A 143389-nucleotide genomic window follows, 5' to 3' on the forward strand; every position below is an offset into this window, starting at 1 on the left:
GGATGGCTGCATCAGCCTGTCAGCCCCTGTGAGCGGAGTGTAGTACATGCATATTTGATCAAGGCGGAACTCCTGGATTAGATTAGATGTTTCGGTGTGAACTAGTTTTTAGAGGAAATGTCAAGGAGAGAATACAGAATCAGAATTGTACTAGCATAAAAAACAATAATAAAATACACGAAGCACCTCGGAGATGAGATGAGCCTGCACTCTGGGTTCAAGGAAAACACCACACATTTTAGGAAGGATAATGAGACTTTCAAAGCAACAGGGAATGAGGGGACCTCTGAGGAGAAGAATAGAATCATGGAATTTTAGAGTTGGAAGAGACCCCAAGAGTCAACTGGTCTAACCCTCTGCAATGCTGGAATCACAGTCAACCCTTATATCGCTGTATTAAAAAGTGGGTACTTTGACTCAATGGGGCACCATGAAACCGACATCCCCCCTGTGCCCAGCATAGGTCAAGAAGAATGCTAGGGCTCTTACTGAGGGTGAATCCCACAACATGTTCTTGACACAGTACAGTAATAGTGTATTGGTGGTGGGTTTATTCTGTTTTAGCTGCTTCTGTGATGCTTACCTAACTATGCCGAAATGTGATTGCTGTGCGGAGGGGCTGTAGTGCTACAGAAGTGGAACAATCCCCCCCCCAAAAAAGAGAAAATTGTGGTATGGACAGTTACAGGATTTCAGCAGAAAGTTATGGAATATACAGTGGTACCTCAGGTTACAGACGCTTCAGGTTAGAGACTCCGCTAACCCAGAAATAGTACCTTGGGTTAAGAACTTTGCTTCAGGATGAGAACAGAAATCGTGGTGGCAGCGGGAGGCCCCATTAGCTAAAGTGGTGCTTCAGGTTAAGAACAGTTTCAGGTTAAGAACGGACCTCCAGAACGAATTAAGTTATTAACCCGAGGTACCACGGTACCCTGATTAGAGGTGAAGCGGTGTGATTCCTCCAAAACATTTGTAGGTGCAAAGTAGGGATTGCGTGCGACCATCTCAGTAGCATCATGAGCACAACTCCTCATGAAAGTGAAATATATAGGATGCCTGGAGGAGCCCTTAAAACCCACATCCTATCTAGAGCAGATAGAAATGCAGCTGGGGAGCAGGTTCAGGTGCTGGAGATGAAGCCAGGAAAGAAACCAAGGAAGAAGGAGAAACCCAGAGCCCACTGCTTTTTATAAAGGCCAATTCACCCATGAGGTGTGGTGGAGAAACTGCCTCAGGAGGGAGTATCCACAGGGGCTGCAAATCTTTCTTCCACCCTTGTTCCTAATGAAGAACTTCAATCATCCCTTCTTCCCCGGCAGGGGGGTGCCATTGTGTGGTTCGCCTCAGGTGCCAAAATGTCTTGGGTTTTTATTCCTGTGCGTCACACTCCAGATGCTATTGGGGATTGAACCTGGGACCTTCTGCCTTCAAAGCACGTGCTCAAAGCCGTAGCCATTTCCCACTTATGGGGAGGGGAGCAAACACAGGTGAAAAATAAGTGTGAGTCTACCTGTCTCTTATGCCATGGGGTAGGTTCAGTAGCTAAGGCACAATACAGGGCTCCACATGGAGATTCTCCACAACTAAGGATCTGAGACTCACAAAATATTTTTCTTATGTGTTATATTATTGAATGTACACAAACTAACAAACTGGCTTATGCCCACCTCATGCACACAAATCCTCACCCTTCCAGGTTTCCACATGCAATAGAGACTATCTTGAGGGACCATCTTGGCTGTGCATCCTTCAAGACCTGCTCTCTGCCTTTCCAGCTTCTTTCCCCCAGGTTGAAGAGAGTGGGGCCCTGACTGACTGACTGACTGACTGACTGACTGAGGATGCCTACCAATGGCCCTTTCATTGAATCATAGAATTGTAGAGTTGGACGGGACCCCAAGGGACATCTAGTCCAATGTCCTGCAATGCAGGAACCTCAGCTAAAGCATCCATAACAGATGGCCATCCAACCTCTGCTTAAAAACCTCAAAGGAAGGAGAGTCCTCTTTTAAAGCCATCCAAGTGGATGGCCATCCCTACCTCCTGTGGGAGTGAGTTCCATAGTACAACTGTGCACTGCATTCAGAAGGGCTTTCTTCTGCCTATTCCAAATCTTCAAATGTTCAGTTCTGGCCTTATGTAGTTGAGAGTGGAAAGAAAGAGTGGAAATGGAATGAAAGCAAGAAGGACCTGCAGGCAACCCTTTTTGCATTCAGTTTGGCATCTCCCCACCCAAAACAAACACACACCTCCCCAGCAGGCTGCAGCCCCTCCCCCACCCCACCAGCCCCAAGCGGGCAGCAGAGCCTGTTTGGTGGGAAAGGAAAGTCCTTGAGCGGATGGATCTGAGCAGCCTTTTAAGGAGTAATTTAATGAGCAAAGGCAAAACAACGTTTTGAAATGACTGCCATACGGTGCCACTGGTTCTATCGTATCCTCTTGGTGCCAAGTTGCATTTGCATGGATTTGCATAATTTTTATGTCAGACCATATGGAATGGGGCCTTTGCCAGTGGCAGGGGCTTTTCTCAAGCTGGCTTCGTTAGTATTCCAGAGTATCACGTTGTTTGCATTTTTTAAATAATAAGAATGTGTGTGTGTGTATTCCTGTTGCCTAATTTGGAAGGCTTAAGTAACTTGGTGTAGCTGTCACATGATGGAGCTGCTGTAATAATAATATAGCCTTCCTTCTGCAGAAGACCAGCAATACTACAATTGAGGCCACTACCGTGTGAGGTCAGCTTGCCCTGACAGAGCTCACCTTGCTGGCCATCAGCTCCTTTCACTGGTATCCGGAAACATTACTGGCTCCAACTATGTAGCCAGAGTGCAACCATCATGGCTAGTAGCCTTGGATAGTCCTCTGCTCCATGAATTTGACTGGTCCTGTTTTAGAGTCATCCAAGTTGGCGGCCATCCATGACTGTCTCCTGTCATGGCCACCAACTTTCATAGTTTAACCATGTGCTGCATAAATTAAGTGCTTTCTTTTATCTGTTCTGAATCTTCCAACATTCGGCTACATTGGATGCCCATGAGTTCTAGCATTAGGAGTGAGGGAGGAAAACTTTCCCCTAGTCATTTTCTCCATGCCATGCATGATTTTATCATGTAACCTCTTCCTTGCCTTTTCTCTTAACTAAGAGGCCCAAAACTTTCCTCGTAGGAGAGTCACTCCATGTCCTTAATCATTCTGGTTGCTCTTTTTTCCCCCCTGAACCTTTTCCAACTCTACAATATCTTTTTTCGAGGTGAGGCAAGCAGACATGGTAAGCCAACTCCTCCCACAGGGAGGCTTTCCAATCAGATCAGGAAGTGCAGGGAGCCCAGGCAGGCTGCAAGAGGGCAGGGAAATCTGATAAGTGGAAATTAAAAGCATCCCTCCGCCCTCAGCCACCTCAAAAGGGCAAGGTGAGCTGAAAGACCCCCACACGCAATAAAATCCTAAAGTGCCCTTAGAATGAAGCAGAAATATTGGAGCCTCTTTTGCAGGAGAAGAAAACGTCTGAGATGCTGAAGGTCAGATTTTGGCACAGCACTGCCATCTCCCCCAGATGTTCCAGAGGTTCGCTAGTTCTTTAATGCTTATTTTCTTAACGTTCAGGGGGGCTTTTCGCTTCTTGGTTCATGGATTTTAATAAAAACCATTCTTTAATTTGTCTTTGAGTTTTGGAGTGTGCTTGTGGCGAGCCCAGGGGACCCGGCTCCTCTGATGTGCTCAGGCTAATTGGCTTCCTGATCTCTTCTTGTGCAAAAGGGGAAGCTGGAGAGAAGGAAGCAGGACTCGGCACAGGTGCCCTCTCCCCTCTGCAGTTTCCAGTAACCAATCTTATTCAGAAGCACTACTACCTCCAAGAGTGGAGGCAGAGCATAGCCATCACGGCTGCTGGTGGGCAGCCTCCCCACCTGCCCATCCCAACAGAAAAGCCCAACTGAGGAGGTCATGAATCATAGAATCATAGAGTTGGAAGAGACCACAAGGGCCATCGAGTCCAACCCCCTGCCAAGCAGGAAACACCATCAGAGCACTCCTGACATATGGTTGTCAAGCCTCTGCTTAAAGACCTCCAAAGAAGGAGACTCCACCACACTCCTTGGCAGCAAATTCCACTGTCGAACAGCTCTTACTGTCAGGAAGTTCTTCCTAATGTTTAGGTGGAATCTTCTTTCTTGTAGTTTGGATCCATTGCTCCGTGTCCGCTTCTCTGGAGCAGCAGAAAACAACCTTTCTCCCTCCTCTATGTGACATCCTTTTATATATTTGAACATGAGGTTTTTTTCAGGAAATGACCACAGCCAGGAAGGCTGCAGAGGGCAGCCCACTGGAGAGATGCTCTGCAGGACAAAGGAGAGGAACCTCACAAAACAGCCACCTTGAAAGTATGGCAAGCACGACAAAAACCCTGCACCCCAATCCATGAGTATTTCACACACAAAGAAAACCCTGCCTCCTTTCATAATTTCCAAGTGTAATTTTTCTCTCTCTCATAAATTGGTAGAGAACGGTCAAAATGAATTTAAAAAGCAGGAGAAATTTTTGGCACAGCACTAGCTAAAAATAATTGGTCCTAAGAGGAAGGGGGGGAAACTTTTGTTGTTCAATGCATTCCTTGCCTGCCAGGAGGAGTAGCTGATCTCTGATCATTCTCTCTAGGCTTTAACACTTTTCCCATCCTTGCCAACAGTTCACATTGGGGAACGCTGATGTATCGCCATGTGGCACCATATCAAACGTTACTGAGATGTCACTTGAGCCAATGTCATGAGCCTTCTTTGTTTTATAGAAGCAACAGCAACTAGAGAACAAAGAGCCTTAAAGAGATGCCAGCATATTTCAACAATGGGTCCAAAACAGAGCTACACCCAGATCCTGTTAGCCTCGCTGAGGAAGGGAGGCCCCCCTGCAAAACTTTGGCACCAAAATCTGGCACACCCCCACCTCTCACCTTCTATTAGAATAATAGAATTCTAGAACTGTAGCCTTGGAAGGGACTCTGAGGATCATCTAGTCCAACACCCTGAAATGCAGGAATATGCAGCTTTCTCATACAGGGACCGAACCTACGACCTTGGTGTCATTGGCCCCATGCTCTACCCAACTGAGCAATCTGACTTCCTAGTTGTGGTGCCCCAGAAACTCCATGCACAAACCTATCAAGCTCCCCTTTGATTTATAATTACAATTTATTACTCAACCATCACCCCGAGGTCCCAGGGTAACCTACAACAATTAAAACACAACATTTATGTTAAAACACATTGTCACACAACACTAAAAACACCCTTAAAATTAAAGAAATAGGTTGACTGCAAATCTTCTCTAACCCCTTTTAGCTTCATCCACATCCTTCAGAAAGGGTATTTTATGCATCCAACCACAAGTCCTGGAGGAACAGCTCTAGGGACTCTTGCATTTAGGAATAGCTGCAGGCATGCAGCTCATTCACAGAGTCTGTGAATTATTTTCTCAGTCTTAAATTTAAAATAAACATGGTAACTGATCATGCCTTGGTCCAGGACTGCTCAAGGCCTCCTAGGGCTGCTTGGCAAAAAAAAAAAAAGTCAGAAAAGTTGTAAATCAAAGTCCTCTTCTTACATCTCTTGCTCTTCTGATGTTGTTTCTGGTCTCTGCTGGAGAAAGACCCTTTGCTAGATTTCTTTTCTTTGGAAAAGAGACGAGGGAGCAGAATCTGATGCTGTACTATAATCATTTGCCAAAGAACCCCGCTCCCCTCCCTCCTTGTGGGGTTCCTCAGAGTCCAGAGCTGTGATTCATTTATGAGATCTCTCATGTTTCCCTCCCAATTAGCCAAGAAAAAACCCTGTTAGTAGTGCAACCGTTTCTTTTCTATCTCTCATTAATTCGTCCTGAAACAAATTTTCCCAGTTGGGACACTTTGCAGAGCGTAGCTAACTATGGAACTCAATCCAACAGGAGGCAGTGATGGCCGCCAACCTAGACGGCTTTAGAACAGGATTGGACACATTCATGAAGGGTGTGGGGCATTGAAGGCTTTGAACCACGATGGCTCTGCTCTGCCTCCACAGCTGGAGACAGCAATGATTCTGAATACCAGCTGTTGAAAATGGCAGAAGGGGAGAGTGCTCTTCTGTTTGTGTTGCCAGATTCCCACAGGCATCTGGTTGTCTCAGGGCTGGCCCACTCATGAGGCAAGGTGAGGTGACCACCTCAGGCAACAGAATCCATGGGGGCAGCAGATCCCAATGGAGATCTTTATTCCCCTCTTGTTACTCATGTAGATCTTCACTTACCCCTTCTTCGTTGGTGGGGAGGAACAAATCATATTATAGTTCACTTCAGGCACAAAAATATATTGGCCTGACCTGGGCCAGCCACTGTGAGAACAGGATGCTGGACTAGGTAGGTCCCTGGCCTCATCCAACAGGCTCTTCATCTATTCCAGGGGTGCCCAAACATTTTTCAAAGAGGACCAGATTTGATGAAGCGAACATGCATGAGGGCCGACCAAAGTTGAAAGTTGTTGAGCTTCTTTTAAGGATTTTACCCCAGGACATATACTGCCACAGGGGCCAGATTTAATTGACCGGTGGGCCAGATTAGGCCCCCGAGACAGACTTTGGGCATGCCTGATATATTCTGATGCTCCTCTGTTCTAGAGCTGCCCTTTTTACAAAGCTTTAAACATTGTTCTCCATAATTGTGGGTATCTATCATGTGAATCATAATATGTTCAGTAAACATTTGTTCAATATAGGGCACTTTTTAAAGTAAATCCTCCCTCTTGGTGAAACTTCCCAGTCACATCCTGCTAGGATCATTCATTCATTCGTTCATTCATCATTCATTCATTCATTCATTCATTCATTCAGAATGCCTGTATCCAGCTCTATTGTCCTGAGAGGCTCTTAAAGTGACTGGCAAAAAATCATCGTAATGAAGGTCACATCCGCATCTCATAGCCTGAACAGAAATAACATTGTGTTTCTGTGATGCTGGTATTATTCAGGGGGTATTGAGAACATATTGTTACCAGCCACCCCAATCTCTGCTGAGCAGCGTGAGATTCCAGAGGTCTTGGCAGTCAACCAGGGTTTGTGTTTGCCTTGGGGAAAATGAGGCACAGTGGAGACTGTAGTGTCTTTATGAAATATGGTTTATTTACACATATTTACCCCTGAGTCTGGATGGAGAGAAGGTTCCAAGCATCACATCTCAAGAGAGTCATGCTCTCCACAGCATTGGATTCAAAAGCAGCCAAAATGCCATCTCTGGGTCTCCTCCACATGGTGTGTCCATCCCTCAGCCTGCATGACTTATTGCCCCACTCTTCTTCCAAAAACCCTTGCTAAAATTGCAACTAACGCACAACTGGGGGAGGGACTCCACCCAGATTGCCAGGCTGCAGGATGACTGTGCAGAAATGAACAGCCAGCTTGTGATACAGTGCATTGTTAAACTGTGGAGCTCACTCCCACTGGAGGCCATGATGTCAACCAACCTAGATGGCTTTCAATGAAGATTAGACAAATTCATGGCAGGTAAGGTTATCAGTAGCTATTAGGGTTTGACCAGCTGCTGGAAACTGTGGAATGTGATACATAAGTAGCAGTCAAGTACAGTTATACCTCGGGTTGAAGTAGTTTCGGGTTGAGCGTTTTCAGGTTACGCTCCACGGCGACCCGGAAGTAACGGAACGTGTTACTTCTGGGTTTCACAGCTCGCGCATGCGCATACACTCAAAATGATGTCACGCTCATGTACGGAAGCAGCAAATCATGTCCCGCACATGCACAGACAAGCAGATGCAGGTTGTGTTCACTTCAGGATGTGAATGGGGCTCCAGAACGGATCCCGTTTGCATCCAGAGGTACCACTGTACAACATTCCTTGTTTTCCTAGAGTGAACATGAAAAGGGAATGTTTCTTCCAGCCAGTCGAAAGCATCCTGTTTCCTCCTGTCCTGGAGCATCCTTCCTCTTGCATGTGTCTAGGGGTGGGTGTGACCTTACCTGTGCAGGTAACAAAAGCACAAGGCATGCAGCCATCTTTCTCTCTTTTTGACTTCCTCTCTTCGTTGCAGCAACTTTTTAGCCAGAGATGCTCTGTTGGCTTTCAGCTTTCAGCCAACAGAGGACAAAGAGAATATATCCATATGGGATGGGATCACATGTATCTGTAACTAAATGTGCCTTCAGGGATCCATCTGTGAACTGATGACGCTGTGAGTAAACTACTTTTATATCTCTTAAATAAGATTGTGGCGTGTTTATTCTTTTAAGAGGGAAATAAGGGATCTTACCAGGAATCTATATTGAGAAGCTTAAACAAGCTTGCAACCAACTACCCACTATGCATTTAAAGGGGAATGTTAAAACTCTGCTAAGTTATAGAATTTGCTAGCACAAGTTAGGAAGGATATTAATAAACAGTATATCCTCTCCTGCCTCCTTGAACATTCCCACAGAAACTGCAGGAGGGGAGAGTGCTCTAGGGCTCAAATCTTGCTTGCTGGTTCCCCATAGGCATCTGACTAGCCACTGTGAGAACAAGATGCTGGACTAGATGGGTCATTGGTCTTATCTAGCAGGCTCTTCTTATGTTCATTTTCCTCTGTAGCCCCAACCCAACATGTATTGTTAATACTGGTTTTTATTTTATTTTTTAAAAGCATGCTTAATTTTTTACTTTGTAGGAAAAGCAAAATCTGGCCCTGCACTCCAGAGCTGGATAGGGTCCTTTATTGCTGCTTTCCCTTCAAATCAAAACTGGTAGTGCTGAGCATGATCACACACACACCCTCCCCATCTTAAAATGTGATTAACGTCATGTGTTGGCTGCTTCTGCCAGCTCACAGCCCCCCGCCCAGCCGCCCCTCGCATTCCGGATTGCTGCCTTGTTTTCTGCGCGAGGCAAAGTGGTTCCCTCTCCTTCCACATCAAGGCAGTAACTCCAGCATCACTCAGGAAAGGCAGAGACCTCCAGAGATGTTTAAATTACCAGCCGTGTCATAAATCAAAGGCAGAAACAAGACTTAGTGAGGCTCCCTCCCGTTGCTGGAGCTGGGAAAGGCTTCTGTATATTTATCGGGATGGTGAAAAGAGCAGCCAGCCATCGCTGCATTAAGGAAAAATTAATCAGATCGCAACGCTTGGCATGCCTGCCGTCCAAAGATGCCTCCCCTCCTTTAGGCAGCGCCATGGCATGGCTCATCTCCCACCCTATTGCCCCCTCCTCATTTGTCTGTTTCTTTCACGAAATTTATACACCACTTGATTACAGTGGTACCTCGGGTTACATACACTTCAGGTTACAGACTCTGCTAACCCAGAAATATTACCTTGGGTTAAGAACTTTGCTTCAGGATGAGAACAGAAATCGTGCAGCAGCAGGAGGAGGAGGCCCCATTAGCTAAAATGGTCCTTCAGGTTAAGAACGGTTTCAGGTTAAGAACAGACCTCCAGAACGAATTAAGTACTTAACCCGAGGTACCACTGTTTAAGAAAAACCCTCAGACCAGTTTACGAAAAGAGAAAATTATAAAATCAAGAAAAAATTACAGCCATACTTCATGTCTCTGGGGCGTGTGTCAAGTGCCTTAACATTAGAACTTGTGGACATCCAACAAAACTGAATGTTGGAAGATTGAGGGCAGACAAAAGAAAAGTCCTTCTTCACGCAGTACGTAGGAGCCAATTCCTAGGGGCTGAGGAGTCTTTGCCCCCCCAATAAAATATTTGATGCGCCCCCAAGTTGATTGGCATTGCCATTCAAATGGTGTGCGTTCACTGTGTCGTGTGATCAATTATACGGGTGGGTTTACCTTGCCCCCCCAATATTTTATTCAATTTGGCACTGAAACTGTGGAGCATGCACTCAAAGGAGGCAGTGATGGCTACCAACCTAAATGGCTATAAAAGCAGGTTGGACAAATTCATGGAGGAGAATTTGATAGCTATTGATAGCTATAATAGCTATAATAGCTATCAATTTGATAGCTATAATAGCTATCAATTTGATAGCTATAATAGCTATCAATAGCTATTAGATCCTCTCCCTGTAACCTCACTTCCTTCAGTGAGGGAACTGCCAGAAGGCCCTTGGTGCTAGACCTCAGTGCCTGGGCAGATGGCTATGCTCTGCCTCCACAGCCAGATGTGGCACTGAATATCAGAAACCACAGGAAGGCTCCTCCATGCGGGTGCTGATTGTGAGCTTACCACAAGGAGGAGATGGATTGAGGATTAAAACCATAAATTAAAATATAAACCTCCTGTCCCATGTGTGTGTGAGAAATATGAGGGTAAGTAGGCTGTGAAGCCCTTTTTAGTAGAATAAAAATACTTATGCACTTTTGCATAAGTTTTTACTGTAAACTAGGAATGAGGTAATTACATCTCCTATCCCCGTTTTTTGTGGCCTGCTGGTCTTTCCCCTCTCTGCCCCCATTGCTAAGAATGAATCACATATTTTAGTAAAAACAAAGAAGTTTACTTACATTTCAATGCAGGCAACAAATACTTCAATGCAATTTGTTTTCATTGAAATATTTTCTTGGGTAACAAAGGTACAGTATATACAACATCTCTGTTTTCAATTCATATAATCTTTTCTACAGATCAGTTACATTTGGTGTGAGACACTGATGTCATGAGCTTTGTGAGGTTGCAGGGAGAGAATCGAGGAGATGGGGGGAGAAAGAAGGGGGAATCTGTTGGGGAATTAATGCAGTGAGCCCCTCCATCTTGTGCTTGGGTATTATATATATGTAAACAAATTCACATATCCTGAAGACATCACAGTCTCTGCTGACCTTAATTCAAAGGAAACTGAACCTGGAACCCCTGGAATCTCTTACCACCAGAGACTGGGGTGGTGTGCAACAGTAGTCTTTAGTTTTTGCAGTTGCCATGTTTTCTTCCTGTTCTATACTTCTCACGTTTTGCTTTGCTGTGTGACATTTCAAAGGAAGTCTTTTCTTTTGGGGAAGGAACATGGGATGATTTGGGGGACGGGGACAAAGCAAAACATCAGCCTGTGGGGGCTGCCCTGAAGCCCCCCAGATAGCAATTCTCCACTCAGCTCCTGCCTGCTTCTCAGCCCTCCCTGACCCCGGACAGCTGCCACGCGCTGGCAAGTTCAGGCCAGGAGCTGCGATGCGTTGGGCTGGTGAGTAATAGCTTCTTATTGGAGTGTGAAGATCTTCCTATTTTCCTGATTTATGCCGCATTTAAACTTTCAAAATCCACTTAGCTGAAGGAGGCCTGGGAGCCAAGCCCTCTCTGCAAATGACCTGCCTCCTCTCGCCCTGATATCTCTGAGGCAGGAGATGGAATAACTTACACTATCTATTTCCATCGTATTATGCCAGGCAGGGGCTCTCCATCACAGCCCGCCTTCCCTCGCTCTCTCTTTCTCTCTCTGATAGCGGTCTCTTTTCTACCTTTCCAAGTGAGGAGGGCCTGGATTGAGCCAGAATGGGCCTAGTTGAGCTTATTAGGAAGGGTCTTGGCTTCCAGCTCCCTGTGAGATGGATCTGGGAATCACAAAACACCAGGCACCAAGCCCAGCCTGATTCCTCTTCATTTCCAGGTAGCGGGTGCTTCTCGCTTTCTTCCGTAATAGAGATGTTCTTTCAGGTTTACGATCTGTCGCTCAACATATCATGGAGGAGGAAATGCCAAGCAGGGCCACTCTTATCATTTCACCATGAAAGGGAGCTGGGAAATGGCAGCCTTGAGGCATGGAAATGGAAGGTGTTTTGCCCATTTGCATGTGAAGCTGTGAAAGGCCATGAGCAGGGGTGGGGAAGACAGCCACGGCTGGCAGAGCTTTGCTATGGCTCCTCCAAACCATAGTTACTCACCACACCTTGCCATGGCTTGACCCCATTGCCTTTCTTCTGGACTGGGAGCCACACCCCTCCCTCCCATCCCACAGCATTGCCAGCTGTGGAGGATCTGAGCAAGGCTGGGGCTCCGGCAGTTCTTGAATCCCAAATAGGCCTCAGCAGTCTTTGAATGCCCAAGGCCATCCTTGTTGTTCAGGCCCGGAAAAGTGGTTGACAAATGAGTTTGAGGCCAAATGAGCAACACCCTCTGTGGGGAAACACCTGACATTTCTAGGAGGGCTTATTCTTTACAGACAAACAGAAGGCACCCCCAGAGTTTGGTTCACACATGAATGTTCCCCCTTCCTTGGTGCCTACAGTGTGTGAATCACTGATGGGTGCGCCGCCACTGATGCCCCACTCACCAGCTGTGCAGCAACCTGAGAATAATGAGACTGACCTGCAGCGGAGGGGTAGTACCTCTCGTGGGGGGCACATTGTGCTCCTTCTGGTGTAGTTTGTCCATGTTTGGTTCCCTCCCTGCACTCAGGTCTCACTATGAGCATATCCGGGAGGCAGGGGGCAGCTGCCCCCCTAGGTCAAGTAAAACAATAGAAATAACTAACTGACCATTCACATCAGTTCTGCCCATCTAACAAAAGTCCTGTCCCACCAACAAAAAAATCCTAGCCATGCCCATGGCTCTCACCTGTGGCTCTTAGAAGCTGTCAGCATGTGACAGTGGCCACACGCTAGGAATGGCTTCAACTGAAACCAGCTGAGGGTAGCCGATGGGTCTCAAACCCTTGGTGAGTTAGGGACTTCCCCTGCATGCAAAGACAGGCTCTGATGGGTTGAGCAGACAAAACCAATAGTGGATCCAATGGTCAAGAAGGCATTTTCTGCACATTCTGTAGAGGGAGGTGAGGGGCAGATGGGGCTCATCAACCTGGGAAGGTAGCCCATCTAGGAGAAGGACAACTCTGATCCTAAAGTCCTGCTGCCTTGTGGGATATCTTTGGGAGAAGAAAGGGCTAAGGACAAATCCAGAGTGGATTCCTCAAGACAGTTGGATGGCACCTTGTACGCCTCCTTCCAGCGACTCCTGCAGCCAAGCTGGGGCCAAATGTATTGCTCTGCTTTCTTTTGGACCACATCAGTGAGACTGAGTGGGGAGTTGTGTCATCTGGACAGCCTAGGACCCCCAAACACATTGCCAAGGCATATGCCCCAGAAAGGTCACTTTGGAACTGCTAACACAGTCTTTTGACTTCACACCTGGAGGCACACACCACTGTCTATTGTGACATATGCCAACAACTCTGCAGCCTTCCATGGTGTGGTGAAAATGGTGGGGTGTGAAACACAAAGCAGTCAAATACAATATTCCTAGAGTGGACATAAAAAGGGGATGTCTGGACCAGCCAGTCGGAACTTGCTGTTTCCTCCTGGGCTGGGACAAACTTCCTCTACATGTGACCAGATATGGGCATGACCTCACCTATGCAGGTAACAAAATAGCACAGGGGAGCCATCTCTCTCTCTGACTCCATTCCTCAAGGAAGCAACATCTCCTTAGCCTGAGACGCTTTCTAAGAGAGGACAAAGGAGCTATCTCCTTATGGGATAGATTCCATGTGTATATATTTTGTAATCTAAGTCTGCCTTCTGGGATCCATCTGTGAACAGGATGTGTGAGTAAACTTTTTTATACTTTTATACAAGACTGTGTTGTGTCTATTCTTTTTAAGAGGGAATAAAGGTGAATTACCAGGAAATGTATTTTAGAGGCTTATACAAGCCTGGCAAACCTATCCACTGTGAAAGTTTAAAAGGGGAATGTTACTCTGCTAAATTGTAGAACTTGTTAACACAAGTTGGGAAGGATATAATTAAACAATATATCCTCTCCTGCCGCCCTGAATATTCCAACAAAAATGTATAGCGAAAAGCTATTCTCCTCCTCTCAGACACCAGACCTCGTAGGCATCCAATGAAGCTGAATGTTGGGAGATTCAGGGAAGATAAAAGAAAGTCCTTGTTCATGCAACGTGTTGTTAAACTATGGAAACCACTTTCCCAGGAGGCAGTGATGGCCACCAACTTGGATGGCTTCAAAAGAGGATGAGAAGAATTCCTGGAGGAGAAGGCTATTGATGGCTCCAAGCCACAATGACTTTTTCCCCTATCAGAGGCAATATGCCTCTGAGTGGGAATCCTAAGTGGGGAGAGACCTCCTGCTGCTGCTGTTGCACTCAAATCCTCCTTGGGGACTTCCCAGTGGAAGGTGGCACTTGGCTGGCTACAGTGAAAAGAGGATGCTGGGCTAAATGAGCGTTTGGCTTCTAATGTGCAGGCTGGCACAATAGAACAGGAAAAGGGTATCAAGGGAGTAATTAATCTGTGCTAAGGGAGCTGGAGCAGTGCTGTCCCTTTGCAAGGCAGTCCTGCAGAGAGAAAGAGGGGCAAGAGAAAGATACAAACACACGCGCGCGCACGCCCATACACCACACATTTCCCAGGAATAACCTCTGCAAAAACACCAGTTTGAGCCAGGCTTGCTTTGCTCCTTCCAGGACTTGTCAAAGCCGGAGAAGAGCCTCCTTGCTCGGCCTGTCAGTCCCAGTCTCGCGTTTGCCTAACGCCCGTAAGGGAGCCGAGGGGGGAATCCACCAGTTACAGAAAATGATTTACAGGAACGCCCAGGCTCTCCATTTCAGCGGTCTCATGTGGACCATAAAAATATATTAGAAAGGAATAATCTTTATCTGGACTGGAGCTGCGAGCAGAACCGCTTGTCCAGCGGAGAGCAGCAGCGAGCTGAAATCTTGCTGCTCTTGGGCAGGCAGGCCGGACAGGAATCCTGGGAAGGGTTTATGGACGCCTCGGATCAGGACGCGCCACCTTTCCCTTCTCCAAACAACGCGCCTGTCAGATGCTCAGAGTCAGCCCGCGAGCGCCGTCGCGGCCGCCTGGCTAGGCGAGCAGGACCTAACAAGCCCTGCCGAAGGAAAGCCTCCTCCGTGCAAGGAGCCTCTTCCCAAGTGACGCGTGAACTCGGGTCTCTGGCTTCTCTTCTCAATTTACGGGCTCTGCAACCTGCCTCGGCCCGGAGGAGAGTAGCGGTCAAGAGCGAAAGCGCTGAGCAGGGGTGGGGCATGTCCAAATGCCACTTCCGACGCAGCATGGCCAGAGCATTGATCACGGAATGTCCGGCCCAAGGATCAGATAGGCGCATCACACGGAGGTGACATCGCTAATTCCGTCACACAAACACACACAGAGCACCCAGGCCAGGTAGGCCACTGATGTTCCCAAGGGGGAAACTGGGGCAGAGAGGAAGCCACGTGTCCCGACCCAACCAGCGAATCGAAAGGCAGAAGCTGGGCGCTTTGGGACCGGGTGTACCCCATTCTAGAGGCAAACAGCTCTGAACCCCCTCACTGCGTCCGGCTTCGGAGGCGGAGGCGGCTGGCTGTACTTGAGCCTCCATCTCCGTAGGCACCTCATGGGACCGGGCTGGCCGAGAAAGCTCCGGTAGACCCTATCAGGTCAGGGGCTCTCTGGGTGGGCTGCCGGAGCTAGTAGCTGCCGGGCCCGCTGCTTCGTCCCCGCCCCAGCAGACAGCCCTCGCCGCGTCCATCCTCCGTCCATCCCTCCCTCCCTCGTCCCGCCCCGCCCCGCCGCCGCCCCGCCTCCTGCTCAGCACCCAGCACAAACTTTCGCCGGGGACTCCCTCGCTCGGAAGCAGCAGCAGCAGGAGCGGGAGCAGCAGGAGCAGCAGCAGCCTCGGCTGGGCAGACGCGGGGCCCGCCCGGGCGGCTGTGCCATGCGGGGCTCCCCCCGAGCAGAGGCGGCGGCTGGGGGGCCGGGGGCCGGCAGGAGCAGCAGCAGGAGCAGCGGCGGCGGCGGGCCGTGCGGCCGGGGGGGCGGCGGCCGGCGGGCGGCTGACAGGATGCGGCCGGGGCTGGGCACGGGCAGGCGGCATGGCCCCCCCGCCTAAGGGCCCCCCCGCCCGCAAGCTGCTCTGCATGTGCAGCCTCTCGCTCTGCCTCACCTACGCCTGCTACAGCCTCATGGGCGGCCCCGGCGCCCTCCCCTCGTCCCCGCTCGCCCCACAGGGCTCCCCGCTCAGCCCCTCTGCCGCCGACACCCCTCCGCCGCGCAACGGGAGCCCCGCGTGGCTACGTACCCCTTCGCCGCCCTCTGTCTCCGAGCCCAGCCGCGCCTGGACCGAGACAGACCCACCCTCAGCCAGCAGCCCCAGCAGCGCCCCGGACCGGGACCTCGGTGTTGGCGGCGACAGCAGCAGTAGCAGCAGCGCCAGCGTTGCTGCCGCCGCGGGCTCCGAAGCTGCCGCCACCGCTGCCACCGCCACGCCGGACTACGGGGAGAAGCGGCTGCCGCAGGCGCTCATTATCGGCGTGAAGAAGGGGGGCACCCGCGCCCTGCTGGAGGCGCTCCGAGCGCACCCCGACGTCCGCGCCGTGGGCACTGAACCCCACTTCTTCGACCGCAACTACGATAAGGGCCTCGACTGGTACAGGTGAGCAGCGCGCGGGCGCGGGAAGGGGGCACTCGCCGGGTAAAGGCGCCCAGAGGTTGCGCTGACACCGAGGAAGAGCGAGCATTGGGGTCCACCTCACTCAGTATTGTCCACACGGGCTGGCGGCGGCTCTCCAGTGATCCAGACAGGGTCCTTTTTGCAGCCTGACCCGGAGATGCTGCCGCGGATTGAAACGGGGCCTTTCTGCTCTGGCACGGAGTAATGGCTAGGACTTTCCGGCGGCCGGCCTTGAGCCTCCTGTTGGTGGCCAGAAAGCGGGGCCCATGTCGCCGAAAGGTCCTTGGGCCAGGGCGATTGGAGCTTGCCCCCTTCGGAACCAAGCTTAGCCCTGGGTGGGTGGCGGGCTCCGTCCCTCCGGGACAGGAAAGTCACCTCCGAGGGTTCGATTTCTCCTTGGGGCAGTTCACCTTCGGGAGTGGCGGGGCTTTTGCCGCCACGTGTTGCCCTACACCCTTGGCTTGGGAATCCCAAGGGAGAAAGTTCGTTCTCTCCCGGCGCTTTAGGGCAGCCTCTCGCCTCCACTTGCTTCGACGTGTCACCCTGCAAGCCAGGAACTAGGCTGGGAAAAGACCACCTTCCCGAGAGGCTAGGTGATGTGGTCTGAGAGCTGCTCTCGCCGCGGAAGGGTGTCAAAGCAAGCGAGGCGCGGAGCTTGTTTGCGCAGCGCTGTCCATGGTCCTGAAATCCGCCCTGTTGTGGAGAAGGGACCAGCAATGCTTGGGAGGGCCGAGTGCAAAGCTTGTGAGGGGCCAAAAGATCGGAGCGACTCTCCCTGCCCATGAGCCGCAGGTGGCTCCTTGCTTGTCAAAACGCAGTTAGGGAGTCAGGAGTCCTTGTAGTGCCGCAGGGGAGCTCAGCTCAGCTCAGCTCTCCTCCTGAGAGCCGCTTGCGCGTGTCCCTTTCATTTTAAGAAGATTGTCCAGCTATTCAAAGCTGTTCACAATATTTCGGAGATGTCCCCAAACGAAGTCATTCTACGTTCCACCCTCCCACTCACCCCTGAGCAGCAAAGTCCTAGACCTGGTCGAATTTGGGGTTGGAAAGCGGCCCCCTGCCCCTGTGCAATTGAGGGGAACCCCTGAAAACTCAATCCTGATCCCCTGGGATAAGAACTTTGTGTTGAAACGCTCTGAGTATTACCACCACCACCCGGTTTTGCAGTAAAATGCTGTCCAAGGCGCGCTCTCCAAAACCGGCTCTTCTGAATCCCTTCCTGGGGCAGAAAGCAGAAATTCCTCAAGGCAGGCTGAGGGCAGAGTTATGAGCTCCGTGCGAGGTGTCGCCCTGTCCAGCAGGGACTCTACGCCTCTAGGCAAGTTTTCTGAGGGAGATTTGAAGGCTTCAGCCGCCCCTCAGGTTTATGTGCCTGAGCGCTAAGCCTGCCTTGTTCAGGTGCCGAGGAGTCCGAGGAGAACCGGGTTGCTGATGGGAAAGGAGATCCCCGCAGCCACTTGCCTGCGCTGTAAAGGTGAGAGGAGCGGGCAGGAGGAGGGATGGGGACCCTCTCGGATGGGGCGTCCTCAAATAGCCAAGGCTTCATTTTATTGAGGGCCCCCCTCATGTGTTTTTGCTGAGGTGTAAATTATTATTATCACCTTTAGTTCGTTAGTCTCTCGTTACGCACAAAGGTCTTCATGTGACTCGCAACAAATTTGAAAGCTTAAATAAAAAGGCACTATAAAACTTACGCAAAGTGCATGCAGTTCATTAAGAAATATAATGAATAGATGAGCTGGAAGGGCCAGTGCGAGGCAACCAGTTTGTTGCGGGCGGGGGCCACAGAGGCGGCTTTGCTCTGGGGCCTTCCTGCTTTGCGAGTGCCAGAAATGGGGGGCGCCTGGGGGGCTCGATCGGCGATAGCTTCCTTCTCCTGAAAAAAGGTTTTAGACCGATTATGGTGCCGGAACAGCAGCAGCAGTAGCAGCTGGGGGTGCGTGCGTGGGAATGCCCCAGAGGGGTCCAGGGCACCCAGACCCACCGCGGGTGCAACTGTGCCTGAGCTCCCGCTTCTCGTGGGCAGCTTGAAGTCTTCCTCTGGGGCATCCGAGAACAGGAGCAATTGGTGGGTGCTCCGGAAGAAGCGTTACAGTGACACGATGCTCCCGTTGGTGTTTCCAGGAGGGTTTTCTCCCTGCGCATCGCCTTAGATGTAAAGGGGAGGCTCGTGTCTTTCTGTCGGGCGTGCGCGAATCTCTTCGGAATGGTAGTTTGCAACTCCGGCCCCCAGACCCCTTCCAGAGGACAGTTCCACCGATCTGCTGCACAGAAGGACCCTTTGCTTTCCTTGCGCAACAGAGTGGATGGAGGAGCCACAAGCTGCCTGATCGGCTCGGCAGCCGGCCCCTCCTCCTCCTCCTCCTCCCCCCTCCCCCATCCCCGCCTGGGCAACGAGAACACCAAGCTTCCTCCAGGCTGTTGATCCCACATTCTCTGTCATTTGCTCTGTGTGTGGCTAATCCGGTTCAGTTCAGAGCCAATTATAATTGGGTGTCTCCGAGTCTAAGATATCTGATTGTGTCTGTATGGCTTTGCTTGCACGTTGCAGAGAAATCAATGGAGTCCCTTTCTCGGCAGGCAATGCTTTCCCAAGGGTTGTGGGAGCCTTGGGCTTGCTGTGCCAAAGTGTCATGCCTGGGCCAGGGATTTAAGCTGGGGGGCCACCCATGCATATTAACAGGCTGCTTCTTAGTGTATGTGATAAAGGAGAACTGGCTGTATCCTCCAATAGTTCTCTCCTCACCACCCACCACCCTCCTTGTCACCAGACAACCTGCTTAGAAGGTTTTTACACCAAGTAAGGCTGTTGCAAGAAAGTGCTGCCCCATAGTAGACTTCACAGGGCCCCTCACCCCACCCCATTTCACCCCAATGAAAGGACAGGCAAAGGCACACACTGGCAGACACCATCCAAATGATGGCACAGATACATTTACCTGGTTTATTTGAAAAAGGAGGTAAATGTTAGCTCTTTCTTTCACATTTGCGCAGCCTATAGTATCACAAAACAGCTTTTCAAGATGCACAACCTTTTAATTCAAAGCTAGTTAAATGTGTAAGTCCTCTTCTTCTGATGCAAACTTGCAACAGATTCCTTTCAAGCTACTGCTTTTTCAGTTTTTTAAATTACTAATCCTAAAGTTACCTGTCAGGTTATGTCAGTCTAAGGACTTGTGAGCAATGGATCCTTACATGCAGGTGGGCGGGCTACACCACTGACACACAGCTACATTGAGACAGACACATTTCAATGGGTCTACTCTGAGTAGGACTTAGTTGGCTGCAACGCTTCCCGTCTAGAGTGTTTTGTTACTCAAAATCATCTCAAGGTGTTTGTGTGCTACCAGCTTGCATATTGAGCACCCCAAGAATAGTGGGGTTGGCTGCGGCAATCAGTTTTGGTGTCTGTTCCAGTGGCCTGTTTTCATGCATTTGTTTTACCCACAGCTCAGATTTTGGTGACGAGGGGAAAGTGTGCATGGTAGGAGTCACTTGAGGTTGCTTCCAGGTGGAGAACGTGAATTAGCAGAGGAAGGTTACAATAGGCAGAGGGGGGATGACTCAAGAGCAGAATAAAAGACAGTTCAGCTGCCTACACAACTCTCTGTTTTGGAAGCCCAAGTGCTTGCTGACTGATAACAGTCCTGAATTATCTGCACAGAAGGTTGTGCTGTGTGATGGTTCCTTTTGCCTCGTGGTTGACACCACCCAGTAGAGCAGAGCAGCTTCGTGAATGAAAGCTCTGCACACGTAGCAGCAGAGTCCATCCTGATACTTTGGGTATGTTGGGCTCCACACTGTCTCTACAGGAAGGAATTGGCTACTTCTGATAGACACTGGTGACATAATGCTCTCCGATGTGGGCATGTCCTGTGGCATCTTCTTCTTTCTATTAAGAAATTAAGGATTTGTTTTGCAGAAATCCCTAGTATTTGGGGGTGTTCACCTGCACTTAAATTACATCCTTGTGGTATGAGGACAACAAAAATAAAAATATATTTTGCTTGCCTTTATGGTGACCGAGAAACTGGCTGTGAGGCCAGAAAGACACACTCTTCACCATCTCCTACTCAGGGGTCAGAAAATCTCACTGCCCCTTCTACAGCTTATAATCATCACTCTCATTCTGGACATATGGACTTCTTGTATTAATCTATTTGTTTAAATTAGAACAGATGAAAAGTTCTTCTTGTTAATGTAAGCCGGCTTAAAAAGCCCCACACCTTATATCCTTTCTGTTTGCTATATCAAAAACAACTACAGAAGTTCATCATACAAAATGGGCAAGTGCCACCCCTGCCTGGCACAAGGACATCTCTTTCCTCCAAGCCTTCAGTCTTAAAGAATAACCCTGTGCGATCTTAAAGCTTGCTTCAACCAGTCCTTAGTGCCTGAAATGCTGCTTCGTGGACTCTGTGTGCTAGGCTCACTGAATGACTCTCTCCTCTCATTCATTGACTTTGAATATAGTAATAAACATAGAAATGCAGTGGGTGTGGTTGCGAAATGGAGTCCATTTTCTGCAGGCTCCCTTTGATGGGTTGGGCTGCAGGACAGACTTGGAAGCCTTTGGGCTCTCAGCAGCCAGGAGAGCTGGCATCCGCAACGCCTGCTCCTTCCTGTTAACATTGGAGAGATTTTGAAAGCATCTGAACTGGGGCAGTGTGTTTTTCTTCCTGCCTGGTGATATAAACCATTCCAACCCCTTGGCAGTTCCTGTGTTTTGGCGGATGCTTCTTGTGTGTCTGGAGGGGGAAGGTGTGTTCTATATCCGCTCGCTTCTTATATCTTTGGGAAGGGCTATTGATTTTCTTGGCTCCTGCTGAGTGCTGTTCTGTATTTCTGAGGGGGGGGGCTTTCAGGTGCATCATGGATCCATTGTGCTTAGGATGTCTTGGGCTGTGGAGGAAAACAAACTGCCCCAAAGATCCATGGAAACACATGTGCATCCCTGCTCTTTCTTATTACCTTTTGATCCCACCTTTTTTCTTCAAGGTGATGCTAGGGTGGGGCTCCTTTCAGTGAGGTCTCCTCATCCAAGGACCAACCCATCTTTGGGTCCAAGAGAGAAGCAGGAGGAGGAGGTTGTAAGCATGATGCAACTTAAGATACACTGTATCAGTCTAAACAGCAAGTCTGTAGAGACAGGTGACAGGTTAAAGGTACAGTGGTACCTCGGGTTAAGTACTTAATTCGTTCCAGAGGTCCGTTCTTAACCCGAAACTGTTCTTAACCTGAAGCACCACTTTAGCTAATGGGGCCTCCCACTGCCGCTGCACCACCGCCACACCTTCCTGTTCTCATCCTGAAGCAAAGTTCTTAACCTGAGGTGCTATTTCTGGGTTAGTGGAGTCTGTAACCTGAAGCATATGTAACCTGAAGCGTATGTAACCTGAGGTACCACTGTAGAAGGATATTCTGGGAATGTGGAGGTCGCTCGCTTTATCTGTCTTAACCCCATGCCATGCCCTCTTCTGCAAGCTGAGTTGCAACCAAACTTCCAACCTATTGGCCATGACCTTGCCAGGGCCCATGCTTTGAAGAACACCAGCTGCAGGGGAAGGTTGTTCCCCTTGTGCCTTGCTTATGAATGGGCAACCCAGACACAATGCCAACAGATGATGATGATTAAAGTTTCTCTACTACCTTTCATCGGAAGATCACGGGGTAGTTTGCAATATAAAAAGACAAAAAATACATAACATAATAGCAAACAAAAACAATAATCCCCCCCCCATACACAGTTTAAAAGGTCATAGATTGTTTAATTAGCCAAAGGTCTGGAAGAAGAGGAATGCTTTTGCCTGGCACCTACACATATGTAACAAAGGTGGCTGTTGAGTCTTACAAGGAAGAGCATTCCACAAGTGGGGAGCCACTGCAATAAAGGCCCATTCTCGTGTTGCCACCCTCCAGACCTCTCATGGAGGGGGCACACAAAGAAGGGCCTCAGATTATCTCAGCAGGATCCTAGTCAGTTCATTTGGAGAGGGGTGGTCCTTGAGGTATTGCAGCCCTGAGCTATTTAAGACTTTACAGATCAGAACCATCACTTTGAATTGGGCCCTGAAACTAATTGGCAGTCAGTGCAGTCGGGCCAGAATTGCACCTGTCCCCTACCTGGAGCCAGAGGTTTTTGACTACAACACTCATCAGCCCCAGCCAGCTGGCCCTGGCTGCCTTAATTTCTGAGTTAAGTAATCTGAGGGCTTATTCGTTTTCCCAGTACGGCATATGTCATGCCAAAGACACTTATGGGACTGCAGTAGAGATAGTTCAATGAGCTCCTAACTGGCCAAAAGGAGCTTCACCCAATGGGAAATCTGAAGTTTCACATGTGGGCTGAGCTGCATGTCCAATTTGGATTTCCTGCTCCCTTTTTTGTGACTGTGAGAGGCACCTTGAGTGTGAAGCAGGCACCCATTTTCACGCCCCCTGAACCTCCTACTCCATCATCCATAGGCTCCCACAGGAGGAAGGGCGTAATACAGTAGTCATGCACTAAATAAAAAGACTATTCTCTGGTTTAGGCAACAGGAAAGTCAGTAGTGGGCGCAGTTAGGTGAATTAACGGGTCTATAGAAATGCAAAAAGCAGGGTCCCTCCCATGTCCCATGTCTGCTTGAGAAAGAGCAGCATTCACTGCTCCCTGGGAACAGTCAAATGACTTGCTTCCTAGGAGAACTGGAGGCGAAGGCCTTGAAGGATCCAAGTGAGAGCTGTGGCGGCGGCACACGGCAACACAAATTGGTGACACCTTGTATGGAGGGAGGACTAAATCTCCTGCGTTGCTCTGTGGCTTTCTTCCTTCCTCTTGTTGTCATGGGGACCTTCCCCCTTTTTCCCTGAGTTATTATACTGTGCACTTCAGCAGAAATTTTATTGCTTTTGGGGCTGGTGGGGCTCATGTGGGACATTTTTCACTGCTCATGGTGCAGTGGTAATTTCTTTCAAATGATTTTTGCTTGAAGTGGTTTCAATGAATTGAGAAGGGTATGAGTATGAATGAACGGCTAAGCTTTTAGCACCGAATCCAGCGGAGGGACACACACCATCAAACTTCCTCGAGCATTCACTGTGGATATTATAATTTTGCTGGCACTACATAAATAGGCAGCGGGCCACCGTAATTTAAAATCTTCTTTGAAATCTGCTTTTCTATCCTCTTTGTAATGTATTGCATGGAGTCCCCAATGACCCCCAAAGTTTCATTGGCAATTTATTTCCGCTATCCAAAGTTTTAACCTTCATCCTGTTATCCAAGCCCTTTCCGCCTGCTGCTGTAAAGATTAGGCTGTAAGAAGCTGGGAACTTGCCTCTTGCCTTAGATCTTCAAAGGGTGGGCAAGGTGGCCATAGTGCAGCCCTCCAGGCCCTCTCTGTAGCCCTGTGGACTTTTCCCAGACCATGTCCAATCCCTGGTCCTGCCCCACATGCTCCGCCAGTGTCCCTGCCTGGCAGGAATGTGTCCTTGGATTGTCACAATCCTGCTTGCCTGGGTAGAGAGATGTACACTTAAGGGAGCTCTGTGCCCTGCATGGATGAACTGCAGCTACAGTATAGTTACACCTGTTACCCTGCCAACACTGGCATGTGGCCCCTGGATCATGCCCATGAGGAAATTTGGCCCTCAGGTTGAAAGAGATTTCCCAACCCACTGAAAGGAGGTGCCTGAGGATGGTGCCACCTGGGGACCTCCTCTACTTATGGGTCCCATAGTCCATTGCCTCTGCCTCATTCCAGCCATGCAGGAGACAGGTTGGCCCTTTTGCATGCTGGAAATCTTTAGCATTGTGTGCCAATGGGGTACCTGCAGCCCTTTCCACATAAAGGCTTGAGATACCTGCTTCCATCCCACTCCACACCCCATGAGAGCTACTGAGGTCTGGTGGATGCAGAGGTAGGCTTTGATCTGGGAGACTTGAACCCCATTCTTGGCCATTGCCCCTGGCTAGATTAGTCTATCTATCATTCTCCCAGCTTCTGTTCCTCATCTGCAAAGTGGGAATAATCTAGAGCTACGCATGATCTTGCATATTTCCCATGCAGGTCTAAACCCACTGCTGTGGAATGAGGAAATCAGTGGAGAGAAGTTTCTGCCCCCTTAGCCACTTCTGGTCACCCTACTGGAAACATCTTCCCTTCATCTAAGTGAGCCAGTGTGTGGTAGTGAGAGCTGTCACCCAAAACATGTGGAAGAAGTAAATGCCTCTGAATACCCATTGCTGGGAATTGCAGATAGGGAGAGTGCTTGGATTCCACTTGTGGGATCTGGTTGAAAGAGACATCTGGTTGACCACTGTAAGGACAGAATGCTGGACATATGAGGAACAGCTGAGGGAGCTGGGAATGTTTAGCCTGGAGATGAGAGGATTAAAAGGCAATACGATACCCGTCTTCAAATATCTGAAGGGCCTTCACATGGAAGATGGGGCAAGCTTGTTTTCTGCTGGTGGGACCCAAACTAATGGCAAGAAAGGTCAGTCTGACTGAACCTTAGAAAGAACTTTCTGATGGTAGGAGCTGTTCACTAATGGAGTGGACTCCCTTGGAAGATGTGGACTCTCCTTCCTTGGAGATTTGTCAAGAGAGGTTGGGTGGCCATCAGTCAGATATACGGTAGTTTAGCTGTGATTCCTGAATTGCAGGGGATCGAACAAGATGACTCTTGGGGTCTCTTCCAACTCTTCCATAGAATCATACAGTTCTATGATTCTGTGATATTGCTGGGATCCTCCTGTGCACCTTTCCTCTTCGCTTCTGTCAGGCGCCAGAAGGCTGTCATGCTGCAGCAGGCTTTGCAAAACCTTCTGCACCTTCAGAGGAATCTGAGTTCCTGGGGGCAAACCTACCCATTGCAGACCCTTCTCCTTCCCACAGTCTTCATCCTGGGAACTCTTCATTTCAATCCTGTTCCATGCTTAATGCTGCTGTTTCCTTTCAATGTAATTTATCTCAAAAGTGGTAGAAAGGACCCCCTTCCTTTTTTTTAAAAAAGGAAAACTCTTTTGAAAGATGGAGACAGAATTTGTAGTTATATAAAAAGAATTGGCTATTTCTGTAAATCTTCCATTTTCCCCTTTCCTTAGAACCAGTTTGGTAAATGTTGTCTCTCTCTCCTCCCTCCGTCATGTCAGATTTTACATCCTGCAAGCATCAAAGTATGGATCATAAACCCCTCAGCTCTTTATGACTTCAGCATTACAATCGCCAGGCACATTTTATGCAAATGAAGGTATTTACCTCCACAAGCTCTCCCATGAAGTGTGCCAGCTTCTCTGAAGAATTTATTTTGCTACATAAACAGGAGAAGAGTGTACCTAAAATTCATTGTAGGCGTTAAAGCCATGTGTGCCTTCAAGGCTGTGGTGCATGTGCCGTTTTGAGGGTGGGTCTAGAGGGGGCTGAGAGGTGAGCAGCAAAGGCACCCACAAAGTCAAGCCAGACAAAGAGAGCTGGAATCCCACTAGATAAGGGGTGGGGAACCCTTTTTGGCCCAAGGGCCACATTCTCTTCTGAGCAGCATTCTGAGGGCCACATGCCAGTGATGGGTGGGGCACAAGGCAAAAGTGGGTGAAGCAACAGAGGTAAATTTTACCTTTGTACAGGAGGCTAGTTTCTTCACACATACCCTCTCTGTGAAGCAGGGGCAGTGAGGATTGTGGCCTGGCAAAAGAGGGTGTGGCTAGGAGAGGGGGTGTGGTCTTGGCAGAGTCCCAAGGACCAGATAGAGGCCAACATTTGGCCCTCAGGCCCTCGGCTCCCACCTCTGCACCTGACCATCCTTCCCCAACGAGGCTATGCTGGCTGGGTCTGATGGGAGTTGTAGTCCTAAATATATGGAGGGTGCCATGTGCAGAAAGGGATAAAAATGGCATCATCTTCTCTGTTGGTCAAGATACTCAACTGAGTAAGATAGCATAAAGTCTACATGCTTGGGTAATATATTACCCTCTTCCATGTTTGGAGTTCTACCTCCACCACCAACAAAAAGTGTGGGCTCACTTGTGCTTTTGTGTGCGTTCTTCATGGGAAGGGGTGACTGAAGGGTGTGTGGTCATATGGAAGTGGTGTGCAGAGTGTGTTTTGTGATGAGGATGGAAGAGCTAACAGCTGGTGCATTTAAGTAAGCAGTGAATCCGCTAATGGGTTAGGGCTGGTGGTCTCCAGCACCTAGGCACAGTGTTGACCCCTCATCATGCCCCTGGCAGGCAAAGTAATAGAACAGAGGAGAGAGATCTGTTTGCTGAGATCAGGGAGGCCCCTTCCAGGAATGAAATAGTCCCTGCCTCAATCCCAGCTTCCTAAAGAGACCCCCCCCCAGTTCCACCTGTCTGCCTGGTGCAACCTCCTCCCTGGGGAGTCCACCAGTCCTTCCATAGAAGAGTTTGGTGTGTCCCTCCAGCTCCATTTAAGTTGTGTAAGCTCCCCCCCCCCCAAAAAAGGCTGGTAGCTTCCAGATGGTTCTCTGGCTTTCCTGGAGGAGGTCTCTGATTGACGATGGGCTGTTCCCTCAGAGGATACAGCCAGGCATCGATCCTGCCCTATTTTGCATGCAAAGTCAGCTCTCTCCCCTTTTGGCTAATTTCCCGACTATTTATTTGAACTAAATGAATCCCAGCCTCATTCTGGACCTCTCAGCACGTACGTTTAACACGCCTCAGCCACTTATTTTCATTAGGTGTTTTACCGGGTGCCTTAGGGTGTGCTGTTGGCTGAAGAGGCCTACAGGAAAGGACCCAGACAGGGGAAGAAGGAGACAAGGTATAGGACTGGGTCACCAAACAGGGCCATGGCGTCCCCATCCATTTTGAGAAAGGATCGATATCAGGCTAAAGGCTTCAGCCCACACTGTGGATTTGGGAGGCTCACTTGGGCTGAGAGTGTCTTCATCTCATAATCCCAGGCAATCCCCATTCCAGCACCGACCCAGAGAACAGTTGCTGTAACTGCTGTGCAGATCCTTGCTGCCACCCACAGGGGAAGTGCCCTGCCTGAATTGCACCCTGCTTCCAGGCTCAATAGTTTTAGGTGAGTGAGTTAGAAATGCTACAAGGAAATCTCTGTCCCTATCCATCCTTAGTCTAGGGAAGCCTCTGCTACTCTGCTGGATGTCTTGGTGTGTTTGCCAACTCTTTTTCCTTCCTATTCCTTTCTTATGGAGCATCCCTCTAATTTGATGCTTGCTATTTCAAGAGGGTGTCTTTCCCGTGCAGAGTGAGAAAAATTCCACTGCACTCAATCCAACCCCATTGAATTGAACAGATTCCTGCTTGGTCTTCCAGGAACCACCTGGTTCTTCTAGAATTACTATTACTACTACTACATTTATACCCCACCTTTCCTCCAACAAAGTGGTGTACATACTTATCTCCCCTCTATTTTATCCTCACAACAACCCTGTGAAGCAGGTTAGGTTGAGAGGCTGTGACTGGGCCATGATCCCCCAGTGAGCACCACGCTGGCTCTCTCTCATACTTAAGAGCGACTGGATTTGTAGGTGTTTTTGGTGATATCATCAACTGCCTTGAATGCTCTTGTCCTTGCTGGCTGCTGGTCCGTTTCTGGGTATGTGAGAAGACTAGAGGAAGGTAGCGATGGAGTTGCCACCACTCCTCCTCTTATGTCTGTGTTATTAGAGAGTCATGCACCCCCACTATTTTTTAAAAGTAAAATGAAATTGGCTTTTGCTAAAATTGGGCTCTCTGTCTGTCCTGCTGCTCCCTGCATAGGTATGATGATGTCACACAAGAAGTGCCCCTACCAGAAGAAATAGAGTTGTCAGCTTGTGAAATCCACTTTGCTGGAGCAGTTTGGAAGTGGAGTCAAGAAACCCAGGAGGCCTTGGCAGGTCTGAGAGCTGGTCCAAGGTTGAAGTCTAGTGTCTATGGTACCTTTTGCATTGGGTTCCATCTCCAAAGCTGTGTCTGGCCTAGTACAGCCTTCTCCAACCTGCTGTCCTCCATATGTTTTGAACTACAACTCCCATCAGCCCCCAACCACCATGGGCGTGTTCCCAACCACCAAACCATCTTATGGCCAGGCTAGCTGGGACTGATGGGAATTGTAGTCCAAAATATCTGGAAGGCGCTAGGCTGAGGAAGGATGACCTAATACAACTTTTAAAACAATAAGATCAAGCAAATCTCTATAAACAAACAAAGGGCCCAGAGCACTCTGTCCTAAAGTGGTTAACGATTTGTTTTCCTATTTGCATAAGACCACAGGAGCCAATTTGTCTTGTCACTATTATCTTGGAGACTGATGTGTTAATTACTAGGACTGCACCAAATATTCTCTTGTGTTTGACTGGAAATAGTGCAGGGCAGGGGGAAGAAGTTTTCCTGAAAAGGCCTTGAATCCAGATAATCAAACCTTCATTGATGCTTTTTGCTGCTGGTGTTGCTTTCATGTTCCCTGGAATAGTCACTTGGCTGATCCCAGCCAATTGGGGATCACACCATGAAAGGGCCGATGTCATGAGGGTATGTAGCCAATCAGCTTTATGCTACATTATGACTTCACTGAGAGAGGAGCATAAGTGAAGAGGCAGGCGTGCTCACTGCCACTGCAGGTAAATGGCTGGAAGAGAAGGACTGTTATTATTTCTGTTTACATGACTGTATTTTGAGAACATTCTCAGCAATTTCAGCCCAGTGCCATTACTAATGCATTGCTGCCTTGCTCTGAAAATTTGGCATTTCTGAAAACTTGTCACAGTGTCAGTTTGCTTGGTTGTCAAAGGAAGCTTTTGTACCGGTGGTCTTCTCTTTCTTTGTCAGATGTACAGTGGGAAAATGTATGCTGGTTTGTGTGTGTATGCATGAACACACAGTCATGATAATTCCCAGCAGTTGCCTTTGGATGGAAGCGGGGAGAGGGGGGGTCTGTGGAGCTGTACAGTGCCTGAACTTCATCAGCCAGCCCCTTTGCGGATGAAAAGGGGCATGTCTGATGCTATGGGCACCCTCTGCGCACACCTAGATGAAGAGGAGCCAAGGTTCCTTACTCAGCTCAAAATCCTCTGGAAGTCTGAACAAATCAAAGCGCCAGAGAGGAGTGCCTGGAGCCACGACTTCGTTGGCAAAGCAGCACCTCCGGCCACAGAGCTGGAAGATCCAGCGAGTCACGCAGCTCATTCCTATGCAAAAAGGGTTTTTATCTCTCTAAATGCTATTCGGCATCATTACTCATTGCAGGGAGGTGATGGCTGGCCTTGTTTAATGGGCTGAACTTTGCAACCTGAGCTGAAAGCTTATTTGTGCAGACTTGGGCCTGATGCTTTATTGCTCCTAAATTGTACAGATGATGTTAGAGCAAATGTTGTTAGGCTCTCCATTAAGGTTTGTTAAAGTTTCATACCAACGGCTGCTTTGCACTCTTTTTGGTCCACAGAAGTAGGTCTCACATCATTGCTGGGTGACGTGAACTCAACTGTCCCTGGGGTCTCGGCAGCAATTCCAGAGCTGAGGCATCACTTTTAAAAAGCAGTGATATAATGTCTGGATGAGGAGTGAGGAGCCCTGGGCCTGGGTGCCAACACTGGCCCTCTAAGCCTTCCTATCTGGCCCCCAGGCAGTGTTAGAAACTCAGAGATATAAGCTAGGCACCTATTGGCTCCGTAAACCAAGGTTACAGTAGCCAAAATGGAATGTCTAGTTGTCATTTTGGGGCAAGACGTCTCTAAATTCTTTTTTCTTAGATGATGGGCTGGTGGTATTTGATTATCAGTTCAACATCTGGCTAGTTCAGATGACTTATTTGAGCTAGCTTTAGAACTTTGAGAACTGAAGGAAGAAAAGTCACTTCATCCAGGGAGAGTCCACATATATACTGGCCTATTCTGACCTCTTTTTCTTAATGGTGACACATCTCCCATCACTGCCCAGGCACCCCAGTTATAGCATGGCATCTTTTCTTGTCTGCATCAGCCCTGGTGGGCTATTAGCCATGGTGGTTATGCTCTGCCTTCACAGTTGGAGGCAGCATTGCTTCTGAATACCAGTTGCTGGAAATCACAGGAGGGGAGAGGGATCTGGTGGTTGAATCCTCCTTGCAGGTTTCCCACTGGGGCATCTGTTTGGCCACTGTGAGAACAAGATGTTGGACTAGATGAGCCATTGGCCTGATCCAGCAGGCTTGTCTTACAATCTTATGTTCCGCTGCCAATGTAAAAACGTATTTCTTTACCCTGGCATTTGTTCATTACCGCCTGCTGTTCTGCTTCATATATTTTCTGATCTGTATTTATTTATATTGCTGCGTTGGCAATAAGTTGCTGTTTTGTTTTCTCATGTCCCAGCATGGAGCAGTGGGACAGAAATGCTTCCCAATCAGTAAAATAGAATAATACGAGCCTCTGAAGGCAGGAGCTGTGAAGACTCTGGGATGGGGAATGGGTGTGTAGCATTGGTTACAGGCGATCTCGCAAGATGCACTTGCAAGCACAGCAAGTTCAGAAGTGTGACACAATACTTTTTAAAGGGAGGCGGGAGAGGATCTGTTCTTTCCTGCACTGGTTTGGTTCCCCTTGGCTAAAACATGTGGAGGGTTTGATAGATGGGATGTGAAATACCTGTGCTGCAGAGGGTTGGCCTAGATGATCTCTGGGGTTCCTTCAGCCTCTTAGTTCTATGGTTCTGTGAAATGCTTGTGTGAGCCCAGTCATGGTGTGCTATCAGGAAGCCTTTACCCTGGGTGCTGGAAGGCAAAGAAGTGAGGAGGGGGGCTGGACTGAGCGCCACTGCTCCCTTGGTGTGCCATAATGGCTGTGCTGGCCTGGCTGCCCCTCACTCTCCTAGGTACTCACCCTGTTCCTGCAAGGCTCCTGATCCCTCCTTGCATTCAAAGATTCCTCAATGCAGGCGACGCTCTTCTGCCACTCCGACCTCCTGGAGCACCAATTCCTCTTTGTTAACATGTGTGAGCCCCCGTGCGTGTTTATTGCTTGACTCTTCGGCGTTTAATGAATAACCTCGGTGTTACATTAATGCAGGTTTTTGTGTTGTAATTAATATTTGTGTTGCCATTGGAAATGGTGGTGAGTCAGGGAAGAGCCAGGGCAAGTTTAATTGAATTGCATGCAGCGCTGAAAGGATGGAGCCATTAAACGTTCAACTGCAGAATGATGGGGTCGGCTGGATTCCTCCACCCACCAGGTCAGCCTCAGGTGGAGGTGGCAGGAAGTAATTTTGCTGGGTGCTAAAATCTTGGTGGTCTCCAGACCCCAGGTGTGAAGTCCTAGAGCACCCAGGGACAGGCCCCTTTTTATTTCCCTGCCCACCAGCAAATGAAAAGGGGAGTTTGGTCACAAAAGGCCAAAAGCAGAGGCTCAGTGCTCCCTCTGGGGCAGGGTTGGGAAAACTTTCCCAACCCAAGGGCCACATTTCCTACAGGGCCAATGAAGGGTGGTGCCTGGGGAGAGTTCCAAGGGCCAGGCAGAGAGGTCTGGAAGGTTGTATTCAGCCCCTGGGTTCACCACCTTTGCTCTAGGGCAGACATGGATTTGCTAGGCAATTTCTTTAAGGACCTGAGTAGGCCCCGTCAGTACCAATCTATATATAATATAACCCCTGTCTTGGTCACTTACAGTAAGTAAGAATCCTTGCCAGGCAACCTTCATGGGTTTGGGAATGATCTGTAGACTGACTTGCAGGGATGCGGTCAGCTCTGTGGTCTAAACCAATGAGCCTCTTGGGCTTGCTGATCAAAAGGTTGGAAGTTCGTGCGATGGGGTGAGTTCCCGTTGCTCTGTCCCAGCTTCTGCCAACCTAGCAGTTCAAAAGCATACCAGTGCAAGTAGATAAATAGGTACCACTGCAGCAGGAAGGTAAACAGCATTTCTGTGCATTTTGTCACAGTCCTCCATGCACCAGTAGCAGTTTAGTCATGCTGGCCACATGACCTGGAAAGCTGTGGACAAACATTGACTCCCTCAGCCTGCAAAGCGAGAAGAGTGCTGCATCTCATAGTCACATTTGACTGGACTTAACCATCCAGGGGTCCTTTACCTTACCTTACCTTATGGATTGACATATAAGCACTAACATTAGCTGCATGAGACCAAAGGTCTGCCTACACTGAGATGAAAGCCAAGAGTTGGAGAGGCTAAAAAAAGAAAGAAAAGAGAGTGAGGATCCATTTGGATGAAAAGGACTGTCCAGGCTGCAAAAACAGTCACTCTCCAAGCCTGTGTGTAAACAGCTCAGTTGGTAGAGCATGACATTCTTAATCTCAGGGTTGTGGGTTCAAACCCTACCTCGGGCAAAAGATTCCTGCATTGCAGGAGATTGGACAAGATGACCATCTTGGTCCCTTCCAACTCTACAATTTTGTGATGCTGTTGAGGTAAGAATTCACTTCTAAGGACTCTCTTAAGCTGTTGTTGCTGCCTGCCTGCAATGCCTCTGCCCACTGGAGGCTTGTCCAGCCCCTGGCAAGACATGCCACTGACTCTTCTGTAGAGCTGCTTTCCTCTTTGTAGCTCAGCTGTGACCCAGTCCAGGTTCTGTTTCCAAGAGTCACCAGTCAGGCACCTCTGAAAATACGCAAGCAAGGCACAGTGCAGGTGGTCTTTCTCCTTCATTTGAGCACAGCTTCTGGGGTTTCAGAGGCTGCTCTTCTTTTCTATCAGACTGCCACAAAATGCCCAAGCTCTTGTGGACAGCTAAAACATTTTGTGGCAAAATCTGTGGCATGTCGCGGGAAGTCCTGGTTCTTCCTTCCTCTCCTCCATGGTGAGTTGCGGTGGCTTGGCCAAAGGAAGTTGGGCAGTGTGGCTCTGCTCTTGGGATCTATGTTCTTGTGGCATTTCCTAATTGTCCCATTTGAGTGGGTGAATCCTGGCCTCATGCTGGCACCCCCTGGGCAGCAGTGCCGGCCCACCCATGAGGCAGGGTGAAGTGACTGCCTCAGGCAGCAGGATTCACAGGGACAGCAGATCCTGAAGTAGATATATTTTTCTTCCCTGACGGCGAGTGGGCACCATTTTGTGGTTTGCCTCAGGTGCCAAAATGCCTTGTGCCAGCCCAGCTGTGCAGGTCTCTCACCTGTTGCTGCTCACCTCACCTTCCAAGGAGATCCTAAGACCTAGGCATTCTGTGGGCACAAGGAGGGTCACCGTAGCTCAGTGGGCATAGCATCCACTTCACATGCATTGAGGTTCAAACCCCAATGGCACCTCCAGGCAGGACTGAGAGAGATCCCAGTGTCTGAAACCCTTGAATGTCATTGCTACCAGTCAGTGTAGACAATACTGAGCTACGGTCTCAGGCAGAAGTGTCTTTCAGCCCGAACTGGAGATGCCATCAGGGATTGAATTTGGGACCTTCTGTGTGCAACACTGATGTTCTACCACTGATCTATGGCCTTTCCACATCTCCAAGGCAAGGGCATGAACTCCCTGCAGCTTGGCATCGCTGTGCCGGTGGGAAAGGGCTCCCCCCACCATTGCACATTCCTCTTAACAGTGCCTTAGTTGTGACAGACTTGCTTCCTCTGCGGATTCGGCATGGTTCGCCTCTGGCAACATTCCCATTTATGAAGATGTTTTGCATCCCGAGATTTGCAGCTTCCCGGCCGATGAATATTCAGGACCCACTTTGCCCCCCCTCCCCCGGCACTGCTGCCCCCTCCATATATGTGCCATCCTCATTCCTCACCCCCACCCCTCCCTCTTCTCTCTTCTTCCTCTTCTTCTTAAACTGCGGATTCAATTAGTTCTATTTGCTGCTTTAGTAATAAAACAATTCCCTCCGTGGCATTAAAATGAGCTTCTCTCATTATTTCATTTGGCTCCACGTTACACTTTTTTAAAAGTGGGGAAAGGAGGCCCTGAGGTGGAGGCAGCTTGCAGGCTTCTCCACCAGTGCTTAATAGGAGGAGGGAGGGCCAATAAAGGTGTGTAGCAGGAGAGTTAAATACAGGAGGAGGGTCTTGGGCAAAGAAGTATTCTCTGCTCCAATGCATGCCATAAATCAACAAAAAATATTTTTTGCTAATTAAACAAAAAAGTTATGAAGTTATGAAGTATATGAATACTTAAGTCAATATCATTACTATTCTCTCCTGGATCTCCCACAGACTTGGAAGCCAAAGCTATGAGACTTCCTGAGAGCAGGTCAGGAATGCTCCACAAGCCCACTGGGCATTGCCAGCCAAATGCACTCTTGCTGTTCCTGTTCTTCTCGCCTTCCAAACCTGTCACTTGGACCCAAGCCAGTGAAGGCACATTGGTGAGACAGATCTTGAACTAGCACAAAGTCGGCCAACCGCAGGCTTCTGCAGTGGTACCTCAGGTTAAAGACGCTTCAGGTTACAGATGCTTCAGGTTACAGACTCTGCTAACCCAGAAATAGTACCTCGGGTTAAGAACTAACTCAGGATGAGAACCAAAATCGTGCACTAGCGGCACAGCTACAGCAGAAGGCCCACATTAGCTAAAGTGGTACCTCCAGTTAAGAACAGTTTAAGGTTAAGAACGGACCTCCAAAATGAATTAAGTTCTTAACCCAAGATACCACTGTATTTCAAGATACTGTATTTTCTCAAATGGTTTTTAGGTAAAGCAAGTGAGAGGAATAGGCATGATAGAATTGTCGAGTTGGAAGGGACTCCAAGGGTCATGTAGTACAACCCCTTGCAATGCAGGAATCACAACTAAAGCAGCCATGGCAGATGGCCATTTAACCTTGCTTGCAAACCTCCAAGAAGGAGAGTCCACAACCTCCCAAGGGGTCCGGTCCACTGCTGAACGGCTCTTACTGCTGAGAAGGCTCTTTGCTCCAGAGAAGCGACTCTTAAAGATGGATTGAACAGGAGTACCCTCTGGGCAGTGCCATCTTTGCCCAAGGGGGAGAAAGCAGTCAGTGTGTGCAGGGGTGGGTAGCTTGAGGGTGCCCCCCCATCCTTCCTCCTTCAAAGCTCACCTAAGCCTGAGCCTGCATGCCCTCTGGGAGTCTTGCAAGACCTTTCCATTTGGGCTAGTGCAAGCCATGGGAGGACAGGGATTTTAGTATCCAGCATAACTCAAGGATTGATTCAGGATTTGTGTGCCTGTTTTTGCTTCGCTGTTACAGGACACAAAACTTTGGCATGAGTAAGGCTATAAACGCTAATGGGTATATAAAATAACCCGAACTGTTTCCACCCCAGCCAGTCAAGAGCTGCAGTTTAAGAACAAGAGCCTGAGCTCACTTTTCCCCTCCACCCTCCAGATCCCCTTTTTCTCAGGTGTCATGCCTTTCAGACTCCAAGCCTGAAGACAGGGACTGTCTTATTCCAGATCTTAGTAAGCCGCTTTGAGCTCCTTTATAAGAGTGTGGTGGTAGTGTACTATATGCGGTAATGTGGGGGGTGCAGTTGTGTCCCTTCAGGTGATGCCGGACTGTTGCACCAGTCAGCCCTGCCCACTGGCTCTGTTGACTTTGGGGGGCTGATGGGAGTTTTAATTCAAGAGCCCCTGAAGAGCCACAGTGTGGGGGCCACTCCTGCTCTAAGCAAACAATACGGTGTGTGGGCCCTGGAGGCTGCTGCCCCACCCCCCAAAAAGAGTCCACCTCAGCACAGCTGTGGAGGGTGCCCTAAAATCAACATGAACATTATTTTTCTAACTTGCCTGTGTTGGGTTTTAGGAACTTAGGCTGTGTACACTCCTTATATTGAAAGAACACTCACACACTCCTCAAAAATGAATCCTGGGAACTGTAGCTTACTCCTCATAGAGCTTCAGTTTGTAGGGATATGAATAGATGCCAGGAGAGGACATATTTATCAGATATTATCCTTCCTTGCTCACGTTTGTGAGTTCAGCAGAGTGCCATCACTTTGCGGCTTGAAAGGGAAGCTTAGGTAGGCTAGTTTTAGCCTTTTAGTTTAAGTAATCCAGGAGGCTTTAAGGCAGACTGGTTTCTCCCAGTATTTCCCCCTTTTCTCCTCCTTTAAACAATAATCACACAAACAGTCTTGTAAGAGGTAAAAATAACATTTGCTCACTCAGAATGTTTGTAGCAGATACAGCCAGTGGCGTAGTGTGGGTTGTCAGCACCCGGGGCAAGGCAAGTAATTTGCACCCCCTAACCCGTGGATTTGCGCCCCCTAACCCTAACCCCCAGATGTTGCGGCCTTTGCAGCTGGCCCCCCTGCACCCCCCACGCTATGCCACTGGATACAGCAGCTTTGTTTAGGCAGGCTTAACATGGCAATTCAGTTCCAAAGACATCCTTTAGTCTCGTTTAAAATGGTGTCTGAGCATCGGAGCTGAGACACAGCAGATGTTCTTCACATTTCTGGCTTGGTGATGAGTTGAAGATGAAGAGAAGAAAGAGAGTGTTTGCCCAGGCAGGTATGGGAATATATATATAGCCACACTATCCCACTGTCAGGGCACAGGAAACCTCTGAGAGATCCAGCTCCTATCATGTGCCTATCTAGCATGAATCATTGGTTCTGGCTGCATTTTAAAATACGCTCCTAGCACCCCTAACAAACTATGACTCTCTAAAGCCTTGGGGGGAGCACTTTAAATGTATGGTGTGCATGCAGCCTTACACATGAGGTCGCAGCACCCTTTCCTTCATGCCACTGATGGGCTCCACCCTGCAAGGCACAAGCAAAACTTCCCCAGGCAAATTGAAGACCGATGGCAAGAAGTCATTGCGGTGTGTGCGCGATTTGGGGCAGAGAAACAGCTGGCTGGAAAAGGGCACCTTCTAAATGTTCTAAATGTCTTTCTCTAGAGACTGCTTTTAGCCACCGGACCTCTGAGATGTGGATTTGCATGTAGGCGTTTTCCCCTGAGACTGCAAGTGCTTTTCTTTGAGCGCTCAGAGCGGGGAACTGAGCTGAACCTACAACTCAACTTCAGCCAATTATATTTTAAGCAACTACAGTGGGGTGAAGGAGAGTTGTTTATCTTAGCTATTGGAGGTGAATGTCTTGCAGAACCTCCAGAAAAACAGGTCCAGCCTTTGACTCTCCAGGGCCCTGGGGACTCTCTGCTGTGAGGTAGCCCCCCGGCAGAGTATCTCTCGGGACTTTGTTCTGTTGTTTTCATATTTAGCTTGATCAAAAAGTATCGTCTGAAGTGGCTAAGAACTTGATTCGGAACATTTGGGTATGTTTCAATCCAGGTCTGGTTACAGATGGGAAACTGCCTTGGTCACCTGGGCTGTAGGCTTATACTGTAGAATGGATGCTACCCTGATGGTTCCCTTGGACCTGTCACATGGTAGAAGGAGCAAGCTCATTTTCTGCTGGTCCAAAGGGTATGGCCCAAATCAATGGATTCACATTTATAAGAAAGGAGATTCTGACTAAGCTTTAGGAAGAACTTCCTGACAGTAAGAGCTGTTTGACGGTGAAACAGACTCCCTCAGAAGGTGGCAGGCTCTCCTTCATTGGAGCTTTTTGAGCAGTGATTGGAGGCCACCTGTCAAGGATTCTTTAGCTGTGGTCCCTACATTGCAGGGGGTCAGATGACCCTCAATGTACTTTCCAGCTCTACTGTTCTATGGCCTCTCGGTGGCATTCTCGGTGGCCATGTTGCTGTTCTGGACCACGTGGACACGTTTTTATTAGGAAGTCGATGATGCTGGGGTGGCCCTTCCTGGAGGGGCCATCTCAGAAGCTGGCATTGATATGGGTTTTTATCGGATAATTCTGAACTGGAAAATCGCAAATTAGCTTAATTTATGTGTTCGTGATCTTTACGAAACTAATCACTGTCGGGGTGCTGTGTTGTAATAATGCAAATTAGCCTAATTCATGCATGTGATCTTTAGGAAGCCAATCAATGTTTGGTTGTGTATGTGTGTGTGTAGTAATAATGAATTAATTAAGTTTAATTTATTTTAGTTTATTATGGGAATTAAAAAGAATCCAGAGGGGTGTCAGCAAATTAAGGTGTGTATGGACGGGAGGTGTTCTATTTATGAATTCCTTCGATCTACACTACAATGAAATTTATTTTAATTCATTATGAACATTAGAAAGCAAAGTGTTGGTTTGTAATGTGGAAGGTCTTGGGAAAGGCAACCTTGAGTTGTTACCCTCTGCATTTGGTATTGCATGTGAAAGGGAGGGGAGGAGGTGTCATTTAATGCAAACATCTCTTTGGCGCCACCTGGTTTCGTCATATGTCTCCAGTGGGGTTTGCAACAAGACAATGTGATTTCACAAAGGGCAACATGACTTCCATCCAGGCTAGGGAATAATGCCCATTCCCCCTCCTCACCTTCTCCTTGGGTTTAATGGCATTGCAAGGCCAATGAAAGGTCTTTTCCCGCCAGCTACTAACAGCCTTTCCTTTTCCACTTACTGTTTTAGGAGATCTGTGGCATCAGCGGGCACCGAACAGCTTTAGGCAACCCATAAATAATTACTGTTTCGCACTGTGCTAAACAGCTGTGCTGATTGGGACTGATGGGAGTTGTAGTCCAAAATGACCACACTGGGTGGGGGCTCATGGGAGTTGTAGTCCAAAGCATCTGGAGGGAATCATGTTTGTGAAGGCTACTTTACCATTTAAAAGAGGAGTTTGGGGCTCATCCACACTTCCACTCCACTTGTCTTGTGCCTAGAAAGCATGGGTCCAAGCCATTTTGCAGCTGGAAAATATCACTGGAAACCCAATTGCTGATTGGTCCAATTCAACAATAAACCTCAAGTTGGTGGGGGAAGCAGTAGGGCAAATGGAGGTGTGAACGAGTCCTTGGTCAAAACTGATAGTGGGCTCATCCATTTATTTTATTTAAAGCCTTCCCCCTCACACCTGCATTGTTTGCTCAAGGGGAATCTCCTGCCCCAAAGCTGCAAGTGACCCTATCAGGGAAAAGCTTCAGGTTCCCCCAAGCATCTGATGCTTCATAGCAAAGGATAAGGTGTTGGGTGATCCAATAGACTGACCCCCGTATTTTTCACACCTAGATAGGAAAGCAGTTTCACATTGCATTGTTCTGCTAGCACACCGTGGAGGTTATTGGGTGAACCTTCAACATTGAACATGGGAAGGTGTGGCAGTGAAGGGGCCACCCAAGGAGTGCCATTTACAGTTGTTGAGGTGGCTCACATGTCTCCTGGGAGACATGTACGAAGCTGAGCCTTGACCAGCCACAATCTCCGCCCAAGTCCCTGTCTGCAATTTGAGAACACTTCTTAGAAGGTTGCTGTGGAGATCACTAAGTGATTGCATGCAGAACACTTTGATTTACATACAGTGGTACCTCAGGTTACATATGCTTCAGGTTACAGACTCCGCTAACCCAGAAATAGTGCTTCAGGTTAAGAACTTTGCTTCAGGATGAGAACAGAAATCATGCAGCGATGGCGTGGCAGCAGCGGGAGGCCCCATTAGCTAAAGTGGTGCTTCAGGTTAAGAACAGTTTCAGATTAAGAACGGACCTCCGGAACAAATTAAGTACTTAACCCGAGGTACCACTGTACTTTAGGCTAGCCACATTTCCCTGTGTAAAATGGTTTGACTGTGCCAGGAGTATAGGAAATCAGACCATTAGTCCATCTAGCTCAGTATTGTCTACACTTACTGTCAGCAGCAACAGCTCTCCAGGGTTTCATATAGGAATACTTTCCTTTTTTATAACTGAATTTTTCATTTTCACATTTTACAAATATTTCAAACAATATCTTTATGAATCCAATTTAATTTCCCTTTGACTTCCCTCCCTTCCTTTCTGCAGGTACTTATTCTATATCTTTTTATTACTGCATATCCAATTAAAATCTAGGAATCTTTTCCAACCCTTCCTGGAGATGCTGTTGGGAATTGTACCTGGAGCCTTCTGTGCAGGTCTGTTGGCCTTGTATGTACACCCGTGTCTGCCAAGGGGAGCAGTGTGTGAATATGAGCTATGCAGAATCATAGAATCGTAGAATTGGAAGAGACCACAAGGATTATCTAGTCCAACCATCTTTTATCCAACATGGGGCTTGAACTCAGAACCCTGAGATTAAGAGTCTCCCACTTTACCAACTGAGCGATTGTGCAGGTTCAAGCCAATAATCATGGTGTAGACATGTGTTCCTTGTTCCTCTCTTGTGGCCTGGCTTGAGAATTTCCAGAGTGGGATCCTTGCTTGGCTGTGCTTTGTAGTCTGTGGTCCCCTGGATCTAGGAAGAGCCTGACGGCATGCGGAGAAGGAGTGCAAGCCCTTCTGTAACAGACATTGCAGTGACAAATTAGGTTGGCCTCCTGCAGACTCCCCCAGATACAATACAGTACTATCTTTAGGACTAGGTTTTAGCTGATTGGAAGCTCCTGTTAATAATCTAACGGAGTGACAAAGCCCACAAAGAAATGATGTCCATTTAGGATGCAAAACCGTTTAACAGCCAGATGAAAAATTAGACTGTAGAATGGGATGAGAAAGACGTCCAAGTTAAGCAATTAATCAAAGCGATGGGAACGCAGGAAGGAAATAAACGTGATAAAAAGGATTTGCTAGAGCAGATTACAGACAAATTTTCAGGAGTGCCACGCAGGGCATGGCCGGCTTGGGAATTGCCCTCCTCCGAAATCTTCAATCATTCCTGCAATCAATTCCGCATTTCCTTAATAGCTGCCTGCGTGGAAAGAGAAGGAGCCCCTGTCCCCATTGTCTTAAATTAACCGCTAACAGCAATCCATACATTAAACTGCATATTGAATATTTGTCTCACAACAATGCTCTTGGAAGTTGTTTATTTCCCAGCTAGTCCTTCTGCTAGGCGTTTCGGCACTGTACCTAAATTCTGCAGGATGCGTGCTGTGGAATATCACCTCCTGCGTTCGATATTCTCCCTCCCGGCCCCCTGGTGCCAAAAGCAGCTGTGCAGGTGGCGCGGGGGGGACGGGAGCTTGCAATTACAGCCGGCTTTTCTCATAAACTGATTGTTTGTTTCTTGAGACAATTACGCCGACTTTATTATACGATGTATGTTTCGCCGCAGCCACTCGCCTGCTTTATAGGGTTTTGCAGTAAAATACCAAGTGGAGATACGCTTTGCCCCCTAATATGATTCAATTGTATTGTGTTATCTGACCTTTAAAGGGAGTTTGCAATCTATAATAACATGACCGAATAGATCCAGTTGTAGGGAAGAATTGGCAGGCTGGGAAATGCGACCTGTTTACAAATGCAGGACTGCTGGGGCCCTACTTAATTTCTCAGTGCCAAGGGAGTTCCCATATTGGATGTGTGGAAGCTGGCTGGAGAAGGAAGGGCCTGGCATGGGACAAACTCTCCTTCCCCCCTCACCCCCACAGGGGACATGAGGGAGTTGCAATCCAGGCAATCCAATGGACAGCTTTGTTCACCTCTGGGAACCTGAGAAAGAAGACGATGGTTTCATCAACCAGTGGCATGTGGTGAAATTTTGTGTAGGGGCACAGTTTGGGACAGAAGCGCTAGCTTGTGAGGGCAATGGGGAGGGAGATTACATCACACATTTGACATCATAACACTGCACATGTGAGCATCATGCCTCCCTCCTTAAGCTGGGAGGAAGCTCCCCAGGCTTAAAGGAAAGAGGTGCCAGGTCTTTGATAGAATGCTGGAGCCCTCCTGCCTCCTTCCCTAAGCCAGGCAGAAGCTTCCTAGCCTTTGGGAAGAAGGCACCAGGGGAACATTTTGAGGACCAACCTAACTCCCCATGTCCACTGACCACACTCCAGTGGTTTCAAGGGTGTTTTGTCCCACATTGGGTGTAGTTTAGTTTTGTGCCACGTGATCATTTTAGGAAGCAGACTCTTATCATGGAACCTGTATGGGGGCCACAATTCTCCTGGAAACTGCAGGAAGGGAGAGTTGCTCTTGTCCAGGGGTCAGCAAACTTTTTCAGCAGGGGGCCAGTCCACTCTCCCTCAGAGCTTGTGGGGGGCCGGACTATATTTTTGTTGGGGTGTGTGTGAATGAATTCCTCACAAAGAATCCAGAGATGCATTTTAAATAAAAGGACACATTCTACTCATGGGCCGTCAGTGGGCCGGATTTGGAAGGCAATTGGGCTGCATATGGCCCCCAGGCCTCAGTTTGCCTACCCACACTCTTGTCCTTGAACCCTGCTTGTGGGTTTCCTACAAGCGTCTGGTTGGCCATTGTGAGAACATGGTTCTGGACTAGATGGGTCGCCTTTGACCTGATCCAGCAGGCTCTGCTAATGTTCTTATATCCTTGTCTGCATTTCTGGGTGGCATGGTGGTGGGGAGATTGGGGTGGCTGCAGGGAAAGAGGACCCTGTTTTACCAGTTCAGGGGAAAGGTGGGTGTTGCCCAGCACCAGTTGGCTGTCCCTTTGCGTCAGTCGTCACAAAACTAATCTGTCCCTGTTTCTGATTTGATTCGGGAACATCCAGCTTTTCCTTAGAATGTCCCTACTCTCATTGGAGAAATGTTGGAGGGTATGGAGTTGTGTGACCCCTGAGCCATGGAGATAAATAACTGCACATCCTTTAGAATATCTGAAGGCAGCCTTGTGTAGGGAAGGTTTATTAATGTTTAATGTTTTTAAATTTGTTGGAAGCTGCCCAGAGTGGCTGGGGAAACCCAGTCAGATGGGGAGGGGTGAGAAGAAGAAGAAGAAGAAGAAGAAGAAGAAGAAGAAGAAGAAGAAGAAGAAGAAGAAGAAGAAGAAGAAGAAGAAGAAGAAGAAGAAGAAGAAGAAGAAGAAGAAATAGGACATCCCTATTTTCATCAGAGATATGTTGTAGGGTATGTTCTTCACCCTGAGCTTTTTTTAGTGTGTGAAAAAGGGGAGGGGGAGTAGCCTTAAAAAAAAAACCAGGCACAGAACAAATGCCTAATTGGGAAAGCCTGCAGGTGCTTGTGGAGAAAATAGTCTAAGGCAAACCGCCCACCTGACACAGAGCAGAAGGAGGCAGGAGAGGTGGGGGGAGAGGAGTTTGGAACGGGGGAGGGGAGGGCCGTGAGAAGGGGAGGCTGTATTAGAAGCACCTACTTCTTTCTTGCAGGCACATAAAGGCACGGCCATTTTGCACAGCCTTGGTCCTTCCTTACACAAACACACACACACACACCTGCCTGCCTGCCTTTCCCAGGAGTCGAAGTACAGGGCTGAGCGATGGGAACCCCAAAGGTGGAGGAGGTTCCAGAAAGATGGTAGATAATGTGATGCTGGAATATGGGGTTGCAGTGGTTGGGGACCAGCTCTGTTGCTGGAGATCCTCCACATCACTCTCAGTGCCTCCAAGGCATCCATAGAGCTATTAACTAATCTAGACCAGGATTGAGCCATGGGCTTTGCAGAAGACAGTTCTCTGGTTGAAGAGCCACCAGAAGGGAGAGCAGGAGGGCTGCTTGGGAGTTGCCCATCCCCAGGGAAAGCAAAGTGAGCAAACACTTTGCTTCCATTGTGTTGCGTCTCTGTCTCGCTAGCATCTCTGTTTGAATCCTAGTCTTTAGTTCTACTTGTGCATCTGTACATATAAATGAGCACATGCAAGCCATATGCAAATCTGTACCTCCTCTTGCGTTTCCTCTTTGGGGCTGGGGTTGTTAGGGCCCTCCTCCCTCAACATGGGGCACCCAGAGGTTGCATCCTGCCAGGTGGGTGCCGAACCCCAAACTGCTTCTTTGTTTGGCCCAGGGTTTCCTGGGCACTGAGGTTGAGTAGGAAGATCTGACCCACAGAGACTCTTCAGGCAGCAATTTTGCCCTTGTTTCTCTCCAGGCTGCTGGCTTGGGGGCCTCTGCTTCTTCTCCCCCTGGCTCCTCATCTGCCTTCTGCAGTGGTACAGCAAGCCTTGCACTGAGTTTTCCCCAGGTTCCAAATTCTCTTCTTGGGTGGGTGGCTCTCCATGGCTGCCTCTTTCTCCACATTCTGCCCCTCTTGACTGGTTTTCTTCCTTTTCTTTTGATGGCTAAAAAAATTATTTATGTATTTGCTTCAATCCACAAGCAGAGCACAATATCATTATATATACAATGGCAGGTTTACCGAATATAAAATTTATGTTGCAGCCCAAACACAATTTGCATCTGTGCTGTGTGATATTATAATGCTAGCAGTGACAATTGTCTTAAAGTCATCATTTCCAGAGAGGTGTCAATGACTGTTAGCCACTAGCTGCAAAAGCAGCAAAGAGCCCTGGCCCCCACTTAAACATTAGCAAATTCATTACAGCACAAACATTCATGTACTACAGTCCACTTCATCAGGAGTCTGCTAAAGCTTGCTTCAAAATAAATGTGTTAGTCTTTCAGGTGCTGTTTTTGCTGAAAGTTATGCACATCCTGCTGCAGCCATTTTTCAAAAGATCCAATGTATTGATGGAATTGATATGACTGTGATGGATTATGGATTCCAAAGCAGGAAAATGCTGAGGCTGAGTTCTTAGAGCTGGTCCTCCTTTCTGCCCCCTGTTAAAGATTTGTTCCTGCCTCTGATCCCGCACCAATCTCCCCTTAAGGCTGGTTGCAGCGACTCAAGCTGCTGCCAACCTTGTCTGCAGGAATAGACTGCTTCATGGGGGTGTTGTGGCCATTTTGTAGTAAAATGTGAGTTTTTCCTTTAGAGGATGAAACAAATCCAGTGTCAGGGGGGGGGAGATGGGGCCAGAGAAGCTTATTTCTCTGCCTGGCATCTAGTTTTCTCAAACTGCCCAAGGCTTGAGCTTCATACACAAGTATTTTTTGTGTGAAATAACTTCTTTGTGGAAGAAAGTGTTTCTTCCACTTTCGCTTGCAGTGACATCCATTAGAAGCTGCCATTTCTGGACCATCTTTAAAGGCAGCCCCACAAACAACGCATTGCAGCAATCTAAACCAGCATCTGCTGCATCAGGCCAAAGGGAACTCATCTACTGTAGTTTGGTCTCCTGTTCTGACAGTGACCAAATAGATGCCTATTATGGGGAACCTGCAAGCAGGATTTGAGCATGAGAGCACTCTCCCTCCTGTGGTTTCCAGCAACTGGGATTGTTGCCTCCAACTACAGGGGCAGAGCAGAACAATCGCATCAATAGCCCTCACCTCCATGCATTTTAAGGTTAATGCATTGTGGGTTAAACTACAGAGCCTAGAACTTGCCGATCAGAAGGTCGGCGGTTCGAATCCCCGCAACGGGGTGAGCTCCCGTTGCTCGGTCCCTGCTCCTGCCAACCTAGCAGTTCAAAAGCACATTAAAGTGAAGTAGATAAATAGGTACCGCTCCGGCGGGAAGGTAAACGGCGTTTCCGTGCGCTGCTTTGGTTCGCCAGAAGCGGCTTAGTAATGCTGGCCACATGACCTGGAAGCTATACGCCTGCTCCCTCGGCCAATAAAGCGAGATGAACGCTGCAACCCCAGAGTTGGCCACGACTGGACCTAATGTTCAGGGGTCCCTTTACTTTTACCATGCATTTTCCTGATCCTTTTTCAAACGCAGAGTTCCATAGTTTAAAGATGCTCTGAGTGAAGGACTTTCTTTCATCCATCCCGATAAAATGCAGAGTCCACCATAACCTCTTCGTTGTTTGAGCAACTTTCTCTGGAATTCAGCTTTGGAAAGCCGACTGAATTGGACCTGTGTTCGCCAGCCCCCTTTTAACTGATAGCTTGTTAATGTGGACATGGATCCACTTAATTACTCTCTTGCATGCTTTTAAGCCATCCCTCACTTGTTCATTAAACACCCTGCCTCCTCCGCCTCGTCCTGCCTCCTCCAGCGCTGAGCAATCAAGTGGAGCCCTTTGTTCTCCACGCCTTTGATGGTGCCTTCGTTCCAGTGTTGCTTTTGTGCAAACTAGTAGCAGGTTCCCCACTCCCCCTCGGCCTCCCATCCTTCTAATTAATAATTACACAGCCCACTTTCAGTTCTTTTCACACGTTGAAGGGCGTTGATTGAGACGGTTTGCCACTGTGGACGTTCCATCCTGGCTATTGTTTCGTTTGCGTTTCCCTGAGTGTGTTTTGCACCTGACAGGCCCGCCCCCCCCCCAGCTCCACTGCTGCCCGCCTGCCATTTCGAGAGGGTAAGCCTCCCACCCTGGATTTAGAAGCTTCTCTCTGCCTAATGGTTTATCTTAACATTTGCCCTGCTTAACATCTCCCCAAGCCTTGCTGGTTCCGTGCCAAATTCTGGAATGAAAAAACAACAACCCACAAAGTGTTCTTTAAAAATAAGCAACAAGGAGAAGCTTTATATATCACGAAAGCTTTATCCTGGAGCCTGAGATGGGCAGCTTTGTCCTCCCAGATGTCCCAAAGCTTAAACCCTCAACTCCACCTGACTTGGCTGTGGCATCAGAGAATAAGGGGCTGCCACCATGATCTGTCATTTCAGTGCCACTCTGTGAAATGCGTCTACGACAATGAAAAGTGTTTCTCGGTCTGTGTGTACAGTTGCTCTGGGAGCAGGGTTGCACATACACCAACAAGAGGTTGGGGGTCTTTTCCTCGAGTTATGACATGCGCTTGTTATGAATACATGTTAACCCTTAACCTTATTCCCACAAGAATTTATCACACCAAAGGAATAAAGAAATCTTGATTTATTATACGAAATAGAGCTGACAGAATATAGAAATGCTGCTTCAGATAGCGAAATCACAATTTAAGCAGGTTGCACTCCTACAATGCACACACACCTTGATTTGTAGAGTGAAAGATTCCCTGTTTTAAAAAGCCTACAGGGACCATTTTGCCAGCAGGACCTGTGCTAAGATCAAGAAATAGAAAGTGAAGAATATACCTGTCCTTAAAGCAAAGTGTGCTCGTGCTGTTTCTTGAGAGGGCTGAGAAAGAGACAGTTCCTCATTGGAGCTAGGATAGCTACTGACAGCCAACTCACTACTGAAAATCAGGGAGTTTTCTAATATTTTTTCCATCTTAGTGGGGAAGGAAGGGGCTCTGAAATAAGCAATTCCTGCCCATTTCTAACCCTGCCCATCTTGCAAATTAAGAGTTTAATTTCCTAGTGAGAAAATGACTAAAACTGGACACGCTGATTGCTTCCCACTCTGGTGTTTTGCTTAATAAAAGGGTGAAAAACTGTGACCTTAGTAAGCTATTGACTGAAACTGGTCATCGCTTTGTCTGCTGTCTGCCTGACCATTACCTTGAGGGCCCCCATTTAGAAGTTTGAATAGACTGTATTTGGCAACTAAATTTGCATGTTGACCTTTATAAGATGTGAGGAACTCAGAATATCTCCCTTGCCTTCAGGACCCATTTTGAGATGAAGCTGGTAACAGGGTCAAGTGTGGTTCACAATGGAGAATCTCATGTCATATCTAAGTTATGTCAATCTTTTCACTTATGCTATGATCTACAGAGATAAACCATAGAAATAAGTTCAGATTCACACACCTGTTCACAGATGATGCAGCTCTACTCTACAGCAGCTCTCATGTGCCAGAAATCTGTCTTTGCATTGGCTGCACACAGAGATGAGACAGAGCTGTTCAATAGTAGAATGGACCCTTTCAGGAGATGGTGGACTCTCCTTCATTGGAGGTTTTTAAGCAGAGGTTGGATGCCCATCTGCCATGGATGCTTCAGCTGAGATTCCTGCATTGCAGAGGGTTGGACTAGATGAAACCTTCGGGTCTCTTCCAGCTCTACAATTCTATGATTCCTTGAGCAAAATGAGAGAATTCTCCTCCTCTTGTTACTGTGTGACTTGTGTACATGTGCCTGGTGGTAATTTAGACTGGTGGTGGGGCAGAGCTCTTTTATAGCACCATACGGATGGTGTGAGGGTAAACCCAATATCCTTCATTGGAAACTCAAGCACTGAAGGCACCTCTTCTCATGGTTCATAGCTGAGGAGGCAGGGGGGCAGCTTCTCCCCCCGCCCCCCAGATCAAGTAAAACAATAAAAAAATACTTAACTGACAATTCACATCGGTTCTGCACCTCCTAACAAAAATCCTGCCCCCCTAACAAAAATCCTGCCCCACCAACAAAGTCCTGCCCCCCCCCCAACAAAAATCCTGGCTGCACCCATACCTCTTCTGTAATAAACAAAATCTGCCCTTATTCCCTTATGGGGGACACAAGAGCCCTTAGAGAGTCCATGGTAGGTTCTCCATTGGTAGGAGAAAATAACAGAGGCCAACCAGAGAGTATTGAGAAGCAAAGCAGCTAGTAAGCCTGATCTTTATTGAACTGTTGCAACAGGCTGCTCTCTTCACATGCAGGAAAGGAGGAGGACCTAGAACCAAGGTGTGCCTTCCCTTATATAGACATTTTAAATTCCCTGTCCTGGACCTCAAGACCACCCCTCCATACATCATACATACATCACAGAAGGTGTGTAACCCAAGACCACCTCCCACAAAGATCATACCTATATCACAGATAAGTTAGTCTACAACAGGAATTTGAATGTTGCTGTTTTTTCTGTCTGCCAGGTTATCTAATAATGCCTTATCTGATTGACTTTCCTGGTAGTCTGGCCATTCCTTTGAGATGGTGATTTCCCAATTCCTGAGACAACGGGAAGGTTCCCTCACCCCCTCCCTCCTTGCAGAGAAAACATTTGGTCAGTTTGGGAGTTAAAATGGTTTCAGGGCGGTCTTCCTGTGCTGCTCCAGACATGTGGTCCACATATCTATGTACGTGCTTGGTTGGTTGGTACATTTATGAACATTTATTATATATATAAGACCTTATTTTTTTTTATTTCATCTTCTACCCAGGCTTTGGGCATTCAGACTCCCTCCCCACCACAGGGCTCCAGTGCAGTGTCTGCCTGCCTCTCAACTTGGAGGGCACCCTGGATTCTGACTGATTCCTTTGATTTCCTTGTGAGGATCTCCTGAAAACAGTGAGCCCTTCTCATAACCAGGCAGGTCCCTCTCCAGGGTCCTTGTCAAATCGGCCTCAATTTACTCACAACACACTCAGGATTGGCCACCATTATCTTGGCTGTTTTGTCTCCTTGGAACTGACTTGTTAGCTCAATTTACCATCCCTTTAGAGCACTTGGCACTAACAATTCTAATGATTGTAGAAACAAGCTAGAAATTTATTAGAGTGGTGACTGGGGAAGGAGAGATCTGGAAAGCAAAAAGCTGGATTTGTTGCAAAGACAGCAGGAAGTCAAGCGCAGGTCTGAGAGATAGTAATAGAATCATAGAATTGTAGAATTGGAAGGGACCTGAAGGGTCATCTAGTCCAACCCCCTGTCTTAAAAAGCAATAATGAAGGAGAGTCCATAACCTCCCGAGGGAGTCTGTTCCCTTGTCGAACAACCCTTACTGTCAGAAAGTTCTTCCTAATGTTTAGTTGGAATTTCCTGTACTGTCATTTGAACCCACTGGTTCATGCAGCACTTAATTAAACTATGGAACTTGCTCTCACAGGAGGCAGTAATGGCCACCTGCATGGTTTTAAAAGAGGAATAGATGAATTTGTGGAAGAGATGGTTATTGGTGGTTAAGCTCTGCCACTATGGTTGGAGGCCCCCTCATCCAAGTAACAAGTTGCCACCCTGCCTGACAACCTCCCCTGTAATGCAAACAATCGCTCCAAAAGATTTGAGCAAATCAGTCAAGTTGCACATGGCAGGGACTTTGGCTAAATCTCTCTTATGGACAAAGAGCTTGAGGAAGGGTCAGATCCCAGAAGTTCTCTTTGTGAATGTCCATGTAGGGAGCCTGTCCTCCCCTTTCCAGCAGCTCAGGCCAGCCCTTGAAATGTGAACACGCTCCCCGGCAGCCCTTCTCCTCATCTTCTCCCTGTTCTGGGTATCGCTCCTGCCATCTTCCGTTTTGAAGGCATGACGGCTGACGCTGCCAAGTGATTTGCTTGACATGAGATATTTGGCCTCATCACGATACATCTTCCATGTGTGTGTAAATTATGCATTTGAAAATGTTCCTTTATTAAATCTCCTCCGTTCCTTTTCAACTCATCTTGGTTCTGTCATTCACGCGCCGGTTTGCCAGCTCCCGCTGAATGAACCCAAGAATGGTTTCTGAGCAGATGTAACCTGCTGGGTGAGTCCTGGGCCCCAAGAACAACACTGCTCAGAATTTATGCAGCACTAGGTGCTTCCTGTCCATCATATTCTTCCAGAAACTTTGGAAGGAGAGCCAACATTCTTCTTCCCCTCGGTGGAAGCCCCACAGTGAGTTCAGTAGGAACCCATATAGTCGTTTTGCTGGCACAAGGCCCCTCTCATGCTCCAGGTTGCTTGAAGTTCCCAACAAGTTCAATTTACTCTCAAGTGGAGCGTTAAGGTTTTAAACCTCCAATTCTAAACCTAGTGGAGATGTGACTCTTGTGTGCAAGTTCTGCTTGTTGGTTTCCCACAGGGTTGGCCACGGTCAGAACAGGATGCTGAACTAGATGGGCCATTGGCCTGATCCAGGAAGCTGTTCTTATGTCCTTATGAAACTCTGAACATGCTCTTGAGCTCAGAATGGCTGCCAAAAATACCAAGTGTGTGATGAATTATGCCCCATCTGTTTTAGTGGGGTACCTACAGAGAATACAGTGGTACCTCTGGATGTGAACGGGATCCATTCTGGAGCCCCATTCACATTCTGAAGCAAAGCAACCCGCGTCTGCATGTGCAAGGGTCACGATTTACCGCTTCTCTGCATGTGTGTGATGTCATTTTGAGCATCTGCGCATGCGCAAGCGGTGAAACCCAGAAGTAACACTTTTCATTACTTCCGGGTTGCTGCGGAGCGCAACCCGAAAACGCTCAACCCGAAGATACTTCAACCCGAGATATGACTGTATTCAGGTCCCAGACTTTGGATCTAGTCCCCAAACTGAACCATTTGATCAGACACTGAACTTCCAACTGCTGATCCGCTGCAATATTCCCTGAGTGTTGGCCATGGCCATTGGACTCTATGCAGCTCTGCTAGTGATATGTTGGGTCATGGCACTGGGGGAAGCATCTGATGGCTGCTTCTTTCCTTTGATGCCACTGCAGATGCCCCTCCCCTGCTGATGCAATGGCAGCTGCCTTCTGTCCGCCTCACCAACTCACATCTCTCTTAAGCACCAGTTAACATAGGAACCAGCTCCTATTGGCCCCCACAATAAAATATTTGAGGGGGTTGGGCCACCACAAAGTTGCTGGGCATTCTCATTCAAATGGTGTTTGTGCACTGCGTGATGCGATTATGTGGGGCGGGGCTTACCTGGGCCCCCACAATATTTTATTCAACCACCTGGTGTGTTTTTTTTTAAAGATATTTATTAGAATTTTCAATATTAATACAATAAAAATCAAAAAGAAAAAAGAAAAAATAGCAAAAATACAAAAATAAAAATAATTAAAAACACACAAAGTTTCCATAACTTATTTTCCTTTAACTTATTTCCCAGACCTCCTCATACCTCCCTTTTTTGTATTCCAATTCAAATTGTTAGTTCAGCAAATCCTTATCAATAAACTTTAACCTACTTCTAAACCATTTTCCCATATTCTCTTAAAACATTACAGCTGGAAACCACTTAATTTCTATCCGACATTGTTCTAACATTCATTGATTTTGCAATATTTCTGTAAATAGTCTTTGAAGTTCTTCCAATCTTCTTCCGCCGACTCTTCTCCCTGGTCTCGGATTCTGCCAGTCATTTCTGCCAATCCCATATAGTCCATCACCTTCATCTGCCATTCTTCCAGAGTGGGTAGATCCTGTGTCTTCCATCAACCACCTGGTGGTTAAAATGTCAGACTAGGACCTGGGAGAACAGGGTTCGACTCCTCACTTGGCTATAAAGCTCACTGAGTGACCAAGGGCCAGTCACTGTCAGCCGAACCTTCCTAGCAGGGTTGTTGTGGAGATTAAATGAGGAAAGGAGAGAACCATGTATGGCACCTTGAATTCCTTGGAGGAAGAAGATTGGATATAAACGCAATCAATAATGAAATGTTCCTCAGAGACAAGACTCTAACAGCAACAAATATATAAAGATGCAGGATTTTGAAAAGCATGAGACACCCCAATAATCTCCCCCTCCTTCTCTCTCACTGCCCCCTTCCCCTCAAGCCAAGGAACTTAAAGTTCCGAAGCCGGCTGAAGCTAACGGGGCTTCAAAGTATTGGATTCCACTGCCTGAATTCTCCCACTGGGCTCTGAACGTGATAAGCTAAGTGGCAGAGCCGTCCTTGCGCTTCCAGGCCGTTCTGTTCCCCCAGGTGGTTGCAATGGTGCTCGTAGATCATCCTGAGCATCTCCTGGCAGCTCTCTCAGCTCCAGGGCTGGGCAGAGAGGAAGAAAGACCACTCCATCCGCAGCCAGCACAGAAGCCATGGGAGTTTTTTTGGGGGGTGGTCAAAGTCACCGGCTCACCCTGTGGGGCAGAATTCCCTACCCCCTATTAAAGGCTCCTGCCACCTTTCCAGTGCAAACCATCCTTGGGGATTGGAGTGGCTGTGGAAATGCTTCATCTGGTCCTAATTAATATCACCCTGAGGATTCTAAGCTGCAGTGGAGACAACCTCCACCCCAGCACTCAGGAAAGGCTTCCCCGTCTATCTGCGCCCCACCCCCATTCACAGAACAACTCTTTCCAGCACCCCCAGTTTGTTCTTAACTGTTAAATGTTGTCTGCCTGCCTCTTGGCTACATCTGTGACTTGCTAGCAGGCTAAAAGGCTAGAGATGGTCAAGGGGTGAGGGTGCAGAATGGGGAAGGTTCATTCCCTCTCTGGAGGTTCCCCAAATCTCCTGGAAAGACATCCTGGCCATTGAGCTTCCACTGAGCTGCCTGCTACACATTCCTGACTCTTAAAATACTAAACATATTCTGAGCTGAAGGCTTGGAGGTGTAGCAGGCAGGTCAGATGCAGAAAGGGGACTGCTGATACGTTTGTCTTTTCTATTTTCCCAAATACAAGGAATTTGGGGGTGTTTAGCTGGGAGTTGGGAAAACTGAGAGGCGAAGAAAGGGCTGTCCCCTGGAAGATGGAGCGAGCTTGTTTTCTGCAGCTCCAGAGGGCAGGACCTGAACCAATGGATTCAGTGCCAAGGAAGGAGATCCCAGCTGAACATTAGAGATAATTTCTTGATGCTAAGAGTTGTTTGACGGTGGAATGGACTCCCTTGGAAAGTCATGGGCTCTCCTTCCTTGGAGGTTTTTAAGCAGAGGTTGGATAGCCATGTGTCTGGGATTCTTTAGTCTGCATTGCAGAGGGTTGTACAAGATGGCCTTTGGGGCCCCTTCCAGCCCTACAGTTCTATAGCACACACCATGCTGTATTTCTGTATCCCTGCTAGCAAAGGCTAGGTCCTTTCCTCAACCAGCCTTCACAGCCCAGGCCCCACAGCCCAAGAACAAGAGAGCAAAGAGAAGCTTGTCAATTGTTGCCCCCCAACTGGGATGGCTTTAAAAGAGGATTAGACAAATCTGTTGGGATGTGAATGGAATAGATGTTAGGAGTGGATATATTTATTCGATATAAATATCCTTCCTGCCTCACATTTGTGAGTTCAGCAGAGTGCCATTCCTTTTCAGCTTAAAATGAAACTTAGGTTAGTTTTAGTAATCCAGAAAGTTTCAAGGCAGACTGGATTCTTCTGCTATTTCTCCCTTAAAGCAATAATCGCACAAACAGACTTGTAAAAGGTAAAAATAACATTTACTCACTCAGAATACTTGTTGAAGAGAAACAGATACAGCAGTTTTGTTCAGGCAAGCGTAAAATGGTAATTTGGTTACAAAGACATACTTAAGTCTAGTTTAAAATAGTGGACTGAGCTTGGTGTTCTTCCATTGCTGGCAGAGTGGGAAAAGATGGAAAGGGTAAGAGGGTGCTGTCCAGGAAGGTAGGACAATATATAGTCATGCCCTCCAACTGTCAGGTCACAGTGGGAGTATCTCTCACAGAGTTTTCTCCAGCAAGTTTACAGGAAAACTCTGTGAGTTTCAACTCCTATCATGTGACTTTCTAGCAAAACATGAGTGGTTGCTTTTGACTGCATTTTAAATATCCTACAAAATCCTTGGAGGAGGAGGAGGAGTCTATCAAGAGTTACTCCAAAGTTAGAGGCAGGATGCTTCTGAATCCAAGTTTCTGAGTGTGGAGAAAGTGCTGCTGCTGTGGTCAATCCTGCTTCTGGTGTTTAAGGAAGCAACATCTGGTTGGCCACTGTGAGTACAGGATGTAGGACTCGATGGCCCCCTTTGGCCTGATCCAGCAGGCTCTTCTTACATTCATTAGGTAGTAATTTGGCCACCAGGATGACACTAGCCATGGGTAATCTCGTGCGTGGGCAGGTGTCTGTGTCAAAGGGGGATTTCTCTTTAGTTAGATTCCCATGTGAGTGCAGGAATGCGCACACACACACACACTAGAGCTGAAGCTAAGCTCAAAGGGATCTGTTACCTAAGTTTGCTCTGAATCCTCCTTGTTCTGTTTCCTTATTCTGAGCAGCTGCTGCTTGTTACAGAGATGCCTGCATTATTCATGGGAACAGAGCAAATAAATAATGGATCTGGCAGCACAGAGGGGGATTAAGAAGCTATGCCCTAAGAGGTTTCCTTGGGTGGTGGGCAAGAGCACCTCCCACCCCCACCTCCACCAAACCCCACTCTCTGGACCTGTTACTATAACCCTGATCTCCCTCATTGGTAGCTTGCAGTGAGACTGGGGGCGTCTGGCTTCCTGCTGGTCTTGGCTGCCACAGCTTGCTCTTATCTGGCTCTGCATCCTTTTACCACTGGCTCCCATTTTCCACCCAAGAGGCTTTGCTGCTGGGCTGCTGCAGCCAGTGCTTTCAACTTGGACTCTATGAGCTCCAGCACAAAGGCCCTGGCAAAGCAGACACAGTGGCTTGGCTGGGGACAAGGCTTTTTGTGATCGCTCAGAGGACAAAGGGTTTTGGAAGAGACATTGGAGTTCAGCGAGAGAACACCTGCTCTGCATGCAGAAGGTGCCAGGCTAAATCCACAGGGATGCAAGGGCCTGAAACCCTGGAGAGATGCTGCCAGGCAAGTGTAGCCCATAATGAGCTAGATGGGACAATGGTTGGTACATAAGGCAGATTTCTATGTTCCTAAAGGGAAGGAGAGCACCTGCCTTGAATGTCCCAGGTTCAATCCCCAGCATCTCTAGGGAAAGCTCGGAATTTCTCTTGTCTGAACCCCTGGAGAGCCACTGTCAGTCAGTGTTGGCAACACTGAGCCAGATGGACCAAGCTTCCTCTGTTCCTAAATACTGAACTAGAAGTGTCAGGTGCTGGTGTGGTTGCTCGACAGCAAACAGGCAAGACTCCGACCTGTCTTTTCCAGGTTTTATTCTTAGTGAAAACTATTTACAGTGAAGAGCGTCGTAAGTTCATGTCTGGCTCAATCGCTAGCAGAATCTGGGAGTGGTCTGTCTTTGTACCTTCCCCAGCATAACAGTCGCATGACCCTCAGCCTTGTTCCGCCCCTCCCTGCACCAAAACCTACTGCGCAGAATGGGTGCTGGCAAAGGGGTTCTTCCCTCCCCTCCGGTTTGCTCAGGCTCGGTGTTGAGGCTCTCCCTAGCACCCCCTGGTCCCTGCACCGCCTCTCCACTGGAGGTGAGGCTTTGCTCCTCGCCAGAGCAGGAACTGCTTCGCAAGATTTTCGGAGGTTCCCTATAACACAACTGCCCTTCCACCTCTCACCTCTGAGCTGATGGCAGTTCCCTGCCAAGAAGGATCCATGGTCTGACTTTCTATGTCCCATAAAACGGTTTTCTTTGTTACTTTCTCTATTCCAACTTGAGAACTGAGCCTGAAAGGGCACCGGCAGCCAGTTTCTGTAAGGCCTTGGAGAGACTCATGTGGGTGGGCAGAGATGCCATTGGCCAGAGAGGAGACACCTCCTGTGATGTGAACAAGGGAGCAGTTGTGTGCCTTCTCCGCAGGGTTTGTATTGTTGATTTTAGTTGTCTTTTCTCGTATTCCTGGTATCTATCACACCTTAAGAAACTTGCATTCCTGGTATGTTTTTGTTTTTTGTTTTGTATTCCTGGTATCCCACCTTGAGAAACTTTGGCTGAAGGGCCATCTAAACATATACAGTGTAAACTATAAATAAATAATAAGTAAAGTAAATGTATTGCTATTATTAATATTAATGATATTGATAATTTAGTTTATTTCCTGCCCTTCACCCTTAGGTCCCAGGGCTGGTCACAGCAATTTAAAATGCAACATTTAATAATTGTTTGAAAAAATTGCAGCCAGGTGGATCCTGCACCCATCCCATTTCTCTCTGGATTGTGTAAATGGAGTTTGGTGCAAATATCGCTCGAGTTTTGAGCTTCTCAAAAAAAAAAGCCTTTAGGAGCATGGTGCAGTGACACTCTCTCATGGCTGAGCACCCAGCTCTCTGTTCCATTGAAGAACCAGAAGAAGCTGTGGCTGCTACAGTGGTGCCTGGGTGACCTTTCTAGCTTCTACAGAAGAGTCCTGTGGGGGCAGCAACTGTCCTGCTGAGAGCCAGGTCCTGAGCACCTTCTCTGGCGTGGTCCTGAGCCAGCCTGCAATGTGAGCATTTGCACCTTGCCTATGAAGCTGTGAAGTTCTCCTTGTCACCAACTCCTGCATTTTGCCATTGTCTGGAGATTTGGGATTGTATATAACTTTACTAGACCTGTTGAAATGAATGGACCTAAGTTAATCATGTCCATTAATGGGCCTGTCCTGAGTTGCATTAGCCTTTGAAGCACCCCTTTGTCCTGTCCCCATCTCATTCCCCTTATGGAGCCAGTCCAAGGTGGTAGCAGTCTTGAAACAGAGGAGGGCTTGCAAAGCACCTTTTCCTCCTACTACTAGTCATGATGGTTCTATTCTACCAGTCAGGAGAGGGTTGCTATTGCCATCCTGCTCCCCTTACAGATTTCCCATTAGGGCATATGTGCGCCCTGGCCACTGTGAGGACAGGATGCTAGACTTGATGCCCTCCCTTTGGCCCAATCCAGCACTACAGAGGTTTTCTGGTGTTCTTTGTGGGCATCCCCACTCCCCACCCCACAGCTGCTATTTGCATATAGGAAAGCCAAATCCACTCCCTCCCATTTTAGCTTTGTTTTTCAAAACAGGATCGAGGTGTTTGGGTTTTTTTATCCGAGACCAGAGCTGGCATTTAGGGCACTTAGCAAACTGAGAAATTTGGAGGTGGAGACTATTGAAAATCCAGGCTAAATTGGTCAATCCAAACCCTGTAATTTGGACTTCACTGAACAGAGAGAGAGAAATGGCCTGACACCCATCAGCTTTTCCGGAACAGGTGGTGATAAATTCTGATCTGAAATATGCAGATCGCGAGGATGTGCTGCAGAAGGATAAGCTTTGGTGTCATCCATGAGCACCCTACATAGGTCTTGTGCCTCCCCAGGTGGACTGGGTCCCAGTGAGGTGCTGCAGACCACCCCACCCTCAACACACCCAGCCTTCTGCATGGAGTGAGAGCTGGACTCTACAGATATCCATCTTGTCTTTCTTCCAGCTTCTGAGTCTCCCCCCTCGCCCCCACCCCCGCCATAATTGATGGTGCAAAGCAGCCTTTCCCGTGCATACAGTGGATTAGAAGCCGCTGGTGCTCCCGCAGAGCCTGTGTAACCTTGAACAATGAAACCCTATTGGCAGTATTTAACACAAATCTGTTTTCCATCATTGTCAAATCCCCCTGGAGGGTGGGCCACAGGAAGGAAAGTCGAAGGCCATTGATTTCTTTAATGGGCAGTGCTCTTGCCAAACACCTGCTCTCCAGGAAGCACATTAAGGAGGAGACTTACACTTGGCTAAAATGGGGCCTTTCTTGCTCCACCCCCACCGGCCTGGAGAGCTGTCCTGTCAGCTAGATGGGGGCCGAGTGGGGCAGGCACACACCCTCCATCAGCCAACAGAAGGGTTGTGTTCTCACAGGCAGAGAACACACACTGCATGCGGAAGATCCTAGCTTCAGCCTCTGGGCAGGGCTATGAGTGTCCCCTGCCTGGAGCCCTGCAGAGCCACTGTCATTCAATGCAGACAGTAGTGAGCTGGATGGAGCAATGGCCTCACTCAATATAAGGCACCTTCCTAAAAGGAAGTCCAGTGTAGCTCATTTACAGAGTATCTGCATTGCATGCAGAGGGTGGCCCATCTGTTCTGTTCTCCTTTAAGAAGAGACAGTAAAGTTACACACCTCCCAACATTTTTGTTCCCAATCAGACTGTCAGGAGCGGGGTGCCTTTCAGTCCGGTGCTCTGCCGATCGTCTGCAGCATCATCTCAGGGAGCTGGAAGGAAGGCTCCTTGGTGCAACCCTGCTGACTTGCCCCAGAATGCCAGAGCAGAAGGAGCTCTGGTGCTCCTCAGCATGGTCACACCAGAGCACCTTCTGGTCCAGCGCTCTGGGGCAAGTCAGAGCTGGAGTGACCCTGCTGACTCGTGCCAGAGCGAACATCTTTCTGTCTGCTGTTCTTGCATGAGGACTTGCACCAGAGTACCAGACCAAAAAACAGGACATTTCAGGATCCAAACAGAAGCCGGGATTAGCTTCTGTGATCTGGAGTATCCCACTTAAAATGGGATACTTGTTGGGTATGATGTCCTTATCCAGTCTCCTGACTGGGCTGCCTTCGAAGCCAGTAGTGGGGAGGCTCTTGCCTTGCAGGATCTACTTTGTTTCTTGCTACAACCCCAAAGTCCAACAACCAGAGCCAGGTGTAAAAGAGTTGCTTATGGGGGCAGTCATGGACCCTGGAGTAAAGGCTGGGGCTCGCTCGGCATGACCACCCCGGGGGTCCTAACATACATATAGACATATACACATAATTTTATTTGTATGGCGCCTTTCCACAGTTCAAACCATACTCAAAGTGGGTCACAACATGAAAACAATACGTAACCAGCAGTCATAAACAATAAATAAGACATTAAAAAATACACCAAACCGAACAAGCTGGAATGTGTTCAAAGGAGGGCAGCCAAGGTGATCAATGATCTGGAGCCCAAGCCTTATAAGGTTGACGGAGCTGGGTATGTTTAGCCTGGAAAAGAGGAGACTGAGAGGAGACATGATAGCCATCTTCAAATATCTTACGGGCTGTCACATGGAAGAAGGAGCAAGTTTGTTTTCTCCTGCTCTGTAGGCTAGGATCCAAACCAAAGGATTCCATTTACAAGAAATGAGATTCTGATGAAACATCAGGAAAAACTTTCTGACACTAAGCTGTTTGGCAGTGGAATGGTCTCCCTCAGGAGGTTGTGGACTCTCCTTCCTTGGAGCTTTTTAAGCAGAGGTTGGATGACCACCTTTCATATATGACCTGGTTGAGATTCCTACATTGCAAGGGGTTGGACTAGATAACTCCCAGGGCCCTTCCAACTCTCCAGTTCTACGATTCTATGAATTTCAACATAAATCACAACAAGATATAAAATAAAGGTTCTAAAAAGAGAGAGAACAGCAACACACACACCCCTTCAACAAAACACCCCAACTCAGGAGCAACTCAGCCTAGTGCCCCCTAGTGACTAAACTGGACTCTGGGAAAAAAGGTCAAGAGGGAGACAGAGGCCGCAGCCCAAAGCTGGGATGGGGGCAACTGTGCCTGGACTCCAACAGGGTGAATGAGCAGATGGGGGCAGTGCAGAAAGAGCCTCCCACTCCTGCCTTGCTCACCTGCCGCTGGAGTGGCCTCTGTGGGGTGGGGTGCAATGAGTGGCAGTTTGTGGGAGCCACAATGGACTATTATGGGATCCAGGGTCCTTCCTCCTTCCTTCCTTCTCCCCACCACCTCCCCCCCCCCCCGTCTTTGCTGCCAGGGTTAATTCCTGAGCCATAAAGTCCTAGCAGCAGCAGCAGCAACAACGTTCCAGGTGGGAAGTGCTGAGTCAGGCCTGCCTTAAGGAGGTAGAAATGGAGCCGCAGTAAAACAGATATATCAGAGTTGTGGCTACTATAAAAGTGACTTACAAATCTGACTGGCAAAGCCAGCTGTTCCCCCGCAGTGCCGGTAGGATTTACGGCTGTGGGAGGCAGAGGTGTCATTGGCAAATTGGCTTGTAAAGGTTCGGGGCTCCTTTTGCCCTTGATATGAAGCAGGGTTTCTTCCTCAGAGGGCTCTGGTGGGGTGGGGAGGGGGGCTTAGCTGCTGCCACTGCTGCCACAGACCCCTCATAAGCCACGGGCTGCCTTTGCCAAACCCTTTTGCCACATTGAATAATCGAGTTGCTGAGTCGGGATCCCCAGGAGTCATCTAGTCCAACCCCCTACAAGGCAGGCATCACAGCTAAAGAATCCCTGGCAGATGACCATCCATCCTTTGCTTAAAAATGTCCAGTTAAAGAAGAGCCTACCACCTTCCAAGGGAGTCCATTCCCTTGTTGAACAGCTCTCCTTGTCAGAATGTTCTTCCTAATGTTGAGCTGGAATCTCCTTTCTTGCAGTTTCCATTGGTTTGGGTACTCCCTTCTGGAGCAGCAGAAAACAAGCATGTTTTCCATCTTCCATGTGACAACACTTCCTTCCACTGAGGTGGGAGCCTCTGGTGCTCTAGAGGAAACCATTAAACCTCTCTCTACCATTGCAGGGGCCTCTGGCTCTTTGGACCCATCATTACCCACCTCTCAATAAAAAGGTAAAGGTAAAGGACCCCTGACCATTAAGTCCAATCGCAAATGACTCTGCGGTTGAGGTGCTCATCTTGCTTTACTGGCCAAGGGAGCTGAAATTTGTCCGCAGACAGCTCCTCCGGGTCATGTGGCCAGCATGACTAAGCCGCTTCTGGCAAAACCAGAGCAGCGCATGGAAACGTCGTTTACTATCCCACTGGAGTGGTACCTATTTATCTACTTGCATTTTGACGTGCTTTCAAACTGCTAGGTTGGCAGCAGCAGGGACCGAGCAATGGGAGCTCACCCCATCACGGGGATTCGAACTGTTGGCAAGCCCTAGGCTCAGTGGTTTAGACCACAGCACCACCTACGTCCCCTCTCAATAACTGCTGATAAAAACCTGCATGCCCCTGATTCAAATGGTTGCTCTCACTGATGCAAATTGGTGCCAGGATGAAAGTATCTCTCTCTCTCTCTCTCTCTCTCTCACACACACACACACACACACACACTTTCAGAGCCATTCTGCTACTGTAGAGCATCTGCTACGGGGTAACCCTAAGAGAGGCTGCTATCATTCTGCTCCTTTTAGGTGTTCAGAGAAGCACATTTGACTCCAAGCAATGCCCCTCCCCCAATGGGTGCCTAACTTTTTTTATATAGAGTCTGATCACCTGAAAAGGGGCTGGGTTGCCCCATGGCAAAGTCATCCAGCTGCTGTCTGGAGAGCAGAGCATCCAGCATTTGGCTAAGTTAGGCTAATCAGAGCAAGGACCAGGGAGAAGAGAGCTTCATGGGCAGTGCCAGGGCCAACCCAAGACATTGTGCTGCCTGAAGCAGAGCTGCAAATGATCCCCAGCTCCCTGATCAAGATGCATGTTAGTACCCAAAGTGGCCAGCCAAGTTCTTTTGGCCCCTGAGGCAGAAAATCCTGCAAGCACCTCTCCCCTTCCTGGCAGTAAAAATTCAAGGGCCTTTTCAGTTGTCTCTGAACCACATTGGTGGAATGTCCTTCCCAGTGAGAGGTCCGCCTGGTGCCAACTTATCGTCTTTGTAACACCAGGATAAGACTTTTCTCTCCTCCCAGGCATTGAAGGCATCTGGTGGTATCTGATGGTATCTGAGTGATGGATATCAAGCTGTGTTTCATATCTGTTGACTACACTTGTCTTTGCCACATTATAAGATGTTGTCATTTTTTCGGATTCTGTGTTGAGAATATTATTTCCTTTTACATTTTGTATGCTTTGGGTTTTCTGCAAATCACCTGAGGCCTTGTTTGCAGTAGGTGACTAAGAAATCTAGTAAGTCTAAACAATTAACAGTAAGATATAAATAACTACTTGCTGCTTTTCAGTCACACCCCAGACTCTCCCTGCCTCAAGGTGGGGTTGATCTGGTTGCAGAGGGTTCTGGAAGACAAGCCCTGCCCACCAGTGATGGCATGTCACTTGAGATGAAAGTGCCACCTTGCACTGCCACTGCCACCATACCTGCTGGGGCCAGCGCCATTTCTCCACCCACCCTGCTGTCTCCGCTACTGGTGGAGAAGTGTTGCCTCCATTGGCACCAATTTGGGGTAAGATCCCGCCTATTTTGGTGAGATCTCACCTACATTACATGAGCTCTCTGAGCACTGCAGGATCCCGTGCGATTTTGGATGCAATTTCAGCAGATACTGGTGCTGCTTCTGCACCAGTGACAGAGCAGGTGGGGGGCCTGTGGGGCTGATGCTTTGCAGGCTTCTGCCACCTGAGGCAGCCACCTCAGTCTGCCTAATGGCAGAGCCGGCTCTGCTGCCCATCCCTGGTGGAGATCCAGGGCATCCGACAGGGACACCTGACAGTTGGTGACTGTCACTCCTTCCATAGCACTGTCCCTGCACCTGCTGCTTTGCAAGAGGCTCTGAGTGGGCAGGATCCTTCCCTAGGCAAGAGCTGAATCAGGCCCATGTCATGCAAAGGTGTTGGCAGGAGCCTTGGTAGCTGAACAACATTTTGTGTTACCAAGACATCTCCCTCACTTTGCTCTGTGCCTCAAGAGGGGAGTGCAAGGGGGGCAGTGAGCGTTGCCAACTCCTCTCCTTTGCTTCCAGCATGGAGCCCTTTTGGAGCACAGCACAGTGATGGAGGGGATCCCCACCCCTGCTCCATGGAGAGCCTTGGAAGTGCAGCTCCAAAGAGAGCACTTCCCCTGCACATTGCCCAACAAAGTTTGCCATTTCTGCCTTGCACTGCTGTGGGCTGGGGCCTCCTAATGCTCACCAAGGACAGCAGAAGACTCACTGGAGCACATGCAATTGCAGGCTCCTGGTTTTGTAGGAGCCTCACTGCAGGAACAGAGGCACTATTGATTTGAAAAATGTAGGGAAAACTGAGCCCTCCAGTAGCATCCCCTGATCCCCAGGCAGCAATGTGCAAGCGAATTCTAAGGGCAGGAAAATGACACAGACCCTTTTGCTGGGCTCAGTGCTCGGGCCTCGGTTCCAGCCTATGTTCTCCTTGCCACTGGTATTTAACCCTGATAAAAAAACCAGGAGCTTGCAAGCAGCTGTAAAGGGGGCCCTAGGCAGAATTCAAGTGGGGTGTTCTCTGGGGAACCCCTCTACCCTCTGGTGCATTCTCCTTCCCCCATAATCTGAAAGTTCCCCCTACCTTATTCATGCATACACACACCTTATGTGGCTGCGCAAGCCAGCTGCATTCCTGTTGCACCAGCCCTGCCCTTTGCCTGCAGATTGGATTCAACATCTCTCTCTGCAGCAGAAGGGCCAGGTCATGCTCCTGGGCTGGGAGAGCAGGGCACAGTCCACAGCACCCACTCCCCTCCTCTTTTTTCGCAGAGTGTTGGCTGGTTCTAGGTGCTCTGCTGCTCGCTCAAGGCCCCCTTTGCCCCCTCCAACCCTGCTCACTGCCTCCGTGCCCGCAGCAGCCCATCCCACTCTATATTCTCTTCACAGAAGCCAAGTTGCTTCAGCTAGTCAGCAGCGCCCCGAGGCCTGTAGAGCAGGTTTACTTGAAGTGCATCACCTGTCAAGCAAAATTGATTTTGGCTCTGACTTATCTGAGATAACAGCGGAGCTGCCCGAGTGCAGAGAAGGCTCTCCATTTAACAAGCACATTTAGGATTTCACAGCTCTTAATGCGGAGGAGAGGCGGGGAAGAGGCTGGGGGCTGCTTGCTTCTGTGTGCCTGGTTGTGCTCTCGGCACAGATGGGCACTGAACAGAGCAGCAGCCGAGAAGCTGCCTTGTACCGAGTCGGAACATTCATTGCATCATCTACGCTGAGTAGCCCCCATGGCCGTGTCCTCCCTCTGCTGTAAGAGGCATGGTGTCCCTGAATGCCAGCTGCTGGGGATCACAAGTGGGGAGAGTGCGGCTGCTGCTTGTGGGCTTCCTGGAAGAGGCATCTGCTTGGTCCCCTTTGACTTTATCCAGCAGGTCCTGCCTTATGTTCTTAGGACCAGCAGCAGCTCTCCAGGGTTTCCTCTCCTCGCCCCACCTGGAGATGCTGTCAGGGGTTGGAGCTGGGATTCCTGCATGCAGAGCAAATGCTCTGCCACTGAGCTGCCACTGAGCTTCTTCAAGAAACCAGGCTTAAGACAGAGGGGATGGGAGGGAACAAAGAAGCAAGTAGCCCTTTTCCTTCAACATCCCCATCACAAGCATCCAGGTGTGAAAATAATGGCCTGGGCAGGCTTTTTCTGCTGCTGCCAGTGGCGTAGCATGGGGGAGCCACAAGGGTGGTTGCCCCAGGCACAAAATTGTTGGGGGCACAAAATTTCAACCCCCAGTGCTGCCTCATTACAGCTGTGTGCTTCCATCGCTGGGCTCCACTGAAAACGGCTTTTCCATGCAAACCAGGAAGTGACCTCTCCAGACAACAGAATGACTCTTCCTTTCTTATCTCTGTGATGGCAATCTCCTGAGTGATGCAGATACCATTAGGCAGTTGAATGTGCATGTGTACTCCCTGCATTTTCCTCCCTTCCACTCCCCTCTGCACAGCCCTGGGTGCTGGCAACCCACGCTACACCACTGCCTCCTGCCTTGGATGCCTTGGCAAGACAGGATTGGCTCTCACTCATCTTGCCACCTCCACACGGACACACACACTCTTGATCAGAGGGAGGGTCTCTTTCTTTCTCTCTCTCTTGAGTTTCCTTGGTGTCATCCTGCCCTGAGAGTTCACCTTGCACCTTTGGGACCTGTCCTCCACTCCACTGCTCTTGTGGGGTTTGCTGCTCATTGCAACATCTCCCCTCTCCCAGCCTGGGGAGCAAGAGGGAGGAGTTTCCCTTGTCTCAAGATGTGCATCTGCTATTTGAGAAGGGCAGGTGTCTTCTGCCTCCCCCATCTCAAGTTCCCTTCCTGCCCCCTTTTAGATAATCATGGAGGAGTGTTCAGGATGCTGGTAGCTGAGCCTAGCTGAATTGTAGAGTTGGAAGGGACCCAAGAAGTCATCCAGCCCAACCCCCTGCAATGCAGAGAGAGAAGGTGGCAGTTCTGTCCAGATTACCCTTAGCAGTGCAGGAGAGAATGGGGCAGAAGGAGCAGGTCAGAGCCTATTGTCTATATTGATTCAACCTGTCTTTGCTGCCTGGGAAGGGTTCTTGGGTGTCATTTTGGGAGCGGATGGGTTAGAGATGCTGGAGCCTCTCCCCACTTGGCAACCACCTCTATCCTTGGCTCTTTTTATTAATGAACCCTGAATGGGGAGGAGGAGGCGGCAAGGGAGCTGCTGGGCAGATGGCATCCCTTCTCCAGCCCATTTGGTATCTGCTTCCAGGAATGCCAGGTGGAAATCCTGACACCCCCACATTCCAAGCACAGCAGGGAAGCCAGCGGGGATTGCAAAAAGGAGGCAGCCTCAACAGCCACTTCTCAGCTAACTGCTGGGTGCACAGTGGTTTGCCAGCCTGCCATCTCTGCAGGAAAGCCTCTCGCCCAACTGTTCTCCTCCTGTGGACTCTGCCTACTACATTTGCTGGGTCTCCCCAGCTGCACCCCCCCCTTCCCTTTCTGGCTCTGTCCCAGTTATGAAGCTGCGTCAGCTACACAGAGAGCATCAGGTCCTTGGTTGACACAACCTTCTGTTGTTACTGTCAGCATGGACAGGGGCAGTGTTTTGCCATCGGGGTTCCATCTCCTGAGTTGGTGGTGGGCCATGACTTCAGACTGGATTTGTTGCGAAGCATTTGGAGGACCTGCTTCACCTCTTGAGTCCCGTCCCCCCCATGGTGAGAGGGGAGAAAGGAAGCCACACAAAGTGCCCAGGGGACCAACCTCAAATCCCTCTGCAAAGAGAACCCGCCTCTGTGAAAGGGGAAACCTTCCATTGTTCCAAGCCTCCTGCTGGCCTGCCAGTCTGCCATCTCTGCAGGAGAGCCATTCATCCAGCTGTCCTCCACCTATAAGCTCTGCCTAAACTTTCTAGGTTTTCCCATTTAGCATGTGTCTAAATATATCCAAGAACAGAAAGTCCCTGCCTTTGCTGGCACAACCTGCCAACTTCCTTCCCTGCCCCTGCCACCCCAGCACGTGCCACAGCTATAAAGAGACATTACTGGGCGCAGCCCTGGCTGTTGGTGGCCTTGAATTCTGCACCAGTGGCAGGGGGAGGGCAACCCCCAGTGAAGAAATGCCTAACCCCAAACCCCTGGTGTGAACCCTTCAACAACAAAATTAAGAGGCAGCAGTGGCTGGGAGATGGAAAACAATTCCCTCTCTGCTGGTGGCTGAGCCGCTCCATGAAGCATCTGTCAGGGGTCGTCTGGTAACCACTGAATCTACAGGCATCAAGAGCCCTGCTGAATCAGACCAAAGGGGACCCATCCAGTCCAGCATCCTGTTCTCACAGTGGCCAGCCAGATGCCCCAATGGGAAGAAGCCCACAAGCAGGACACTATTGTGGCCTCCTGTGCTGTGATCTTGTGCCCCTTGCCCCATTTGCCAAGCCTTCAGATTTTGCTCTCCTCCTGCTCAGGGCTTGGGGTGGGGAGGGGTGGCCTTAGCACATTACTGACAGTGACCACTCCCTGCCCCCCGCCTTAAGAACATAAGAAGAGCCTGACGGATCAGGTCAATGGGCTATCTGGTCCAGCTTCCTGTTCTCACAGTGAACAACCAGATGCCCCAACAAGCAGGACCCAAGCACAAGGGGCCTCTCTCCTCCTGTGCTTCCCAGCAACTGGCATTCAGAAGCATCGGTGCCTCTGACTGCGGAAGCAAAACATAGCCATTGTGGTTAGTAGCCATTTCAAATCCAGCACACACCAGAGCCTGAGGCAGTCCTCTGCCCAGGAAGAACCTTTTCCTCCTTTGGGGTCTGGACTAGGGAGCAGAATTCAGGAACTGTTTTTTTGTTTTAAAATGCAGCATTATCATTGCGCGCGCACACCCCCCACACCCTTGCAGCACCAGGGTCCTTGCGCAAAGCCAGCGTGGGTGTCCCGCTCCTCCTGTGTGTGGCCTGCCTGTGATTTAAGAGCCGCCGTGTTCTTTTTCTTTGCCCTTAATGAAGTCAGTCACATTTTATTGCTAAATCGCCCTCATAATGGCCACATAACTGCACAGAAGGAGGTGTTGAGGCCCTTGCAGATGAAACCGTAAATCTGTGATTGCTTCATCTTGGGGGGAAGGTCTAATTTGTCATTGGCACTTGAGCTGTGGCTCACCCCAGCGCCCTGCTCTTGCTCCCAGGTAAACTTCAGCTTCCATGCCCAGGTAGGCAAAGGGAATCTCTGCAGTGATTTGAAGAGATTTGGCTCCCTTGTAGCTGCCTCTCCAAGACAGAGGTGAGGGGCAAGAAAATGGTTCAGGAGGGCACCTGGGTATCTCTTTAAAGAAGGCACTTGGTACCTAGAAGCCACTTTTTGATCTCTGGGCTTTCTCTTCACCCCCCACCCCCATCACCTAGATTATAAGGGTCTAAAAGCCAGTGGTTTGCTTTTCCCAAGGTTGCTCTGTCCAGGACCAGGGAGGCAAGTTGCTATTTTTACACCCCTCTACTTGGTAGGACTATTGCTTCCCCAGGTCCTCTTGACTTGCCTGTCTGCAGAGGTACCTGGAGGCTCCAGGCAGCTCTGTATCAACAGCCAGTCATGATGTGGGAATTCTCAGAAGTTGCCCTCTGATTTCCTACACATCCTCAGGGGGCATCCAGACTGCTCTTCCTTGCCTGGATGGAGCATAGAGATTGGTCCTAAGAAAGTTCCCCAGGAAGGTTTGCGGCCCCTGGGATGAAAACATTTCCCTGCCCTTGTATCAGAGCTATCCCTGGTTAACTACCCAGTTTGGGAGCTTGACCTTCTAGGATGATTGCACGTAAGAAGGGTGTATGTCAGATTAGCTGTGATTCCTGCATTGCAAGGGGTTGGGCTAGATGATCCTTGGAGTCCCTTCCAACTCTACAGTTCTATTATTCTATGTCCCTCTGGCTTGCTGGAGGCTCAGGGGCTGGCTGGGTGCTCCACACCTCCCAGGAGCAGCAGTTTGTCTCAAGCTGCCCTGCAGCTGGGCTCTTTTGTTGACATTACAAAAGGCAGAGAAGGCGATTGCTTTCCGGCTGGCTCCTGCTGCCATTGCTGCATGCAAACCAGTTTCCCCTTTCGCCCCTGTACACCCCCCTCCCCTCCCTAGCTCAACATGTGCAGAGGCCTGCATGCTGATATCTCCCAGCCGTCGCTTCCCTTCAGAAAAATAAAACGAGCTTGCCAGGGAGAGCGAGAGCTGGCGAAAAACATGCGGCCTCATCTTTAAACAGTGGTTGCTCCCTTTGAAATGACATTGTCAAGCCCCATGGAAAAAGGCAGACACAGAAGGAGCTGCCCTCCTCGCCCACATCACACAACCGCTGGGGCTCTGTGTGGATCACAACAAAGGAGAAGACATAGAGATGACACCCTCCCCAATGACATATGGCAGTCACTCCAGTGGTGGTGGTGGTGGGGAGAATTTATGAAGATCCTTCGAGGCTCCATTCCCAGCTCAGCTGTAAATCATTCATTGTCCCAGCAGCTCCTAAGCAAAGGTGGAAGGGCACCATCCAGGGACGCAGAAGAGAGAGAGAGTAGACTTTCTGCTGCCTATAGCCAAGGATAGGATCCAGATCATCAGCAGAACGGCTGAGTGGTTGGCTGGCCAAGATGAAATGGCTTTTCAGCCTCTTAGTCCTTGGCTCAGAAGAGAAGAGTTGGAAGCTCTTCCAACCTGTGTTTTGGGGATCTTGCCCACACTTGGCTCTTCACTTCTAAAACACTTGGAGCCACTGGTGGCTGGTCCTTAAAGGTTGTCTGGTTCACCCCCTGTAGTGGAGGAATCACAACTAATTTCATTTAGTTTGGGCCCAGGTCTCCAATCTGTTAAGGTCATTTTGAATCCCAATTCTGTCTTCTGTGGCATTAGCTACCCCTCCCAGTTTGGTGTCACCTGCAGATTTGATGAGCATCCCCTCAATTCCTCGATCCAGTCATTTATAAAGACAGTGAACAACAATGGGCCCAAGACAGAACCCTGCAACACCCCACTTGTTACTTTTTTTCCAGGATAATGAGGAACCATTAATAAGTACTCTTTGAGTTCAGTCAATCAACCAGCTAATCTGCCTAACAGTTACCTCATTCAACCCACATTTTACCAGCTTCCTCACAAGAATATCATGGGGGACTTTGTCAAAAGACAAAATCAAGATACACTAATGCATTTCCCTGATCCACCAAGCTTGTAACTCCATCAAAAGAAGAAATGAGATTTATCTCATTTTGACACACATGATTTGCTTGTTTTTGCTCTGGTGACATCTACATTTGGCTTCCCTGCTTTCCTCCCTACCAGCCCCAAGGAGCATTGGCTGCTGCTTGGACCTCTGTAAGGCCGTGTTTGCTCCTTGACTATTTTGTGAAGCAGAACTGCGCATCTCCCTGCTTTCTATCATTTCTCCCACAGCAGGCCAGGTGTCCCCAAAGGTATTTGTCCCAAATCAGGGGTAGCCAGTCTGATCCCCCCCACCCCCAATGTTATTGCAACTACCACTCCTATCCTCATCCCTGACCATTGTGCATGCTGGCTCCTGGGGCTTATAAGCATTGGAGTCCAACAGCAGCATCTGGAGGGCTAGATGTTGACTGCTACCCCTGCACTGAACTTAGAGGAGACAGGATCTCTCATTTCTGGAAACCAAGCCTTATGAGGAATGGTTGAGGGAGTTGCAGAAGCTCAGCCTGGGAATGAGAAGACAGAGAGGCGATACGACAGCAGCCTTCATATATCTGAAGGGCTGTCCCTTCAAGGATGGAGCAAGCTTTTTCCCTGCTGCTCCAGAGGGTAAGACCCCAATCAATGGATTCAAATGACAAGGAAGTAGATTCTGATCAAATATTAGGAAGAACTTTCTGATGGTAAGAGCTGTTTGCTGGTGGAATGGATGCCCTCAGAAGGTGGTGGACCCTCCTTCATTGAAGGCTTTTAAACAGAGGTCAGATATGATGGAGATGGATCGAGGATTAAATCTGTAAATTAAAATTTAAACCTCCTGTCCCACATGTGTGGTAGAAATACAAGAGTAAGCAGGCTCTGAAGCCCTTTTAGCAGAGTAAAAACACTTATGCGCTTTTGCAGCTTACTGGAAGCTAGGAATTATCCCTATTTATTTGTGGTCTGCTGACCTTTCCCCTTTCTGTCCCCATTGCTAAGAACGAACCACACATTTTAGTAAAAACTAAAAGGTTTACTTACATCCCAATGCAGGCAGCATATATATTAAAGTAGTATAGAGGTAAAAATCCCTCTTATTTGCAAAATACAAAATAAGTTTCCAAAATAGAGTCTGGGCTCTGAGCCAACCCCAGGCATGGATGTCTGCTCACATTGCTGGCTTGAAAGAAAAAGATGAAGTGAGGCCAGGAGGAAGGAGAAAAGATTAATATCATTTGTCCCATTTTTTGTCACAGGAAGTAGGGGATATGACATCACACAGACCTGTCTTCACCAGGAATACAGGAACTCTGCAAGTCTCAACCACTTTGTATGCTTATTTAGCCAACCTAAGTGTCATTTTAACTACAGATTTCCCCACAGAATGGTCATCTGTCAGGGATTCTATAGTTGTGATTCCTGTCTTGCAGGGGGTTGGACTAGATGGCCCTTGAGGTCCCTCCCAACTCTACAATTCTGTGATTCTATATGACAAACCTGCCATGAGGACTGGTGACACTGACATTCTGTTTCTTGGGCATGGCAGGAAAAACAAGTTCCCTATCAGTGTGGGTGGGTGGTTGGCTAAAGTGCCATTTCAGTGCCTCTGCCCAACAGTGCTGACATGAGACAGGAACTCTCTGCATCTTCATGGCTTCAGTCGTCAGCTCACAGAGCCCTGATCTGCTGTGTCTCCAGATCAAGAGTCCCATCTTGCTCCTTCTGCAGGCAGCCTTAGCATGGGGACTCCCATGAAATGCTCCCTGACTTGTTTGATGGAGGTGCCTTTTGAAGCACAAGTCCCTCTGGAAAAAATGTGCCCTCCTTCCTCCTCCTCCTCATTTGGTGCTCTGAGTTCCCTGGGATGCTTTGGAGCAAGAGAGGGAGCCACAAGGCGAGGGTTCAAGCTTAGTCTAAGCTGAGCTCAGCTGGGTGTCTGCCTGGTCCAGGTCCTGCTGACTCTCCATGTTTGGGGAAGGGCTGTGGCTCAATGCCAGAGCAAATGCTTTGCATGCAGAAGGTCCCCCATTCAGTCCTCACTGGCAGCATATCTAGGTAGGGCTTGAAGTGAACCATTCTTGAACCCCAGGACAGCCATTGCTGCCAGTCAGTGTAGACATTACTGAAGTGGATGGACCAATTGTCTGACTCAGCAGAAGGCACCATGTCCCTCTGCAGACCCTTGAGAGCAGCAGCAGCAGCAGCATCCCGAGTGCCTTGTTTGCTGATGGGAGCAAGCGGGAGACTTGCCTTTAAGCAAATTCAATTACTGTCAGTTAATGATGATTAATTTGCAATTAAGGGTCTCCAAAGGGTAGCCTACATGTTGAGTAAATATTGATTGAAGGCTTGTGGCCGCCCACCCATCGCCGCCCTTTCTGGGAAACATCCCAATGGCAACTGTAGGTGGCAGCTTGGTAGGGTGACCCAGGCTTCCTTGGGAGACAGATTTAGTTTGGCAGGAAGAGCTGGGTGCTGTGGGTGCTGCTGGGCTTCCCTTCTGCCTGTCTCTGCTCCCACGTTTGTTTGGGTTTTCTTTGTATGTGTGCGTCCCTCCCCAGCTTGATCCATTCCAGACTTGAGTGGCATAAAAGCTGCCAAATGGGAGGGCTCAAAATTTCTTACAAAGAAGCCCTGGGATGCCTTGTTTCCCAGGAGAGGTGTCTCCTATGTGTCGAGAACACTTCCCTGCCCCTTGAACCTTTTTGTTATGACAGAGATTGGTCAGGTGCTCTAAATAAATAGATTTAAAATAAATCTATGAATGTGGAAGCAGTGACCAGAGTTAAAAGGAATGGGACCCAAGTCTTTCCAAAGGCTCCCCCTCCATCCTGGGCACTCTTGGTTCACTCAAGCCAGTGTGCTGAGGGTATTGGCTCCACAAATGGTCTTAGGGAAGCACTGCTGTGGGGCCAAGACACCGAGAGGTGAAGTCAGAGGGGCTCCAAGCAAGACATATTCCTGGTTAAGCTATGGACCAAGGCTGGGGAGCAGCCATGCCCAGCTTGGTGCCCTGCACACATTTTGGACTATGGCTCTCATCAGCCCTAGTCAGCATGGCCAATGACTGTGCTGGCAGGGAATTGTAGTCTGAAGGCTTTAGAGTGCTGCTTTAGAGTTCCTGATGCGCGAAGGCAGCTCCAGACGATGTGGCTGCTCTCCTGCCTATGGCTTCCTCCTTTGGCCAGAGCTGTGGGGATGATGCCATGGCTGGATTGCTGGCTGATGCCCCTCTGGACATCAAAGTCTCAGGACCTGCTGTGGGCTTAGCTCCCTTTGAGGACCCTGTGTAAGTCTTAGTGTGCTGCTGCTGCTGCTGCTGCTGCCGCCTCCTCCTCCTCGGCTGGAGCCCTGGGCTGCCATCCCTCCAGCAGACGGGCTCCCTTGCAGGCAAGCAGATGGTGTGAGGAGCACATCGGCCTCCTTTGTTATCGGGAGCAATGGCTCAAAACGCGCCTCTCCTTGTTCCAAATGACTGAGTTGCCTCATTCCCAGGCCCAGATTCCCTGATTTGGAGTCAGCGGGGCTGTTTATGCTCAGAGTGTCTGTAAAAATGTTATTTTAGGCCTGACACTGAAGCTTATGAATAAAATTTAGATCTCGCTCAAAAGTGCATTAGCTGTCACCATTTGGCTCCCTGCTAAAGTGTTAATTTTTATGGAGAGGAATTCTCTCTCCCTTCGTCCTCCTCCTCCCCCCTCCCCCTCCCCTCCACGGCTTGGTTCTGCGGAGATAATGAGACCTTGCTAGCTAGTTACTCACTGGCCCACCCTGAGTTTGCTGCAGCCAGACTTTGCTTGGCAAGATGCAGTCATGACTGGAGCTTCAATTACCTTTCATTAGCATGAAGCGCAGAAGTCGTTCCTTCCCAACCACAGCAGGAGAGCTTGAATGGGCTCTGCCTGAGTCAGCGGCCTGTTGGCACAGCCTTGCTTATTGATGCTGGCCCACAATGGAGGCAGGTTGGCACCAATTAGCTCCCCTGACTCTCCCCCCCCCTTCCTTGATGCAGGCTGTTGCTGCTGCTAACAGTCAAAAAGACTTGAGCACCTTTGCAAAGGATAATTTTTTAATGGATTCCACCTACAAGGAGGCGCTGACGGGCAGATTCCAAAACGAAAAGGAGATTTATTTTTAATCAGTGCTTGCTGAGGGCTGGAGCCAAACTGTCTGCGCCTTGCTCCAAGCTGGCTCTCCTGGCCTGTCCACCTTGCAAGCTGCACTGCCAGCTGTGCCCCCCTCATCTTTTATTAACCTTGTTGATGGCAGCAACACCTGGATGGCATTGGAATTAGCTCATGCAATTAGGCATGTTAGCAGATGGCTCTCTCAGCTCCCACTCATGCATCTCGCTGTCCTGCCCTTCCTCTGAAAGGGGAACAGCTCAGGCACTGCCCCACCAGGTTGGACCCAAACCTCAGGGCTTTTTGCAGCTCGAACTCACTGGAACTCAGTTCCAGCACCTCTCAGGTGGGTGCCATTGCACACTCTTAGAACAAGGGAGGTGTTCGTGTGAATTCCGGCACCTCTTTTTCTAGAAAAAGCACACACTGGGTGTCCCTATTTTCATTGGAGAAATGTTGGAGGGCCCGTTAGCACGATAAAGTGTTGCTCTTCCACACACAGCTGGAAGCAGAATTAAAACAGCAGTTCAGAAAGCCCCTAATAGAGTGTTAATTCCGCTTACAAATCCAGCAGCACCCTTTCTCCATGAGCAAGACCCCACCATCTTTCCCACAGAATCAGAGAATCTGGTCCACCTACTGCAACGTAGGAGTAATCTCGCATCCTGCTTCTCCTTGCAACTGTCCCTGTGTATTCATTGCCCTCTCGTCTCCATTTTCTCTGAAATCAGCTCTGCTACTTTAGTGCTTCCTGTTCACTTGCAGTGTTCTTGCATCCAGCACTTAATCCCGGCTCATTCACACTTTTCTTTTGCCCTACACTTTCTAGGCACAGATCGACACCTTTTTTTGCCTCACTGCTTTCTCCAGGAAAATCTGATCTTTACCATCGAATTAGAGCAAATAGCAATTCAGGTTTTTCACGGATTGCTGTTTGCTCTGATTCAGTGGTAAAGAGAGGGTTTTTGCAGGGAAAGCACTGGGAGAAAACAAAACAAAACCCAGGACTCAGACCTGGAAAGCCAGGACTTGTGCATAGAAATGCAAAGCAAAGGTAAGTGTGGGTGAGCTCTCAGTCAGTTCCTGTTCCTTCCCAAGGGGGCAGCTTTAAATTCTAGTTTCCTCTTTGCATTTTTAAAATTAATTGCAGTTGTACAGCTCTGATCCTTAAAAATAAAATAGTGTTGGGTTGAACTTTCAGAATCCTGAAAGGGGGTGGGTCATGGTGAAAGGGGAGTGCAAAGCAGCCTCCCCACTTTCATATTTCAAGGGTGGGGTGGATTATGAGGTTGAGGATCACTGCCACTTCCCCAACTCCTTGTGGATGATGCATTCCTGAGCCACTGTAGAGATTTAAACATGTCAGCCAGCAGCAACCAAGGTGCCAGGGGAGCAACGGTGCCTTTGATACCGCCACCCACCAAAAGTAGCAAAAAATGCCCTCCCCTCTCATGGTCCATGAATGGAACCACAAAAGCAGATGGAGGATTTCTGCTTAGTCCTAAAAAGTAAGTAATTGCTCTGGGCACGCAAGAGGCATCTAGTAATTAGAGCCACCATCCCAGGAATTTACTGAATAAGGGGCTGGTTCAGGAATGTCATGAGTTAAGAGGCTGAAACAAATCAAGGGATAGAAAACTAAAGGGACAGTAGCCCTGGAAAGCCTCGGTACTACTTTGCAGGCCATAGTGGGCAGGCTGGTGCTGCAGCTGCATTTCAACACACACACACAAAAGACCACGACAAATTAGATTTTTTATATATATAAAAAAGACAACACAAGCAGAGTGGAATGCAATAACCTGGCAGCAACAGCATCTGGATTCTCCATAAAAATTGAGTGAATGAATTATTTGTATTCCAGACTAAATGTGTGAAAGAAACTGTGGAGACAGGAGAGCAATGCTGCTCTCCAGGCCACTGTTGTCTTTTCCAACAACCAACTAGTGCTGATCATCTTTTACTCCACCAGGCTATCCTCAGTAACATACTCTGGTCTCAGGAAGTTCTCCTCCTCTAACAAGCTATTGGGCAATAATTGATGTTCTACCATCATATCCTCCATCATCTCTCCAATGAAAATAGGGATGTCTTAAGGAAAAGTGGGACATTCCAGGATCAAATCAGAAACCAGGATGGCTTCTGTCAATTTGGGACTATACCTGGAAAACAGGGACACTTGGAGGCTCTAGGCTAATGGGTTTGTGTAAAAATGCCCTAGGATCATCTTTTGGAACATAGGGTCCTTAAACAAACAACCACTGCAGCTGTTCCGGGCTGCTTGATTTAGTGAGAGGGAGCAGGGACTTCAAGGTGTTGGGCACCTGAACATGAGTCATTTTGAGGGACCCACATTCTTTAATGCAACCATTGCTGAAAGCCATCCGTAGGGTGGGGAGATGATTTCAGCAACCCCTTTCAATAAGGCTCCCAGCCAGTGCTGCCTTGTTTGGAATGCCAACAGGCTCTTTAGCAAGGTCCCTGGCCAGAAAGTAACATGTGTCTTCTGGATCTGGGCTTTTGAAGGTGATTTACCACTAGCCTTAGGAAGAGAGAACATAAGAAGAGTCTGCTGTGTCAGACTCTATGCAGGTATGCCGTACATAATTTTATAAACTTCTACCATGTTGCCTTACTTGTCCATTCTCTAAACGAAAAAGTCCCAAACACTGCAACCTTCCGTCATAGGGGAGTTGCTGCCTCCCCTTGATGATTTGGGTTGCCCTTTTCTGAACATCCTTTTTGAGGAGAGGGGAGACACGTGCTGCAGCCCACCCCCTCGAGGCAGGTTGGGTCTTCACTCAGCACACCTTCATCAGCTTCTCAGGAAATGTGAGCTTTGGAAGGAGTAATTGCCTTCAGTTTTGCTGAGTTTGGGATCGCGTGAGGCTGGGCTTTACAAAGAAATCAATGTGTGTTTAGTGTCGGGCTTTGTGTTTGTGCAAAGTGACATGGGATAAGCTGACTGGAGAGTGTTAATTGGTTTGTGTTGAGCATTTATGCTAATCAGTATGTGCAGCAATGCCCACAGCTCTTCAGCACCACTAATTCTGTTTACCCAAATTGGGCTCTGTTTACCTTATTGACTTGATGGAGAATTGCTCTTGGGTTTCACACATTGGAAGCTGTGAGTTGAACCCTCTTTCATTCCAAGCAGCCTCGCACACCAGCATCAAGGGTGGGCAGGATTTGTGGGAAGGTCCATAGCTTTATGGTACAGCACCTGCTTAGCATTTTTTTTTTATTATTGCATTTATATCCCACCTTTTACCCATGGAGCTCCAAGGTGGTGAACATGGTTCTCCCTCTCTTCCATGAATCCCCATAGATCTGTGTGGTAGGTTAGCCTGAGAGGTGGTGGCTGGCCCAAGGTGAGCTTCATTCATGGCTGAGTGGGGATTTGAACCCATCTCCCAAGATCCTAATCTGACACTCTAACCACTACACCACCACAGCTCAGTCCCCAATGGCATCTCCAGGCAGGGTGGGGAAAGATGCCCCATCTAAAACTCTGGGCAGCCACTGTCACTTTGTGTAGGTAGCATTGAGTTATGTGGTCCAAGGTTCTGTCTCTGTACAAGGCAGCTCTCAACATTCCTAAGGAAGGAAATTAAGATGACTGTGCCCAAGACTTTCCAGGTAGTGCATCCATCTGGCTGCCTCTCCAAAGGATGCTGAGCCCTTTTCCACCCAGTGATACCAGAAATCCACCCCAGGGAAGGGCCCAGGGATTTCTTGCATGGGTTTCTCCAGTGGTAGCTGGTGCCCACTGGAACTAGGAAGTCAGGAAGCATGGGGCCCAGTAGTAGGTGGAACCAGAACCAATGATGAGTGGATGTTGTCTGCATCCTCATCCTCCTCCCCGCTGCTGAGACTGAGGAGGAGAAAGCTGACAGCCAGGACCACCATTCCTTAGATAGGAGTCAGAAGGCAGGTAGGGGCTGGCTGAGAAGACACTGGGACTGGTGGGGTGGTCCCCCATTCAGTTTTATGATAATTTCTTATTGTTTTATTGTGCCGTTTGCTGTGGGTTGTTTGCATGTCCACTGCTTAGAAATGCAAACCATTAAGTGGTATATAAATGTCTGAATTATATAAATAAATAAAATTGCCACCACAGGGTTTTTATGAGGTTTAGGGGCAGGGCCGTCCTTACCCGGGGGTGCAAGGGGTGCGGGGCACCTGGGTGCCAAATTATGGGGGGCACCAGGCACCACCATTGAAGCCACCTAAGCTCTTAACTATCTACCTGTTATGAAATAATAAATAATTTTGATCAAGCAAAAAAACAAAATACGTATATACCTAAGTATTGCCGAAATGTATACCTACTGTTTCACTAAAGGACTTTTGACTTTGTGCACTTATTTACCAAAGCCGCGCTGCGCCAGCGCCGGCCGCAGTGCTTGTCATTCACAATGGCGGCGCTTGTCATTCTCAGCGACGCTGTGCACGCGAAATTACTGTAACTCTTACATCAAAATATTATGTTACGTATTGTATTGAGCTGCTATGCGGCAGCGGGGACAGGGCACCTTTGACACGACTGATCTCGTGGCAGGCAGGCAGGCGGCGCGAGATCAGTTGTGTCAAAGGTGCCACTGACCCCGAGTGAAACATTGCAAGTTGTGTTATAATTCCATCACTTACAGGTCATAAGCACAATAAAAGTTAATTTGGGGGCTAAACTAAATTGGGGGGGGGGCACTGGGCGGATCTTTGCACCCCGGCAGCACATATGCTAAAGGCGGCCCTGTTTAGGGGCTTTATTTTCATGAGGATGGTTGTAGTTGCATCCTCATAAGTTTTTTGGGAGTGGCCCAGGAAATGACATTATCTGTGTCAGACCCTGAGCTGTGGAATTTCCTCCTCACAGAGAGATATCGGGCACTTTCTGTGTGTCATTTTTTGTCATGTGCTGAAGACACATCTCTTTCCTCTGGCCTTGGACACCAGAGAGAGAGAGAGAGAGAGAGAGAGAGAGAGAGAGAGAGAGAGAGAGAGAGAGAGAGAGAGAGAGAGAGAGAGAGAGAGATGGAAAGGCCCACCCTATTCCCTTGTTTTAATATTGTCTTTTTAAATTGTTACATCCTTCCCAGGGACCTCATGGTGAAAACAACCATAAAACCCACTACCACCACAGTTGTTAAAAGGAAATTCAATGGAATTTATGTGGCCCAGTCTGAAAAGTGGCTTCACTGAGCTTCTCTTCCGTCTCCCCCACCAGGACAATCCTGGCCTTTCTGGGTGGCAATGAGCATCTTGAAGTGGAGACCTGCAGCACCTCCCCTTCCCTCCGGCCATTGCTATCAGCCTGTGATGGCCTGCACAGTCTTGGCTCACAACTAGCAGAGGCCACTATAGCTACTTGTGATAGAAGGAGGCATGGCTCAATGATACAGCAAGTGCTTTGCATATGGAAAGTCCCCATTGGCATTTCCAGGTTGGGTTGGGGAAGTCCCCAGCCTGGAACACTGGATAGGCTTTGCTGCCAGCCTGTGTAGACAATACTGAGCCAGATGGACAGGTACCCTGATGATTTGTGAAGCAGCATTCCTGTGATGACGTCAGGTGGGCTGGATCCTTCCCACTGGCTTTGCTTCTTAAAAGCATCACCTCCAGGAAGACTCTATTGCCCTCTCAGCCTCTGTTAGATGCATGGAGGTAAATGGCTCCTGGGCATAGATGCCCACCTTAGTCAGAGGGAAAGTGCCGATCAGAAACAGTGTGTGTGTGTGTTGTTTTGCCCTTATCTGCAGCAGCTGACGTGTTTTGACAGTTTGCAAGATGGACATTAAATCTCCCGCACGAGGGAGAGCGAAGCCTTTGCCGGCCGGCCGGGCTCTGGGAGAGGCAGCACCGGAGCCGTTCCAGCTGCACTGACTGTGTGATCCGGACTCAGAATGAGCATCATAAATCTTGATTATTCTCTGTCTCAACTGATTTGAACCAAATGCCTTGGACAGGGATGGAGTCCACATCTTGCTGAAAACTGCAAAAAATCTGATTAAATGTACAAACTGATATAAATAGCACTCTATCTATGTTAATGCCCAAACTGTCACCCGGTATGCCAATGCGCGAGCGGGTCTGTTTTGCTAGCACTCCCGGCCAGGCACTGCCCGTGGGCCTGGGGGCAGGCAGCTCTCCCCTTGCCCCCTCCAATCGGCTCCGCCTGCCACTGTAGCTGTGCTGGGCTGGTGTTTATTAGAATTCAGTCAATTACCCGCCACATGGCTGGCTCTGATTGCACCTCTGTTGCAATTAAGCACCCTACAGAACAGGGAGGGTGCAGGGACCATAATAAGGCCAGCCAGTAAATGATGGGGGGGGGGGGAATACTTGGAATAATAAGGATGCTGGATGCTACACAGGCAGATGCAGGAGGGAGGGGGGAATTACCATAGTTGCATGCATAATGAATGAAATTCAGCCCTGGCACGAGCAAGGCAGGGAAGGCACAAACAGCAGGACTGCCCTTGGGTGCTAGCCTGGGTGACAGCTGCCTCCTTCTGGCTCAATATTAGGTGGGTGGGAGTTGTGGTGTCCTTAGGGTCAACTGACTGCCTTAGGCGATAGGAGGATTTACAAGTTCTTCCCACCCTAGAGAGCTGACGTAACTCAGAGCAGTCAGTGCTGGGCAAAGGGGTTGTTGTTGTTTAGATTTATTGTCAACCACATGGGCCAGTGGCCTGGCTCAGGGTGGCAACCTTTGCTTGTTCATAGCTAGTACTCAGAATGGGGAGGAGAAGGAAGGTTCTCTAAAGCACATCTGACCACCAGGCTGCTTGGTAGCAGAACTCTCTCTCTCTCTCTCTCTCTCTCTCATGATACTGAGCTTACTGCCACATGACATCCAATGAAGCTGAATGTTGGAAGATTCAGGGCAGGCTCTGATCCTGCTTGGCCCATGACAAGGTCAAAGGGCAGACTGCTTGAGTGGGGGCCAAGCAACTCAGTGGGAGGCCACACCAGACTTAGCAGCTGCAGAAAAGAGAGCATAGGAACTTGCCTTGCCCCATCTAGCTCAGTATTGTCTACACTGACTGGCAGCAATGGCTCTGCAGGGGTTCATGGAAGGGATTTTACCCAGGTCTACCTGGAGGTGCCATTGGGTGCTGAAGCTGGGATCTTTTGTATGCACAGATGGCATTGGTGGTGGTGAAGAGGCACTGGCAAGCTGAGCAATGCTGATCCATTTTCCCACCACAAGAGCAGTTTCTGGTGTGAAGGGAGCAGGGAACCTACTCTTAGTTGGTGCAGGGCAAGTGCCCAAGAAGGGATGCTTCCCAGGAAAAGAGCATTGCAGAACCAGACCATTTCTCAGTTCTCTTCATGAAGCCTCCTGGGTGCTCTGGGTAGGCTGGTTTGGTCCATCTGTGTACCTTCCAGCATGTTGCAGTTGAAAACCTGGACACCTGTCTTTTTGGGCCATGCTTCTACATGACTTGCATGACCCATGTGAGAGCATGGCCCCCCAAAAATTGGATTTCCCAATTTAATCAGTACACTTGAGAGGTATGCATCTGGTCTGTGGGCTGGCAAGAGACCAGAGCAGGCAAAGAGGAGGACCTGAACCAATGGATTCAAACTACAATAAATGAGATTCTGACTTAACATTAGGAAGAACATTATGAGGGTAAAAGTTGCTCAGTGGTGGAATGGACTAACTTAGAAAGTGGTGGGCTCTCCTTCCTTGAAGGTTTTTAAACTGAGGTTGATGGGATTTTTTAGCTATGATTCCCTGACTGCAGGGGGCTGAACTAAATGGCCCTTGGGGTATTTGCCAACTGCAGAATTCTATGATTCTGTATTCCACCTACCTGCAATCACTGAAATGGCTGGGAATTCCCTTCAAGGCCAAAGGGAAAGGACCACATGCTCCCCCTTCTTCTCTCTGCAAGCCTAACATATTTTATAAGGGCTGTGTCATTCTGCTGTTTGAGCTTTGTGGCGCAAAACCCACCACTGTGAGTGAGTCTCTTCCTAGCTGCTAGGAGGACCAAGCTACATTTTTGCAGGTAGAACCTTGTAGGTGGTTAAAGGGAGAGTTCTGGGTCGCCAAAACATTATCCAGATGACTTTTCCAAACGTTGCCATTTTCATCCTCTTTCACCCAACTTCACCACTACGCCCACCTTGCTGCTGCTGCTGCTGCTACTGTTCTTTAAGAGTTTTGCCCTTCTTGTTGGCTGTGTGATCCAGCCAGTCAGGGATCCTGGCACCAGTGTCATGATGCCACAGCAGCCCTACTTGCACTCTGCTCAACCATGTGGCATAACTGCATAGACCAGCCTCCAAATCACATATTCCTTCAACAACCTTGTGCTGTGTGCAGATGATCAGAAAAGAAAGTACAGCATGCAGGCACCTGCTCCCAAGTAGGGACTCCCACATCATTGTGGCACCTGGCTCTGTGGGCATCCCGGATACAGGGATCCCCTCCGAACTGACACTCCCAGGTGCTCCCAGGTTGGTCTTTCTTGTACAGACAACTGCATGCAACATCAGGACCCACTCCATGGACTACACAATGATGCCCAACCTATGAATAATGCATGAACAGGGCCCATCAGATTTGATTTTGAAACCAGGACCGGGGTGATGCTTCCTCCCCTTTGCTAATAAATAGGAAATTTCTATTTAGCACCCCTGCCTAAATTCCTCCTGAAATAGGAAGACAATGAGGGGGGAGCAGGATGTGCGTGTGCGTGTAGTCCCCCCACCCACCCCGCCTCTCCTCCAGCTCAACCATAGCTGCCACTCTCCCTTAAGAGTTGCAATCTTCTTAACTGTTGATGACTCCCCCATTACTATCGCTCTGGCTATTCGTGCTGGGTTAGGATAACATCCATATCCACAGCTCAGCAGTGGAATTTATTTACCTTTTTTCCTCCTAAAAGCTTTTTAAGCTGATCCAGTGGGGGGTGGGGGTTTCATTTAGAGGGCCATTATTTCTCATCTGCTCTTTTGGGTGGGAGTAAATTCCCCCAGCGATGAAACTGAACTCGTCACCACAGAGACCTACTGCATTATATTTTAAACATTCCATTTTGACAGCCTCCTCTCTTCTTCCGAAACACCAACTGCTCTCTTTTTTTGGGAGGGGGTGCAGGGTGAGAGAGCCCTAAATTACACAGATGAGTCAATTTTTTATTTCCCTTGGTTTGGCTGAAGCCGCCTGGTTTCCCTTTGCTGGCTCACTTTGCAGATTCACACCAGCAGTTGAAACCCATAATATTAATATTGGGTATTAGCAAACCCCTTGACAATTCTGCAGGATCCACAAAGGAAAGCAGCTCTCTTGGAGGTTTGTGATTCCTGGCATCCGTTACCCAGGAAGGAAAAGGGATTCCATCTTTGTTTCTCCCTCTCTGCTCCCTGAAATCCCAGGTTCCCCTCCTGTGACCCCTACCAAGTTCACTCTTCCTTTAGCATAAACCCTCAACTTAGCTCCAAAGAGACCCTATGCCCCTCAGTGCCAAGGACTGGACTTGGGCTTGCAGGGAGCATCTGGGATGAAAAAGGCCTTCTTCACATAGTGCAGAGTTAATCTATGGAACTCGCTCCCACAGGTGGCAGTGATGGCTGCCATCCACTTGGATGGCTTTGAAAGAAGATTAGACAAATTCATGGAGAGGTCTCAGATCCTGCTTAAGGGTTTCTTATAATGGGCATCTGGCTGGCCTCTGTGAGTACAGGATGAGCTTCGTTTGACATGATCTGGCAGGGCTCTTCTTATGTCCTTGTCTTAAGAGGAGGTGGGAAATGGGCCCAGAAGGGAGCATCCAGGGAGCAAAGGGATCAAGACGGTCAAGGCATTTTCCTCCAGACCCTTTAGAGATGGCATTAAAGGGCAGAGAATATCCCACTCAAGACACACTGCTCAGTCCCAGCCCCACCCCATCCAAAACCGATGCAGGCAAATGATAGCAGGAAGGCTTCTCAAAGCTCCTTAGAGCTTTAACAAAAGAAGAAAACGGGCTTTAAAAACTCTTAGCCCGGATTCCCTGCATTCCACACACACCCTTAGTCACAATGCAAGCTGATCCGCACAGCTTATTTGAGGCCAAGAGCGCCTTCCCCTAACTCCTCTCTTTCTGTTCACTGGGGGGAGGCATGCCTGATGGCTGTACTCTACCTCCGCTGTTGGAAGCGGAGAATGCCTTTGAATAATACCACTTGCTGGGTATTGGAAGTGGGGAGAGTTGCTGCTGTTGTGCTCAGGCCCTGTTTGTGAGCTTCTTTTGGATGGCCACTGTGAGCAGAAGACTATGCTGGATGAGACGCACACCCTTTGGCCTGATTGAGCTGCTGCAGAGCTCTTCTTAGTTTCTTATTATTCCTAAATGGAACCTCCATGGACAGAGCCAGTCTGCTTTGGAATGCTGGAGAACAAGAGTAGTAGAAGGCTGTTGTTCTCAGATCCTGCTTGGGCTTCCCTTTGGGGCATCTGGTTGGCCACTGTGAGAGCAGACGACTGGGGGTCCCTTTTTGTCCTGATCCCCCTGCAGGGGTCTTACATTCTTATGCTGCAACAGCAGGCTTCCTCAAACTCCAGGTGTTTTGAGACTACAATTCCCATCATCCCTGACCATTGGTCTTGCTAGCTAGGGATCATGGGAGTTGTAGGCCAAAAACATCTGGAGGGCTGAGTTTGAGGAAGCTTGTGCAACAGCTACAATGGTTGGCAGTAACCAATCCCCTGGAGCTGCATTGCTTTTCCCCTCCCCACAGTGTCTTTCTCTTCCCCCAAAGTCTTTGAGGCACTTGCAGGGGGTACTGCTTTCCAGAGCCATTCTTGGCTACCTCCCAGGGCAGGCCTGCCTGGCTGAGATGGCAGAAATGGGAGGCTCCTGCATTGCTCAGATGTAAAAATGTGGGGTCGGAAATTGAGATGGGAGACGGTTTCCATTCAAATCCATCTCCATCGCAAGCAGCGCTGTTTCTCTTCCTCTACAGTCCAGCTTCTGACAAAATGTACTTTATTCATCTTGCTGTCTGTTGTTGTAGAATTTCATGTTACTAATTACATTATTGTTACACTCCACACTATCCATTTCGGCACAAAGGAAACACAGTGCAAATGTGGGAGGGGAAACTTCATAAATTGCGTATGATTTACAAAATGAAAACAAGAAAAACAGCAAATCCCAATCTTACTCACTGGATCAATTTCCATTCTGGGCATGGGGAAAAAATAAGTGAGCACCTGCAATTCCTTCCCCCATTTCCATTTCTCTTGGAATTTTCCAGCATTCCTAGTGGGGAGAGGCTGTAAACTTCTGTTTATAAAATTATGCAAAGCATGGAGAAAGGGGATAGAAGTAAAGTTTTTATCCCCCTGACAAAAGACTAGAACTCATGGAGATCCAATGAAGCTGAAGGTTGGTAGATTCAGGACAGAGTCTTCACACAGTGCATAGTTAAATGATGAAACTCATTCCCACCAGAGGCAGTGATAGCAGCCAACCTCTGTTGTTGTTGTTGTTGTTTGGTCGTTTAGTCGTGTCCAACTCTTCGTGACCCCATGGACCAGAGAACGGCAGGCACCTCTGTCCTCCACTGCCTCCTGCAGTTTGGTCAAACTCATGCTGGTAACCTCGAAAACATTATCCAACCATCTTGTCCTCTGTCGCCCCCTTCTCCTTGTGCCCTCCATCTTTCCCAACATCAGAGTCTTCTCCAGGGAGTCTTCTCTTCTCATGAGGTGGCCAAAGTACTGGAGCCTCAGCTTCACAATCTGTCCTTCCAGTGAGCACTCAGGGTTGATTTCCTTCAGTATGGAGAGGTTTGATCTTCTTGAAGTCCATGGGACTCTCAAGAGTCTCCTCCAGCACCATAATTCAAAAGCAATTCTTCGGCGCTCAGCCTTCTTTATGGTCCAGCTCTCACTTCTAGATGGCTTTAAAAGAGGACTGGACAAATTCAAGGGGGAGAGGGCTACTGATGGCTCCTCGCCATGATGGCTTTGCTTTGCCTCCATAGCTGGAGGCAGCAATTCTTCTGAATCCCAGTTGCTGGAAACCGCAGGAGGGTCTCTTTTGCTGGTAGTTTGGCGAAGGCGAGTTGTCTGATTGTTCAGTCTCTTAATAGGAACCACTAAATGAATTGCTCCTTGTGGATATAATGTTGATATTATTGGTGTTGAGGATATCGCTTCATCCTTGTTTAAACTGTTGTTATGTTTTAAATGAATTGTAATGGTTGAAATGTCAATGGTACATGGCAGGACATCTTTCTCTTTTTTCAGCTGTTATGGCTATTCGACTTACTGTCTTCTGTGAACCACTTTCAGCATAATACCCTCCTTATTGTATTTACTTTGTATCTCAATGTTTAGAGGGTCCCTTCCAAGGCAGAATAGAACATACTCAAACCCAGAATATTAAGTACCAAAAAATCATAAATTCGTAATGTAAAGTGTGAGGCATGTAAAAAAAACTATAACACTAGCAAAATATAAGAGCAGAAGATGCCTGCTGGGTCAGGCCATTTTTCTTACAGAATGGCTGACCAGATGGCTGTGGGAAACCTGCTAGCAGGACCCAAGCACAAGACACAAACACACACACACACAGAGAGAGAGAGAGAGAGAGCGCAGAGCTAAGTGTCTAAAACTGACTGAACAGAGAGCCTTTAGGGTTGTCCTACAATCAAGTTTCTCAGCTAGGAGTCGTTTCCCAGCCAGCCTGGAGATGACACCCATGGGGATTTACCCGGGATGCTCCCCCCTGATGATCTACTGTGGTGTTCTCCCGAAAGGGGGTGCAGGTAGCACTCAGCATGCTTATCTCCACTTTCCCTCAAATGGGAAAGTTCTTGAAGGTTTGTTTAAAAAAATACCACTTTGAAATTATTTTAAGGCCTTTAAGAACCATATTGTCAGAAAAGCAGTGTTTAATGTCTGGACTAAATATAAAGACTTACTGGAAAATAAAACACCAAGGTGGCTTTCACCTTTGGAAGCTAAGGCCCGAAAAGGAACCAATATGGAGGCCTACTGGCCAAAATATTGGGAACTGCTAGAAAAAGACGGAGATAATTGGAAATTGCAGAGTATGGAGAAAATGAAGGACAAAGTGCGAGACTGGTTACACTACGCTCAGATTAAGGAAACTTTCAAAAGTGATAAAAAGTTAGGATTCCAGGTGGAGAAATCGAAGTTGGAAACAGAACTGTTAGAACCTAAGACTAAGGTACTATCAAGAATGTATAACTTGCTGTTGAAATGGAATACACAAGACGAAATGGTTAAATCGGCTATGATAAAATGGGCACAGGATATTGGGCATAATATTATGTTTGAGGATTGGGAAAGGTTGTGGACCACTGGGCTGAACTTTACTGCATGTAATGCTTTGAAAGAAAATGTAATGAAAATGATATACAGATGGTACATGACCCCAGTTAAACTTGCTAAAATATACCATTCGTCAGACAATAAATGCTGGAAATGTAAGGAAAATGAAGGAACATTTTACCACCTCTGGTGGACTTGCCCTAAGGTGAAGGCCTTCTGGGAAATGATATATAATGAGTTGAAAAAGGTGTTTAAGTATACCTTTACCAAGAAACCAGAGGCCTTTCTTCTGGGCATTGTCGACCAGAAGGTGTTAAAGAAAGATAGAACATTTTTCATGTATGCGACAACAGCAGCAAGGATACTACTCGCCAAGAATTGGAAAACTCAAGATCTACCCACACTGGAAGAATGGCAGACGCAACTGATGGACTATATGCAACTGGCGGAGATGACTGGCAGAATCCGAGACCTGGGAGAAGAGAGGATGGAAGAAGACTGGAAGAAATTCAAGATTTACCTACAAAAATATTATGATTTATCGGAATGTTAAAAAAGATGCTTAGTTATAAATAATTGGCCATCACTAAAATAGATCAGGAACTGATGAGGAGAGAGATTAAGAAAAATAAATTAGCAGGAGAATAATTTTATTGTAATTAAGCGGTTTTAAAATTTGGAAATAAGATGATAATTTGCTGGACAAAATTTTTTAATGATGTAAATGGGAGTGGGAGGCGTGAGGAAGTTCAAAGAGGATATGAAATTTTGTTAAACAAAGTAATATTGTACACTGTTATTGGATGTTTTCTTTTCTTTTTGTAAAAACCCTAATAAATATTTTTTTTTTAAAAAAATGAAATTATTTTGAGGGGCATTTGTCAGCAGCTCTGCTAAATGTTTTTGGGCCATTTATGCACTTTCCTCTGAACATGGATGGTGGTGCCCAGAACTGGGGCTACATTTCAGATGACCACTGCATCATTTCTGGGAGCAGATTTCTGGGAGGAGGGTTTGCTTGGGAATGCACCCCGCCCCCCACAAACACACCTAGGGTTGCCATACATCTGGAATTTTCTGGGCACAGCTGATATTCTTAAGCAGCATCTGGGCAGTAATCACTGAAATGTCCGGGGAAATCCAGAAATATGGCGGCACACGTTGGTAGTGTAAAAAAAAAAAAGCTCAACACTTTTTGAAATATGGCAACCCTAACACACACACAAACACAGAGTTTGATTCCATCCCTCACTCGACTTGTTGACTGGGGTGGGGGACAGTCTTTACCTCCTCTCTCCTCTTGGAGATGGAAGCAAAGTACGGTAAAGGTGAAGGACCCCTGGATGGTTAAGTCCTGTCAAAGGTGACTATGGGGTTGTGGCGTTCATCTCACTTTCAGGCCAAGGGAGCCGACGTTTGTCCACAGACAGTTTTCCAAGTCATGTGGCCAGCATGACTAAACTGCTACTGGTGCACGGAGGACTGTGATGAGTGCAAGAGTGCACAAAAACACCATTTACCTTCCCGCCACAGCAGTACCTATTTATCTACTTGCACTGGTGTGCTTTCAAACTGCTAGGTTGGCAGGAGCTGGGACAGAGCAATGGGAGCTCACCCCGTCATGGGGATTCAAACTGCTGACCTTCTGATCAGTAAGCTCAAGAGGCTCAGTGATTTAGACCAAAGCACCACCCACATCCCTGGGAGCAAAGTAAGGGGAGGAGGAGACAGGTGGGGGGAAAGTTCCTTGACCCAGACGCCCCCTTCCGATTCCCAGACATTCCTTTATTTCCTCCTGCCATGCAGCAGAGACCTCTTGAGCTCTGTCTGTGGAGAGCAGCCTTTGGGCCTTGCGCTGCCTCACAGGGAGCCACAGTGTCTGCTGAGGCCCTGATGATTGTTATCTCTGACACTTCTTCAGATTGCCTGGTCACATCTCTGTCTCTCTCTCCTACACACACACTCTCCTTATTTCCTCTCCACTGATGAACTCCTTCCCCACCCCAGGGGAGTTCTGAGTGGCCTCTTTGCAATCTGGGTGAATTGCTGTGCTGAGATCGTCCCCCTGCCTTGCTGGCAGAAGCAACAGGCAAGGAGAGGGAAAGATGCAGCCAGAGTGATTGGGAAAGTCGAGCATCTGTTGGGAGGGGTCGGGACTGACCTCTTTGCCTTGCTTAGTGAGAGGTTATAGGGTGTTGGACTGGGGATGCTGTCTCTGTCACATAGCCAGATTAAAAGGGATGGAGGATACTTTAGATGTCCTCGATCGGGCACATTGTTCAGGCTGCCTTCAAGCACTTTAGAACCTATTCCTGATCCTGGTCTTGCAGAAAATGCCTGTCTGGAACTCACCAGCACTGAGGATACTCCAAGGCAGGGGCCAGCAAACTTATTCAGCAGGGGGCCGGTCCTCTGTCCCTCAGACCTTGTGGGGGGCCAGACTATATTTTGGAGGGAGAAAAATGAACGAATTCCTATGCCCCACAAATATCCCAGAGATGCATTTTAAATAAAAGCACACATTCTACCCGTGTAAAAACACCAAGCAGGCCCCACAAATAACCCAGAGATGCATTTTAAATAAAAACACACATTCTACTCATGTAAAAACATGCTGATTCCCGGACCGTCCGCAGGCTGGATTTAGAAGGCAATTGGGCCGGATCCGCCCCCCCCTTCCGGGCCTTAGTTTGCCTACCCATGCTCCAGGGGTATCCTAGAGGATGGGGTGCAGCCTTTATTGCTAAGGGAAATCCATCTATTACAAAGGCTCAGAGTTGAGGCAGGGATGGGGAAGTTGTATGGGGAAGAATAATATTTGGGCAGGGGAATGAATGGATTCAAGAGTGCAGGTCTGGAGAAAGCCAAATGCATGTATAGACACATGCCCCATGCACACCGGCACACAATCAGGAACCTTGCATTATGAGCCCCACCCTGGCCAGGCCTTCTAAGCATTTTCAGGTGGATATACTGGTGAGCCGCCCTCAGCCTTTCCTGCTCAATTTGGGGAAGTCATTGCAGGCCAGGAGCCAGCCGTTGTGGGGAGGTGCCGAAAACACACCACAGCGCATGCACCCTCTTCACTCTCTGTCCATGTTCTTTGAATGCCTGATCAGCAACACTGCTGTTCACATAGTGGCGGGCGGAGATACCATTTGATTTCCTCTGTAACTTGTCTGTTGACACAGTCTCCAAATCCACGGTCTGGTTGCTGTAGCAACTTCACTCCTTTCTTTCCATCCTCTGCTTCTCCTGATCCTATCAGGTTGTAGCTGACGTTGGCACCTTGGTTGTTATGGTAATACTCACAAACACATTCCATTGACATGGTATTATGGGGGGCAGGGGGGAGGAGAAGCATGCACCCTTTTCTGAAGGATACCAAATGCAAGTTTCAGGTGGTCACAGAGAAAGAAGCTGCCCTGATGCCCTGTTTGAAAAGAAACCTTTGCTCAGGGCGGGGTCTCCAGGCTTAGATTCCTGCCTTCAGCCAGATATGGTGGGTGGTTGGGTGTGCCTTTAGAGACCTGTGGACACCTTTCAAAACTGGAAAAATTGGATATTTGTCCCTCCCAAAGAAATCAACCCCCCCCCACAGATTTGATCCCAGAATGTTCCTATTTCCCCCACCAGTGCTGCAACTGCTGAACTTGGGGAGGAGGATAAACCGGTGCATGTTCTGAGTGGCAGTGACAAGGAGACCTTGGCTGATTAGACATTGCACTCCTAAACAGGATTTCCTAGGAGGCGTGTCCCATCAATATGAAAGGGAATCACTTCTGAGTAAAGATATGTATAATTTTGTTGTAAGGTCAGCAAACTTTTTCAGCAGGGGGCCGGTCCACTGTCCCTCAGGCCTTGTGGGTGGCCGGACTATATTTTTTTTGGGGGGGGGGAGGGAATGAACGAATTCCTATGCCCCACAAATAACCCAGAGATGCATTTTAAATAAAAGGACACATTCTACTCATGTAAAATCATGCTGATTCCCAGACCGTCCTTGGGCCAGATTTAGAAGGCAATTGGGCCAGATCCAGCCCCTGGGCCTTAGCTTGCCTACCCATGTTCTATTCTATGCAGTGGCATAGCTGGGAGAGAAGCACAGGTGCAGTTGCCCTGGGTGCAAAATTGTTAGGGGCACAAATTTCCACACCCAACACTACCTCAATACAGCTGAATGTTTCCATCACTGGGCTCTGGTGAAAACAGCTTCTCCATGTGAACCAGGAAGTGACCTCTCCAGGCAATGGAACAACTCTTCTTATCTCTGTGACTGCAATCCTCTGGGTGGTGCGGACACCATTAGGTAGTTGAATGTGCATGCATACTCCATCCATTTCCACCCGATGCGGCCTTGGGCACTGGCGACACATGGTACACCACTGATTCTGTTTCAGGGGACATGAACTACCTACTTTGGGTTTTGGAAGCACAACTGTCCTCTTCAGTTTGGGACTCCTGTGTGACCCTGCCCAGATTTTAAGGTCTGTGGCAGGAATCTTGCTTTCGGTTCCTCTGACTTCAGAAGTGCTGTTCCCTGTGATGGACTGCCTTTGGGAGGATAGTGAAGAAGACAACGATAATCCCCATAGCTTTTCATGGATGGTTAATTTTATTCCTGTAGTTTCTTGGTCTTTATTGCTGCTCTTACTGCTGTTTTTGTTATTATTGTGCTGTTTTAAAAATACTTTAATGTTTTAATGTTAGACATTGATTATTATTTTGTGTCAACTTCCTTGGAAGCACCTGCTGAGCAGCAGGACAGACTTCTTTCCAACATAGGAATGCTTCCCTTAAGTAGAGCAAAAGAGACCTAGAAGGGAAATGACTTTTCACTCACAGGGCAGCCCCTGACCTCTTGCAAGGGGTAGTGGTTGAACTGCAAAGGCCTCTGCAAAGGCCATGGTGGGATGTTCCTTGCTCTCACCTGTAGCAGGAATAGCCTCTTCTTTGTGTGCAGGAGGTCCCAGATTCAATCCCCAATGGCATCTCCAAGGAAGATTCCTCTCTGAAACCCCAGAGAGCTGCTGCCAGTCAGTGCAGACAATATTGAACTATTGGTCTGGTTCACACAAGGCATCCTCTGCTGCCCTCTAGTGTTGAGGTCACCTCCCTACAACCTGGATACCTTCCGTCCACATATGGCAGTTCCTTGGAGGCCAGACTGTACCCCTCCTTCCTGCCACATCTGCAGCCCCCCCCTCTGCTGCCCCCCAACCTGTCAAGCACCTTCAGTGCACACCAATACCCTGCGGAAGATGGCTTCCACATTTCCCTGGTGTGGGCTAGTTCCTGTTCCATGAGGAGCATATGGGCAACCAGGATGTTCCTCAGTAAAGCTCTTTACAAGCCGTGTTTAAGGTTTGTTAAAAACCCCAGGGAATTAAAGCAATATGCCCCCATTATGGAGTGGCAGCTGTGGGGTCTGCGTTGCTTATTCAAAGGGATTGGAGGGCACACTTTGGTGATGGGGCTTTGGAGAGATTAAAATTATTTTCAGCATTAAGCACAACATTTCAAAGTTAATGCTTTTGGTCTTGAATATGGATTCAGAGAGCAGAAAGAGATTTACAAGACATTACTTCTATGCAAATTCCAGCAGAAACCAAGGGTGGGTTCTCCCCCCCCCCTTTCCCTTCTTTCTTTCTTTCTTTCTTCTTTTTTTTGTTGAGCAAATTCAACAAGAGATTTGACTCGGGGGGCTTACAGCAAATAGACTTTGGTTTTCATGCAGATTGCTGCCTTTAATGGCAGCAGGCAGGCAGGCTCAATCCCCTTGAAAATTCCTAGCTTGTCTGACTGGGATACTAACAGGGCACAGTTGAGAGGCCAAGCAATTACAGCCGGATGTGTTAATGTACAAATGGGGAAGGAGGAGGAGGAAGCCACAAGCTTCTTGTTTAAAGATGAAAACAGATGTTTCTCCCATGCTATGTTGGTGAGCAGCTGGCTCCACGCCACTCAGAGGAGACGGTTGCTGCTCAGAGGCCACCCCTGGCGAGGCACCCATTGGACACCTTCGCTTCAGTGGTCCTGATCTGTGGGAGTTCCTGTTAAACTTCTGCAGCAAAAGCATCAAAACACAGCCAACAAAAGGTGCCTTTCCGTGCAGGGTTGCAGGAAGCCCCCGCCCGTATAATGAACAAGCAGCCTACGCAGAGATAAATGACAGCTGTGACTGAAGGAATAAACAGGATAATCTGGATTTAAATAAGTCACAAAGGGGTGGGGGGTGGGCTGGCAACATGCAAATTCGCAAATTTATAAAATGTATCCTTTCAGAATTAAGAGCTTGTTTGAAGCCAGCAGTTAAGAGCCATTATTCAGCCACCTTCTTTCCCCCCTCAAAGGCATTTCGGAGCCAGCCTTCACTGCCGCAACCAGGGACGAGAGACAAATTTCCTCCCGCTTGCAGATAAATAATATGTGCCCTAAATGGAACAGAGAGGTGGGCTGTTCCGACAGGAGAGGAATTATCCCATCAAGTTTTCCTGCCTGAGGCAGGGTCAGAATCCAGGGAGGATGTTGGAGCTTCGCATATAGAGGATGGAGGCACCATCAGCCCCTCTGAGCACCCCAAGAATACCCCCAATATACCAAGAGACTTCTGGGCCCCATTTTGATGCAGAGGAGCAGCAGCGTCTGGGGGCGCCACCGTCTGGCTTCCCAGAGCCCAAAGCAATGGGTGCAGCTGACCTAGAGGGCTGTGGGGAGGTCTGATTGCCAAGGGGAAGGCTTGAATGCCCACCAGCTCCTGCATTTGGATTGCAGTGCCAGCTAATCAAATATTTGGCCAGCCAGAGCAGCCAATGACCTTCTCCAATAACTCATGAAAATTACAAGGAGGGATGCGGTGAGAAGGGAAGAGCATGAGGTTTTTTCTGCTCTGCTGGCCTCTCCCTTTTATTCATGAGCCCTGCCTCTGTGGCCCCAGGAGTGAGGGAGAGCCAGACTTGGTAGGACACTGTGCGATGGGCCCCCCAAATGCCCTCCCCAGCGTACACACACACCTTGCATCAGTCCTCAAGATGCACAGCCAAGATGACCTGCCTGAGCTCAGTTGCTCCCTTTCTGGAAAAGGTGGCAGCATAGGTGCCAACTTTCTGGGGCCCTGGGTGCCAAAGCACCCACAAAATTCCCCATGAAAGGGCTGGGCACCCACAGATTTTGGTGCCAGGGCCCTGCACGCTGCATGGCACCCACGGCCCTGGGCACCCGCAGTCATGGGGCCAAGCTGGCACTCCTGGGTGGCACCCTCCCTTTTGCACGGAAGAATTGGCTTCATTTAGGGGAGTGGGGAGCAAGCTGGACCTCGCTTGGGTGGCTCTGCTGTTTGCAAACAGATATGGGATCCTGACCTCCACAACATTCAAAAGGAATAGTGACAGAAAGGAACTAAGCCCCCTGGCTAATTTCACTGAAAAATGGCTGCTGCCCATGTTTCCCTACAGTAATGTTGCTTAGCGGCTGACGCAAATGATTTTGTCTTTGGCATTAGCATCATCTCTTGCTGTTGGCAAGGGTCCTTCCCTCTCCTTCCTCTTTTTGCATCACAGACTGCAGGAAGAGTGGGGGCTTTCCTGGGAGGAAATGCTGAGCTCGCAAGGCTCCTCCAGGACCACCTGTTAGATGTGCCCTCTGCTATCTCTGGCCTATTGCTTCCTATGCTTTCATTGCTGCCTGCCACTATTCCATTGTACCCAGCTAGAGGTTGCTGCTCCTGCTGCTGCTGCTGCTGACCCTGCTGATATCCCAGTCAGCCAGGGACCAAGGCCCCAGGCCAGCAGAGGCTCCCCAGGAGCACCACTGCCACTTTGTCACTGCAGTAAAATGCTTGCAGTGCTCCTAACACCAAGGGTTCTTCTCCAGAAAGAGGCATTATAGGGGAGGTGGCCACAGACAGCACGTGTTCAAAGTTTCACACTTTGTTGTGGTTCTTGACTGCATTGATTTAAATGATGGGATTTCTGCTATTTATTGACTGGCATTGATTTTTATCTGTAATTTTTTGATGGTGTTTTAATTTATGGGGTTTTGCTTACTGGCTGTGATGTCTCCAGACCACTTAGAGATTTTCCTTTTGGAAATTCCCAGCAGTATATAAATAATCTAAAACCAAACAGTTAATTCAACCTCCAACAGTATTTGCCACTGCAGAAATGGCAGAGGTGCTGCGCAAAGACATGTGATCAACAATGCCTCACTCTGAGGAAGGACCCTGAGAGCCTCAGACTGAGGTGGACAAAAAGGTGGTGGATCAGGCAGTGATAGGAAAAGGGAGGGGAGCATAGAAGAGCCAGCTGTGGTGGGTGCTAGAGCTGTGGTGGGTGCAGAAGCAGCCTCTGGTAGCAAAATACCTTTCATATGGATGCCTCCACACCATCTTCCTCTCAAAAAAAGGCTGGGCATTTCGGAGCCAGATAACTCCTCACTTTTCAAGAAAGTCCTGAGGGTTCTCCTATCCTGCAGCTTAGGCTCCCCACCCCCACCGCCCACCCCAAAAAACCAACCCCAGAAGCTACCAGAGCAGAGCTGAATCTGGGGGATGTCTGTCTGTCTGTCATCTGTCCTTCCGCCCGTCCATCTATTTCCATTTACAGTGGTACCTCAGGTTAAGAACTTGATTCGTTTTGGAAGTCCATTCTTAACATGAAGCTGTTCTTAATATGAAGCACCACTTTAGCTAATGGGGCCTCCTGCTGCCGCTGCGCCGCTGGAGCACGATTTCTGTTCTCATCCTGAAGCAAATTCCTTAACCCGAGGTACTATTTCTGGACAAAAAAAATTCCTTCCAGTAGCACCTTAAAGACCAACTAAGTTAGTTCTTGGTATGAGCTTTCGTGTGCATGCACACTTCTTCAGATACACAATTTACTATTTCTGGGTTAGCGTCTGTAACCCGAGGTACCACTGTATATTCCACCTTTTTCTCCAAGGAGTTCTCCCCTTCCTCATTTAATCCCACAACAATCCTGTGAAGTAAGCTAGGCTTTGAGGCAGTGACTGGCCCTCAATGAGCTTCATGACTGAGTGGGGATTCAAACCCCGGTCTCTCCTAAGTCCTAGTCTGACACTACACCAAACTGGCCATGCCAGTAGCCATTTTCTCTGGTTGCTGCCCAATTGTGTCTGAGCAGCTGGCTAGGTCCAAATGGGAATCCACGGAGTGTCATCATAAACATTTCAGTCTGCTGCACCCTCCAGAGCTCCAGGGCTGGGGCCAAAAGGGGCATCTAGGATGCTGGTGGACCCCCTTCTGCTCTACCCTTCCCTGGTGGGCTGGGTCAGCCTTTGCTTTGCAGCTGCCATGGTGCGCAGGCAGCCGCCTTGCCAAGGAGCTCCGTGCAGCTCCGCGACTAGTGAAGTGGCAAGCAAGTTCCTCCTGCCTCATAAAAAACACTTTGCAGAGGAACCTCAAAACCCAGCAGCAGTTAATTATTGACAGAGCATGTGAATTAGAGATAAAAGAAAAGTCGTTCCTCCTTTGCACGCAAGATAGTAAATAAATTTAATTATGGGACAAGAGGCAGGGGATCTTCGTCTGTATTAAGTTTTATTAGCAGAGACATTTAAAAGCATGTCATCATAACAAAAAGGTCTTGTGTAATCCTAAATGTACCACTTTGGTACAAGGCTCTGAAGTGAATAGGCTTAATTGAGCAGATGGCTTGCTGCTCAGGCAGGTATGGGACAGGTTTATTGTCAATTAACTTTTGTCTACATATGCCTATGGCAAATTGACTGTATAATGGCTTCCTGAGGCCACTTTTAACACTTGTCATGCCCTGGAGCTCAAAGACAAGGGGTGGCCAAGCTCTACGTTCTGTTGCAGCGAAGGGCTGAGAGCATTAGAAGAGCCTGTTGGATCAATGGTCCATCTAGTCCAGCATTCTGTTCTCACTGTGGCCAACCAGATGCCCCCGTGGGAAACTCACAAACAGAATTTGAGCACAAGGGCTCTCTCCTCTCCTGTGGTTTCCAACAACTGGGATTCAGAAGCATTAATGCCTCTGATTGTGGACCCAGAGCATGGCCATCATGGCTAGTAGCCATTGATAGCCCTCTCCTCCATGAATTGCTCTAATCAGTGGCGTAGCATGGGTTGTCAGCACCCGGGGCAAGGCAAGTAATTTGCGCCCCCTAACCCGTGGATTTTAGCACTTGAGTGCGAGTGCACCCCCCCAGATGTTGCGCCCGGTGCAGCCGGCCCCGCCTACACCCCCCACACTACGCCACTGGCTCTAATGCTCTTTTAAAACCATTCAAGTAGTTAGTGGCCACCACTGCCTCCTGGGGAAGGTTTAACTATGTGCTGTGGTCAGAAGGTCTTTCTTTTATCTGTCCTGAACCTTCAGCTTTATTGCATGTCCAAGAGTTCTAGTGTCACGAGATATGCCATGAATAACTGTATAAACCTCTATGATGTCACCGCTTACTTGCCTTTTCTCTAAACAGCCCCAAATTCTGCAACATTTCTTCATAGGGGAGCCATTCCATCCCCTTGATCATTTTAGTTGCCCTTTTCTGAAGTTCTTCCAACTCTGATGTGCTCATGCTGATCCTTTGGCCGGTGGGTGGGACATCCGGCACTGCCTTTGTCTGTGGCCAATAAAACTCCTCCTTTCTCTTGCCCTCTAGGGATGTGATGCCCAAGACTCTGGAGGGCCAGCTCACCATGGAGAAGACGCCCAGCTATTTTGTCACCAATGAGGCCCCCAAGCGCATCCATTCCATGGCCAAGGACACCAAGCTGATTGTGGTGGTCAGGAACCCCGTCACCAGGGCCATCTCCGACTACACCCAGACGCTCTCCAAGAAGCCGGAGATCCCCACCTTTGAGGTGCTGGCTTTCAAGAACCGGACTCTCGGGCTGATCGATGCCTCTTGGAGCGCCATCCGCATTGGGATCTATGCGCTGCACCTGGAGAGCTGGCTCCAGTACTTCCCGCTCTCCCAGATCCACTTTGTCAGCGGGGAACGGCTCATCACGGACCCTGCCGGAGAAATGGCCAAAGTGCAGGATTTCCTGGGCCTCAAGAGGGTGGTGTCAGAGAAATATTTCTATTTCAATAAGACCAAGGGGTTCCCTTGCCTGAAGAAGCCAGAGGACAGCAGCGCCCCCCGGTGCCTGGGCAAGTCCAAGGGCCGAACTCACCCCAAAATTGATCGGGATGTAATCCAGAGGCTCCGGAAATTTTACAAGCCCTTCAATGTCATGTTTTACCAAATGACAGGCCAGGATTTCCAGTGGGAGCAGGAAGAGGGGGATAAGTGATGCTGTGACAGGCAGAAATAAGTTGTCTCCTATCCAGAGGTAAATGAATTGTCATCAGCAGTGTGTGTGTGTGTGTGTGTGTGTTTGTGTGTGTGTGTGTGTGTGTAAACTCTTCTGTAGGGCCTGATAAGGTTGCAAAACTGGACTTTGGGTTCCTGGAAGCCTTTCCCATTGGAAAAGAACCTCTAAGATTCTGCCTGGGGTTTCTCCAGATGCACTCCTTAGGACAGGGGAGACAACCAGGTGTGGTTGGACTCTGGGTGTGGTTAGACTCCAGTTCCCATCAGCCCCAGTGGCCAGCTTGGGCAATGGTTGGGGATGATGAGAGTTGGGAGACCAGCAATATCTGAAGGGGGTCACTGAGTTGGTTACCCCTGCCTTAGGGCTTCCATCAGTGACTCACTTTCTATTGACTGCAACTAAAGGGAGGGGCTCCAGGACACAGCTGGAGAATTTCTCCTTCCCTTGGAGAAAGTTTTTTTGCTAGGGTTGAAATTGCACCACTTCTGGGGAAGGCGCATCATAGCTCAGAGGTAGAGCACCTGCTTGGCATGAAGAAGGTCCTGGTTCAATCCCCACTGGTGGCATCTCCAGGTAGGGTTCGAAGAGACACCCTGCCTGAAACCCTGGATAGCCTTTGCTGCTAGTCATTGTGGACAACACTGAGCTTGATGGACCAGTGGCTTAGTGTAAGGCAGCTTCCTCTAGCCTTCCTAAGTTCAAGCCAGACTGCCCAGTTTCCTGCCTGTCAAAGCTACCTCCCTGGTCTCTCCTCAGCCCATGTAAGTGGGTATGAAAACAAAGCTTCGTGAAGAAGAAAGTTTAGAATCATGGAACTGTAGGGACCCAAAGTCCAACCCCCTGTCATACAGGAATCACAGACCTACATTGGCTTCCAGCATGTTTCCGAGCTCAGTTCAAATTGTTGGTGCTGACCTTTAAAGCCATAAATGGCCTCGACCTAGTATACCTGAAGGAGCATTTCTATCTCCATTGTTCAGCCCAGACACTGAGTTCCAGCTCCGAGGGCCTTCTGGCAGTTTCTCACTGCAAGAAGTAAGGCTACAGGGAACCAGGCATAGGGCCTTCTCGGTAGTGGCACCCACCCTGTGGAATGCCCTCCCATCAGATGTCAAGGAAATAAACAGCTATCTAACTTTTAGAAGACATCTGAAGGCAGCCCTATTTAGGGAAGTTGTTAATGTTTGATGTTTTATTGCTATAACAATAGTAGTAGTAGTTGTAATAATAATAATAATAATAATAATAATAATAATAATAATAATAATAATAATAATATTCTGTTGGGAGCCACTCAGATTGGGTGGGGAAACCGAGCCAGATGGGCAGGGTATGAATAAATTATTATTATTATTATTATTATTATTATTATTATTATTATTATTAAGAATCCATGACAGCTTGCCATCCAACCTCCATATAAAAACCTCCAAGGAAGGAGAGTTGACCACCTTCCGAAGGAGTCCATTCCACTGCCATTCATGAATTAGGGGGGTGGGGAGTTTGAGGCAGTTCATTTCCACATCAGTCCATTTTAGTCCCCCTCTGGTTTTTTTAATGAGAGTTAGAGCCATTTCCGCAGCTGTTTTTCTTTCCCCGCATCTGTCAGCCTGGCCTCGTTGCCACAGATGCACGTGCATGATGCCTGTTGCCAAACTCCAGGCTCAGCTTTGATTCTGGCATGCAGACGCCCTCTTGATCAAGCTAAATACTGGAAATGCCACGGAAGGCAGCTATGGCTCCGTAACGAGGCAAAGCCACCCCGGGGCTGAGAGCACATCATGCGCTTCATTACCCAGTCAAGTGGCCCCCAAGCTTGGGATCAGGAAAAAGGTGCTAAATTCATTTGTCAACTTTTGGCAGGAGGCTGGGCTCCAGGATGGGACCATTTGTTTCCACACAAGTAAATGTCGGTTCATATTAGCCCGATTGGGAGTAAAAACAGCATCTGACATAAAACATTCTTTCCTCCCACCCCCCACCCCGCAATCTCCACCCCCCACTCAAATTATTATTGCATGAAAATTGGAAATCTGCACCGGGGCTGACTTTAAATTGTTTCACATGTTATTAAACTGTCATTTCCTCTGCTAAATGAGAGCCATGTTGTTGTGCAATTTAATTCACAGTGATGAATGGATTCAGGTGAAGGACTCATTTTTAACTCTTACCAGGTTTTTTGAGCTCCTCATTGACTAGCTGGGGGATGCCCCTCATTGAGAAAAAAAACCAGTATTCAGTGGGGGGGGGGGAATCACTGAGCACAGCTGTGCCCTCATCATGCAGCTCAGCATGATTCCCTACCCCCACAATCCTGACCCCATGGTAAAATCAAGCATGTTGGGCAAATACAACGGGAGTTGTGTAGCCACCCCCTCTGCTCAGGACCAAGGCCAAGTGGGAGTTGGGACTTTGCTGTAAAATTGGAGCAATGGCACTCACCTGCTGCTCCTTTGTCATCTTGCACCAGCCAGAACAAAACAGTGACAAAGTTTCTTTGGTTCTTCCTCTAGGTGAGAAATGGCAATTGGAGATCAGCTGATGGAGGGGGAACATTCAGGTTACAAGAGGCCAAGATCAGGACCATTAAGAAAAACAAATAGGAGAATAACTTAAAAAGTGGAGTGGCCTGCCAGCCACAGCTATTCAAACTAAACACACACACGAGCTACAGCAAGGTAGCCGTAGCTCTTTGCAAAGCCAAAGAGATCCTCATGTGTGGGACTTGGGAGCCATAGACAAGCTGGAAGGTGTGCAGAGGAGGGCGACCCAGATGACAAAGGGTCTGGAAACCAAGCCTTATGAGAAACAGTTGGGGGAGTTGGGGATGTTCAGCCTAGTTAAGAGAAGACTGAGAGCATGGTATGATAGCCATCTTCAAATACCTGATAGGCTGCCACATGGAAGATGGAGCAAGCTTGTTTTCTGTGCTCCAGAGGCTAGGGCAGGCTTCCTCAACCTTGGCCCTCCAGATGTTTTTTGCCTACAACTCCCATGATCCCTAGCTAGCAGAACCAGTGGTCAGGGATGATGGGAATTGTAGTGTCAAAACATCTTGAGGGCCGAGGTTGAGGAAGCCTGGGCTAGGGCCTGAATGACAAGAAAGGAGCTTCTGACATTAGGAAGAACTTTCTGACAGTAAGGGCTATTCGACAGTTGAATGGACTCGCTCAAGAGCTGGTGGATGCTCTCCTTCACTGGAGGTTTTTCAACAGAGTTTGTATGGCCACCTGTCAGGGATTCTTTGGCTGTGATTGCTGCATTGTGGGTGGTTAGCCTGGATGACTCTTGAGATTCCTTCTGACTCTACAGTTCTATGATTTTATGTCTTGGCTGTCTCTAACTGCTGCCTTTCTCCTCCTCGCTCCACACAGAATCTGCCTGAGTTGGGGAAAGGGCCGGACTTGCCTAGCCTGAAATCTGGGTCCAGAACTGGCCACCACAGTTGAAGGGAATTTGCTCAATGGACAAAGATGGGGGCAACACCATCCCTTTTGCAACTGGACAATCGCCTCCTTCCGCCCCACATTTCCAGACCAGCAGGATCCTGAGCATAAAGGACACGCCGAGGAAAGACCCTCTTTGGCCACACTTGGTGGAGTCAACTGATCCTCTTTGTGCATCCAGAGAGGAAGAAGGATTGACTGAGACCTTGGCAAGAGATGCTAGGAACTTCTTCCTGTCCAGGGTGCCCTTTGCAGCAGGAGGTGGCCACTGTGCTGGGGGAAATGCCCAGTTGATGCGAATGAAGGGCAAGAGCCATTCCACACACACCCTGCATCCTGCACCATACATTCAGATGTTTATTTTTGATATGGGTGGAACCCCTGAGACTGACTTCGGGAGCGGCCCCACAAGGCCAAAGGGAAGGGAAGGCCTGGGTCTCGCCCACCCAGAGATTCAGGAAATCTGACTAGCATCCCAGTGTTCTTCCCAAGCACAAAAAGTGGGGCTATTTACATGTGTGCGTGTGTGTTGTTTTTTTACCGTTCATGTGACCCACCCTCCACCTCTGTGGAGAAGTTGCTGGCCTGGAGTCTCATCATACTGGTGAGCTCCCAGTGCAAAGAGCTGATGGCATCTGGGGGATTTATTCTTCCTGGCAATTGGCCTGCATCAGCCACACTGGTGAAAGTCCTCAGCTCCACCCATCCGCTTTTGCTACGCAAGAAGACCTCCTCATTCGCCACCAGCTCAGAAAGCGCTCCCTTGGATTTGGGCTTTTGCCTCCCCTCTTTAAATGTCAGCATTCCCAGCACACAGAAGATTGAATTTTGTATTTGATTTCAATTAGCAAAGCATAAATTATATTTAATTTTCTACTCACAGAGACTGGATGAGTCATTGTCCTGGAAAGCTGGGGGAGGGGGGAGTTCAGAGATTGACAATGGGAGCATTCATCGCCCAGGAGCTAAATTGCTTAAGCTGCCTCCCTCTTCTATCCATCCGCTGTTTTCACGCCTCCCCTCCCCCCTCTGTGTCATCACCCTCTACCTGAGAGATATGGAAATACCAAGCGTGAATCTGGAGCCAAACCTGACTAAACAATAAAAACCTTGTCATGGCAGTTGCCTTTCTCTACTCCCTTTATGAGGTGGGCAGGGGGGAGGGGGAGGGCTGGGCTTGCTGCATTTGCCACTGTTGTTTCCAGGGAGGGGTGGGATTTGATCGGCCAGCAGGAAACCTGACAAAGCCACTCTCTGTTTTACCTGAAGAAGGGAGGATTAAATATGAGGCAGTGAAAGAGCACAAAGCACAACAGACACACACACACAGCCTTTGAATTTTAGCTGGGGCTGTTTGTGTCAACAGAAGGAAGCCTTGTTGCCTCTTTGCTAGACAGAGCTGGACCTTGATTGCAGAACTACAGGTGTGGAAAGAGGCAGGAGGAGAGGTCTAAGGAGGAACCATGGCACTTATCCCACATATGTCTCCATCCTCGTATTTCTCCCAAAGTCTGCAGTGCTTCTGAATGCCAGTTGCTCGAAACCACAGGAGGGGAAACAGTGTTTCCCATTCAGGCATCTAGTTGGTCACTGTGAGAACAGAGTGCTGGACTAAATGGGCCCATTTGGCCTGATCCAGCAGGCTCTTTTTACATTCTAAAAGTGCTCGGGAAAGTTTCCTTCTTGGTTCTTGCCACTAACCCTGTGAGACAGGGCATCAAGAATGAAAGACTGGGACTCCCTTAAAACCAGGGGGGAGGAGCACTGTGAGCTTCATTGCCAAGTGGAGATCAGAACCCAGTCCCGGCCACCCCAGCCTCTTAGCTGCCTTATCTCGCCTCTTCAGCTCCTGATGTAAGCTACGGAGCTGCCTGTCTCCTTGCCCTGCACAGGAAAGGGCCCCTCATCTCAGTGAGGCTCAACTCTCACATCACACCAAGCTATGGTTGGCACTAACCACAGTTCTGCGTGATCTGAGCTTCCCAGAGTGCAATGGGTAGGTGGTGAGGCTGCTTGCCTGCTTTTGCTCTCCATCTGTTCAGCTTCATAAATCCATGTGAGGAGGAGCCATGGCCATAATGGTGACTTGTGACTCTACCTGCCAACCAGCTTGTGGTTTAGCAGGTCCTTCATGAACTGTCCACTTTGAAGCTGATGGAAGTTCAGGCATGCAAGATATTCCACAGCTGAGCTTTGCAGGGCATCTGAATATAGCTGTGGTGATGCCTTTACCTGGACTTCTTGGCTAAAAGGAAAGTGGGTAAGGTCAGGTCTGTTAAATCCTCCCCTTGTGCTGCATAATGACCACAAAGGGAAATAGGTTTGGAGGTTTCCTGTCTGGCACACATCCCGGTTCAGGAAGCTGGGATTAGCTATTTCACAACCTCATGCTATTGTGTCATCTGATAAAAAGCAACTGGGTTTTCCCCCCTCTTTTTTTTTTTAATCAACAAAATGAAGAAGTAGTGAACTATAAAATTGCTAATTATTTTCTAGTAAATTTACTTTTGAATAACTTGAGACACCAATTACAGGCACCATTAAGCACTATTAGCAGTGGGTGTTACCAAGGCAGGGTGGAATATTCATTAGGCAAAAGAGAAAGGTTTTGGTGCCAAAGCCCTTCCTGCTCAGGAAGCATCTCTGAGGGCACTCACTCTCCTTGCAGCCACTCCACGCCTCCGCCAGACGTTTAAAAAGTCACCAGAGGTTCAAAAATGACGATGTGGTGGCATTGTGTTAGGCAAACAGGCAAATATTTTGAGTAAGCTTTTCAGCTTGAGTTAGACAGATCCTTGCAGCTGTACAAAATAATCACCAGAATTAAGATGAAAGCAAGGAAAAGGCAGAAAACTCTTTGTGTGCCCTTTGAAGATGCAAGGGCCATTGTACTTTTAGATAATCAGACAGAGGGCTGTGCCCACCTGCTGTTCCCTTGAAAGCTTTGCAGGGCTCTGCCATCAGTTTGCCAAGCAGAAAGCTGGCTCCCTTCCCCCTCCTGCCTAGGCTGGTGCCCCACAGTTGGATCCACTGCCCAAAATAAAGTGTGGGTCTTGCTATTAAAGGAACGCTTCTCCACCCCCACCCCCACCCCCAAAGAGCACCAGCCTTGAGTGAGACAGCAACAGAGTCCTGAGAAGTGGAAAGTGAAATCTGTGTACATTGTGTTGCTGGATGCTTATGGTATAAGCCTCAGATAACTGAGGACTCAGTATAGATCAGGGTTGGAGGAATCTCAGACCTGGAAGCCAAATGCAAAAGTGTAGAATGGAAATGGTAGGAGTGCCTCATGGGTTGGCATTCTTCACAGGAGGATCAAACAAGGCAGCATTTGGAGCAGAGGCAGACCTTTATAATATGCTACCCAGTGCGAGGCCATTTGATGCCCTCCCCACAGCCCTTGCAGACCTGGCTTAAGCCAAGCCAGGCTTTGAGAAGGAGGCATGAGGCTCTGGCAGGGTTCTAGAGCCCTCACACCTCCTTCCCAAAGCCTGAAAGTGTTTGCCTGGCTTTGGAAAGGAGGAAGGAAGACTTTAGGACCCTGTCAGAGCCATCATGCCTCCTTCCCAAAGCTAGACAAGCACTTGCTGGGCTTTGGAAAGGCACCCTGCACGCCTGGTGTGGGCTCACACCGCCCTAAATCTGCCTCTGATTTAGAGCAGGCTTGGCTGCAACTCCCATCAGCCTCAGTAAGCATGAGGGATGATGGGAGTTGTAGTCCAAAACTTCTGGAAGTTACTTGATTGGCTACCCCTGATTTAGAGTTTGCAAAAATGGAGCAGGACTGGCCATGCTTCCTGCCTAACAAGCTTTCAAATGACGAATTCCTTTCAGAAATAGTGTCTCTTCTCCTTAATAGGATAGTGAGTCACAAGACCTCTATTCCCTTTCATCTGGAGACGGAGTTCTATGAGAAAAGGTTGAAAGAGTTTGGTATATTTAGCCCAGAAAAGAGGCGATTAAGAGGTGCAATAGCCGCCTTCAGAAATCTGAAGGGATGTCAGGAAGTTGAAGGAGCAAATTTGTTTTCTGCTGCTGCAGGTGGCAGGTCCTGATCTAGAGGGTCCCAGTTGCTAGGAAGGGGATTGAGGCAAAACATGAGGAAGGAAGTCCTAATGGTACAGGCTGTAGAGCCGTGGAGCAGGGAAGGCCTGGGAAGTTGGCCAATTCTCCCTCTTCGGAAGTTGTAAGTAGAGGTGTTCTATCAGGAATGCGTTGGAAGTGGATCTCATGAACTAAGAACACAAGAAAAGCCTGCTAGATGAGACCAATGGCCCATCTAGTCCAGATTCCTGTTCTCACAGTGGCCAACGTGTTGCCTGTGGGAAACCAGCAAACAAGACCTGAGCACAAGAGCTTTTCTCCTGCCTGTGGTTTTCAGCAACTGGTAATTAGAAGCACTGCTGCCTCTGACCATGGAGGCAGAGCATAGCATGGCTCAATAACCATGGATAGCCTTCCCCTCCATGAATTTGTCTAATCCTCTTTTAAAGCTGTTGGTCTTCAGTGCCTCCTGTGGGAATGAGATCCATAGTTTAACTCTGAACTGCATAAAGAAGTACTTCCTTTTGTCTGTCTTGTATTTTATAATACTCAGCTTCATCAGATGTACACAAGTACTGAGCAGGTAAGGTTGGACTGGAGGAACTTTGAAGTTCCTTCCAACTCTATGATGATTGATTGATTGGGCATTTCCACTCTCCCCTGAACTTGAGCCTAAGGGAAAATGCTGTCTGCTGTTATACAGCATTAAATAAAAGCAGCTTGTGAGAAAAGCAAAGAATTCTGGGAGTTGTGTCAAGCATCTTAGCAGATTTTCTTAAAGAGCAGATCTGCACAATTTGTGATGCACCAAATGGAATACATCCCTGTCTCCATGGGATGTGGTCTGCCAGAATCTTGAGACACCCCTGCTCAGTTTCTGCAGTCCCAGACAGGCACACCAGCCCCCAAAACCCATTGAGTCCATGCATGAGTGGCCAGATGGATGCAGCCCCTGGTGGGGGCATATGAAGCAGGTGCATGCCTGTAAAGCAACACCAACAAGCTGCTCTCTGTGCTCTAAGTACCATAGCAGAGGCAGCAGGAACAGAACCGTCTTGTGCCTACATTCAGGGAGCAGAAAGGCTTTCACTTTGGTTTTGCCAGAAGGGATCCTACAATACCTTCATCTTTTTCTAAAGGACCCTCTGAACTACCTAGGGCTATCATCGCTATCATCAGGAACCCCAGCAACCAGGAAGCTAAAGGGCTAGCTTGTTGCAGGGAGCCATGAGGCAGGAGGAGAGATGGAAATCTCCACCCTCTTTCGATAGATAGATAGATAGATAGATAGATAGATAGATAGATAGATAGATAGATAGATAGGCAGGCAGGCAGGCAGGCAGGCAGGCAGGCAGGCAGGCAGGCAGGCAGGCAGGTATTATAATAATCAACATCATCAGTGCTTTCTTTCTAAAAAAATGTTTAGGGGTACTCTCATTTTCCTACTCATATTGAAATACTGCCCCTCAATGAGGCCAAACTTAGATTCACAAAATGTTTAGGGGCACGCGTCCCCCTGCGTACCCCCAGAAAAAAAGCACTAATGACAACAACAACAACAGATCCCCTTTTATATGTATCTCAAGGCTATTAACAAATGTATGATAAGAACAGTAGAGAAAATAACAAATGAGGTTTTTAAACAATAAAAAATGAACAGGTAAGGCAGGTGCCTTCATCCACATGGAAAAGTTTGTCAAAACATAAATGTCTCCAATTGTTTCCAGAATGTACAGAGAGTGGGCGCCTGTCACATCTCATCAGGAACACTATTCCACAGAACTGAGGAAGTCGATGTTGGAAGCCCAGCTCTAAGTTACTGTTATGAGGCAGGCATCCTTTCCTGCAGTCTGAAAGGCCAGTTTTTGTTTGTTTATTTGTGGCATTTGTCAACCACCCCGTAAGACGAAGTTATATTAAAATATGATACCTACATCTATATACATACCACCCTTATAAAAGGCCTGAGTGAATAGAAAGGTCTTCAGCACCTGGAGCGAACAAGACTCTAAGGAAGGTGTCAGGTCAGCCTCTGTGGTTTAGCTGTCCCATAACTCGGGTTCAGTACTGAAAAGGCCATCTTCCAGGTGGTTATCTGCCTTACTTCACTGAGTGGTGGCCTCTGGAGCAGGACCTCTGCAGCGAATCTTAAGATATGGCTAGGTTCATTTGGGAGAAGATCCCCTGGCCTCAAAGCTGTGCAGATAGGGTGTTGAAGGTTTAAACCAGCACGTTAAACTGGGCCTGGAAATTGACTGGTGCTCCTAGCCAGTGTAGCTGATAGGTGTGTCCTGCACCAGAGGGTAGTCTGATGGGAGCCAACCCCTCTGCCATTTGGGCAGAGGCGTAGCAAGGTCAGGTGGTACCCAGTGCGAAAAAAGTTTTTGTCACACCCCCCCCCCCACATTTCAATATTTGTTTAATATTGTTTACCTTTTTTAGGGTTGGCCGCAAAACAGATTTGCTCACTGCCTGTGAGCACCGCTCACCAGGGGGTGCAAATGCTGGCCGCTGGGGGGGGGAGCAGTGCCAGGCTGATCATTGGGCGTGATCAGCAGGTGGATTTTCATGACAACGATCACTTCAGTGAGGCCAAAGGGGCAACTTGGCACTCAAAGCGAAAGGTGTGGCTACTGATCAGAACAAAGTAAGTTGAGTCCTCTTCTTAGAGAAGGGCCTGCTGGTAAGTTGCCATGGGATTAATAAGAGGTCTTGGCTCAGGAGGGCATACGGTGCCCCTCATCTGTGCTCCACCACTCCATCACTCCCAAATAAATTGATATTTGGGGTGGGGGTCTCCTTTCTGCCTCCTCCTGCTTGGGAGAATTTAGGGACAGTTCTTGCCTCCAGCCTGCTGGCAGAGAGGTCAAGAGAGCATACCCCTCAAATGTCCTACTTTTAGCAGGTAATCCCAGAATTACAGAAGCCATCTCAGATTCTGACTGGATCCTGGGATGGCCCCCAAAGATGCCCATTTCTGGTCCGTGCTCATGGACCAGTCACCTGGCCCCTGCTAGAGTGTTGCCCCCATGCAAGTCACATAACTCATGTGGGAGTGCAGTCCCTAAAGACATGTGTTTTTTGGGGGGGGTATACTCGTGTGCAAGTCACTTGGCTCCAAAAAAGAGCACAGCCCCAAAGTCGCACGTTGTGATTTTCCTCTGTGACATGTTGGGGGGTTTGAGAGAGAGAGGCTTTAACTATAACTGGTGCTGGCTGACCCCCTGAACCCATCCTGGTTGCTTTGGGCTTGCCTCTCCTTGGCTTGCTCAAGAAGAAGAGTTTGGATTTGACACCCCGCTTTATCACTACCCGAAGGAGTCTCAAAGTGGCTAACATTCTCCTTTCCCTTCCTCCCCCACAACAAACACTCTGTGAGGTGAGTGGGGCTGAGAGACTTCAGAGAAGCGTGACTGGCCCAAGGTCACCCAGCAGCTGCATGTGGAGGAGCAGAGACGTGAACCCGGTTCACCAGATTATGAGACTACTGCTCTCAACCACTACACCACGCTGGCTCTCAAGATGTGGCCCTCTGTGCCTGAGGGCAGCCCCTCCAAATGTCCATTTATTGGCAGCCTATTTTTCCTGGCCTTCTAGTAGTTGAGCTGTCAAAGGCAGCTGGGTTCTTGCCCTTCATTCTTGCCATCACCCCGTGGATATTTTATTGCAATGAAAACATTTTTAAAAACCCATCCAGGAGAGTGCTGGGAGGAGAAAACACAGGCAGCAAAGGGGTCCCAGGCCTTACTGGGTGTGTGTGTGAGGAAACTATTTTCCAACTCTGCCCCTGGATCATTTTCTGGAGTACGCCTCTTAGCCTCCTGGTCCTCAAGAGGTGGCTGCTTGCTCTTCAGTCAAAACCCTCTTCCTCCCAGTCAGCCCTCTCCACCCAAGAGGTTTCTGCAGTTTTATCCCATCAGTAAGGGGGGGTGATGGGCGGAGGAACTCAACCGGCTGCTGCAACTGACTTGAAAGTTTTCGAGATGAGCAACGGACAAATTTGATCTTTTGTAAAATATTTAGTCCATTCGCGCTGTCTCCTTTCCCCCAAGGAAACACTTCTCGGCACCAGCTAATTTTGAGCTCCGTCTTGCCGTGTGGGTTTTCTAATGTTATGGAACAGTGAACCTCCTGAATTAATTAATGTGCAGCTCTTCAGTTATGCAGCTAATCTGCATATTTTACTAACTGGATGCAAGATGTTTCTGTGGAAGGGTTGCGAAGGCATCTAGCACAGCTCCAGCTCAGGGCCCATAGACAGCCCCATACCTGGCCGTGTGGGGAGTGGAGGAGAGGGATGTCCTGGAACCTGGTAGGACCAACCACAAGAGAAGGAGGGGCATGGATTTCATGGCATACCTGAAAAGGATCCTTTTGATGCAGGGTGGCAATTTATATTGGGACCACCATCCAGGGAGAGGGGAGGTTTACCCACTCCCTCCCCAGCCATAATGCCAATGCACACACCTCAAATATCCCTTAGGGAAGAAGCTCCCCTTGGGTTGTATTTCATTTTGTTTCTTCCCAGCAGCAGAAGGATTGTACAGGGAAGCTCTGGGACAACTTCCTTTTTTCCCTCATTATATTCATAGACAGTCACCATCCACTTTCTTTTGAGGTCCCATTCCTCATTTCCCCCTCACTACAACACCACTGTGAAGTAGGCTAGCCTGAGAGACAGTGAGTGACTCAATGTCATCCAGTGAACTTCATGGTTAGGAGAGGATTTGAACCTGGTCTTTGAGGTCCAAGTCTAACACTCTAGTCCAACCACAATACTTGACTGGCTCTCTTGAAATGTCTCGTGGAATCTCTCTCTTCACAAATGAGGGGTGACTCTGCTGGTCAGAGGGGGAAAGGGGAGGAACCATATCATACCTGCCTGGGGTTCATTTCTATATGTGACCCCCAGGTATTGTGAGATTTGCTGGAGCTGCACAGAAGCACCATCAGGACAGAACTAGGAAGAGGTTGAACAAACAGCTGCTGGACCAGAATCTCAGGTGGTGGGCAACACACAGGAGAGACCAAGGAAGGTCTGGGACTGGAACTTTGAATGGTATGTGTGGTTCTGGGTTCCTGCTGGCATTGCCTGTGCAGAGGCAGGAGGAGACATGAGAGGGGTGCAACAGGAGTGCCCAGTTCTGATCCAGTGAAACAGCTAAAGGTCAAGGAAGTGCAGCAGCAGCAGCAGCAAAGCAGAACCTTGGAGAGCTCCAAGAGAGCAACTTCCTTTGACAAGGGTTGGAAGCGAACTGAGCCCTTCTAAGCCTCAGCCTCAAGCTCTGACCACGTTTGGCAAACTAAAATCTGGCTTAAGGACAGTCACTTCTGTGCTCAAGGACCTCTTGCCTGGTGTGTTCCCTGTACCATTAGACTGGCACAGGAGTGTTGATGTACTTGGCACCTTGAGGGCCAGGGAAAGGTTCCCCTAGGTGTCTGTACCCTACTTCTATGGGCCTGGGTGCTGTGAGGTCTGATGTAAGTGGGATTCTGTCTACTAGCCTCAGGCTGTGAGCATCAGGTCAGGAACCAGCTCATTAGCCAGGAACGCAGTAGCCTCTGACTCTGGCTCCTGGTCACTGCTGGTCTCCTGGGTTGTTATGACAAGGAGGGAGGGAGGAGCCCCTCAAAAACCAGAGCTCCTGAAGTCCCAGGGGGCACCAATAAAGTGACAGGAGCTTTCCAGGCCCCATCTCAGATGCACAAATGAGTTTGGTTGCTGGTTTCTAGGATGGAATGGTGTATTGGGGAACTGTCCCCAGGACAGGGTGGGGCACCCAAAAGGGCATTTGCTAGTGCACTCAGGTGGAAATCAACATACAGGCACATGCTACACAGCCAAGTCTGGCCAGAAATACAAATCAGGCAGCCAGAAATATGAGGAGCCTGAACAAACAGAACAAAAAGCAGGTAAAGGTCACCAATCAATTATCCAATTTTTCAAAACAAACAAGGGAGGGAGGAGAAAGGCCCCTGTTCTAAATGTGTACCTGGCCCAGAGAACTGATACACTCAGCAGGCATCACTGTGAAACTGTCACTGAAAGAGTTTGCTCACTATTCTGGGACATTTCAGATGGTCCTAACAAAGATGCTGTTTGATGATGGATTTGTTACACACACACACACACACACACACACACACACAGGAGCAACTTGGCTGCCTTTGCTTTTTGAGGAACCCCTTTGGAAACCAACTTCAGCCTCTCCCAACCTGGTGCGCCCATCAGCCGCAGCATCATGAAGACCTATTTGTTGTGGCTGATGGGAGTTGTAGTAATCCATGGTATCAGGTTGGGGATCAGCTTGTTGAAGGCTGCAGCATTGCTTCATTCTTGCCATTGCATCTTTCCCCTTGTCTTCTCGTAAACCCCATTTGACGCCTGTGCTATCTTTATCTTGATGCACATGTTAATTCCTGCTGGACTGAGGTGTCTTGTTTCAATCTCTCATGCAGAGAGATTCCTATCTGGACGTTTTGCATACTGCAATTTGTAAGTTCAAGGCATTTAAATCTGGTCAATTAGAGATGGCTGTGCAAGGACAAGACAAGGGAAGGGAAGATCCAACTTAGCCCAATATGAATTAGACAATGGAGGAGGAAAAGGGTATCAATGATTCCCTCTTTGGCCTGATCCAGTTGTGACCAGGTTTTTCCAATATTCTTACGAGCAGCACAGGGGCTCCCTCAGCTGAGTTCAGCACCATCAACTATGGCTCAGTTCAAGATATTGGTTCTGCTTGCTTTAAAGACTGGCCTGGTTTAGGAATCAGGTATGTGCTGGACTGCCTTACCCTGTGTGAGGAGTTCTACACCTGAGGCTCTTTTCAGGGTGTCCCTAAAAAGCAAGTAGAGGGACATGGGTGGTGCTGTCAGTTAAACCACAGAGCCTAGGACTTGCCGATCAGAAGGTCAGCAGTTCGAATCCCCACGACGGGATGAGCTCCCGTTGCTTGGTCCCTGCTCCTGCCAACCTAGCAGTCTGAAAGCACGTCAGAGTGCAAGTAGATAAATAGGTACCACTCTGGAAGGAAGGTAAACGGCATTTCCGTGCACTGCTCTGGTTCGCCAGAAGTGGCTTAGTCATGCTGGCCACATGACCTGGAAGCTGTACGCTGGCTCCCTCGGCCAATAAAGCGAGATGAGCACCGCAACCCCAGAGTCGGCCACGACTGGACCTAATGGTCAGAAGTCCCTTTACCTTTAAAAAGCAGGTGGTAGACACGGAGAGACACTTTGCAGTGATGGTTTCCCAACTGTGGTGATGCCCTTCTTGCTCTTGGTGCCCACTTTACCACCATGGCATTGCCAGGCAAAGACTTTTCTTTCCCCGCTCCCGCAGGCCTGTGAGCAATGCTGATTTATTAACCCTCCTGCACTGTTCTGAGTGCCTAATTCCTGGAGTTATATTTTTCTGCTGTTTTAGACTGGGGGGGGGATGGTCTTTTCACTCCCTTGAGGACCACCCTAGGAAGGATCAGGTGTCATTTTCAGAAATAAACAAATGTTTTTAAATATGCATGCAATTCACAATGATACTACTACTAATAAAATAATAATAATAATAATAATAATTTTAAACAACATGATTCCAATGAAAGCAACATTAAAAACAAGGGATCAGGAAAACAATGGTCATAGGAGCATGTCATCCAGTAGTGTTAAGCCCATTGGAACAGGGTGAACATCATCTTTTTTTCTAAAGACAGGCAAGGAAGGGTCTAGTGTGGAGTCAGTTCCAGGATTTGGGTGCCAAAACTGAGAAAGCCTTGCCATCCCCCAGTGATTTACCTGTTAGTGTGAGGAGTCTTCCTGGGGATGGGCTGATCACCAGACCAGGCATGCCTTGTAGCAAGAGTAGATTGTGTCCACAGTGCCAAGCTGTGGGGCTCTCCTAGAGCCAGCCTTGAACACACACCCCACCTGGGTCTCCCCTCCTTGACCAGAGTTCAAATCCTCTCCTAGCCATGATGCTCACTGGATGACAGTGAGCCTCTCACTGTCTCTCAGGCTAGACTACCGTACTTTGCAGTGTTGATGCTGTGCAAGGGAAATGAGGAGTGGTACCTTCACAGAGCAGTCTTTCAGTTGACCTCTCATAGGCTGGCTACTTATGTGTTCCAGTCATGACAAAGAGGTAAAGTCTCTGAATACCACAAATGGCTGTGCCCTAGAACTCACCAGAGGGGCAGTGACATTGGACTTAATCTTAAGTGGTGCCCAGGACCTGGTGCAAGATGTAAGTGTTGTTGATCCAATTGGGAATAGGCAATATTTACTGCTATCAAACCCAAAATATATGCAAATGTCAACTGCCAAGAAAATCCAATGTTGTTACATTTTGCTTTGAAAGAAATGAGGGGATCGGTAAAAAGGGAACCTGAAAGAGAAAGACAGACATATCTCTCGCAAATGCCTGGGTGTTGTATCAAACCACAATAAGAGCAGGGAAAGGAAACAACAGATTGGGAAAAGCACCACCAGGGCCAAGAGGACGTCAGTGTGGTTGATGAGCAGAGGCAAATAAGCTATTTGAGCCAAGAAGGCTTCCTTCATTTTGTCCAAATGACATTTTGCCCAGTCTATGGCCAGCACAATGCAAAAAGGCAAGAAGGGATGCTAAAAAATAAGTCGAGGAGCACATTGCTAAGAAGGCCATAATGTAAAGCCTTCCTGCACAATAGGTGGGTTCATTATAGGCTTCATTCAGGTTTCCTCCAAGTGGACTTGGATGGAAGTTTGTTAGTTTTGACAGGGGTGGCAGGGACTGTGCATACACCCAAATCTCTCCCATCCTGCTGGGAAAGGAAAGACAGCCTTTTAGCGCAAGCCCTGACCTGCCTGGTCCAGCAGAAGAGAGTTGACTGCACAGCATCTCCACAAAAGAAGAGGGAGCCTCCCCACCATCTCCTTGCAGCCATCTTCTGCTGGAAGCAAGAGAGACAGGATGCTCACTGTTGCTATTTCTCACCACTTTATCCCATACATGCTCTTTCTACTTGCTTCCATTTAAATCTCCCGCTTGCCTTTCCTAGATGGCACTTCTAGTGCAGAGGTTGCCCAGGGGCAGGTAGTGCCACCTACAGTGAGTGAAGAAAGCTCAAAGGGCACACCTGGGGAAAGTGCTACAAGCCTCACATCCCTCCCCACTTCCCACCCCCAGTTCTTGGGGAAAGAACTCACATATTCCAGGCACTTTCCATTTTCTCGTGACACCATTAAACATGTAAATCACAAATCACAGCCCTTGCTTGGGAAAGAATTGCTTCCCTCCCAATTACAGTTAATAGGAGAAAATTAATGTACCAATTAATATAGCTGCTTTTAAAACTCCATCTCGTGTGTTAAATGCTGCTTCTGGTGGTGTTGGTGTTTGAGATGTGGGCCAAAGAAAGTGGCGGCTGAGCAGAGGAAGCTCATAAAATTGTGCCTGCCTGTTACTTAAAGTGTTTGGCACGAGAGGCAACACCTCAAAAAGGAGGTTATTTAACATTTGAAGGTTTGTGGGGACCATAAATCACAGCACACATGCCAGGCTGGTTGAAAAGGATAGAATACATTCAATTTTACAGTATATTAAACTTCATCTAATTTGAACATAGGAACGGACCAGGCAAAATAAATGACCAATTTCTGAAGCAGAAATTACCATTTGGCTGGTGCCATTATGAAGCTGCTGGCATTTTATCATGTTCTTAACATAATATTGCCTGTCTATTGATGCATAGTTATAATGCCAGCACAAATTAGAAGGCAGCAAGAGAGGAGAGTATGGAGGGTTTTGTAAAAACCGGCATCATTTGTCAGGCATTCCTCTGGAGGACTTTTGCACTGGCAGATAATATGCAGATTAAAGCAGAAGTAAATAAAGGGGAAAGGCATTGGCAGGGGGAGAAATAGAATGAGACCACAGGCCTGGGGAAGGGGAAGGGGGTCATGCAGGCAGGAGTCTTCTGGAGCAGGAAGAGACTCTTCCCAAATAACTTCTGGCACTTAGCAAGGAAACAAAGAGGGAAACACCACTGGAATGCCAATGTCAGGAAAGAGATGAAAAAGGAGGCTGGATACAGTCAGCTTTCCCAAGCCTTGTGTGACAGCCAGATGTTTTGGGCTACAACTCCCACCAGCACCAGCCTCATACAGATGTGCTCGCTGGGGCTGGTGGGAGCTGTCATTCAGAACATCTGGAGGGCACCAAGTTGGGGAAGACAGAGCGTAGATACTGAAGTAAAAGCCATGGCTCTGGGATTTTACATTGATTGCTAGCAAAAGGTGCTTGCCTAATTTATTATCAGTTAACAACTCCCAGCAGCATCTCACACCCTCCTGCTAGGGTGGGGACTAGAACTAGGGAAAGGAAGAGAAAAACCATTTCCGATTCACCCCACTTTGTCAATACATCCAAAGTACTTTTTGCAACCATTTGCCTTGGGCACCTTCCTCTCCTTAAGGCTCAACACAGTCAGTTCAATTTACTGGATACTGTGCTCCTGAGATACCCCCAAAGACGTGACTACACCCAGGAAGCTGTGTTCACACACACACACACACACACACACACACACTCCTGCCTGCATAGTGTTCTCCCGCCTTTCCTCTCTCTGCTTCCATCATCACTCACCAGCTGCAGCAACCACAAATCTGATTGCAAATACAAATTATGTTTAGTTTGCAAAACAGGAGGCCGGTATTTCCATCCTGTAAAGTTCATTGTTCTGGTAGGCTTGGTATTATAGCGACAATATATTATGAGAAGGAGAAGCAGCTGGCTGGATCCTGTTCAGAGTGGGAGGACTTGGAAGGCAAAAAGTGTTAGGGGGAGGCAATCACACTGGGGATGGAGAAGGGTGGCTGGCAGGTACCGGTAAATATTGGTGCAGGGGCAGCAGGGAGATGCGCCATGCAGTGTTCTGACTAGATTACCCACCCCACACTCTGTGGGGCCAGCAAACAAAGCTTCATGACTCCAGAAGGCAGAACGTATGCCTGTCAAATAGTCCAGAATTGCAGTTTGGGTCATTTTTTGAATAGTTTGATCCTTTGAGGCCGTCGATTACACAGCATCACTCAACCCATGACTCTAAGCCTTCCCCAACACTTAGACTTCCAGTTGCCTTCTCTGATCCACACAGGACTTGCTTAAAAGGAGCCATTCTCATATGGCTGTGTTTCCCACCCCACCCCGCAATGCCATAGCTATGGGGGTGGGGATCTCTTGTGCAAGTCTTTCTGTTGAGGTGCTCACAGATAAGTGGCACCCCCACAACAGAACATCCAAAGTGGACCTAATATGAAGACTCAGTCAGCTCAAGCTGCCATGGTAAACAGTTTGCTGTATACAGGTGGAAGAAGCAATACTGAGACTCCAGTGTGGAAAGCTGCCTTTGGGTTGTTTCAGCTCAGTTCCTGGGACATGGGATGAGAACTTCTGTTCTGGAACACCCTGTGCCACGTCTAGCAGGACATGCAAGGAAAACTGATTCTGGCTCTGAAACTGGGGTTCCCTGCACCTCCCGGTGATCCCAATAAAGGAATGTCTCATTGCCTAAGACTGGATGATGCCAAGACCATCATCCCTCTGAACTGGGATATGGCAGGGGAGAGGCTGTAGGCTAAGCCTCTCCGAGCTGGACAAATAGGTCTTTATCATGAAAGTCTACTTATTAGGGTTTTAGTCCTGTTTGAAATGTATTGAAACTGTGGTTTAAAGGTAAAGGGACCCCTGACCATTAGGTCCAGTTGTGACCAACTCTGGGGTTGCGACGCTCATCTCGCTTTACTGGCCGAGGGAGCTGGTATACAGCTTCCAGGTCATGTGGCCAGCATGACTAAACCGCTTCTGGCAAACCAGAGCAGTGCACGGAAATGCCATTTACCTTCCCGCCAAAGTGGTACCTATTTATCTACTTGCACTTTGATGTGCTTTCGAACTGCTAGGTTGGCAGGAGCAGGGACCGAGCAACGGGAGCTCACCCTGTCACGGGGATTCGAACTGCCGACCTTCTGATCGACAAGTCTTAGGCTCTGTGGTTTAACCCACAGCACCACCTGTGTCCCATAACTGTGGTTTAGAAGGTGATTAATGAATCAGTGGTGAAGATAATGAATCACAGATTCACAAATCTGTAGCGTTGCAACCATGGGACCATGAGGGTCATCTAATTCAACAATGCAGTAATTATTCACCCAATGTGGGGCTCAAACCCACAATCCTGAGATTAAGAGTCTCATGTTCTACCAGCTGAGCTTTCCCTCAGCTCAAATGCAGAAACTTTGCTTGCAGGTTCCCTCTCTAACATTTGCCCCTCGAGTAAGCTGCCACTTCCTCTCATCTGCTTCTGCGCAACTCTAACTCTGAACCTCACCTCTCAGGCTCAATAATAGGAACACAATAATCTAATGGGTGCCCCTTCTTGGAGCAAACTTGTTGCTCAGCTATGAAGGTGAAATCTGGGCTCCCAGGCAGGAGTGCTGTGCCCTGTCCTGGCTTAGGTTGCAGCCAGGATCTCTGTGACTCTCTAACCTTCATCCTGGTGATGGTGAGGCGCTCTGCTCGCTTGTCAGGGTCTGTCTGCACGTTCGCACTTTTATGCCTCCCGTTAAATATGGTCTTTGTTGTGCTTCATTGATCTTAGAGCATCTTCGGCTGTTTACAGCTTTGATAATCTTTGTGTAATCTTCAGGGATAATTGAATTCCTACAAACAGAGCTGAATTTTAAACTCCAGCAGATTTAAGCACACTGGGAGGTGGTGGTGGAGGAGAGAGCCCAAACACCTTACAGTATGAAAGTCAAAACTGTAAGAAGGAGAAACACTCGCTCGTCAATACCTGCTACAAAAGTAGGGCAAACCGGTGGGAGTTCAATGGTGTGTATGTTTTGAGGGAGTTGGGGGTGTTTAGCCTGGAGAAGGGAAAACTGAGAGGGGATAGAAGAGCCATTTTCAAATATCTGAAGGGCTGTCTGATGGAGGATGGAACAAGCTTGTTTTCTGCTGCTCCAGAGTAGAGGACTTCTGGATTCAAATGACAAGAAAGGAGGTTCTGTTCTAACTCAACATTATGAAGAATTTTCTGGTGGTAAGAGTCGTTCAAGAAAGGAATGGACTTACTCGGAAAGTGGTGGGCTCTCCTTCATTAAAGGTTTTTGAACAGAGGTTGGATGATCATCCGCCAGTGTTGGTGCTGACCTTTAAAGCCCTAACTGGCCTCGGTCCAGTATACCTGAAGGAGTGTCTCCACCCCCATCATTCTGCCCGGACACTTATAGAGCAAAAAACACGGAACTTAAATCGTTCTGGAGGTCCGTTCTTAACCTGAAACTGTACTTAACCTGAGGCAACACTTTAGCTAATGGGGCCTCCTGCTGCCACTGTGCCGCCGGAGCACAATTTCTGTTCTCATCCTGAAGCAAAGTCCTTAACCCAAGGTACTATTTCTGGGTTAGCGGAGTCTGTAACCTGAAGTGTCTATAACCCAAGGTACCACTGTATTGGCAAATAAATTGTGTCTGATGTTCCCCAAATCTGAATGGCATGGGGGGGGTGGAGGTGGTGGCGCCTCTTGACTATCCTGCTACTGCAATCATGGATTTCTGTCCTTTTATGAGCTGTGAATCTGTAGAAACTGAAGTATTGCACACTTAAATTGTGTGTGCAGTGGAGGAGCCAAAACCTCCCCTCTCTTCACTGATAGTTTGGCAGGGTCTGGGACTTGTTAATTGCGGGCCAAATTGCCTTGCAAACCAAGGGGGAGAAGAGGAGGAAATGACAGAGACTGGATTCTGTTTGGAATGACAGTTCCCATTTTGAAGAAAGCCTTCAAGACTTGCATGTCTGCCTATCTCTTGAGGAGCTAATCCATTATAGTCTCTGACTCTGCCTTTCAATTTGACTTGTACGTGGCATTCCCAGAAGGAAGCCACCCTCCCACTTTCCTCTTCTCCTAACTCCTTTTCAGGACGAATCTGAGAGCTGGATTTTCTCCGACTCTTAGAGGGTTTTGGATCTTGGCATCTTTTTTTTTTACTTACCTGTGTTTTTGTTTTGCTTGTTTGCATTTCTGTAGGCATGAAAACGGAATAAACAGAATGTTTAGCCAACAAATGAAGGACATGTTTTGGGAATGAGGGCAGGGAAAGAGAAGGGCCAACTGGAAAGATAATGTTTGTTCTGCTCAGATGACATTGGAAGGGGGCCTCATTTCAAGTGATTCATTGCAACCATGTTCTGCAGGGGGTGGGATAATGTGGATCATAGCCCCCCCACCCCACCACTGCTGCACTGAATGCTCTGAGAAAGCCTTTCAATTCTGGGCTCCAGGTTGTGCCAGGAAGAAAACCCCAGAGCAGGACTCCACTTCCTGGAAAGTGAGCCAAGGCGTGTCACAGCCTTTACAGCCCCAGACCATTCAAGAGGAACTGGTGCATTTCTAAAATCTATTTTTAAAATGCAGAATAATGCCTGCTCAGATTGACATATACTGTCTGGGGACCCCATTCTCAAATTCTGTGTTTGTGAAGATTGGTTAGTGACGGATCCTACTGCATGAGTGATGGGCACTCTGAAGATGCCCAAAGGCACTCTCTTCTTTGCAATCATATCATTTTTCTCAGGGATGTTCACTGACTTTTCATTTTCCCCTGCACAGACTCAACATCAGCAGCTCCAGAGGCACCTAACTGGGTTCCAGTTGAGGTTCCCTGAAGGAAGCAACAGATCCAGAGAGAATTTCTGGACCTGCTGCCTAGCCTGTGAGTGGGAATTGAACGGGATGCATGGACCTTCTTTGACCACAGCAATTCTAATGGGGACAGTTGGATATCCAACCACCCACTCACAGCAGCTTCTGAAGCTAAACTGGACTTTCTGATGTGCTCAGTGTGTAATGCTGCATGATAAGCAATGAGCTCTCCCCTATGCTGGTGTTTCACTTGCATGGAACTGAGCAATGCAAATCCATTCTGAGCACAAAAAAGCCAGAGGTGAGCCACAGCTGCCAATAAGGAGCAAAGCCAACACACCGCTGAGTTGGCAAGCCCCGTCATACTAAACATAGCCTGACATGCAGAGACTCACTCCTTAATGGACTCTGGTCTCCTCCCATGGCAAGCTCTTGTGGAGAGAGAGGAGAGATGAAAAGCAACAGCTGAGAGCTTAAACAGGCTGCTGGGGATGGGGAGGAGAAGGGAGAGACTTACCATGGCAAGGTATCTCCCAGTGGCAAATAGAGGGGGAGAAGCAGGACACAAAACTGTCTCTTTTGGAAAGTGGAGAAGCAGCATCTCTAAGCCCAGCTGAAGAAGCAAGGCTGCAAGATCAAATTCATGGAGAGTAAGGATATCTATGACTACTATCCATGATGGCTCAGCTCTCCCTCCATGGTCAGAAGCAGTAATGCTTCTGATTAAAAGTTGCTGGAAGTCTGACTGAGCACACACACAAAGAAGCTACACATACACACACGCACACACACACTTTCCTCACACTCTCCATGCCAAAGGGGACCCTGACGTGTTCTGTAGCTCCTATGAGGCCAACATCCCCCTTTGCACAGCAACAGGAGCTCGGCAAGAAGTTGGGCTTTCCCTACAGAATCCTCCCCTGGATGTTTTGCTGAGCTAACCCCTCCCTTCTCCTTTCCTCTGCCTCCCCCAAATCCTACAGAGGAGCAAAGCTTGGCACATTAGGGGCTTTGTTCCTTGGTCCCAGATGTGCTCAGAAACTGTCACCTGACATTTCCCCTCGAGTGCAGAACACCTTGTCAGCGAGTTCATTGCTAAGGCCCAGCGTCTTCAACCATGAAATTATATGACACTGCCTTGACCTCAGATTTTCTACAGTTAATATCTCTCACAGAATACAAACAGCAGCTAAGGGCTATGGGCTCCTTTCCCCTATTTGAGTTCACCTTCTCTTGAGATGCCTTTGCTCATTCTACTTGCCCACAAAGACTGGGGGCCTCTTGTGCAAGATTTGGGGGAGTTATTGGCCAATAAATATTTCTGCTTCCAGAGCCCTTATTCAGTTCAAGCATTGCAATTTGGCTTCTATTTCCAAATACTCATCTGTTTCTAAGAACAGACACTGAGAGGTTGAGGAGAATTAACAGGGACACATTTCCCCTGTCTCTCTTCCAACAGAGGTCCTCCTATGGGGCAACCAAAATAGAGTCTGTGCCAAAACTAGGTCTAAACTCTGATTGAACTGGATCTAGAAAATCAGTTTCCTCCAAGAGCATCTGTATCTGGTTTGTGACCACCCACTAAAGAACCTTGTCTGAGGAGAGCAGATTGGCAACTAGCTGGTAGTTACTTAGATTTGCTGAATCCAGGGAGGGCTTCTTGAGGGGTGGTTTTCCACTGCCTTCTTCAAGCACTCAGGAACCACTCCCTCTCACAAGGAGGCATTGGTTACAGTACCTCCATGGTCTCCCCTCCCTGCTGGTTTTTATCAACCAAGAGGGGCAAGGGTCCAGAGTGCATATGGTCACACTGACTGATCCAAGCTCCTTGTCCACATCCTCGAGTCTTACTAATTGAAACCCATCCAACACAACAGAACTAGACACTGCTCTGGACACCCTTTGAGAATCATTTGCTGTAATAACACAGTCAAGATCCTGGTGGATTCAAGCGATTTTGTCCTCAAAATGCTTTGCAAACAAGACACAGTGAGCTACCATCAGTTCTACCATCTCCTTTGGGCCAGACTGTTAAAAGTCTGCTTAGAGACTGTTAGAGTTTGCACAACCCAAAAAAGCTCCTCTGCCTATGCCTCATGCCTGTCCTCTGCCTCCACAGCCAGAGACAGTAAATGCTTCTGAATACCAGTTGCTAGGAACCACAGGAGGGGAGAGTGTTGCTCTTGTGCTTGGGTCCAACTTGGCAGTTTTCCACAATGAGCATCTGGCTGGCCACTGTGAGAGCAGAATGCTGGGCAAGATGGGCCACTGACCTGATCCTGAAGGCTTATTCTCCATACATTTTGCTAGTCTTCTTCTAACCCAGGTTGGTGGCCATCTCTGCCTCTTGTAGGGGCTCTTCTCATGGGCCAACATGACTACCTTAAAACAAAACAAAATGCTCTCAATATGTGCAGTGTGAACATCGTGCTTCTCTCTTGGGTGTAAGATTATCCTGCTGCTGACCCAACTCAATGGCTCTCCACAGCACCCTCCTCCTTCTGTCAAGGGTCTTCAGCCTCCCTTGCCAGAGCCTCCCAAGATCTATTGCTGTCACACACGCTCTCCCTGCTGTGAGGGGAGGGAGCAGGCAAGCAGAGGGAGCTCAGGATCTCACTGGGATTGTTTTCCTAAAGATGTCTCGGAGCAAGATGATTAAATATTGTAATCAGTTAGATCCTCGCAGCTTAAACGTTTTCTTTAATAGCTCTGTTAACAACAGATTAGACTGAAAATCCCTCACTCTGAACTCATGAGTGGCAGGATTTGCACACAGCGATTAAAAAAAAAAAAGATGGCATACTTGGCTGAGTGGCAACCGTCCTCCTCAATGCGGGGATGTGGGGAGGGAGCAGAGCTGTCTCTGAGCAAATTCCAGTTAAGTTTCCCACCCCACCCCCGCTCCTAAGGTGAAAATGCTTCTCTGAAATTTGCTCACTGATGGATTCTTAATTTGTGGGCTGGAAAGTGTGACTGAGCAGAGTCCGGACTGTTTCAAATGCTATCGATTTTCACTGGAACTTTCAATGAAAAGACTTGGCTGCTGTGCTGAGCACATCAGGGGGTAGAGGGTGTTTGAGGTCAGATTCTTTGGCTTAGGGATGGGGGAGAGCTGCCTGAAGAAGGGCCAAAGCTCAATGGTAGAGCCTATTCTTTGCATGCAGAAGGTCCCAGGTTTGAATACCCCAATGGCATCTCCAGGTAGATCTGGACAAAGACCCCTGCCTGAAAGATCTGGACAAAGACCCCTGCCCTGAAGAGACACTGCCAGACAGGGTAGACAATACTGAGCTTGATAGACCAATGGTCTGACTCAGGATGACAGTTTCCCATGTTTCTGTGTTCCTTCAAGAAACCACAGGACTGAGATCCAAACAATCTCCCACACACCACACACCCAAGCCCATTTCATAACGCTGAAAGGCTGAGATTTGATAGCAAAATCCATTCCTCAGGGGATCCTACTAGAGTGGGAGTTATTCGCTTTGGCCCTAGAGAACGATATGCAGGTGGAGTGAAGATACAGGTGGGGTGAAGAGAACAGGACAGAAAGTGGCAGTGCTTGGCAGATTGGCTGGGCTGAGGCGAAATAGGCAGCTGCTCAGTAATGCTGGAGGGGAAGCCTATAGAAGATCTCAGCAAGACCCAAAATGTCAAACTGGGTATTTTATGGTATCATGGCATAAGAGGCATCTGATGAACTGCACTGTAGTCCATGAAATCTGATGGCCTGATCATAGCATTGTAGAGTTCAAAGTGATCAGATGAGTAATCTAGTCCAACCCTCTGCAATGCAGGAATCACAGCTAATCAATGTGGTCATCTTTAATATACAACCAGGCTCTTTCTTGCTTGGGGGGCAATAGACTCAGGGCTTGTCTACACTTCTTCTTGTCCTGTGTCCAGAAAGCATGGGTTGGAGCAGTTTTCTGCTTGTCCTGTGCTTTCTAGGTGTGGACCTGAGAGGCCTTTCCCATGGAAAAACCCACTCTTTAGTGTTAAATCGGAGCAAATGTCAACCCAGAGAAAACCCAATTGAAGTTTACTCCAATTCAGCAGTAAACAATGGGTTTCCCATGGAGAAAGTGGCAGGCAGGTGGATGTGTGGATGATCCCTAACATAGCTGGAAATGGATGCAGTTAAAATTAACACATCAGAGGCAGGCTCTTCAGGACCTGGGACAGCACCCTTGCAGCACACACATTACCACACTCTTTCTTCTTTGGCGATCACTCGTTGCCGAGTAAGATTGTCTTCCATAAACACAGTTTTAATAATGAGTCCGTAAGTGACTGTGGAGGCCAATTCTGGATTCACAGGTCCTTCCATAGCGGGGACATTGGTTTCTGGGCAGAAGTTGGTCACGGTGTGGATTTGCCAAGCGTGCCTTCCTCTTAGCACGATTCTCCCTTGCATCCTGAGTTTGAATGTCTTCAAAGCCCATGACACCTTTGGTAAAGGCTGTTCTCCAACTGAAGCAATCGTAGGCAAGTGTTTCCCAATTGTTGGTGTTTATACTACATTTTTTTAGATTTGCCTTGAGACAGTCTTTAAACCTCTTTTGTTGACCTGATGGCAGCCCAAGTAGCCCACCCACACAGGGACCACAGCTCTGCAATGGCAGATCATGTTTTTTGCATATAGAAAACCCCGAGCCCACCCTCCAGTACCTCCCGGGAAACAGGTTATATGAAATCTATTATCTGTCAGTGGTGGTGGTGATCAACCATTATAGTCTGCCTCCTTGGCCATGCTCTGCCTTCATGGGCTGAGCCCATGATGCTTCTGAACATAGGCGCCGACTCCATGGGGCTTGAGGGGGCCCGAGCCCCCTCAAAAATTCGTTTGGGGGGGCTCCGCCCCCCCAATAATCTCCGGCGCCCCTCCAGCAGAGCGCCATCGCCGCCCCTCCCCCAGCCCAAAGTGCACAGGGAGGGGCGGGCTGCATGCCTCCTGCCCTCCCTCCCGAGCAAAAGCTCCACCCAATTTCCTTTGGAGCTGATTAATAGGCGCAGCACGCTCTCCCCTATTCGCTCACGAGGAGGCGGCGCCACTTTATTTGCATATTCATTAGCTTATTTATTATTCATGAGCTTTCCCGGGCCCCCCCAATATTTTTTATAAGTCCGCGTCCCTGCTTCTGAATACCAGTTACTGGAAACCACAGGAGAGACTGCTCTTGTGCTCAGATCCTGTATGGAAGTTTTCCATAATGGGTATCTAAATGGCCACTGTGTTCTTACGTTCTTGTGAAAGATTTCCTCTTTCTGCCACACACTCTGGAGAGCCCCTGTGACTGGATTAGACATTACAAGGCTACTGTGTTGTATAAAAAGCTGCACTCAGTTTTGATGGGGTTCACTTTTCACAGTGGAAGCTGCCATTATGGGGCAGGAAGGGTTACAGTTGTCTGCAAAAGAGGAGGATTCATTGTATTGCTGTTGCTACTGCACAGCCATGATCCACCACCTTCTCTCAGCAAAGCACTCCACAGGAAAGAGGAGTGCACAACAGGACTTCAAAGGAAGCAAATATTGTCATCTCTGCACACACATCCCATTCTTAAGATTGGCAAAATAGGTTCTTATGTCCATTTGTGTGAGCGAGTGAAAAGTGAACTGTCGTCATGAATGCTGCCCCCTGTTTTGGCTTGGCTCCAGTTGTCAGACAGACATCTCCATGGACTCAGAACTAGGTAAAGATTTATAACCCAAGCAGACAACCCCCCTTGCTCTTCCCCGAATGATATCAAGGCCTTGCTATGGGGTAATATGACCATAAATAAGGCAGTCATTAATATTACAGTTTTACAGCCAAATGGTGCTCAAACAAATCCCCACTAATGGTTTATCATCACCATCCCAGACAGGAGCTAATAGCAATTCATGGGAAACAGGAAACCTTTATGTGCTGAGCCAACAGAAATTCCATGGCCCACTTAAGCAAACAGGTGCTAAATTAATAGGCCTATTAAACACCCTTTCATGTGTGTTTTAATTGAACACACTGTGCTCTGGGAGGACCTGCTGGGCCCAACCCTCTCACAACCCAAAGCAAAAGACCCCCTACCCAAAGCTGCTTGCAACTTAGTAGAGGTCTCTTCTTCTCATTTCCCCTGGAATAGGGGTGTGGAACCTCCTTCTGTGTCCCTCAGAACTCTCCCCAGGCCGGCCCTATCCCTCATTGGCTCTGCTTTGTACCCTCCTTGAGCGCACCTGGCCTGATGTGTCAATGAATTCTGATCATGCCTCTTGCTTGCCCAGATGGAGAAATGGGTATGTGAGAGAGAGTGTAGAAAGCACCCTACCATACAAAGGTAAAACTTACATTTGTTGCTCTGCCCACTTACCCACCACTGGCACATGGCCCCTGGAAGGTTGTCCAGAAGAGAACGTGGCCCTCAAGCTGAAAAGGGTCCCCCACCACTGCTCTAGAGCCTAGGCAACGTGAGAGTCATCAAGGAGCATTTACAGCTACAATCTGAACCTCCTGATGCCCTGCAGTTCTTTCATTCTTACTGCAATGACCCTCGAAGAGAAGATCCAAGATCAGCCCCTGGAACTAGGAAAAGCCATAGAAGCCCCAAGAGGGAACTGGTCGAGGAGGCAGCCTCCAGAAGCAGCAGATTTGGGGGGGGGGGTTGAAAGGCAACAAATTATCGGCAGGTGTTTTTACTTTGAGTGGGGGAGGTGGAATTGGGAGCCCAGGGTGACCTAGTGAGCTTCATTTATGACCAAATGGGAATTCAAACACTGGTCTCTCAGGTTCTAGTTAAGCACTCCAAGCCCTACACAAGACTAGCTAATTTGTCTGGAAAAGTGTCTCCACTCCCTTTTGATGCCCCCTGTCAGTAGCTGCTGTACTCTCCTCCTCTGGCAAAGAATCTATAGTTTGATTGCAGCCAAAGGCCTGCCTCTAGGTCCACCCCCTCTGCGGGAAGTTGTTGCACACTATGAGTCCATCCCTCATTTCTCTAGCCTTTAGTTCCATCTGGCCTGAGAAGCCTCCTGCTGCTCTGATGGACCATGGAGCTACCAAGAAGAAGGCAGAGCTATTTTGCCAGGCAGTCCTGGGGTTCCCCTCCCACAGGAGTCTCTGACATCACTGGTGCTTTCCCGTCTCTCTCCCTGCCAGGTGTGTCATCAGGGCACAAGTCCAGGTCCACGACAAGCCTTCTGCTCTGGCTGCCTCTCCTTCTGCATGTCTCCACTGGACTTCCTTTTTAAATATTGTCTCATGCTGTGTTAGAAGAAATATTAACTGGCCTCAGTTCCCCTTGTCCTCTTTGCTGTGTGATTTCCAGGGGGGGATTTATAGCTCTCTTGGCACCTGGGTTATTGGAGAGCTGCTGAGCTGCAGGGCCACAGCAACAATAAATTTCCTTTTGCCTGCTGGAACATGTTCTAACCTTATCATTTTCTGATAAAGCATTAAAGCTCCCAGCAACCCAAGCTGGCTGGCCGGCCTTGTTGGCTGAGTGCAGAGGCAGGCTGCCTGGGACCCGGGTTCAAATACGACTTTTTGGAACAGCTTGATGGCTCAAACTACCCCCGCTGTTGGTGAGAAAGGGCAGCTGCTAGCATGTGTATTCCTAGTGAAACTGGGGCAGGTTAGGGCAGCAATTCTGCTTCTAAATGCCCACTTCCAATGAGCTACAATGGGCATGGCCTCCCTCCACTGTCAGAGGCACCAGGCCTCTCAATGCCTGCTATGGGGAATTGCAATGGTACTCCCTCACCCCAGAATAAAACACAAAGCAGCATCACAACCAGCCAACCAGCAGAGTAAGTCATAAATTGTGCTCCTCCGCCCCGCCCCCGCCTCATTCCATGGAGGGGCCACAGGCAGAAATGAAGTCCTACTGCCTGAGTCCAGTTCAACCAGTTGAAAGCCCAGAAAACCTGTTAGAACAGGGAATGGAGAACCAGTTGTGAAGCTCTCCAGTCATTGTTGGATTCCCAACTCCCTCATCAGCCCCAAGCCTAGAGCCAGGCTGGAAGAAGAAAAGGAATGATGAGATTTGTAGTCCAGCAACATTTGGGTGGCCAGACAGGTTCCCTACTCCTGCCTTTCTTCCTCTCTTGCCCTTGCTGTGTGGGACCAAAAATTCAATAAGCCTCTATTCTCCCCCTGTCCCCACCATATCCCACAGATACAATGTTTGGTTGCATCTTTTTCACAAGAAATAAAGGCAGGGGGAAAGAGATTGTATTGATGTCTCTTCTCATTATTGGGAGGGGGCAGAATTTGACTTTTCTTGGCGCTGCTCTTGGGTGAATTATAGCCAACTGCTGGATTGGAGTAATATGACTTTTCTCAATATATTCTGTGTGGATTGGCAGGTGAGTCTAACTCTTTCTCAGCTGACTGATAAAGCACTAGACAGGGGATTAGTCCTCTTGGAAGCTAAAGAAAGAGGTAATCTGGGTTGTTTGTAGCCTGCTGGGGTGGAACATGGAGCAGGTCGAACTTTTACAGCATCCAGCTCACACATAACTCAGCACTGAGTGCTCAGCATTGCAGTCCCATGAAATGTGCAGGATGACAGAAGTCGAGGCAAGCAAGAAGAATAGGGGAGATCCGTCCTCTGAGTCCAGTAATATTGTACAGAGGAGGAGGAAGACACCTTTCTCCCTACCCCCCACCCCACCCCCCACAGTACACCATTGTCAACAGGCAGTTCAGGACCTGGTTTTCTAGAAAGGTACCGTAGATCCCCCCTGGCTTTTACTGCTGGGGGGGGGGGCATCTCAGACTTCCATAGCAATTTGCAACCATTAAAATAACAATAAAATTGTAGCAATACAGTGGTACCTTGGGTTATGAAAAGCCTAGTTAACAAACTTTTTGTTAACTAAACTAAACTTTTTGTTTTGAACACTTCAAACCCAGAAATGAGTATTCCGGGTTGCGTGGGGTTTTGTTTGTTTGTATACGAATGTACTCTGTTCAGGGGTGCACTTCCATTTTGAGTGCTACACTTCCGTTGACTGGCAGCAGAGAAGGGGGTTGTCACAGCACAGCCACAAGGCAGGGAAGCTGTGCACCAGCCAGCCATCTGGTTGGTGGGCATGCAACTCTACCCCATATCACTGTGGGAGGTGCGCACTCTAGGGAGCATTTCCCGCAGCAGCGTGGGAGGGGGGGTCTTTGTGGATTCCAGTTCAGCTACTGATTGAGTAAGTGAGTGAGTGAGTGAGTGAGTGACTACGGAAATGGATAACTCACCCACCCCCCATCCAAACAATGACTATCATCAGTGCAGGTAAGAAATATATATATATATATATTTTTATCATTTACAATACTGTTTTATTTATTTTATAGTACAGTACATTGATTAGTGCTTTCGTTTTATTTAATGGTCTTGTTAGATAGTAAAATCCATGTTAAATTGCTGATTTAGGGGTTGTTTTTAAAAGTCTGGAACGGATTAATCCATTTTGCATTACTTTCTATGGAAAGCACACTTTGGTTTAAGAACGCTTTGGTTTAAGAACGGACTTCCAGAACGGATTAAGTTCGTGTGCAGTAGCCACAACCTTTGATCCTTCAGAAAACAGCCCGCCTTGGTCTGAGGCACTCTGTTTGTGGTCTACCCTTTTTGGAACTGGGATCTATCCAAGTCTACTTTGTTTCCCATCCCACCTTTTGCTACTGAGAACTGGAAAAGACCATAACTTTTTGTTCCTTTAGACATCATTGGATAAAATTTGCAGACATAGTAGTCCCTTCAGAATGGATAAAGCTTCCAAATTACACAAAATCAGTTCAAGATCTTTTGTGCTGGGCACCTTTAAAGTTTGATTATTATTTTTTAAGGAACCACATGCAACTTCTTTCTTACTTTGAGGTGGAATTTGATGACATTATCAGGCCATCCAACAGGATGAATTTAAGAAGGGCTTGGACAAATCCATGGAAGATAATGTTATGACTGCTAGCCACTATGGCTGCTTTTCCCCTTCAGTTTCTGAAGCAATATGCCTCTGGATAATGCCGGTTGCTGGAGAACACAAACAAGGAAACTTGTTTTGCCCTCACATACTCCTTGTGAACTTCACAGAAGCAGCTGGATGGACGCCATGATAACAGAGTCGTGAACTAGATGAGTCTTTGGTCTCATCCCTCAGCAGTCTTATGTTCTTACCTAGAGACTATTTTTTTTTAAGACAACTCATGCCCTGAATACAATAATAAATAAAGCCAAGGGAGCTTTCTTCTCCGCCTCCACAATGTCAGCTGAATCACATCCAGCGGAGCTTTTTCAGGAGGTTCACAGCCTATTACAACTGATGACTAGTCATCCGTTACACACTAAAATGATTTTGTTTGATTCTTTGTTGATGAAGTTTCTCAGATTTGATAGGACTTGGATGCTGCCACTGGAACAGAGTCTCTGCTGGAAGTGTCAAATGCAAGTCCTGGTTGAAATGGCTTCGATACATTGCGGCTTGGTTCCTCCTGAATGATGTTGAGTGTTGCAAAGGCTACTATATGTATTTCATATCCTTGCCTGCGATAGCTGGGGAAAGGATCTTCCCTACTGGCTCCTCTCTGGAGAGGAACATGATCTCATCTCCCACTCCTTTGAGAATATAGCTTTGAATGGATCTTACTTATTTGGGGCATGTAATCAACTAAGTTTTACTCAGAGTAGAACCATTTAAATCAATTGACACAACTTAGTCATGTTCATTAATTTCAATGTGTTTATTCTGAGTAATAGCTAACTATTGCCCTTGGTTTTCAACCTTCTGTAGATACTCCATTTGTGTGCCAACTAATAGCAGCAACAGTGGCAACAGAAGGATCCCAGTCTTCCACTGCCTCTCTCAAACTCTCACTCCCTGCTGCCCTGATAAGGTTGCCCAGCTGCCATCTTGGTTCGAAAGCACAAGCCTCTCCTTCAACACAGGGTCCAGAGATGAAAGGGAGGGAGTTGACAGTGGGGGTGGTCACAGGGCCCCATGGCCATGCTCTGGTGGTGCCCCTTCTGGTCCCAAGCCTCTGGTTACATAAGAACATAAGAAGAGGCTGCTGAATCAGACCAGTGGCCCATCCAGTCCAAGATCCTGTTCTCACATTGGCCAACCAGATGCCCATCATAGAAAATCTGCAAGCAAGATTCAAGTGCAAGAGAACTATTCCCTCTTGCGGTTTCCAGCAACTGGTATTCAGAAGCATTATTCCCTATGACTATTGAGGCAGAGCATGGCCAGCATGGCCATTGATACCCCTCTCCTCCATGAATTTGTCTTTTTTAAAGCCATCCAGGTTAGTTCTGCAACAAGCCTTTTATTTCCTGAAACTACCACTTGCTGGGCTTATGGAAGTTAAGACAGTCATAGCTCATGTTACGTCAAATTCATGTTACGTTCTTTCAGGTAATGTCCCACGGTGACCCGGAAGTACCAGAAAGGGTTACTTCTGGGTTTCGCCACTCGCGCATGCACAGAAGCGCAAAATGACATCATGCACATGCGCAGAAGCAGCGGATTGCAACCCAGGCGTGCGCAGACGCGCCACTGTGGGTTGTGTTCTTTTCATGTTGTGAACGGGCCTTCGGAATGGATCCCGTTCGCAACCAGAGGTACCACTGTAGTCTAAAATAACTGGAAGGCACCAGATTGGAGAAAGCTGCCTTAATCTAGCCACAAGGAAGCCAAAATTTCCTGGAAGAGTCTGTGTGAAATTGGGGGTGTGGGAGGGCAGGAAGGTTGTAGCTGAGCAGCACTAACACTTGCTGCCCACTCGCCTCCCCGTTTTATTGTCTTGGAACAGGAGGAGAGCAAGATAGCACCTCCCAAGGGGGACTCAGAGGCCGGCTGCCTTCCTGGGCCCCCAAACCATGCTGCAGTCTCTCCTCTTTGCTTTTCTGCCAACGCAATAGATTATGAGGCCTATTAAAAATTCATCCCAAAGAGACAAAGTTTCCCAAGCATGTCAGAGTTAATATTAATAAGGAGGATGGTTGTTCAGTCTCAATTATTCTAAAAGCTTCAACCAAGCGATGCATTGAACAAAGCCTGGATGCCAGGAAAACCAGGCATGTGTGTGTGTATGTGTTGTGTGTTGTGTGTAACCATTCCCTGTGACTGCTGACAAAATGCAATCCCACCTGCTACATGTGGAGCCAACCAAGTTTCAACAAGTTCTGCATTAGGCAAACAAAGAAGCGAATCCCTTGAAGAGGGCAGGGAGGTGGGTGGGTGGGAACATAAGAATCAGGCCAATGCCCCATCTAGTCCAGCATCCTGCCCTCACAGTAGTCAGCCAGATGTCCTCCAAGGGGAAACCAGCAAGCAGGATTCAAGCAGAAGAGCACCCCCCCTTCCTGTGGCTTCCAGCAGCTGGTATTCGGGAGCATCTCTCTCCCCAGCTGTGGAGGCAGAGCAGAGCCACCATGGCTATCAGCCACTGATCTTCTTCCATTGTCTAATCCTCTTTTAAAATCATCCAAGTTGGTGGCCATGGTTGCCTCCTTTGGGAGTGAGTTGCATAGTTTAACAATGCACTGCATTAAGAAATGCCTTCTTTTATCTGTCCCGAATCTCCCATCATTCAGCTTCATTGGATGTCCCTGAGTTTTAGTGTTATGAGAGAAGGGGGGATTTTCTTAATCCATTTTCTCCATGCCAGGCATAATTTTATAAACGTCTACCATGTTGCCTGTTGCTCATCTTTCCTCTGAACTAAAATATCCCAAGCACTGTAACCTTTCTTCATAGGGAAGTCACTCTGCCCCCTTGATCGTTTTGGTTGCCTGTTTCTGAACCTTTTCCAATTCTACAATAGCCTTTTATATGTGGAGCGATCTGCCTTCCAAAGCAGGTTAAGATGGGTTGCAAACAAGGCCGAGGTGGGGAGACAGCTTCTGCTCACTTGGAAGGATCAGCTGATTTTTCTCCTAAACCCTGAAGCTGCTGATAAATAACCCCAAGTTATTTGTTCAACCCTCATCCCCCACCCAGCCCAGCACAGCACAGCCAAATATTCCAGCTACTTCTCATGGTCACATCAGACTGACTCCGGGCTCAAGCAGAGCCAGGAGTTTTTCTTCAGTAGAATGGTTTATTGCTTTTACATTTTGTCTCCTCTGATGTTCCTAGCCTTCGCCTGATTTCCACTCGACAGATGAGACAGGAATATCTCCGAAAGCAACCATCACGCTGACGGCTAAGTCAACAGTGCAGCCGTGTGTGTCTGGGCTGAGGGGAGCGGAGGGGTTTCGATTGCCTGCCTGCAAGAGCCCAGTGAAACCAATAAGCTGCACTCTGTTGTGTGTGGTGTGAGTTGCCCAGCTATGCTATTTAGCTACGCTAAACTGCAATCCTATCAAAACAGGATCTCTAAGACCAAGGCACCCAGAACAAAACTAGCAAGGATGCCCAGGGAGGGAAATACGCAGAGTGGGTTTGCCACAAATTACTGGTGGGCCTTTGGGTTTCTTCCACTCCATGCCCTGCTTGTAAGTTGCTTTAAGTCTTTAATAGTAGTAGTAGAAGGTCCATCTAGCTCAGTAATGTCCACACTGACAGGCAGCTCCCAAGGATTCACACAGGAAGCCTTTCCCAGCCCTTCCTAGAGAGGCTGTTGAGAACTGAATCTGTGACTTTCTGCTTAGAAGGCAGATGCTTCACCACTGATCTACAGCCCCTCTCCATGTCACTCACTTGCAGAGAAGAGAGATGGCAGTGATGTTGGCATCCTGAGACCATCCACTCCCTCCCTGTGCCTGGATTGTGCCACTGTGCCCAGACACAGCACCACAGAGAGAGGGGAGGGAGAGGGAGGGAACATAAGAAGAGCCTGCTGGATCAGGCCAATGTCCCATCTAGTCCAGCATCCTGTTCTCAAACAGATGTCTGTGGCAAAGCAGCAATCGGGATTCAACCACAAGACCCCTCTCCCCTCCTGTCATTTCTAGCAACTTGAATTCAGAAGCATTGCTGTCTCCAGCTATGGAGGCAGAGCATAGCCATCATAGCTAGTAGCCATCGATAGACACCTTCATGAAGAAGAGTGCTAATTCTATTTTAAAGCTATCCAAGTTGATGGCCATCACTGCTTCCTGCAGAAGTGAGTGCCATAGTTATGCACGGCATGAAGAAGTACTTTCTTTTATCCATCCTGAATCTTTAAACATGAGAGAGAGAAAACATTGCAATTCTACAATTCTATGATTCTATGTGTGTGGTCCAAGGGGCAAAGCGCTGCCAGTTCACATTCTTATTCTGCTCCCCCATTCCTGGAAGTGCAGAATCTGTGTGAGTGGGCAGGAGATGAGATGACAACGCAAGGCTAGTCCTGTTACAGCAAGGAAGCTTAAATGCAGCCTTTATGCTGGCACCCACTTCTGATTTGCCTGGATTCTTCTCCCCTTAGCCTCAAATGGAGGGTAGTGGTTACCAAGCAGTCAGGTCCTCCTCTTCCTCTTCCTCTTCCTGCTGCTGTTGTTGTTGTGAAATGGAGCAATGTCCTGGGCAGGTCTCCTCCTCAGCCTCCCACAAGTGTCACAGTCCGGTCTATGGGCAATCGAAGTCCCAGCTGAGGATGTTGGGACCGAGGGCAAGATGGTGGGGTGGGAGCAGGAATGAGAGTCCAGAAGCCAGGGGTCCGAGGGTCAGGAAGCAGGGAGTCAAGAAGCCAAGGTCTGAGGATCAGGAAGCAAGAAGCCAAACGCAACAAGGCAGGGAACGTGTTGCTGTGGTGAAGAGCCAAAGTGAAATGCTGACCTTATATCCCTTCCTGGCTCTTGCCACCAGGTGCAGTGAGTTACCAAGTGGCTTCACCTGTGCGGCCACACCCTTGCCTCTCCAGAACAAACTTAGGAAGGCCCCAGTCCTGCAAAGCCCTACTGGTCACAGAGCCTGGCTCCTGCACGCACTCCTGACAACAAGAATCTGCCATAGACAGCACTGCAACCCATCCCAAATGCTTACAAGGCCCCCGGCCTCTCCTGAAGCTCCTTTCTGGGCTCCCTGGAGGCACAGTCACATCCGCGCCACCAGCTCAACAAGACTGCAGTTGGCCCAGCTGTTGACCAAGCAGCTCTGGAGAATCCCCAGGCTCATTCCAATGGTTGTGTGCCTACCTCTGCCTTGCCATGAGCACCTGAGATGGTGGTGGTGAGTGAGAAGGAGAGCCCAGTTCACTGGTGGGCACAGTAACCGGCATCAATCCAATTTTAAGGATGAGGAACTGAGGCTGAGCAAGGATTTGGTTCTGCTGAGATTTCAGGCATACAGGGGCAATGAAACTGGAATAAAGCAGAGCGCATGGGCTGTGCTTGAGTGAGTGGCTCCCCTGATCTGCTTGTTCTTTTCCCTGGCCACCCTCCAAGTATTCGGGGGGAGCCGATATTTGGGGAGAGCTATTTAGGTGAGGAGGATTTGCATAGAAATGAATCCTGCTCTTGGGAAAGGTGAGAGAGGTCTTGGCTGAGCAGCAGCTCCAGCGTAATTGCATCCTCCCGCCATCTCCGTTCTCTCTGTGCCAGGTCACTGGCCTGGCAAAGGGCCGCCTTCGTCCAGCAGAAATCACAGCACAGCGCCTGTTGATCCATGGTGCCCATTACAGCTCAAGTGGGATCCAAATTGCTCGGCTCTTCGGCAGTTTGATGCACAGGCCTGCCTTCGCACCACCGAGAGCCTGACTCTGGAGTTGGAAATAATAATAAATAAATATTCAGAGGACCTCCAGGTGGCTGGAGTCAAAGTGACCCTCACCCGTGGCCTCTGCTGCCACTGCATTGCTCTCTCTCTCAAATTAACCTCACCTTTCATTTGACCTCTCTCTGAAGGCAGTAAGACAAAGGACGGAGGGAGGGAGGGCAGCCCAGGACAGAGAGAGAGAGAGAGAGAGAGAGAGAGAGAGAGAGAGAGAGAGAGAGAGAGAGAGAGAGAGATTCTCATTATATATATTCATTCATCAGTACATGGAGAAGTCAGAAGACTTCAGGAAACTACAGAAAGAACAGCATGCTCCTTGATACTGGATTGGTGGAGTTCACAATTGACCCCGTAGCCAGAGGCATTTAAAAAATATTTTATTGGACCAAGTTATTGGATTGCTGTGAGAACACGAAAGCTTTTGGATTTCATAGCATTCTTAATCATGCAAAGTAAGTGGAAATTGCAACACATGCCATATTTAGAGAGCAAGTCAGGATACATAATGACATTTTAAAAAGAAAAAAGAACTCTGCATAGCTGCTAAAAGGGTCCACATGCCCCTTATGGATTTTGTCATGCCAACAGTGGCAGCCTTGCTAACAGGTGCTTCTCCCTGGTGGAGTGTCACTTTGTGGACACAGGAGCAAATGCTAAGAACCACTCAATCCATTGTTATGACCAGGGGGCTCCGCAAGTGCCAGGAGTAGCCTCTTCATGTTATTTGTTTCCTTGTAATGAGGGCAAGAGCTGGAGACTTCTGAAGTTCTTGCAATATCTTGCAAGTACAAATGCCCAGAGCCCAGCTCTTCATTATTCATATCTGATCTCTAACTAGCAACTGCAGGGCCCCTACAGTAGCCCAGGCCTCCTACTGCTTCCTAGTTGGCCCAGACTCACTACTCATCTCCATCCTTCCCTCTGTGCCCAATTTCAAACTGCTACAAATTCTTTCACTCCCTCCACCAGAAGGCTGTGCCCTCCTAGGGGCTGGGGAGAGGTTTCCAGTCATGAAGCCCATCAGCAAAGGGCACCCAGAAAGAAAAGGTAACAAAACAGACTCCTCTGACTAATGCAGGTGCCTCTGAGTGAAGTGCAGTAAAGGGAATGGATTTAGGGGGACCCCTGATGCAGTGGCAGAGGAAGCTGTTAGGGCGCCTAGGGCAGTGCACCCAGGGGAGGAGCGAACCACCCATAGGGGCAGGGTTCAGGTAGGGCCTCCGGAGTCTGCCTGTCTCCTCCCACTCAGCCACCCTACAGCTGGGGGAGAGGCAGCAGGCGGACCGTTTGGGCAGTGAGGAGCCTGGGTGTGCCCTCTCCCAGAGACGCGTGGCTCGGGTGCATTCGGGCGCACTCAGGCGCATTGCAGGCCCCACAGTGAGTGCTGCCTGGCATTTTGTCACCCCCCCAGTGGTGACACCCGGGGCAGACCACACCCACCACACACCCCTTCCTCCGCCCCTGTCCCGATGGACTCCTGAAAGGCAGCTCGCTTTTCTCCACCTGAGGATTCTGGTTTCTTTCCTTTCTCCCTACAATTTGGATGTTGTGCAGGCAGCTTCTCTCTCCCCAGCTGGTGCCTGCTCCTCCTCCCGCTTGCCTGCAATGTGTAGGGAGGTCCATATGTTGTCGTGTCTCTCACAATGTATATACAAGCACCACATGGCATTGCTCTCACTTTGGATGCCAAACCCTGGCGCACACGCCTCTGAAGGCAGAGACTGGAGGGAAAGACCCTTGCCAAGGATAAGAGGGACCGAAGACATGAGAGCCCATGAGGGTCGCAAAGGAGATTTGGGAGGGGCTGCCATCTCTTTGCCCTGACTTGGGGCCAAATGGTACATTCAAGTCATCTTTTCCTATGCAAATTGCAGGGAAGGGGCTGATCTAGTCTGGGACCGTAGTCTATCTACTCCTGGTGCAAGGGTCCTGCTCTGGGATGGAGACTCTACCCTGGCAATTTATGGAAAAAGAAAAACTCGGCAGCCTACTTCTCTCAAAAGGCACAAACACAAGATGCCTCATTTGAGCTTTCCTTTCCTCCCTTCGCTGTCTAGAGTGTTTGCTGCTGCTGCTTTTGGAATTCACACAAGAGAGAGAGTGGGTGGACTTTGGGAGATTTTCTGCCTCCGCTTCCAAATCCAGCTCCCCAACTTCTGACAGCCTTCACTGAAATCTACCATCATACTTTGGGGGCTGATAAGTTTTTCTGGCTCCCATCAGGAAGCTGTGAGAATTCCTGCTCTGCCTGTTGCCTTCAGTTTTCAACTCAGGATGTGGCAAGCCTCTTCCTGATGCTCAGCCCCAGGAGTCTCCCAACAACTTGGGATGCAGAGTGAAACAGGCCAGCCTTGGCAACGGCAGGAGCCTCAAGGGCAGCAGGTTTAATTTTCAGGGAGGTGGGAGGGGGTCTCAGGGGTCAGAAGAGTTTGGCCAGCTTTGGATACTGGGCACCTTGACTTTCAGTAGGTGAAGGGACTCCACTAATATCTGGAAAGCCACAGCTTACCCACCTCTGCCCCAAACAACTGGGGCACCCAAAGACTGGGCTGCTGCTGTGGGCTCAAGTCTGCACCAGAGAACCTGATTCATCTTAGGAGTTGGTCAGAAGCTGCTGTGGCAATCACCAAAAGTGGTGCCTGCTTGCTGGTGTCCCCTCCCCCTCAAATGATGGTCATCCTTAAACCCAAAAGATGCTCAGCTGCCTCCTTCAGAACCAAGAAATGTCCCAGGAGAGGGTGGGACAGTGGGACTAAGCCGGTTCTGAGCTTCTTCCTGTTTTTTTAAATCTGTAGCTATTGTGTTTGTTTTATTGGTTTGCAGATGTTTCATGTCCACCAAAGTACTTGCATTATGATGTGTCCAGAGCCGACAGAACAAAACAGGAGGATGGCTTCAGCACTGTGGAGAGCTCCCAGCAAGAAAGGCGGGAGGTGAGCAAAGGCCATTTGAGGCTCTGCCCCCTGGTGGTTGAGAACTGGAATCTCCGCAAGGGCCATCCCTCTGGCCCAAAGAAGGGTACTCCATGCCCCCACTCACCTACTGCACTCCTTGTGCCCTTGAACCAGAGATGAGCTAGACCAGTGGTACTGGGTACTGAGGGGGGCACACACACCCCACTGCCACTGGGTGTCCTCCGCGCACCCAAACCCCAGCCTCCCCCTGGCAGCCCAGGAGCCAGGCTGTGGCTAGGATGAGTGCAGGAGATATTTGCTTTGCTCGTACCAGTTGCAGCTCAGCAGCCCAGGAGCCAGGTGGGTGCTGGACAAGCACCCTCCATGCATCTCGCTCCCGCCTGGCATATGCCCAGCCGCATCACTGCAACCCCTCAATGTGGGGGGGGAGAGTCAGCGCCCCTGAGTCAGACTCCAGGGTCATGCCATTGTGCTATGAACCACTCTAGGTGCCTTTGACAGCAGAACTGCCAGGATATTGATGTTTAAATAAGGATGTAAAAATGGTCAGGTAGGGCAACAGAGTTACTTTGGCAGAGTTTGCTCTTATGAGGTAGCTGGGGCCACACACAAACAGTCTTTTTCAGGCAGTGCTGCCTTACACACACACACCCATGCCATTTCCACATCACAGTTAACTGCTCACTGACCACAGTTTTCCAGCCAGCTAATCAAATTGATTAGAGGCCTGATTTTATTTCTGAAGACCATTGTGCACCTAAAGGCTTAATTAATGTCACATTAACTGTTCCTTTCTAAAACAATACTTAGAGGAAAGTGCATTAAAAATAGATGCTCCAATGTTTTGGGCTCTGGTTTGCCAAGGGTTTTGCAAGGTTGCTGTGGTCGGTGTTGATAGAATCAGGTAAGAGTTTGTAGGAGCAGAAAGAGCTTGCAGCACATCTCTGCCATTCCTGCCATCAGTGTGAATGGGTCCTAGGATTCCACCTGACTTAGACCCTGGGAAGGGCTCGTTGGAGGGAGAGGCTTGGGGACCCACAGAAAACTCCTCTTCAGCTGGAGGGACCCTCAGGAGCCCAGAGGCATCCTGAAGAGCCCCACTTCAGCACTGCCTCAAGCTAAACCCTGCCTTCACCCTGGTCATCCCTGAGAGTTCCTGGGTCTCAGGAGTGAAGGCAGCAGATGATCACTATCTCAGCAGGCATCAAGTCAGGGCGGAAGATCAACTTGGGAGAAAGAAGGAGACCCAGCTTCAGGCAATGGCAAAGTAGAGAAGGAGCTGGAAGGGACTTTCAGTCTCTCAGTATGGTCTTTCACTGGGCAAACAGCTTCATATTGAGGTCATCCAGCAGTTCCTGGGTTGGTGCTGGCCTCTGTACCATATGTGGGTCATGGACACTGGGGCAGGATGAGTTGGGGTTCACTCCCCGATCTAAAGTATCCAGGGCTTACCTGCACATACCTTTTGCCCTTCTCTTTCCAGGCACAGGTTCACACTTAAAGGTTCTGTGTCTGAACATTATTATTATTATTATTATTATTATTATTATTATTATTATTATTATTATTATTATTATTATTACCCCAGAGCTTTCATCATGAAAACCTGCTCTTTAGTATTCAATCAAAGCAAACCTCAGTTCAGTTCAGATTTTCCAATGATTGCTGTTTGATCCAATTGAGCTGTAAAGAGCAGATTTTCATGGGAAACTCTCTGGAGAGACACGGAGCTTTAAAGCACAGACCATACCTGGAAACTGTAGAGGAAAGGTCAGTGTGGATAAGCCCTAAGAGTCACAGCAATTTGGCAGCATTTAAGAACATAAGGCAAGCCCTGCTAGATCATGCCAATAGCCCATCTAGTCCAGTATCCTGTTCTCACAGTGGCCAGCAAGACGCCCCAAAAGGAAGCCCACAAGTAGGATATGACTACAACAGCACTCTCACCTTCTGCAGTTTACAGCAACTAGTGTTCAGAAGTGACCACCTCCCACTGCACAGATCTCTGGAGACAAGTGTTGCTGCTGGAGGCAAGAGAATTCTTACAGCTGGGCTCTGGCAACTGCTGGGAACCAGCCAGACTTTCAAGGAGCAATTTCTGTACAGTAGCAACAGCTAGGCCCATCTGCTTTGGTGTCATGGTGTCCACAAAAGCGTAACAAACATCTTCCTTCTGGCTGCTTGCTCTTTGCACTCAAGCCCAAGAGAGTTAGGGGGGATCAGAGCCTTCTGGTCATGTGGGATGGCTGGTCTCCAAGAGGCAAATCTGCACAAAGACAATGGTCAGCTTAGGGGGGGGGCACTGCTGGATGTGCCTCAGGGGTTTGTCTGCATAAGGCTGCTCTTTGGGTGTCCCAAGAGAGACCCAGTATGGACAGCCTTCACTCCCAGCTCAGGTCCCATGCTTGCCTTTTGTCTTCATGGCAGATCCAAGGACTGAGGCCATGTCAAGAGTCTAGATGAGGCAGGCCTGGCCTTTAGATGTTATGGGCAGCTGGCTTCAGGCCGGGATCTTTTCTCAGCCCTACCTGGAGATGCTGCTGGGGATTGAACCTGGGACCTTCTGCATGCAAAACAGCTGCTCAGTCACTGAGCTTTGGCCCTTCTCCACAAATTGCTAGAAATCTTATTTGATTAAGCAGATATACTTTCTTCACTAGGGACATTCTTCAATAAGTTTTGCAAACCCAGCCTTGTCTTACAATACAGTCACATTGCAGGGATGGGAATCACTGAATTACCAGCATCAGAGGGGCAGGCAGGTTCCTAGGCAAGTCCCAGGTAGCTCTTAGCCCTCCCTGTACTTGCCTGCTTACCCATAACTCAGTGGCAGCATTTAAAATCTGGAAAAGGTGCAGCAATGTTAACTGTGAAGGATCAATTCCACTCTTGATTCCTTCCCTTGAAGTATAAAGAATCCTGCCTGGGTTGTTCCCAGGACCTTCCATGACTCCTTGTGAGACAATATGGCTAGCTCCCTTGTTAGAAGTTGGACAGCCCCATGGATGGCCACTAGTGGGAATTTCTTTGCCAGGCAATAGAGAAGCCTACAGCCCACTCTTGGTGCCGCCGCCACAACTAAATATGGCAAATGTCACAAGGATACAATTGATTGCAAGACCTGGAGCCCCCAGCATCATTTGCACCAACCCCTCTGCCTCTTTCCTCCACATAGGCTAGGAGAAAGATCCACACAGCCCCACCACCTCTTGCTCAAAGAGACATCTTCTAAGGGACATCATATGATGGCACAAAACATCTCCTCTGATCCAGGCACAGGATATTTGACCACTGCTGTTGCTGCTTCTGCTGCTGCTGAGAGAGCCACCATATTGATCCTGGCAGCTGCCTGCCTGAATCTTGATGCCTCCACAATAAAATAGTCATTTGATGCAGGCAACCGGCTTCAAGGGCACCTCAAAGTCAAGGAGAAGCTCCTACCACACAGCAGCCATGGAGCACAGAGTCCCACAACACTTTGGTCCATCCTCCTCCTGCTGCTGCTGTTGCAAAGCTCCCCTACCTGATTTCCCTGAAGCAGCAGCTTCCACTACCACACCATGGCTCTCCCTAGGAGGGGTGTAGGGATTGCTTGGGCAAGATCATTGGCCAGGTTTGTTGTGTGTTGCAAGGTAAAAGGGCCACCAAGTGAGAGAAAGGAGGGTCACCCCTTCCCATTAAGGGTTGCAGATATACACCCCTAGCACACTCAGGGTTTGGGTCATTGTATCTGCCCTTACCCTGGCATGCAAGAGAGGAGAAAGAATCACCTGAAGAAGTGAAGTCAGGTCTTTGAAAGTGTGTGGCATCACAACTAGACCTGTTGTTGCTGCTGCTGCTGTTGCTGGAGTGCAAGAGATCAGACCAGGAAGCAAGAAGCAGCCAAGAAGCAAGAAGCTGCCTTCCCTGAGAAAACAGGTCCAAGTTTGAACAGCCAAGTAAACACAGCAGAACTGGAGGCAGCCCATCCTTCTAGCAAGCAAATACCAACCGCACAGATAAGAGGGATCAGAGCAACACCCCCCCACACACACACACCTTCCCCTGGCTGAGCAGCCCTAATGCTGGTAAACACAGAGACTGAATGGCTAGCAGGGCAGAATGAAGCTGGATGGGGGTGTGTGGCTTGTTTAATTTGGATCTGTGTTTAAAATGAACTTTTGCTGAGAGGAGATGCTTCCTAGGGGGAGGAGATGAGATTGGCAGGGTTTGTCACTGTTGTTTTCCAAGCATGCTACTTATGAACTATAATAGCATCATTCATCATCCAGGCAATTAGGTTCCATGCCTGTGGAAGTTCATGTGATGCTTAGTGTGTTAGTCTTGGGGGGGTTTCAGGAGTTTCCATCACAGC

At 48.5% G+C, this 143389-nt stretch overlaps 1 protein-coding gene and 2 long non-coding RNA genes across 3 annotated transcripts; 1 reads left to right on the forward strand and 2 right to left on the reverse strand.

Moving 5' to 3' along the window:
• The first annotated feature begins 15736 nt into the window (after positions 1–15736).
• On the forward strand, positions 15737–102838 carry LOC309356676 (heparan sulfate glucosamine 3-O-sulfotransferase 4-like). Its single transcript, XM_081888262.1, has 3 exons — positions 15737–16355; positions 97614–98289; positions 101646–102838. Exons 1-2 carry the CDS (start codon positions 15796–15798, stop codon positions 98248–98250), a joined length of 1197 nt encoding a protein of 398 aa, XP_081744388.1. The 5' UTR covers positions 15737–15795; the 3' UTR covers positions 98251–98289; positions 101646–102838.
• On the reverse strand, positions 89896–91493 carry LOC309356685. Its single transcript, XR_014162887.1, has 2 exons — positions 91391–91493; positions 89896–90405 (listed from the first exon to the last, which is right to left on the reverse strand). It is a non-coding gene; the product is annotated as an uncharacterized lncRNA (long non-coding RNA).
• On the reverse strand, positions 97835–102738 carry LOC309356684. The gene is made up of 3 exons (XR_014162886.1): positions 102599–102738; positions 100714–100809; positions 97835–97969 (listed from the first exon to the last, which is right to left on the reverse strand). It is a non-coding gene; the product is annotated as an uncharacterized lncRNA (long non-coding RNA).
• Positions 102839–143389: the final 40551 nt, after the last annotated feature.

This window comes from Podarcis melisellensis (genome assembly GCF_964234715.1).
Source record: "Podarcis melisellensis genome assembly, chromosome: 14".
NCBI classification, from domain to species: domain Eukaryota; kingdom Metazoa; phylum Chordata; class Lepidosauria; order Squamata; family Lacertidae; genus Podarcis; species Podarcis melisellensis.

Bases quoted from the DNA above. Each gene is read 5' to 3' on its own strand.
- LOC309356676 (XM_081888262.1), top strand. From the start codon at position 15,796: ATGGCCCCCCCGCCTAAGGGCCCCCCCGCCCGCAAGCTGCTCTGCATG. The intron at 16,356-97,613 runs GTGAGCAGCGCG...CTTGCCCTCTAG, and splicing joins AAGGGCCTCGACTGGTACAG to GGATGTGATGCCCAAGACTC.